The sequence below is a fragment of the Phascolarctos cinereus genome, unplaced genomic scaffold, assembly GCF_003287225.1.
Source record: "Phascolarctos cinereus isolate Bilbo 61053 unplaced genomic scaffold, phaCin_HiC Scaffold_1;HRSCAF=81, whole genome shotgun sequence".
NCBI classification, from domain to species: Eukaryota; Metazoa; Chordata; class Mammalia; order Diprotodontia; family Phascolarctidae; genus Phascolarctos; species Phascolarctos cinereus.
Window position 1 is genome coordinate 160,239,714 of NW_027555514.1, and position 144,179 is coordinate 160,383,892.

At 37.4% G+C, this 144,179-nt stretch overlaps 2 protein-coding genes and 1 pseudogene across 10 annotated transcripts in view; 2 read left to right on the forward strand and 1 right to left on the reverse strand.

The window, feature by feature from the left end:
• FRMD4A (FERM domain containing 4A) overlaps positions 1–15,041 on the forward strand; it is a 767,521-nt gene extending 752,480 nt beyond the window's left edge. For 4 of the 6 annotated variants that reach the window (XM_020999677.2, XM_020999675.2, XM_020999673.2 and 1 more), the window contains 3 exons: positions 2,535–3,397; positions 6,502–6,598; positions 14,307–15,041. In XM_020999677.2, the coding sequence (XP_020855336.1) occupies positions 2,535–3,397; positions 6,502–6,598; positions 14,307–14,409 (1,063 nt within the window). In that variant the 3' untranslated portion in view covers positions 14,410–15,041. The other 2 variants (XM_020999676.2, XM_020999674.2) reach the window with 1 other exon arrangement.
• A 25,166-nt stretch (positions 15,042–40,207) lies between these two features.
• PRPF18 (pre-mRNA processing factor 18) lies at positions 40,208–104,687 on the reverse strand. 4 transcript variants are annotated; one of them, XM_020999707.2, is made up of 12 exons: positions 104,472–104,687; positions 87,704–87,781; positions 87,453–87,479; positions 82,024–82,128; positions 73,967–74,080; positions 71,916–72,062; positions 71,337–71,405; positions 68,607–68,747; positions 68,404–68,475; positions 65,398–65,553; positions 48,368–48,475; positions 40,208–40,760 (listed from the first exon to the last, which is right to left on the reverse strand). In XM_020999707.2, exons 1-12 carry the CDS (start codon positions 104,535–104,537, stop codon positions 40,680–40,682), a joined length of 1,164 nt encoding a protein of 387 aa, XP_020855366.1. In that variant the 5' UTR covers positions 104,538–104,687; the 3' UTR covers positions 40,208–40,679. The 4 variants fall into 4 exon arrangements, with proteins under 4 accessions (XP_020855366.1, XP_078010856.1, XP_078010858.1 ...); XM_078154730.1 differs by lacking the exon at positions 87,453–87,479; XM_078154732.1 differs by lacking the exon at positions 48,368–48,475.
• Positions 97,695–99,507, forward strand: LOC110217335 (GTP-binding protein 10 pseudogene; annotated as a pseudogene).
• Positions 104,688–144,179: the final 39,492 nt, after the last annotated feature.

Below are 144,179 nucleotides of genomic sequence, written 5' to 3' on the forward strand. Positions count from 1 at the left end.
ATATTGTTGTCATTGTATAAATTATTGTCATACTTCTGCTCACATCACTCTGCATTAGTTCATCATCTTCCTATTTTCCCCTGGAACTGTCCATTTTATCATTTCTTCTGATGAAATAATATTCCTATACCATTCACATACCATAATGTGTTTAGCCATTCCCCAGTAGGTGGACTACTCTTCGTTTCCAGGCTGGAGTTACTATGAAAAGAGGTGCTGTAAATATTTTTTGTAATGTACATTTGGCTCCTTTTCCTCTTTCCAGATCTCTCTGGTGTATAGGCCTAATAATGTTATTGCTGGGTAAGGACAATTTAATGACTTTTAGGAGCACTGTTCTAAATTGCTTTCCAGAATTCACAATTCCACTACAGTAGAATTTTCTACTACAACAGAATCCTGTTTTCCCCCAGCTCCTTAGTATTTGTCATTTTCCTCTTTTGCCATCTTTGCCAACGTGATGGATTTGAGGTGGATACTAGGAGCTGCTTTAATCTGAATTTCTATTGTTAGCAACTGGAGCATTTTTACATCTATAGCTTGAATTTCTTCCTTTGAAAACTGATAGTTCATATTCTTTAGCCTTTGTATCTATTAGGAAATATCTCTTCATCTTATACATTTGAATTAGTGCCTTATATATTTTGGATGTGAAACCTTTATCAGAGAAACTCACATCACAGCTTTCTTTGCAAAGCTTGACAAACATTGTAGGGGGTTACTATTCCCAAATTATTCTAGCTAACTGATTAATTAAAGCCTTGATTTCAGTAATCGTCAGGGACTTTTCCTACATCTGCTCCAGAATGCAAATGAGACCACAGATGTAAGCATTTTTCAGCCACAGCTCTCAGATGACACACTGCCAAGTCCTAAGGGGTGTATGAGACTTCCCTGTTCTCTATAGATTGTCAGTCTAGGAAGAGCTTTCTTGGTCAAAATGGAAACATGGGGTGGTACAGGTTAACAGAGGTACTAGTTCTTTAATCAGAATGACTTTTTGCTGATGGGAAAGACTTTAATGGATCTCAGCTGTCAATCTCAGCTCTGTGAGTGCCTGAAATTGTACAGACATGTCTCCCTTTTGTGCTTTGAGATAATCATTCATCAAACCTGAAATGAATACTCAAGAGATTTCTTGGTAAGATGTGAAACATCTGACAAGGTCTGAGAAGTTCTCAGCCCTGTGTGCTGACCTGTTATATATTGCAACTTGTATGCCTCGAAGACAATGTTCCACTCCAAATTGGAGCTAATTTTTATCTAAAAGGTAGGTAGGTATCTTAAGTGATTGGTAGATGAAGCAATCTCTGCATATGTGATCTTTCTTTCCTTCTAAATCTCTTAAAAAAAAAAGATTCCCATTAAGTTAACACACATGTACTATTTTAAAATGGATAGCAATGATACTTATCTACAGCTACTTTGTTCTCCTTAACTGAGTCGATAAGCATTTTCATAGAGAAAGGCAAAGTTAATAACAATAACAACAATAATAGCTAACGTTTATATAGCACTTACTATGTGCCAGGCACTGAGCTAAGCGCTTTACAAGTATTATCACATTTAATCCTTACAACAATCTTGGGAGGTAGGTGCTATTATTATGCCCAATTTACAGATGAGGAAACTGATGCAAACAGAGGTAATGTGACTTGCCCAGGGTCTTTACAGCTAGTAAATGTTTGAGGCCAGATTTTAACTCAGATCTTCCAGGCTTCAGTCCTGGCACTCTATCCACTGTACCATAGGGTAGTTATGTTAAACTTCTTACATAGGAAGGCTGTTGTGGTCCAATAGGCCAAGAAATCAGGGACTCCACTGTTCTGTTTTCAGTTCTCCTACTGGCCCAGTGAGGAGATTCAGGTGGGCCAATCGACCTGTGAAGAATGAGACTGCAGAATATTTGGTTTTCTCTTTCAGAAAACTGGGTAATGATACAGAGCTACCTCTGAGGAAGAACAAGTTACTAGCTAAGCAACTGAAAGCTGAAAACACTAAATATGGCATAATCAGACTCTGACTTAATAATTCTGGGGAAACCATGTCAGAATTGGAAATATTTTTATTATGTTATTATGTAATAACAAATGCAATTATAGTACTTCTAAGAGTAGACATTAGTAGGCTAACAAAACATTGCCTATTTTAAAGAATAGATAAGAATTATTTTAAGTTAGCATAGCAATTGTTTTTTTAAGCAAAAAAAAAGTGCTTCTACAGCATTGGAGAGTACTTTAAAGATATTTCTTATTACTTTAACTATTATGCTCTATATTCCTATATCAGGGAACTGATTCATTCCTTCTAGATCCAAGAGAACATAAGGCTGTTAAACTGCTTTTACAGCTTTGCATTTTGACCTATCTTTCTAGTGTGTGGCCTACAAGCTGAGGCTGTTTTATTCATTTGTGGAATAACTGAGAAGAAATCATAGCTTCATTGGTTCAGTAGTTTCTTCTCCCCTCCCCTGGCTCTGCCATTGGTTTCCCCAAGTAGAAACTAAGACCAGTGTTTCCAATGCTCTTCCGCAGGTCAGTTGACATCAGCCCGACAAGACTGCACAGCTTAGCACTGCACTTTAGGCACCGGAGTTCCAGCTTGGAATCACAGGGCAAGCTCCTGGGGTCAGAGAATGACACTGGTAGCCCTGACTTCTACACCCCAAGGACTCGTAGCAGCAACGGCTCTGATCCCATGGATGACTGTTCCTCTTGTACCAGTCACTCAAGCTCTGAACACTACTATCCAGCTCAGATGAACCCCAACTACTCCACCCTCGCTGAAGACTCCCCTTCAAAGGCGAGGGAGAGGCAGCGGCAACGACATAAATCAGCTGGGAACCTGGTCTCTTCCAACTCGGGGAGCATGCCCAACTTGGCGGCCCGGAATGGCGCAGGCCACCATGGAGTCTACCTCCACAGCCAGAGCCAGCCTTCCTCTCAGTACCGCATCAAGGAGTACCCACTGTACATTGAGGGAAGCTCCACCCCTGTGGTAGTGCGCAGCCTGGAGAATGACCAGGAGGGACACTATAGCGTAAAAGCACAATTTAAAACATCCAACTCCTACACTGCAGGAGGCATGTTCAAAGAAAGCTGGCACGGGGATGAGGGGGACTCAGTCCGGCTAACCCCTTCCCGTTCCCAGATCATACGGACTCCATCCCTCGGCCGGGAGAGCCACCATGAGAAAAGCTCAGGCCGGACGGTCGTGTCGGATGAGCTCCGGCTGTGGTACCAGCGCTCGACTGCCTCCCACAAGGAGCACAGCCGTCTGTCGCACACCAGCTCCACCTCATCAGATAGCGGCTCCCAGTATAGTACATCATCTCAGAGTACCTTTGTGGCTCACAGCAGGGTAACGAGAATGCCTCAGATGTGCAAAGCCACATCAGGTGAGAAAGTAGACTGGGAAGAGAGGGGCTTCTGGTGCATGCTTTCTTGAGCTGGGTCTGGATGTTAAAATCAATTCAATTCTCTAGTAAACACAGTGCTAAAAACAGAAAATAGCTCCGAGATCCCCATTAGGTAAGTGAGGATGGAGTTTTCCATGCCAAACTATTTACAACTCAGGGGTTCTTAAGCTTGTTTTATGTCGTGGTTCGCTATGACAGTCTGGTGAAGCCTAAGAACCACTTTTCAGAAGGAAAAAAAATATTTAATACATGAAGTAAATATTGAATAACACATGATGAAGTGGGTCTTTTGAGAATCAAATCAGACAGTATTTGTAAAGTGCTTAGTACAGTGCCTGGCAAATAGTTGGTGCTTAACAAATTCCTATTCTCTTCCCTACATAGGAAACCAATTATATTGAAATAGTTATCAGATTGTTAAAAAAAAAAATTCTGGATCCAAGGTTAAGGACCCTTACCTAACCTCTCCCCACTTTCTCCTCAATCCAGTTCTTGGCTTTTGGGCCTATTTGGAACACAACTGAAGAACAACACAAAAATGTACCAGCTAATATCGATGCTGGAGGGCAACCAGCCTAAGGTTTTCTACCAGGTTTCTCACTCTATGTGAGCGGGACATGCCTAGAATTAGAGTTTAATCTGTCTTTACATCCCTTTTCTCCTACTCAAGCCACTTAACCTTTCTGGGTCTCAGTTTCCCCAACTGTAAAACAAAAGGGTTGGATTAGTTGACCTCTAAATCCCCTTCCACCACAAAGTCCTCTGATTCTATGACTCCTCTCTGAAAGAAGCATACCACACATACCACTCATAGAACAAAAAGGGTCCTGCATATGCAACTGACAAGAAATCAGATTCTCAAGGAGGGACTGAAGCTGGGTTTTGAAGGATAGAAGGTAGGCATGAAATGAGACAAGAAACTCTGAGTGAAGGAAATGAGCAGGGGAAAGACAATGTGTTTGTCCGGTGGGTGGGGTGTGGGTCCTTGGAGTCAGGAATGAGCAGCTTAGGTTTAATGCGCTGCTAGAAGGGAGCTTAACTTCACTTGAAATTCAAATAGTATATTGAGATAGAGTATTCCATGCCCTCAGAGAGCTATTAAAGTGAGCCCTAAGGAGGAAGCAGCACAGCCAGGAATGATCATCTGAGCTGACTCATGATGAGATGTTCAGTGACTCAGTTAATGAACAGTTAGGACAGGGTTGGGCTCCCCTAGAGAGACAACAGAGAGTAATCCCAAAGGCTTGGCAGACTGAACCACCCAAAAAGGCCATAGTGCTTAAACTGACTCTGGAAATTAATATTTAAAGCCTGTAAGGTACAGCAGGTCATGCCTGTGGAGTGTCCCATTAGTGACCTGGAATAAAGACAGCTCACCATTTGAAAAAGGAGTCAAATTTGGAGTTGGAATGACAGAAAGGATCAGAAGCTCCAAATCAAAGCTAAAAACTGGGAAGGAACATTCTTAGTAACAAAACTAAGGATCTGGATGAACGGGCAATTTTTAAAAATTACTGGCACTGATGATGTGTAAAATCGATGGGAAGAAAGAATACCAATCTACCAACTAGAGTTCTGTTTGTTGGTTCTTAATTTATTTTATGCTAGCCAGTAACAACAGCAATAACTAATGAACGCAGAATTCTAAGGTTTCCAAAACTCTTGCTTCACAACAACCCTGTGAGGAGGGCGGTGTAATTATTATCATCCCCACTTTGCAGATGAAGAAACTGAGGTTCAAAGAATTTAAGTGACTTTCCAAAGGTCAATCATTTAGCAAGAATTCATTTCAAGTATCCCTAGCTATAGGGATTCTATATATAATTTATATAATTTTAATTAATTGCATTATGTGGACTGGGACTATTACCTCCACATTCATTCTCAGAAACAGGCTTGATGATGCTTGCCACTGCTGTCTTAGAGAGACTATAAGAGATAAAGAATGAAAACTTTTCAGTTCCCTTAGATCAACTTAAGAGTATCCTATCATTCAAAAAGTATAATTCTCAAACAATGGCTCCCCCAGCAGAAAGAACTGTTTTAAACATTGCAGATGAATGAATGCGATTGTTTATGTTCTCTTTAAATAGTAAACCTGTCCAGTAGCCTCCCTTGGAAGAGCACCAGCTAAGAGACTGTTTTTTGTGGTTTTTAGATATAAATCAAGAAGCCCTGTCTGAAAGGCCACAGCTTCTTTTTTTAGCCCATCTCACTTTGGGACAGCTGGAGATGTCTTAGAGGAGGCATGGAACATGAGCATAAATTCCATGCAAGTAGCCCCTACACCTCAGGAATGCCCACAAAAAGAGGAGCCCCTTTTAGCTAAAGAGTTGGCTATGTAGGGTCACATTGAACCAATGGTAAGATGAACCATTCTGAAATTTTTACTTGGGGAACCAGGATTTTGATCTGTACTACAAATGTATGGTTTTTACAAGTTGTGCTCACTCATCTAAATGAAACCAAATACAACTTGAAAAACACACACACACCTCTTAACCCCTGCTGCAGCTACAAGGATTTTCTTTGTTCTTTTCAAAGGTCTCCTGTTTCTTCTATGGGATGACAGAGCTATATTTTAGTTTCCATAGAAGTACATCTTACATAACATAGTAAGGTGAAGCCTAGTGGGCTTTTCTAAGCCATGCTCTCCATCTGGTTACTCGGGAAATCTGGGGTTCTTAACTTTTTTAATGCCATGGAACCCATCTCAGAAAAATATTTTAAATATGTAAAACAGAATATGTAAGATTACAAAGAAAACCCATTATACTGAAATAATTATCAAAATATTCATGCCCCTCAGCTGGTCCCAAGGTCTTCCAGAAGCAGGTACTCAAGACTAGATGATGCAAGGTATTAGTAGAAGAGGGAACTCCCCTGTTGCACCCCCAGAGCAATAAGGCTCAAGAAAGGGGAAGAGAAATGTTGCTGGTGTGCTGCATACATAAAGGGGGATGAACTCATGAAAGAACCCCCTGGACGTGGCTAGCAGCATTCCATTGTTCAAATCCTTTAACTGTCCAGTACCTGGCTCTGACTCTCATTTTCTTTCCCATCTTTTCTGGATCCCTGTGTAGCTGCCTTACCTCACAGCCAGAGAAGCTCAACACCTTCCAGTGAAATCGGAGCTACTCCCCCAAGCAGTCCACACCACATCCTAACCTGGCAATCTGGGTGAGTGCCATCTGGGCTCCTTCTCTTCTTTTCAGTGTCTGTCCTATAGAGGGGTAATCAATAAGCCTTATGAGAAGTGGTTAGTAGCAGCCTTCTAAAGCTGGGAGAGAGATAACAAGAGAATGGATAAGACATTGGGGGAGGCAGGGTACTGGGCATAAGGTATTCTTTAGTATTAAAAAAGAGAAGAAAGAGAATTGCTTGTACAGTTACACAGAGCACTTCTTGCTATAAAAGGAAATACTGTCAAGTACTGTTACCTGCCACCACATTGCTACTAGTCACCTGCTTCCCAAGCACCTTCTTGTTGGGTCTAATGAATTCCGCTCAGGTCCAGCTGTCCCAAACATCTAAAGACCTACCCTAACTTGGCTGCCCTGAGCTCCCCCTCTGTCTTTTTGATGCCATTATTGGCAGGTAAGGTGCTTCCCTCTTGCTTGGCCCACCTACTTCACCCACACTTTAGGAAATGGAATTGTTAGGGCCCTTGGAATTGCTGTATACTCTACATTGATGATGGAAGCCCCTTCTAAGTGAGGGTCCAAAATTTTAGCCTCTTGAACAACTTTAAGTTTAAGTATCTGATCTTTATCTGATAGCTGCTCCAAAGGTCTGGACCTGAAATATATTGCAGAGGGACTGCACAGTTCTACCAACACCTGTTGATAACAGGCTTAAAGATCTCTAATATGAACTCTTCTTCTGGTGATGATCTTCAGTTATTCCCTTGTTGAATCAATAGGATACCTATAAATGCTTGTTGATTGACCTATTGGCTTAGAGGGAGAGCACTCAAGTTTGGCAAACATAATTTGGCCCGCAAAGTTACAGTTAAGGCCAGTTATACATAAATTCGGTTATAAGGAAGTTTAGAAGTCTGTAATTGTATGTCTCCATCTCATCTGCACATTTGTTGTTTTAAACCAGATCTGTGATTTCACATGTGCAAGGAACTCCTGGTGAGGAAACTTGCTTTAATAACACAGATCACTTCAATTTGTAGTCTTAGAAAGCTGCACGGGACCCTGAGAAGTTAAGTGAGTTGCCCCGAATCACAAAATCTGCATCTATCAGAGGCATCCTGAAATTGGGTCTCCTTAATTCTGAGTTTGGCTCTTTGTCGACTATTTCATAACTGCTTCTCTAGCACTGAGTAGTACTTAATAAAGTTTTAGTTGAATTGAATTAAGAGAACCAGTGGATCTGACCTACAACATTACCACAGCCATTGTGATTTCTTGGTTTGTCTCTTGGGCAGTAAGTTACTTCTGGGCTTCAGGGAAGGTTCTAACACAGACCATGAAGGCTGGCTCTGTATAGCACATTGACACATTCCACAACTGAGCTAAGCAAGTCCTCCGTACTGGAAGGACTTAGCGTCCACACAGATTAATCAGGAAGTCAGACGATCAATTAGGTATTGGTTCTATTCCATTAAAAAGGGATAACTGAATAAAGTTATCAGAGACATTGATGCAAACAATCTTCATGTCAGCTATCCCTCTAATTTATACAATTATGATGTGAGGATTCATATCCCAAAACATCTCCTGAACTACACAGACTTTTCTGGATGAAATCTAAAGCCAAGGATAGAAAGACATGCATGTACATGTAGAGTGTATTATGTGTATGTAGATTGTGCATACACATATGCATATGTGTATATACATACACACATCTGATTATTCTACAAGAAGTGTTTAAATGACACTTTAGAAACTCTTGGGTATCCCTCCTTATCCTGCCTGGAAAGGTATTTCCATCTACACCTGGTTTTGAAGGGTTCTCTCACTACTTCCAGCCACTGGGAAGTTTAAGTGAACCCAGAAACAAAAGGTGAATACTTTAGTCCTATAAATAACCAATTCTGTTAGTCTGATGCCTTATTTAGGTTGTGATAAATAACAACCAGAAGTTATATGGCATGTTGTGGCAGGTTTAGAAAAAAAGGCAAAAAGTAAGAATGAGAGAACCACAGATAAATAATGTCAGTCTGTCTGCTATACTAAAAAGTTGGTTATTTTAAATTAGGTGGTTTGAAAATTTGTATAAACCATTGGGTTGTATGTCACTAACACTCTGAAATGCAAAGATGATCCACCGATTATTCTTCCTACTGTATTAATAAGCTCTTAACAATGTCTGTGTCACTTCTTTTCTTTAACACTACTTCTTTGCTCTTCCTTCCTTTGCTTTCCTTTGTTCAGAGAAGCAACAGAAAACTCACCCACTATGGATGAGTCTGAGTCGCCAACTCACCAAAGTACTGATGAATAGAGGTATAGTAAGGGAATCTTTTGTTCTTATGATCTTTTTCTCTTTGCAGTTCCCTTTAGTTAATGCTCCCAGATACGATACAGATGTGTTTTTCTTTATCATACCATAATAGCTAGAAGGAAACATTTGAATATGTGGAAGCTATTATGACTGTCTTGTTTCTTGATGCATGTAGGTATAATTATCCTCCCAATTCTACAGTCCTTAGCTATTTTTTTCATAATGTAGGACAAAAGACCTTAAAAAATAGTTTGTGCTATTTAGATATAAGATATAGCTGCCCCCAATTTGACCTAGAAAACAGGTGACTTTTAAAAATTCATCAGAAATCAATTTAATCAACAAATATCTGTTGGATACCTACAATGTATACAGCACTATGCTAGGAGCTAAAACCTATAAATATCTATAATTAATAATTCTTGAGCACTTGGAGTCCAGACTTTAGGAAATCCACTGGGGGAAAGGGAGTAATGGGTAAGGATGGGATAGAGCAGAAAAAGAAATTCCCATATAAAAAGTTGAATAACAATCCAAGAGTCAAACTTATGATAGTAATTCAAGAGCTATCACAAGATACTATTCATTCATAAAAGAAAATCATTTATTTGAAGGCATTTTGTATACAATAATTTGTGCCATATATCAAGATTTTATGACCTTATGCTCCCTCTCCTAAAGATACTATTCATTCATAAAAGAAAATCATTTACTTGAAGGCATTTTGTATCCAATATTTTGTGCCATATACCAAGATTTTATGACCTTATGCTCTCTCTCCTGATGGGGCTTCAAATCTAATAGGAAGCATGGCAGGTACAGAAATAACTGTATAGATTAAATTACTGATAAGACAACAATATATGTTAAGTATCATAAGAAGAATACAAAGTACCAACCAACTTCAGAAGAAAGGAGGATCCTTTCCCACCGGAACATGAGGGAAAATTCCACAAAGGAGCTGGTATTTAAGAGACTGTTTGGATTTCAACAGGCTAAGATTGAAGAGGGCTTTCTAGGCAAAGGGAAGCTGAGGTATCAAAGAGAAATTTAAGAATAGGAGGAGGGACCAAACCTATGATTTCACTGACATAGGAAAATTCCAGGTAAGGAAACTCCCTCTACCAATGCAGCTCAGCACTTTCTCTGCCATTTACAGTCTTATAATGTCTCTTGGAGAACTGAATGGTTAAGTTACTGGGTCGTACAGATGGTATGTGTTAGAGGATGGACGTGAACCTGCATCTTTTTGGTTTCAAAATCAAATCTCCATCCACTACACCACACTGAGTATTTTGTGTGCATGATATATCAAATAGTGCACTCTGGCTGGTGCAGAGAGTATGTCTAAAAGGAAGAGATTAGGCTGGGTAGATAACAGGTCAGGGCCCTACTGTATGGCTTCAAAGACTAGGCTAACAAGTTTGGACTTTATTTTGGAAGCAGTGAGAACCACTGAAGGTTTTTTGAGTAGAAGACTGGAATGATGAATTGTACATTTGGAGAAGTAATCTGGCACTAGTATCTACAACAGAGTGTAAATAGGTGAGATTGTGTCAGAGTGAGGAAAAGAAATACTAGTGACCAGGCTATTAAAAAAAACCCTAGTGCAAGAAAGTAAGGACCTGAACTAAGACGAAGATAGTGAGGAATGGAAAGGATTATATGAGAGAGATTTGGAAGGAGGAATAAACAGGATTTGGCTACTAATTAGGTATGAGGAGGAAAGAACAGGGAAGATTTGAAAGCTTAAGCATGACTAGGTGGTTGGAAATATAGTTAACAGCAAGTTATCTCCCAAATGGAAGTGATCATTGAAGTCATTAGAGAGCAGATGGGAGCAGAGAAGGAAAGAGTAAACACAAAGGAATTGAGCACAAAGTGTACACTTACTAAATGTTTGTTGATTATAGAATTTTGTGAACCTTGAGAAACACTTTAGGGGTTCGGAATAGGAAGAAACCCAACAAAATAGGGTAGTTGTGCACCAAAAAAAAATTATTTGTAGTCACTTGATTCTTTCTTTGTTCATTCTGAGAAATAGTTCTTAGTTGTGATCATAATCTAAATTTTAAATATAAAATAAGCATATTTGCATGCTTTTTAGTGTTTTTTCAAGATAAAGTTCCAACAAAACCTCTTTTTTACTATTTACTGTGAAATGTTGGTACCCATATAAAATAGATTCCCTATGTAATGTTGCCATTTTTTCCAGTACAAATTATCTTCAGCTAACAAGGACTGCCTTGTACTTAAACTGCCTAAAGAGAACTCTGTCTAATCCTTTGTAAGATGAATAATTATCCTAATTTTAATTCATATTATAAGTTCAATCCACTCAAAGCACAATACCTGTGTACATATGTACATATTTGGTATCATGGTACACATATACCGTATTTGTCCAATCAGATTCATGCAGACTATGATTCCAAGGACTCTGTCTTGCCATCAGCACTATGTCTCTATCCTAACAACTTTACCCACTTACAAGAGGCAGACATAGTTGAAGCCACATTCCTTTATAATACATGGCTTTAAATGCCATGTATTATAATAATGGCTGTGGTAATCCTTAGGAAATACTCTTTGTTGACCTACTAGGAGTGGAATGAATGAGATTTTTCTTGTAGCTCCATTTTTTACTATTTTCTCCAAAAATGTAATAAGAAGGAATTGAAAATTAAACTAATCACAGTTGACACTGTCTCTGAGATGCTTCAGGTGATGTGGTAGAGGGCCTTCCATGTCTCAAGGCTATTTCCATCCTTGGGAATTCTTGATTCCCGACCTAGTAAAAAAAGAAGTCATTGCTCATCCACAAGGAGGCAGTGTGATCCACAAAAGGGATTGTATCATGTATAAGAATTGTTGGAATCGAGTTTAAATCCAACACTGTTAAAGCTTAAATGCAATTAAGCTCCTTACTTCAGAGTGTGCTTTGCACTCTAATGAGCCCTTAGTAAGACTGATATTGTCTAGAGTACTTTGAATCTCCTTTGAACCAGGATATATTATAATAAAATTACCATTATTCTATTAAAAAAAATGTGCTGAATGCTCAGTGCAATGACAACTATAAAGATGCATAATATATATTCCCTGCCCTCCAGTAGCTTACAATTTAATAGGGGAAATGAGACAGTAACACAAAATAATCTCACACCAGGCAGGGTGTGATATGTAATAATTACTGCAACACTAACAAAGTTCTAAGGGTATGCAGAGGAGGAACAGATCCACTATAGTTTGCAGGTAGGAATTATGAACAGGCAAGACTTCAAAAAATATGGAATGCTTCATGAATTTGCATGTCATTTATGCCATTTAGCAACATAGAGAATTTATATTAGATGTGAGGTAACAAGACACTGGAAAATATTTCTAAAAGAAAATATTTTTCAAATATTTTAGGCTGTTCCTTAGAGGGTTCTTTTGTACCCTAAAATTTCCCCTACTAAGATTCATCCTGCTCCTATCCCAAAGTGAGATGTCAGAATCAAAACACCCACAATAAATTTAAAGGAATCATAAAAATACTCAGCTTTCTTTTCCTTTAAAAATGTTTCAAACACCCCAGGCCCAGTGAAAATGTCAGCTCAGCTAAGGCAGAGGATGCTGGGTGGGTGTAACAGTGTCAATCTTCATTCCCTAATGATAGCAACATCTGTGGCCAGTCTCATAATGAAACGCCTTTACTGCATCTTGCTTTAGAAGCCACATTTAAGCAGTACTAGCTAAGTCATACATTTCAAGGGAGCCACATGACTCCCATTAGAATCCATGGGTATTCTGGCAGAAGCCTTTGAATTTCTCAACTTGCATGGATTTTTATGTAAAAGCCTAGACAGGAAACATTTACAAACCCAGAGCGCCTTCATTCACCAGCTAGTTACTAGAGAGGACAGCAAATCAAACAGGAAAATATTATTTCTAGTTATTCTTGGCCTTAAATGGATTCATGAAGACTGTTCATTATTAAGATACCCTTTGGTCTCTTTTCCCTTTGAACTTCCTTAACGATGGTGGGGGGTTATAAGCCAAGGGTAGGCAGGGAAACATAATTGACAAGTTTATAGTCCCCATGGTGTTTCTAATAAGTGATACTATCCTTTATCATTAAAAATGTGATCTGCCACAAGGAAATAAAATTTAAGATCCCCACCCCCACTCAGTGAAGACACATAGATATGTAAAAGGAGAGGGAAAGCATTACCCAAACACTAATACAGGAAAAGAATGCTAAGATTAAAAGCCAACATTTCACCCAATCAGAAATCATCACATGCCAAAGCTTAAGGAAAGGGAGCCAACATGACCCATGTAACTCTTTGACCTAGTTCTGTCCTGGAGACTACTCAAGATAGGGAATCAGAAAAGGAAAGGATTAGAGGAGAAGCTATGTGAACTCCAAGGTCCTTCCCAGCTCTAACTCTAATGATCCTTGGACTAAGGTAGAGGAGTTCTAATTACACTGACAGCATGAGTTGCCTCCTCATATTCTGGACTAGTGGAATCCCAGTCCATCATTATACCTAACAAAATGGAGGAAGAAGTGGTTGCTTTATCTTGCCTTGAAAGATCAAGATTAGAAGTCTGAGATACTGCCAGTGGAGACTAGGTTGCCTGGTAATGCACTGGGGAAGCTAAATAGGTACTGGGTCAAGTCATAAAGATGGTTCTCTCACATAGAAGTTGGATCCCTCATCAGTATATAAGAATTATTCTACTGTCTTACTGGGGACCTCTATCTGAAAAGTAAGTGTATAGTTATCTTTTAAAATGCCAACCTCTACACACAACCCAAAATCTATACAAGAATTCTCTTCATGTAACAAAATGTATGCATTTTGAAGGGTTCTGCTTGACCAGAGTAAAGGTCCACTAAGCTGATACTTTTTTAGTGATCCTTTGGAGAAAGTCAATCTTAAGTATTTCTGTAGCTAAACATGTAACCTGTGACTCTTCTGTTTCCCTAAAATTTTATCTTATGCCTTCACATCCTATGACTTTTGGTAGAAAGGTTTTATTTTTAAATTATTCCAATCAACAGTATCAAATATCATCTACATGGACAGTGATGTGTTCACAGCATTGTAGATTTAGAGCCAGAAGTGACATTAGAGGCCATTTTTCAGATAAGAAAACTGAGGCCCAGAAAGTCTGAATGACTTGATGAAGGTCACACAACTCCTAAGTCAGAGAGCTGAGATCTAAACCTGGGTCCTACACTAACTCTCTTGCATATTACTGCTGCAAGGAAAACAAAAGTGTAGTTTGTGAGAAGCAAAAACCAACACATGAAATGATAATGAACAATTACAAGAGAGTGTACAAGTGCTCAGTTGTATCTTCAGACTCAAATGTGTATAGAGATTATAAAGAGATTGCCACTTCTAATAGCTTTTCCTCTGGGGTTTCTTTGCAGGAGTTACAATGATAGCTGTTTCCTGGATTCTCCCCTCTATCCAGAACTAGCTGATGTCCAGTGGTATGGACAGGACAAAGCCAAGCCCGGGACTCTGGTGTGAATGAGCTGGGCCTCAATCTCTCAATGCCATTCTGAGATCACCTCACTGCCTCTCATTTGCCTTACCCAGACACACGGTCACCCTGCACCAGCTTCAGCTCTTAGCACTTTTTTCCTCCCTTCTCCTCATCCCCTCACCCTCAAAACCTGACTGAGGAGACATTTTGGAAGGTTCCGATCCCACTGTGTGTCCTATGGCTCTCTTGTCCACAGAGAGCCAAATGCAAATCCTTAGAAGCATCCCTGGTGGCTGCCTCCAGCCCTCCAGCCACAGAATCCCCCAGGCCAGGGACAATCAAGAGATGGCATCGAGGCCCATGTCACTAAAGGATATGGGGGTAGGGGGGCTGACAGAGGGACAACCCTGGAGACAGAAATAAAGGCAGTGCAACCCTTCTGTGACCCAGAAAGAATGTGTCCATCCTGCCATCTCTAGGCCAACCAAGCACTTCCAGAAGAGGATGTCTGATGTGGGACGTTCACAGTTTACACCTGAAGTATTTTTTTTTAACACAACAGTTTGGGGGGAATTAAAAAGTAAGCCTGTCACTTCAGAGCTACATCAGAGGATCACAATCAGTTCTATGCTGCCAAAGAATAAAATAAAAATAACCAACAAAAAAGAAAGGCCAAGAGATGGAGGGCAGTCTGCTTTTGTAAGCTCCTTTCACATTCTCAATCACTCCTAGAAGTGAGAGTCCCTCCCTGCCTGCCCCCCTTAACCCCTATTCCCCCTTTAGCCTGAAAAACCAAGCTAGTGTAACGGATGGTAAAGACACTATATAGTCTTGGAGAGCATCACTGACCCACAGTCCTAAGTAATCTGGACAGACGGGAAAATGTGGGGAGGGGGTAACAGAGGAGGTTCAAGTACTGTTCATCCTGGCTGAATAAGCAGGGTACAAGACAGGTTAGTTGCTTTCTGGTCATGGTTGTGGTCAAGCAGTCTATCATGAAAACAACTCATAAAATCACATCCTCTTTTATGCATGAGGTGTTTCTTTTTTTGTGGCAAACCAAGGGTTAAAAGCACATTGTGATCCATCCAAGTGGTAAAGCTACATTAGCATTTAATTGTTGTAGGCCTTTCCATGTTTGGTTAGCGCCTGGGTAACAAAGGGCTCAGATCTCAAAGCTCTCAGCACCCAGTTAGTTACTTAATGTGTCACTTATTTAAAGAATACAACTATGCTCTTAAGTTGTAAGATTTTCAGTAGGATGTCTCCTAGCCAGCAGGCATGGCAGAGGTTTTTTTGAAAAAAATCCCCTCCCCAAGGGACAATAACACCAAAAACATTATCAATAACCTTGATGCATAGATTTAGCTGTAGATGCCCAAAATGGATGAAGGGGAAAAAGAAAAAAGAAGGGGATTTAAAGGGGCTGCAAGTTTACACGTATTATGAGCAATGCTTTTTACCTGTCTAGAAAGCCATCAATCTTCAAAGGCCTCAAGTACTTTTATATTACTGAACAAGTGCACCATCTCCACTGGGTGATGTAAGCCGGCACAAACAAGGTTTCCACAGAGGTGCTGGGCTGGGCTTGTTGCCACAAGTGGGGTTGGGAAGGTGAGGGAGCAGGAGACGTTTTTTCCACTTGTTCTGTGCAGATAACGAGTTTCTATTGGAAAGGCATTCAACAGCCAGAGGGGCGAAGGGGGTGGGGGGAGAGGGAAGGGGGGGAATGGGATTGGGAGTATTTTGTGGAAAAGCAAAACTGAAGTTAGCTTTAGAATAAAACTTTTTTAAAAAAAATAAAAATAAAAAAATGGATAATCCTTTGTTTATATGTGTGTGTGATCCAAGAATAACAATAGACTACCAGACCAGGAGGGTAAGAACCAAAACACTAAAACCTAAAAGAAAACAATTTATCATGCAACAATTATCATAGCGCAGGCAGTAAGGTCTAGCGGAGCAGTGGGGAGAAGCCAGAACCCAGGCCTGGGAGGAAAGATGAGAGTCTGGGCAGTTCCTCAAACACTTGTGCTGTGTGTGTCATTTCCTTCTCATCTCAATGATGAGATCAGGAAAATCAGTGGGCAGAAAAGAATTTGTATTTATAGACTGTTTGGAGATATGCAGTTCAGTGTAAATGCTGGTCAGTTTTTATGTTACCAAATATTTTTGTCCACCTGTTAAGTTTAATTATTTTTATGAACATTTTAATTTCCCCCCCAAAAAAAAAAATTCAGGGCTAAAATCAGGCTGAACAAAAATTATATATGGAGCTGGTTGGGAATGAGGCACTAAGGGACAAAAGACTAAAAAGGGGACAAGGAGAATGAGGAGACAACTACATACACTACTTTTATACAACTGTTAGTCTACCAGGGGCGGGGAACCTGCAGCAAGTACAGCCCTCTGACTAATCCAAGCTTCACAAAACAAGTCCCCTCAATAAAAGGGTTTCTTCTGTAAAACTTGGACTCAGTCAAGAGGCCGCACCCAAGGACCTAGAGGGCCACAGCTGGCCTCCAGGCCGCAGGTTCCCCACCCCTGAAAACTGTACACTCTAAAATGGACAGTGTCAAGAATCCAAAGTTAAGAGAGATTTTAGTCTGGTTGTTTTGCTACAAAAGGGATGAGGGGAAAATATATTCCTAAAAAACTATCTGGGATTTTTTTGGAGGAAGGAAGAGAAGAGAGACAAGTAAGGGGATTACCAGGCAAATTTCATGCCAGTCTGGTAGTAGAGACAGGAGATTAAGTAAAACAGGTTTTACTGTTTAGCTGCATTCAATTAATACAAATGTACATAAAACGTTAGTAATTTGAGATTAACATGTTTAAACATCTTATGATGAGAGACATTATAGCTATTGTATACAAGCACTTGCAGACTTCTTATACAACCATATTTGTTTTAAAAAATAAAATGAAATATTAAGCCCCTGGTCTGATCTAAAGCCACTATTGTGTTCTTTGGATACATGTACGAAATTTCCTGTTTAGCCAGAAAACTGGTGTTGACAGAGACACCAGACTATATTGTGAGGCAGGTTGATTTTTTAAAAGTCTATTATATGCAGTTGAGTGTTGAAAATGTTAAAGAAAAAAAATCCAATTTGTTTTCATTCAGTATTAGTTTAGTTCAAAATATAGCAAATTCCATCCAGGTGCTATCAGATGACCAGTTACTGCTTAGTTAACTAGGTGTAAAGTTTTACATATACATTAATGTCAATAGTTTTATTACAAGTTGTGTAAAATCGACTCTAGTTTAAAAAATGGGGGGAAGATTAGGTTGCTCCTGAAACTGACTGTAGAGCATGTAAAATGATTTTACTGGATTCTGTTTGACTGTAATCAATTTTAAAAGATGTATGTTGTAGAAAAAGTTGCAGAATCTAAAAAGAAAAATCTGCTTTTAATTTATTCTTTTTGTATTAAGAATTTGTATAGTACCTTTACATTTTGCAAAGCAGTGTTGTCAACACTTATTAAAGCATTTTCAAAGTGAAATGATCCCTGGTGGCTTTTCAAGGTTTTGCATATTCCTTCCTTAATGCCAGATACTGTGACACTTTTGCATAGTACATTGCAGTCTGGCAACTGGCACTGCTCATCTCTGAGCTTTCCTTAGGCTCATTTTCAACATCACATCTACAGATAAGAAACTCTGGGTTTCTCTTTGAGGAAGACACCTGGGATGTAGATTGAACTTGTAATTTCATCTGTACAGGGAAATCTCAAGTAAGGCTATTCCCCCTATTAATGGACACTGGCACCTTCTGTGCAACATATGGCTTTAGTGGTGCCTATTCAGTTAATAAGCATTTATTCAGCACTTGCTATACAACTCTATTTGCTTTTAAAAAAATAAAATGAAATATTAGTGCCAGGCAGTATGCTAAGCACTTGGGATATAAAGAAAGGCAAAAACATTCCCTGCTCTCAATTTGAGAAGCATACATTCTAATAAGAGAGAAAACACGCAATTAACTATGTATCTATATGATCTATACAATGTAAATGGAAAGTAATGTCATAGGGACAGGACTAGCAGGTAAGGAGGTGGGGGTGAGGAAATGCCTCTTGCAGAAGATGCAATATGAGCTGAGTCTTAAAGGAAGCCAGAGAAGCTGAGAGGTAAAAGGGAGATGGTGGAGCATTCCAGCTATAGAGAAGAGAGCCTCAGTGCCATTGCACAGTCTGGGGAGGGAGTATCACACATAAAGAACAGAAAGAAGGCCGGTATAGCTGGACTATAGACTGCTTAAAGGGGAGAAAAGTCTGCAAAGATTGGAAAGGTATGAAGTTGCCAGATTGTGAATACCTTTAAATGCTAATCAGAATATTTTATATTTGATCCTGTAGGTAGCCACTGGAGAAGTTGGAAGGGTGGTCAGGGGAATGGGGATGTGGCTGGACCTTTGCTGTAGGAGATCATCTGGCAGCTCAGTAGAGGATGGGAAATGGGGAGAGATCTGAGACGACAGAGACCAACCAGCAGGCTACTGCAATAATACAAGGAACAGGGGATGAGCGCCCACACCAGGCTGGTGGCTATGTGGGTGGAGAAAAGAGGACATACGAGAAAAGTGTTATGAAAGCTCGCCTATCAACGCCCAGGGATTCAGGCCAAGTTCCCAAAAAAAGATCAGGACTGGATATGGGGATCCGGGAATCATTCGGCATACGGAAGATAGCTAGTTCTTATGTGACTTGACCAGGATTGCACAGCCAGTATGAGTCAGAGGCCTATAAGAGTCCAGGCCTTGGTGCTGAGGCTAGTGCCCTAACTACTGTTCCATGCTGCCACTCTCTTTATAATGCTAGGGCTCAGTTATCCTTGCCATTCAAGGAAGAAGAGCAAGTCCAATTTCTGGCTGAGGGTTCATTGTATAACTGCTTACTATTCCGTAAAGATCTAGAGATCTGGTGAATGTGCTTTGTTCCCTCCAAGTAATCTCAAACAAAGACAAATCAGAAAGTGGAAATGAGGGCTTTTCCATTGCGTGTAATACAAAATCATTTAGCCTCTGCCACCACCACACCATCCCTAGTCTATTCTAGAAACAAAGTATTTAAAGGGAGAGAAAAAACAACCCTTTGTTTTCACATGTTTAAGCCTCTACCTTCTAAGAGTACAGGAACAGCACAAGGGACCAAACCCTCGCTCACTGTCTAACAGCTCAGAAAGTAAACCTGTACAGAACAGAAAAAGGAACACTAGTCACTACCTCAGAGCCCCAAACCAATGATTTCAACTGACAGAACTATAATTAGCATGAAGCAAACAGGACTGTGTTCTAGAGTGTCAGACTCTGAGGGGGTACATATTTCTTTTCATAGCTGGGTATACAAGGACTGCCACTGCCACCCACACTGTTTGGTTCTCTCTGAGCCAACCCAACCATTGCCATGGTGTGTCTCTCATAAGGCTCTTGCCCATCAAACCTTGTGAGGGGTAGGGACAGACTAGGCACTCCTGCATCCCTGCACTTAAGGTCACACTGTTTCCTGTACGACCAAAATCCACGCCCCACAGCCCTTTTAACTAAATTTACGCTAGTTTAAAAAAAAAACCAATAATTTCTAGTTAAGAACCTGTGCATTGTGAACTGCATCAGCTGCCACTTCCAAGCCTTCTCTGAGTGTTTATCTAGCAAATAACCACAAACTCTCATGAGCCCACAGGCCTCCTATTAGTTTGATAGGGAGATTCCTAGGTAAATATTGTTCCAGGGTTCTTCTATACACACACATACACATATACACTGACACACACATAAGTATACACACATACCCTTCCAATGTGGTTGTTAGGTTTTGGAATCAATTAACAGACTGTAGGCAGTTTGTCCTGCTCCCATTTTCCATAGCTATGAAATGGTAGAAGACAATAGATGTGTTCAATGTGCATGTGATAAAGAAGTTTTGGGATACATGTGAAGTAGGCAAGATGACATCTGTCTTTGGTACTCTTTCTCATTTCCCCTTTTAAAATCTAGCACCATGTGGGAATCCATATAGAAGAATCAATCAGCCCCCTTCAGGAAAATGGAAAAACACATTCAGTTGACTTTCTTAAAGAAGGCTAAAATATACATACATACATACACACACACACACACACACACACACACATACTCAACTGAGTACAGAAATCAAGTTTACTCAGCAGGGAAGTAGGAAGAGAAGGTGATAAGAGAAAAGAGAAGGATGACAAAAAGGAAAGCAGATTAACGGAAGCAGTCTCAGACACAAAACAGACTTTTAAGGAGGGACAGAGTAAAAAAGAAAGAGAGGAAGACAAAGAGAAGAAAATAAGATAGTGGGAAATACACAGTAATCATAACTATGAATGTGAATGGAATAAACTCACCAATAAAATGAAAGCAGATAACAGAATGAATTAGAAATTTTGGATTCAGTATGTTGTTTACAAGAAACACTTAAAACAGAGACACACAGAGAATTAAAATAGGAACTAGAACAGAATCTATTACGTTTCAGCTGAAGTAAAAAAAGGCATGGGTAGCAATCATGATCTCAAACAAAGGAAAAGCAAAATTACACTTAATTAAAAGAGATAAACAGGCAAACAATATCTTGCTAAGAGGCACTATAGACACTGATGCACTGTTGATAAAGTTGTGAACTGATCTAACCATTCTGGAGAGCAAATTGGAACTATGCCTAAAGGGATATAAAACTGTGCATACCCTTTGACTCAGCATATCCCAAAGAGATCAAAGAAAAAGAAAAAAGGAAAAGGACCTATATATCCCGAAATATTTATAGCAATTCTTTTGGTAATGGCAAAGAACTGAAAACTGAGGGAATACCCATCAATTGGGGAATGGTTGAATCAGTTGTAGCATATGATTGTAATGGAATACTATTGTGCTATAAAAAATGAGGAATACGATGGTTTCAGATAAACCTGGAAAGACTTACATAAATTGATGTAAAGTGAAGTGAACAAAACCAGTAGAATATCGTACACAGTTATAACAATATCATACAATGATCAACCGTGAATGATCCAAGCCAATTCCTGAAGGACTTGTGATGAAAAATGCTATCTACCTCCAGAGAAAGAATTGACACAACACAGACTGAAGCACACTTTTTTTAACCTTATCTTTCTTGGGTTTTTTGTCTATGTTTTCTTTTGCAACATGGCTAATATGGAAATATATTTTATATGACTGCACATGTATAATCTATATCAAATTGCCTGTCTTCTCAAAGAGGGAGGAAGAGAAGGTGGGAGTGAGAGAATCTGGAACTTAAAACTTTTTTTAAAATGTAAAAATTTTTTACACATAATCGAAGAAAAAAAGAGGAAAGAAAAAAATTAAGAAATAAAAGATATCATAAACATTGAAGGAGTATCAATACTAAACATATTTCTACAAAATGGCACAGCATCCAGATTCTTAAAGGAAAAGTTAAACAAATTAAAGAGGAAACAGTAAAATCATACTAGTGGGAAACATCAATTTACCCTCCCAGAGTTACTTAAATCTAACGATAAAATAAATAAGAAAGAAGTTAAGGAGAGGAGTAGAATTTTAGAAAAGTTTGATATGATAGCTCTCTGAAGAAAAATGAACAGAAAATAAAAAGCAGTTTTTCTGAACTGTACATGGCACCTTTACAAAAGCTAACCACATTATTAGGGCATTAAAAACTCACAAACAAATGCAAAAATGCAGAAATATTAAATGCACTCTTTTCAGAACACACCACAATAAAAATTACGTTCAATAAAGGGCTATGGAAGCATAGATTAAACATTAATTGGAAACTAAATAATTTAATCCTAAACAATGAGTAGGTCAAAGAACAAATCATAGCAACTATTAATAATTTCATTAAAGAGAATGACATCAATGAGACAATATAGCAAAATTTGTGAGATGCAGACAAAGCAGAACTTAAGAGAAAAATTCTATCTCTAAATGCTTACATCAATAAAATTGAGATAGAGCAGATCGATGAATGAGGCATTCAATTTTTAAAAACTAGAGAAAAAAAAACTGAAAATCCCCAATTAAACACCAAAATGGAAATCCTGAAAATCAAAGGTGAGGTTAATAAAATCAAAAGTAAGAAAACCATTAAATTAATAAATAAAACTATGAGCTGATTTTATGATGTGGGGGGGAGACAATTAAATAAAGCATTGTTTTATTTGAATAAAAAAAAAGAAAGCAGAAAAACAAATTACCAGTATGAACAATAAAAATGGTGAATACACCACCAATAAAGATGAAATTAAAGCAATTATTAGGAGTTATTTTGCCTAATTATATGCCTGTAAAATTGACAATCTGAGGGAAATGGATAAACATTTACAAAAATATAAACTGCCCACATTACAGAAGAGGAAACAGAATACTTAAATAATGGTATCTTAGAAAATGAACTTGAATAAGCCATCAATAAGCCCTTAAGGAAAAATCCCCAGGATCAGTAAATTTACAAGTGAAATCTGCCAAACATTTAAAGAGCAAATAATCTCAATACTCTATAAACTGTTTGATAAAATAGGTAAAGAAGGAGTTCTACACCAAATTCCTTTTATGACACAAACATGGTTTTGATACTTAAATCAGGGACAGCAAAATCAGAGAAAGAAAACCATAGGCAAATTTCTCTAATGAATATCAATGCAAAAATTAGCAATATGTCACAACACTATGACCAGGTGAGGTTTATGCCAGGAATGCAGAGCTTGTTCCATATTAGGAAAACTGTAACTATAATCAACGTATCAATAACAAAAACAACAACAATCATATGATTATCTCAATAGATTCAGAAAAAGTTTATGACATGATACAACACCCATTCCTATTTAAAAATAAAAAACACTAGAAAGCACAAGGATATATGGAGCCTTTTTAAAAAATAAGTACTATCTGAAGTCAAGAGCAAGCATTATCTGTAATGGAGATAAATGAGAAGCCTTCCCAGTAAGATTAGGGGTGAAGCAAGAATGTCCATTACCACCATGATTCAATATTGTTATTAGGAACGCTAGCTTTAGCAGCAAGACAAGAAAAAGAAATCAAAGGAATAAAACGTTGGCAAGGAGGAAACAAAACAATTACTCTTTGCACACAATATGATGGTATATTCAGAGAACTTTAAAGACTCAACTAAAAAACTAATTAAAATAATTAACATCTTTAGCAAAGTTGCAGGATATAAAATAAACCCACATAAGTCATCAACATTCCTATATATTGCCCAAAAAACCCCCAAAAACCCAACAGAAAAAGATAGAAAGAGAAATTAAATTTTAAACAACTGCAGATAATATAATACACTTGGGAGTCTACCTGCCAAGACAAACCCAGGGACTACGTGAACATATTTACAAAACACTTTTCACACAAATAAAATAATATCTAAACAACTGGAGAAATATTAATTACTCACGGTAAGATGAGCCAATGTAATAAAAATGACAATTCTACCTAAATTAATTTATTTATTCTGTACCACCGTACCAATCAAACTAGCAAAGATATATTTTAAAGAGCTGGGAAAAATAATTTAAAATTCATCTAAAAGAACAAAAGGTAAAGAATATCAAGGGAATTAACAAAAAAAATGCGAAGGAAGGCCACCTAGCAGTACTACATTTCAAACTACATTACAAAGCAGGAATCATAAAAAACAATCTGGTATTGGCTAGGAAACAGAGTGGTGGATCAGTGGAATAGATTGGATACATAAAGCACAGTAGTAAATGACCATAATAAACAAGTGTAGGATAAAACCAAAGATTCAAGCTTTTGGGATAAGAACTTACCATTTGGCAAAAACTGCTGGGAAAACTAGAAAGCAGTTTGGCAAAACTCACACCATATACCAAATTAAGGTCAAAATGGGTAAATGATTTATACATAAAGGGTGATATCATAAGTAAATTATGGGATTATGGAAAAATGTACCTATCAGATCTATGGATAAGGGAAGAGTTTATGACCAAATAAAAGATAGGGTCTTGGGAAGAAAAGTGGATAATTTTGATTACATGAAATTATAAAGGTTTTACACAAACAAAACCAACGCAGCCAAAATTACAAGAAAAGCAGGAAACTGGGGAAAATTTTTTACATCAAGTTTCTCTGATAAAGGCCTAATTCCTCAAACATTGAGGGAATTGAGCCAAATTTATTAAAATAAGAGCAATTCCCCAGTGGATAAATGGTCAAAGGATATGAACAGGCAGTTTTCAGGAAGAAATCAAAGTCACATGAGAAAAATGCTCTAAACTATTACTGATCAGACAAATGTAAATTTAAAAAATTCTCATACATATGTATGAGATTAGCTAACAGAAAAGGAAAATGACAAATGCTGGAAAGGGTATGGAAAAAGAGAGATGCTAACGCACTGTTGGTGGAACTGTGCCCAACCATTCTGGAAAACAATTTGGAGCTATACCCAAAGGGCAATCAAACTGTGCATACCCTTTGACCCAGCAATACCACTACCAGGTCTGCATCCCAAAGAGATCAATGAAAAGGGAAAAGGACTTATTTGTAGCATTTCTTTTTGTGGTGGCAAAGAACTGGACATTGAAGGGGTGCCCCAACAATTTGTGGAATAGCTGAACAAGTTGCAGTATAAGACTGTGATGGAATATTATTGTGCTATAAGAAATGACAAGCAAGATGGTTTCAGAAAAACCTAGGAAAACTTATAAGAATCCATGCAAAGAACCAGGAGAACATTGTACATGGTAATAGCAACATTTTAAAGATCAGCTGTGAAAGACTTTGCTACTCTGATCAAGACAGTGATCCAAGACAATTCCAAAGGACCCATAATGAAAAATGCTATGCAGCTCCAGAGAGAGAACTGATGACCACTGAGCTCAGATTGAAGAATACTTTTTTCCTCTTTCTTTATTTTTCTTGCTTATTTTTCTGTTTATTGTTTTTTGTTTTGGCAGCATAGTTAATTCCGGAAATATGTTTTACATGATGTGACACGCAACTGATATCATATTGCTTACCTTCTGAATGGGTAGGGAGAAGGTCTGGAGGGAGGGAGAGAAGTTAGAACTCAGAAAAGAATGTAAAAAATAAAAATATATCAATCAAACAAAACCAAAAACCCACAGCAAAAGAGAAATTCAGATGGGGGGAGATTATAAGAGGAATTAAGGGAGTAAGTTCAGTTTTGAGCATGAGTTTAAACTGTCTATGGGATAACCACTTCAAGATATCTAAAAGGCAAAGACGTAAGCCTAAAGGTCAGGCTTGGATAAGGCAATTTAACAAGCAGCACAGATATTATAATTGAACCTATGGCTAAATAAAATCACCAAATGAAATTGTATAGAGGGAGAAAAGAGGGTCCAGAACAGAGCCTTAAGGAAACCCATGGATAATATCCTAACAGGTATAATCTGGATGAAGATCCAGATCTTGTCTTCCTCTTAAGACTTGCTCCACAGTGTGAGAGTCATCACACTGGCACATCTCTTTTAGTGGTTATAATCCTTTATTGAGTACAGCTTAGAGGAGTAGTATGAGAAGAGCAAAAGCAAAAGCAGACATGGTGAACAAAGGCTTACCTGCACACAGGAGATGAAGGAGAAAGGAGCATCTGTGGAGGACATGGATGGTTTCTCTTGAGAGGATCAGCTGAGCTGGTCTGGATGAAGCACTACAGGTATTCTGGAGAGCCTCTCTTTATACTAAGCATTTGGGTGGGACTCACAGACCTAGATGAGAATAAGAGGGAGCTCTCAGAGAGTGGTCTCAGTGTTTTCAGTGAAATGAGATGAAGTTCTCAGCAGAGTAGGTGGTAGGAAACAAGCCATTTGAGATTTGAAAAGGGATGAAAAGGTTTGGAAAAATAAAAGATGGTGAATGGCATAGTGAGTCAACTAGGGAAGTATAAAAAATATTGTCTTGTTGCAGTGAGGGCCCAACTGAGCATTACATTACACAAATTTGTATTGTTGGTCACCACAGTTGGTTTTGTTTTTTTAATTTTGTCCAACTTAGTTCAAGATTACGTGAAGAGCAGTGAAGGAAGAGAGTAGAAGTAATCCAAGGCTGAGGCTTGATGGAGCAAGGTCAGTGAGAAGTTAAGAGGGCAAGTAATTTGACAGAAGAGGATGGTAGAACTGAACTGGTTCACCAAGGGGATGGGGAAGGAAGAAGAGTTTAGACAGTGTAGGGGTGATGACCTGGGAAAGAACTGAAAGATTCAGGGATTGGAGGTCATGGTGAGAACAAAGAATGGAGTCTGGGATAAAGCAAAGGGAGAGATGGAATGACAACTGACTGTGATCAGATTAAGGGAATTTCAATAGTTCATGTACATGGAAATAGTGCATTTATGAGTAATAACAAGAATAAGGGTATTGAGTTTAGCTGAAGTGGGGTGAAAGAGTAGGTCATGAGAAATGAATCAGTTGAGGAACAGAGAGATTAGGATGTTTGAGGGATGTATGTTGAGTTCCCTAGTATGAAGGTAGGTGTTGGGGAGGAGAAATAGATTGTGAGCCAGGCACTGGACTCATTGAAGAAAGAAGTGATCTACAGGTCAGCAGACAACAGCTACCAGAATTGTGATTGGGGGTGGATATGGATTGAGTGAACTTCAAAGGAGGAGAAGCTACTGAAAGGTGGTGGTAGAAGGATTTCATTACTGGTGAAAGTAATAATGCCAAGTAAGGAGTATCGCAACTACCCCACCTCAGCCAGTGAGTAAGGGGGAAGGTGTGAAAGTACAAGTGCTGGGGGTCAGCTAGGTGGCGCAGTGGATAGAGCACTGGCCCTGGATTCAGGAGGACCTGAGTTCAAATGCAGCCTCAGACACATAACATTTACTAGCTGTGTGACCCTGGGCAAGTCACTTAAATCCATTGCAAAAAAAAAAAAAGAAAAAAAGAAAGTACAAGTGCTGGACAGAAAGCGTGGTCAGGGTGGTTAGTTATCACCAGGAGGGAACCCAGTTTTAGTCCATAAGATGGAAGTAGCAGGAAAGGAAAATATTTTAGACTAAATCAAATTTGTTACCTATGAAGCAGACATTGCTGAGAGCATAGTAGAAGATGTGTATAGCTTTAGAGTGGGACATTGAAGGGAATTAACTAGAGCCAAGTCACTTTACTTCTGAACAGTTTCACCATCTGTAAAATGAAGGGATTGGATTAAATAATCTCTGAAGTCCTTTCTAGCTATGACTCTAATTATTTCTTCCTGTTACCCCAGCTCAAAATTTCATCACCAACTACAACTTGGGGACCAAGTAACACCTTGCTAAAATGATTTGGTATGCTCCTATATGGATGTCAAAGGATGAACTAAAAAAACAGGTTCCTTCTTGCCACAGGATCTCTGGTCTTGAAAGAAAAAATGAATCATCACTTGGAAATTTTAAAAAAAAATTATCCCCTGCATAGTTAACTATGCTTAGATTCAGGTGCATTCTTTTACTTGGCCTAAGTTGTTATGATACTCCACCTTTGGGAAGGAATCCAGAAGCTTTTTCTATAATAAATGTGAAACAGAAGGCAAGTCAGAGCCAGCCTTTATGTAAAGCTAAGTTATTCTCATTAAGCTGCTTCTTTCTGCATATGGAAGGCAATGCCTGCAAGTTAGTTATTTGATCCCCATATTGCATCAGAAGGAATTTCTAAGAGATGGGGCAGTTGAGGGCATATCTTTCTGTTCCTCTCATCTCCTAATGGAACTGCAAGGAGAAGCAAAATAAATCTTTACATACAACTGACTCCACTAATGCAAAATACTTACTTTCTTCAATCCTGATAGCCTTTGTTTCTTAATCAAAAAAAAAAAATTCTGAACTTAGACACCCCCAAAAAAGGACATTTCCATACACACAGCAGCACACTAAAAGATGACACTAGGTGGAAATATGAATCTCTATTTCATACAACTTGCTCTTTTTAAAAGTATATATAAAAAAGTCAATGGCAGCTAGGTGGCACAGTGGGATAGAGTGCCTGTCCTGGAGTCAAGAAGACACATCTACATGAATTCAAATCCAGGCCTAGACACATACTAGCTGTGTGACTTTGGGCAAGTCACTTACTCCCGTTTACCTCAGTTCCTCCTCTGTAAAATGAGCTGGAGAAGGAAATGGCAAATGACTCCAATATCCTTGCCAAGAAAACTCCAAATGGGGTCATGAAGAGTAGGCCACAACTGAACAACAATGATAAATTCCACATATTACTTTCAAAATTGTCCTTCTCTGTGCTTTTTTCTGAATTTCTTTCTGCATAGTGACAATGTCCAAAAACGTATGTTTACCCCTTGTGTCCATCACCTGTCAGCATGTGGGTAACACAATACATCATCATTGGTCCTCTAGAGACATGGCTAGCCATTGTTTTTGATCAGAGTTATTAAGTCTGTCAGGTTCTGTTTTGTTTTGAACAATGTTGCTGTCCTTGTATAAACTGTTCTCTGATGCTGTAAGTTTATACTACCTGGGCATCTCTGAAAACATCTCATAATTTCTTATGGCTCAAAAATATTCCATTTACATTCACAGACCATAATTCATTCAGTCATTCCCAAATTGTCTAAGAGGCAATCTGAAGGAGTGGTGTCAAGCTCAAATAAAGACAAGAGTCACTAAACTGTACATAAGGATTCCTGTGGGCCACATACTGGCTTAGAAAACCACATATTAACAGTAATTGTTTTCTTGTACTTTTCTTTATTTTGTTAAAATATTTCCCAATTACATTTTAATCTGGTTCAGGCTACATGAGTGTTGTGGAACATGTGTCTGACACCTTTGATCTCAGTTATCTAATTAGATTCTAGTTCTTTGCTTTTCTTCTCTCCCCCCCCCCTTTAATGTCCTTTTCACATCTGGAAGTTTGTTTTGTTTGTATTATCTTCTTTCTTAATCCCAAACTGTCCCTAACTGTCCCTATCCTCGTTTTCTTGTTGAATTTGATGTATTTTGATACCAAAATGTCTGTGTTCAACCTTAATTTGTCCATTTCCAATAAGGGTGAGGTTAATTTGATGCCCATCCTCCCTGCTCTTTTCTCCATGTTTGTATTATCTTCTTCACACATTCAATTACAAGAAACAGCAAGCTACACAACTTCTTATTTTTTCTCATACTAGTATATTCCTGTTACGCCCCCTTTTTATTCCCCCTTTAAAATCCTCAGAATAGAAGCAATTCATACTCAAGAACTCTGTTTTTCTTATTATTTTCCCCAAATATTCTTCAAAACCATTAAAGTTGTGAAAAGGCATTTGTTTCTTCTCCTACTAGAATACTAGTACAGGTCTACATCATCACACAGCCCTTTCCAATTGCTCAAATAAATTTACCTCTCTAGATTTCTCACGATTCATTTTTGTATTTCAAAGTTCCTATTTAGTTCTAATCTTTTCATCAGATATTCATAAAAGTCCTCTATTGAATTAAAGGCAAATTTTTTCCTCTGTACGATTATGCTCAGCTTTGCAAGGTAAGTTGGTTTTGGCTGTAAAGCTGTATCTTTTGTATTTTGGAACACTGTATTCTAAGATCATCTCTCATTTGTAATAAAATGCACCGGGTCTTGTGTGATCCTGACTGTAATTACTTGGTAGTTGAAATGATTTTCCCTGGATGCTTGCAGTAATTTTTCTTTGATTTAAGAGCTCTGGATATTGGCTATGACATTCCTAGGACTTTTCCCTTTGTAGTTCCTTTCAGAGGAGATATGGTGGGAATCTTCCTTTATTTTGTCCTCTGGTTATAAGAAAACTAGGCAGTTTTCATTTACATTTTTTTGAAATATAGAAGCCAGGCTTAAAAAAAAAACTCATGGTTTTCAGAGAATCTAATGATTGTTAAAGTAGCTACCTGCTTTCCAAGGCAGTTTTTCATATTAAATATAATTTCCTATTTTTACAATCTTTTGATTTTATTGCAATATTTCTTCAAGTTTCATGGAGTCATTGCTTTCTGTTTCTTTTATTCTAGTTTTCAGGGGGTCCATTTTTAGGGCAAAATTGACCACTTTCCCTTCTAAGTTACTCATTCTCCTTTCAATTCTTTCTTCCAAGGCTTTTATTTCATTTTTTACCTCATGTTTTAACTTATGTACTTATATAGTCCCTTGTGGAATATACATTTTTCCCCCTTGAGTCTCTCCTTACAATTGTTTTAGAGTTAGATTTGCAATAATTTTTGATACTAGTCAGTTTTCTTTGTTTTATTTATCTTTAATTCCTGAATTGAGGCTTTATGCTAGGTCCAGACTCCAGCTCTTACTGTGTTTTTGGGTGTGACAGTCAGATCTGTTTGATGTCATCCTGGGTCCTCTGGGTCCTTGTACTGAGCTATACCTCCTGGGTTCGATATCTCTCTCTGTAGATCTTTAAGTTTCAGGAGGCAGGACTTTCACTATTCTGTCATCTCAGGACACAAAGCTCCTAGTGCTGGGCTGCCCTGTTCTCAAGGTAGTGGCACCCTCCTGGTCACTGGTTTCTGCCTGCTGCTGCTCTCCAGGACTTCTAAGGTGTCCACTCTGGGGCTTTCTCAAGGCAGCCTTCCACTCTTGCTGCTTCCTTACATAGAGTTTTCCTGGCTACACATGCTCCATCTCTGATGTGCTAGGGCTCGCTTTGCTTGAGGGGCGCCCCTTTCCCATTACCTGGGGGCTTCTAGCTAACTCTTTGTGCAGGTCTATAATGGAAGAAATCACTTACAATAGTTTTTCATAGGCTTTTTAAAGTATTATTTGGCACAATTTTGGCATGATGTCCCTTGACAACTGGGGCAGAGGTTATCTTTGCGTATTAAGTAGACATGATCACACAGTAGAAAGAACATACAGTGATTTCACTCCCAATTCTGCTATAAACTAGTTTGGATAAGTCACAACTTTCCTAAGCCTTACTGTTCTCATCTGCAAAAGGGGGAAAGACCCATGCCACTTACATCACAGGGATATCGTGAGGATCAGGAGGGCATGTCAAGGGAGGTAAGAGTCAAAGACCAAAAGCTTTAAAAAAGTAAAGCTACATAATTATTATTATTAGTGAACCCACAACCATCAGCATTTCCATATGTTATCAGCAAAATCATCATGAAAAAATAAAAAAGATATTCAAGTAAATAACTATTGAATATATGTAGGAGTCTAACTGCCAAGACACAGGAAGAAAAGAAACACAACTACAAAATACCCTTTACAGAAGTAAAGACAGAACCAAATGGAGAAATATTACTTGCTCATGGATAAGCTGAGCAAATACAAACAGCAACACTAACTAAATTAATTTATTTATTCAGTGCCATCCAGCAACCAAAACATTATTTTACAGAGCTATAAAAAATTAATGAAACTCATCTGGAAAAACAAAAAGGTCAAGAATCTTAGGATAAATAATAAAAAAAAAAGTGGGAAGTAACTAGGAGTACCAGATATCAAACTATACAAAATGGTAACCATCGAAAAGATTTGGTACACTTAAAAAACATAGGGGTCAATCAGTGGAACATATTAGATAAACAACATAAATAAGCATATAAACACAGTAGTCTAGAATTCAAGAAATTTTTAAAAATACATATACTTGTTTAAGGACTCATTCTATGTCAAAAACTGTTGGGAAAACTGGAAAGTAATCTGGCAGAAACTAGGCATAGACCAACATCTCACACCATATGCTAAGATGAGTTACAAATTGATATAAGACTTACACATAAAAGGTGATATCACAAATTAGAGGAGCAAGGAAATTACCTTTCAGATCTTTGGATAAGGAAAGAGTTCATGTCCAAACACAGGCTAGAAGACACCAGAAGAGGCAGAGTCAAGATGGTGGAGTGATAGAAAGTATTGTGGTGGGCTCCCCTCCATGCACTCTTCTAAACAGATCTAAAAAATACACCAAACAGAATCCTAATGGGGAAAGCCAGAAAAAGTCACAATGAGTCATTAGTCTAGGCCTGCTGGGCATAAGGAGACACAGAGGGAGGTCAACAGACACTGGAATGGGGTCAGGCCAAGAACATGCTCCAGGACAGCACTCCAGCACCCAGGGAGAGGATGTACACTTGGAGAAGGAATAGTCCCAGACCGATACCAGGGCACTGAAATATATAGAGCTATGAAGTAGCAGCTTTGTGGCCCACAACCCATTCATACACACACACACACACATACACACACACACATATGAAACCTAGACAATTAACTTTTGGTCCTGTACAGTTTTCATTTATGATTTCTTGAAATATAGCACTGGAAAACAGGGCTAAAAAAAAAGTCCATTGTGTTTCAAATGGAGCTACTAGACTATGCCTTTAAACTCAAATCCCTCTGGCTTTCACTGAATGGCTAATAATAGCCCCCAAGCAGATGTAGCTCAGTTTAGATTTTGACAGCTCAGAATGAGTGTAAACAGCAAATGTTTTCTTACCTAGCCCTTAATCATTGAATAGGCCTTGCCTTGGACAAACTGAAACCTGGGAAAGACCGTAATTTAGAAGGGCCAAGGCACCCACTGCATCCTCAGCCACCGCCAGTCTTCCTGACTTCTGTCTTGCCAGTGGACTTCAATGACTCTGGAAGAGAAAGTGAGGCTGATGACTATGTAGCTCCACCTCACTTAAATCTAATTCATGTACAAGTCAACACAACACCCTTAGGATGTCTTTGGTCTTCTTTGAGAAGAGTAACAACAAAGGGTTTATAAATGAAGAAAATGATAACCAGAGAGGTTAAGTGATTTGCCCAGGGTCACACAGTATCTGAGGCAGGATCGAAATTCAGGTCTTCCAAATTTAGTCCCCTGCCAGCTAACCTGGACTACTAGCAGCTGTTCCTCTTCCAATCTCTACTTCTCAGATTCCTCATCTTTTTCTTCAAGACCAGGGATCAGCAAACTAAAACCTGGGGCCAAATCAGGCTACTGTGTCTATACAGCCCAGGAGCTAAGAATAGTTTTTATGTTTTTAAATAAATGTAATTTAAATCAAGTTTTTTATTTTAAATTTTATGTTTGATTTTAAAATGTAAAAACCATTCTTAGCCATTCCTCAATTGATAAATGGGATATCAACAGGCATTTTCAGACAAAGTAATCAAAGCTATCCATAATCACATGAAAAAATGCTCTAAATCGCTACTCATTAAAGAAATGAAAATTAAAACAACTCTGAGCTATCACCTTATACCTATCAAAATAGCTTATATGACAGAAAAGGAAAATGACAAATGTTGGAAGGGGATTGTGGGAAAATTGAGACCCTAATGCATTGTTGGTGAAGTTGTATACTGATTCGACCATTCTGTAGAAAAATTTGGAACTACACTCAAAGGGCTATTAAATCATGTATTTAATCAAGCAATACTACTACTAGATCTATATTCCAAAGAGATAAAAAACAAAATGGAAAAGGACTTGCATGTATAAAAATATTTACAATAGCTCCTTAAGTGGTGGCAAAAAATTGGAAATTGAGGAGATGTCTATCATTTGGGGAATTACTAAACAACTTGTTGTCTATGATTGTGATGGAATATTATTGTGCTCTAAGAAATGATGAGCAGGATGCTCTCAGAGAAACCTGGACTTACATAAATTGATGCAAAGTGAAACAAAGCAGAACCATAGTAACAGCAATATTGTAAGATGATCAAATGTGAATGACCTAGCTATTCTCAGCAATACAATGATCCAAGACAATTCCGAAGGACTTAAAATGAAAAATGCTATCCATCTCCAGAGAAAGAACTGATGAAGTCTGAATGCAGATCGTAGCATATTTTTTCTTTATTTTTACTGGAGGTTTTTTTTGTCTGTTTTTTTTTCTCAATATGACTTAACGTGGAAATACACTTTGCATGACTGCACGTATTTTTTAAAAAATCATTTGTAGGGGCAGCTAGGTGGCTCAGTGGATAAAGCACCAGCCCTGGATTCAGGAGGACCTGAGTTCAAATGCGCCTCAGACACATAACACTTACTAGCTGTGTGACCCTGGTCAAGTCACTTAACCCCATTGCCTAACCAAAAGCAAAACAAAACAAAAATCATTTGTAGCCCATGTGCCAGACAAAACCAGTGGCCAGATTTGATCCTAAGGCCATAGTTTGCAAACAACTGTTCAAGCCCCAGACTGAATGCTACTTATGAAGCTTTTTCATCCCTCACCACACTATACCACAACCACCCCCTTCCATCGTTGATAATGCTTTCTCCCTCTTCAAATCACATAGTATCCTGTTATCTGTAAGTATGTTGTTTCCCTCTAGTAGAAAATAAGCTCCTTAAAGACAGGAGTTGGTTTTCCTTTTGCCTTTATGTTATCAGCCCCTAACACACTGCCTAGCACATTGTAGGTACTCAATAAATTTTTTTAACTGAATCAAAGGTTCATGAAGTTCTTTTATTCATAAATACCTTGTAAGGTAGGTAGTGCGCAATATTTTCCCTATTCTTATATGAGAAAATTGAGGGCTACAGAGTTTGCCCAAGGCCACAGAGCTAATAATTGTTGCGGAAAAAGAGCTGTGAACCCAGGTTTTTTGAGTTCAAATCAAGCAGTCTTCAATATACTATACTGTACAACACTGAGATTTGAGTAGGTGAACTCTAAGGTGGCACCCAGCAGTAAAATTCTGATTCTGAAGAACAAATGTTAGTTGCCCCCCTGCCCAGACCCCAATAATATAAAGTGATAAAAAATCTCAACCTCAGGCTATAAAAACAATTCCCTTAGGTACCTACCTGCTCTTGTCCTGCCCAGTACTAGAAGACCTGGCAACCATGTTGGCTAGTGGTTTTTCTGCAGTTGTAAGCACAATGCACTGTTTTTCACAGGAAGGTGGAGAAAAGCTAGATTTACTGCATTTTAAGAAAAACCCATCGGCACACCCAGGACATCACAATACCTTACCAATTCTTCAGTATTTAAATAGATGCATAATATTAGATTGAAGTATTTCCTCCAACAATGCAAATTACAACCTAAAAATGTTTTTTCATCCCTTTACCCTAAATTGAAAGCCCAGAACTCCACTCTCTTTCTGCCACACAGACACAGATTTGAAAGGTATCAAAGATAAGAATTTTATTAAAGCTGAATTTTAATGAAAATTTAAAATACATCTTTTTTTTTGCACTACTTCCTCTCACTCTCAAACTTGGGGTGCTTCAACTACATTATTATCATGATGCTAGTAAAAAAAAAAAAAGAAGATCCCAGGGGAAAATGAATTTTAAAAGTTCTAAACCACTTGATTTTTATTTAACTGAAATCTATTAGAAAAAATAAACAATCACCAATCATTTATTAAATGCTTACTATGTGCCAGTCTGTTAGGTTCTGGAAGGAAGATAACAAAAATACCTTATCTCTAGGAACTTACAATTTATAGGGCAGATACATATCTAAGCAGACACAAAATTTATAATACAAAATAGCCAATAGTAATGGTAGGGGGATCAGGAAAGGCCTCATTTAGAAGGTGGCACTTGGGCTAAGCTTTAAAGGAATACTGCTTTCTAAGAGGCTCAGGTGAAGAAGGGGTGGATTCTAAGCATGGGAACAGTCTGTGCAAAGGGAAGATAGGAGATGGAATCTCATGTAATACATAGAACAAAGTATAAATAGTTAGGTTTGAATGTAGAATCCAGGGTTGTGTAATAAGCCTGGAAAGGTAGACTGCAGCTGGGTTAAAAAGGACAGGAGTGTGTATTACTAAATGCAAGAGGGAGGGCCTTTTTGAAGAGGAGAGTGGCATTTGCTTAAGTTATTTTGGAACAATGTTGAGGACGGAAAGGAGAGAGGGGAGATTTGAGGCAGGAAGTCAAATTATTGCAATAGTCCAGATGAGAGGTTATGAAGGTTTGAACTAGGGTGATGGTCATGGGAGTGAAAAAAGATGTGAAGGTATTGGGTAGGGAGAGGGGAAGGAGGAATAAGAATTGACCAGACTTGGCAAATAACTGGATACAGAGCATGAGAAAGTGTTATGGGTAAATGATCCGACAACTGATCAATAAATAAGCCTTTATGAAGCTAAATTGGCAGCTGATGATATGAGACTGGAGCTCAGGAGAGAGACTGGGGCTGTATATATAAATTTTGGAAATCATCTGTGTGAAGATATTAATTAAACCTATGGGAGCTGATGAGATCACTGGAGAGAAGATGTAAAGAGAGATGAGAGCCCAGGGATGAGCCTTGAGGTACTGGGGACAAAAATGATGAAATCAAAAGAAAATCTGACATGTATATAAATGTGTGTCTACACATGCATAACCTCCCCTCCCCCTACACACACATTCTCTCTCTCTCTCTCTCTCTCTCTCTCTCTCTCTCTCTCTCTCACACACACACACACACACACACACACACACACACACACACACACACACACATTGAAGATCTATCTAGAGGTTATTTAACAGATCAGTTTCTTACTTTACTTGGCTTAGGGCCTACAGTCATTACATTTATCTCAATGTCTATTGGTTCAAATGCAGAGGAAAAGATAATAAATACCACCTACTGCTAGTTTTCCTGAGCTGCAAGTACAGAAACCTACAAAAATAAATAAAAATGGGCATCAAAAAAACACATTCTTGATTCACATCACCCTCTCCTCTGCTTTAAATCTTAAAAAAAAATCTTTGCTGACGCAAGACAATCCTAAACGGACCATAGAACCACGTAATAGAGTTGGAAAGACCTTAGCCTTGTGAGGCCTACTCTTGGCAAGTTAACAGGCTGGGGACCACAAAGAGCAAGAGTCAGGAGACCCAGCCATGTGCAGCTAATTTTAGCTTCTCTGCAGGAAGTACACTGAATGAATTTTAGATTAGCAACTACATTCAAGAAAAGGAAACCTTCTCTGTCGCCACATATGGCTAAGTGTATGTGCTCACTAAAGCATGGATACTTGGAGGAGAGTAAGCTAAGAAAAGGCTGACAGTTGTTGCAAAGCTGGTGCCCAAGGACAGAGAGAAGAGGCTAAACAAAAAGAAAGGGCACAGTTGAATTAAGCAAACGTTAGGAGCAACAAAATGATTAGTTTAAGCACATCCTATAAAGTGTCACAAAGTTTGTGATAAGAAAACAAACCAAAATAAACAGGCAGCCCTTCAACAATCTGATATTTTAGTGAAACTTCAAAAACAAAACAAATAATAAAATGCAGAATGGGCTTGGCTCATCCTCTGGCTGTTGCTGTTACTTAGCCATGTTTGTGTTCACTTTCATCACCCCACACCACCAGAATTTATTTTACTTTCCAGAAAAAGATTTTGAAGCCACTATTAACCATTAAAATGCTAACTTATGGTTGTAATCTAGCAAATCTTGCAACAGAGTCTATGATGAAAAACAGTTGCCATAACAGTATTCCCATAGCGACCCTCAAGGGACTAGTGCTGGCTCTCACACTCTGGACAGCTGGAAATTCTTACAGAAATATGCCGTGAGAAAGTATTTTTCGGTTTCAAGACTCCCAATATGGTGCCATTTCACAAATTTCTATGGGATAAAGTTATTCTGTCATGGGATTCGCTCAACTTGGACAAATATGTTAGGGGGTGGGGCAGACAGTGAGAAGGAAAGGGCTGATCAGTGGAGAGGTGCAGGCCACTATGTATTTACTTAAAGATTACCCAAGAGATCATAGCACCCCCATTAATAGGCTACTTTTACATAAACAGCTTTACTTCCTTTACTATCACCAAAGAGCTTGTGTAGGAGTAAAATTATGGTGATAAGAATTCAAGAACTCAAATCTACTCATGAAAGTCACTGAAGAACTATTCTAATCATTCCCAAGATGTTTACTTTCAGTATAAATTATCACTTTGTTCTACAAGAAATAGCAGTATTCTTTAATCATTTTTTCAGTTCAAAACCAAGGTCAACCTAAAGAGCTAGAGTAGATCAGGAAGCTGCTAGAAAGGAAAGGCTTACAAATAAAAATAAGTTGTGCTGCTATAAATTACATTTCCTCTTCCACCAAATCTTTCTAGGAGTTCACAGTGCACAGCAAATCATCAAGATTTATTATTAATCACAGCTGCCTTCCTCAGTTTGTTTTCTCAAGACTCTCTTCTGCCTTCCTGAAAGATCTGGACTGTCCTTTGTCACCAATATTCAACTTTTTTTTTCCTGGCTTAGACTTGTTTTCTTAATTTTTCCCCAAAGACTGAGATCATTAACATTACTTCTAGACTGCCTCCTGTTTAGTGTTTTCATTTCGGTTCCAATACAGAAGAACCCTGTTCCATCACTGAGCCTGGCAGGGATACTCTTAGGAAGTCCTACAGATTACTTTTAAAACAACAGAACTGTTTTCCTAATTGGAATAAAAAGAGACAACTAGCATATTTCTCTCTAAAAAAGGGGAAAAGTACATGCCTGCCAATTATGTCCAATACTTTTTTCTGTCCCTATGTATTGGCACATCTGAATCCCTATCTAGAATGTTCTCCCTCTTCTCCTTTACCCGCTGAATTCCTATCTATCCTTGAAAGATCAAGTCAAATGACATATTCTTCAAGAAATCTCACTTTATTCCTTCTATAGAAACCAACCTTTTTTGGGCAAACCCACTCATTACTTTGTTTTGCTCTTCGAATGCCCCTATGTCATATTTTGTATCATAGGTCCCCACTAAGAGACTACACACAGGGTAGGGATGTGTCTTTTCTAAACCTATCTTCCCTGGTATGATACATAATTTCTTTACCTGTATAAAGGTACTTAAGCGTTCACTGATTTACATATTACAGTTATTGCCAATTCTCTTCAAGTGTTTAGAACAAAAGTCCTTAACAAGAGTTTAGAATGAGTCCCCTTTTTTAAAATATATTTTTGTAACTCTATTTCAATATAATTGGTTTTCTTTGTAATCTTATTTTATTTCATGCATTTAATAACAATCTTTTGAGAGGGTTTGTGTGTCCTATTCCCTACTCCCCCCACCTCTGCCCCAGATTTCCAAAGGAGTCCATGACACAAAGGAGGTTAAGAACTCTTGGCCAGAGTTAATCCATATAAATGTGTGTGCCTGCATTCAAGCATTTAGGCTTCTCTAATTCCCACTAAAACCTCTTTTCTCCTCTCTTCTAAGTTAAATGAATGTGGAGCCAGTTATGACCAAGTGTCTGTGGCCCTTCATACTACAACCACTAAAGAGCCAGCAGTGGCTTATAAAAATGCCTTGACAATCCTCACCTAGTTAATTAATGACATCCTATTTACATAATCCACTAAAGTAACCAATCTTCTCTTTCTTCTACATTCAGTACAATGACCGGACAGCACTGCAGCTTGGGGAAGTAACCTGCGTGCAGGGAGAAATAAGAGCAAGTACTTATTTATCTGATAATTTAGAACTAAGAAATACTGTCATCAAGTGAGCACTCATGGTAACAAAAGCATCATGTGCTTCACCCTCTGCTACTTGGTAGAACATGGCAGAAAGTCACAAGTATGTGACTAATTCACAGTGTGTGGCAAAATCCTAGACAATCATGCCCCAGGAAAACCAAGAGTTTTTGAACCTCATCACTCTTTTGGCTGTGATAGTCCATTTCCCGTAGGGAACTTTTAATTCATAATCTTATATGTAGAGATTAATAAATTTCTTTAGAAATTTGCATAGTAAAATACACCTTAATTTTTAAAATATCCATTTCCTGATTATTTCAGCTTCTCTATTAGCCCAAGAAAAATCTGAAAAACAAGATCAGAAACCAACGAAAAACACATAAGTCACAAAATTAATAATCAAACCTCTAATGGAAGCCAGAAAAAAAAAAATCAGACACATTACAGAAATTCAAATGTAACCAAGGGATACTGTATTGTTTTGGTAGTTGTTGAAGAAAAGCTTATCTCTATAAAATCAATATAATTATAACAAGAATATTATAATATTTTACAGAAATAATTACAAGTCAACCTCAAATGTTTTCCTCTAATCATTTACCAACAACTTCCACATCTGACAGGAAAATGTCCAATAGGAATCCCTCGAAGATCACTATGTCCATAAAGTATAGGAGATAAGCCTTGGTGCTTGACTCAGACTGTTGAAAATCAAAACATGATTCAACAATCAACAGTCTGCTGTCATATTTGATGCAAGAACCAAAAAGAGTTCTCTAAATAAACAAAGAAATTAATCTGGTAGAAAACGGCTACTCCCAAAACTTGATTCTTTCACTCTCCTTCATTCCTGGTAGCAGCTCCCCAAAATGCCACAGGTCTTAAGTTTCTTATTGTTCGATAGCTCCATAGAGAAGAGTTATCATAGTGCATTGTACTCCACACATTTTGATGGGTCTGTTGAGAAATGCTTCTGACAAATGGTCATTAATCTTTTCAAACCCTAGGAAAATAAAAATAAAATGGTAAAAATAAAAATACTTAAAAAAAATTTACATACACATCATAACAGTGATAATATGCTGTTCTGAAGTAAAACCAATTCCACAGGTTAAGCCCTGTCTTCAAGTTCTATTTAAATGCCTCATGGTGTGATGGTGACTGGCTTCTCAAAGGCTACACTAACAAAGCAAAAACCCTGGGGTCCTACCCAAGCTGGAAAGGCTTCAAACAAGGGCCCAGCAACGGACTGATTTTTGTGTGTTGCTCAAGGACAACAAAGCCTAGTTCCATTTACAGAGACTTTTCATGTAAGGATGAATTTTTCCTGCCAAGGAAATTTTCTGCTAAGGTGTATACAGCAGGTTTGTAATCTGCACTGATGGTACTCATACAGATCCATGAAGTGCTAAGGAATAAATAAATTTCATATACTTCAAGTATTCCTGATTTCATGTTATTGAAACTTAAATGGGCTTCATGGCTACGACTGTAAACAAAACAGAGCATCTGCTGGTTGACATCTGAGAACTCCATGGACAGTACAGAGCGAGTAGCTGTTGGTCAGTAGCTTTTCAGCTGTGTCCAACTCTGCATGGCCCCATTTGGGGTTTTCTTGGCAAAGATATTGGAGTGATTTGCCTACTCTAGCTCACTTTACAGGTGAGGAAACTGAGGCAAACAATTAAGTGACTTGCCCAGAGTCACATAACTAGTAAGTGTCTGAGGCCAGATCTGAACTCATGAAGACCAATTTTTCTAACTTCAGACACAGCATTCTATCCACTGCACCATCTAGCTGCCGTGCAGAGTAAGTACTTATTGAATACAAATTAACTGAATCACAGGTGGGAAAATAAAAATTCTCTAAAAATGTATGAATTCATCATCCACAGTCCATTGACTTAAAAGGTACCAAAAACATCATCACTAAGGATCAAGCATTTTGTTCTTATCATTAAAATCAGCTAATTACTGAAACTCTTAAGCTTATTGAAAAACACAGGCACCCAAGGGAACTTACATTTTTTTCCCTACACAAATAAACAGTTAAAAGTATAAGGCTTCTATTACTGCTACATTCATCATTAAACTCCAGCCTAGGATCTAGCAGGTTCAGAAAATCTGATGAACAATTTTTTTTTTGGTGGTTTTTTTTTTTTTGGTGTGAACAAAATTTTCTAATTGTTACCCTGTGATTTCTAAGCCAATTTTGAAACATCACATTTAGAGGTTTTGTTTAATTATCTTAATTAATTAATTGATCTTTAAAGATAGATTTTTCCCAAAGAAATCACTGAAAAGAAAGGTTATTTAGACATGAAACAATATGCTTTACCCCTATTTTCTCTTCTCCCTTTTGCTGCTCAGGTATTTGCTTTAAAATAAATAGCATTCCCTTCTCATAGCCCAGCTTGTCCTGAAGTGAAACTCTAATCCCATGTTTGCAAAATTGTGATCTGTAGCCATGGAAATGAATGTGATATCATTAATTTGGCATCTTAAATCCCCTGAAGGAATAGGTAAGAAGAGAGAAATGGGGCTAAGAAAGAGAACACTCCTGATGAAAAATAAATAGCTTCAGTCAGCAGCAAAACATGACAAGAATTATTATGAGTAAATGAAAAGTAAATTGATGTAATTCTGCTGAATGTAATTTTCATTCCATTTTAACAGTGGATTTCTTAGAGCTTATTCCATGTGGTGAGAAGGATTTAAGCTAACTAAATGGGCAATGATTTAAAAATATATACTTACATTTAACCTGAAATTATCCTAATTCCCCAGAAATTGTAAAACTTTTGACAGTTTATGGCATAAATAGCTACAACAAAATATTGCTATACCATTTTCAATATGGTTATACAGTACACAGTATAGTTTTTCAAAGGCTCATAATTAAAGCACACAACAGACTTGTTAACCAACGCAGGCTAATGTCTTAAATTGGACCAATCTACTCAGGTTTTGATTGCCACATGATTTGAGAGCATTTCTTACTCAGCAAAAACAATGAGGCATGAGTTTACTAGCAGACAGTTTCTTACATGTTTTTCACAAGAAGCTAAGTAATTAGGGCTTATAATAAATACAAAGCAGCAAAAACTGGTGCCATCATTCTAAGATGTTAAAAGTATTAAAATTCTAAATCACCATCTTTCTCAAACAATTTTTTGCTTGTTAGAAGCATTACCAAAAGAAAAGTACCACTTTGTTAACTATAATAACCTTAAAATCTACAAACACACCAAATAAGATTTCACTCATTTCCATGAATGGTAGTAAGTAAAACAGGTTAAATATTATACTGGTTAATGGAAAGTTAGGGTTCATCTTTCACCAAACTATATATGCCCTGAAAAAGAACCCTAAATATGTTCTGAAAACTACCTCTATTAATTCAACTCCAACTTTCTTTTGGAATTGTAAAAGAACAAGCTTTTACTGAAACCAGGTTACAACCATTAGATTAGTCTGCCTTACCTTTCTTTTATCAAACTAACACTAGAGAGTACAGCTTAAGGGAAATATATTTTCCTGGAATCTAGGAATTGGAAGAATTTTCAGAACACAGTCCAAACCATATCAAATCCCCTGACACATTGCTTATAAGTGCTCATTCACCCTATGTGCCTAAAGTACTCCAGGGGATTCACCACATCCTAATACAGGCCTTTCCATTTTGAGTTAGCTCTTTTATTTAGCAAATGTATCCTCACATTAATCTAAAATCTGTCTCCTTGCAATTTCCACCTACTACTCCTATTTCTACCCTCTGGGATCAACTCAAATTAACCTAATCACCCTCTTCCACAGGCCCCACACAGTGAGATTTAAAGAGCAGTATTTCTAGAGAAGTCCTAATTCATGTATGTCTTCATGTATGCAAGTCTTCTAACTTCTAATTCCTTCATATGGCCTATCATGTGGGGCCTAGCCCTTTCACCATACTGATCACTATTCTCTTGACACATTTCAATTTAGCAATAATCTTCCCAAAGTATATGCTCTCATAAATGAACAAAATACTCCAAATATGATTTGACCATGGCAAAGTACCTCAGGGCTATTACCTCCCTAGTTCTGAAACCTATCTTCAATTAAGGCCTAAGATTACACCGACCTTTGGGGTGGGACCCCGCCGTGTTAAGTTACTGACTCATACTAAGCTTGCAATCCACTAATACCCATATGTATGTTTCATACAAATTATCATCTAGCCATAGTGCCCCATCTTGTATATGGACAACTTATTTCTTAAAAAAACAAAAGTGTGTCTTTACATTTATCTTTATTCAAGTCAAAATTTCTAGCCTGTTGACATTTTTAAATACTTGCTGTCTTTCAACATTTTGGCTTAGAGACTTCCGCTTCCGGGAGCCAAGATGGCGGAGCGAAAAGGTAGTAGCTCTCACTCTCCCCTATCGACCTCTGAAAACCCAGAAAATATCACCCCAGAAAAAAAAACCCTGGAACACCTGAACTAGAAGAAAGACAGGAGCAGCAGTGCAGCAGCCCAGCAAACGGGTCTCCCAGTGCCTCAGCAAAAACAAGGGGCCCAGGGGATAAGTACCCTGCAGCATTCATCTGAAAGGAGGTGAAGAAAACAACCTAAAGGCTTCCTAAAGCCCCGCCTTGCTGATTCCAACCCAACACCAGGTGAGCTGTAGGAGCCCTGAAGCCTCCAATTGTGAAGAAATCCTGAAGCCCAGGTGGTAGAGCAGGCAAACACCAACACCTGGACCTCCGAGTGCCTCAGTGAGGGCGGGGAACCGGTGGAAACCAGCTCAGAAAACCACCAGGAGCCTCGGCACTCCACCAAAAGGAATCTCCCGGCATTAGCAGAAAAGGGAGACAACACTGCAGGGGCCCCAGGCAGATAAACACCTGCAGCACCATCTAAAAGGAGCTGAAGAAAGCTAAAGGAAAGGAAAAGCAGGCAACCTAGAATTGCCTGAAAGTTCCAGCCTTGCTGATTCCAGCCCAACACAAGGTAAGCTGCCAGAAACCTACAGCCTCCAATTCCAGCATAAGAGGCCCCAGCACAAAGCCAGTGACCAAGACCTAGGCTCCCAACACAAGAAGCTTGGGTCAGTACCCTCTGTTCCCCAGCAGGAGAGCTCAATCTCTTTAAAGGCCAGGGAATAAAGAAACACCATGAGTAAAAAGAAACATACCATAGATTCATATTATGAGAAGAGTGAAGATCAAGACAGAAATTCTGAAGAGGACAACATTGTCAACAAACCCACATCTGCAACAACAACAGGGAATATGAACTGGTCTGAAGCCCAAAAAGCCTTCTTAGAAGAGCTCAAGAAGGATTTTAATAGTCAAATGAGAGAGGTAAAGAGTCCTTCAAAAATACAATTGGCCAATTGGAAAAAAAATACACTGAAGAAAACAAGTCCCTAAAAAACACAATTGGCCAATTGAAGAAGGAAGGACAAAAACTAACAGAAGAGTACTGAAGAAAAAGTCCCTAAAAAACACAATTGGCCAGTTGAAGAAGGAAGTACAAAAACTAACAGAAGAAAACAATCTGTTAAAAACTAGAATTGGACAAATGGAAACTAATGTCTCTATGAGAGAGCAAGAATCAGTCAAACAGAAACAAAAAAATGAAAAAAATGATGAAAATGTAAAATACCTCATCAGTAAAACAACCGACCTGGAAAATCGACTCAGGAGAGACAATTTAAAAATTATTGGACTACCTGAAAATCATGATGAAAAAAAGAGCCTGGACAGTATCTTTCAGGAAATCATAAAGGAAAACTGCCCAGAAGTCCTAGAACCAGAAGGGAAAATAACCATAGAAAGAATCCACCGATCACCACCTGAAAGAGATCCCAAATTGACAACGCCAAGAATATAATAGCAAAATTCCAAAATTACCAGATGAAAGAGAAGGTGCTGCAAGCAGCCAGAAAGAAAGAATTTAAATATCATGGAACCACAGTCAGGATTACACAGGACCTTGCAGCTTCTACATTAAAAGACCGCAGGGCATGGAACATGATATTCCATAAGGCAAAGGAGCTTGGAATGCAGCCAAGGATCAATTACCCAGCAAAAATGAGCATCATTTTTCAAGGGAGGAGGTGGATATTCAACGAAATAGGAGACTTCCAAACTTTCCTGATAAAAAGACCAGAGCTCAACAAAAAATTTGATCTTCAAGTACAGGACTCAAGAAGGACTTAAAAAGGTAAATGGGACAGAAGGATACAATATGTTGTTAATAAGGGGGGGGCTGTTTAAACCCCTACAAGGGAATATGAGACTTGCAACCCTTGAGAACTGTATTGTTATTACACCTTGTTAAAGGAGTATACATAAAGAGGGTGGATATTAGTTGACTTTGATGTAATGATAAAAAAAATCTAATCAAGTGGGTTAAATGGATCCAAATAAGTGCATCAATCTGATCTTAGAAAAGTACTGAGAAAGGAGGAAGCAAACAAGGGTAAATTACATTACAGGAAAAGACACAAAATCCTATTACAGCAGAGGGAAAGAAGGGGGGAGCATTGTTTGAACCTTACTCTCATCAGATTTGGCTCAAGAAGGGCATAATATAATCAGTTAGGTATAGAAATCTAACTTGCCCTATAGGCAGTAGGAGGGAAAAGGGGAAAGAAAAGGGAGGGGAAAGAAGGGAGGGAAGAAGCAGTAAGACTAAAGGGGAAGAAAAGGGAAAGGGATAATAAAAGGGGGAAGGGACTGAAGGAGGCGGTGGTCAAAAGCAAAACACTAGTGAAGGGGAGAAAGGAAAAAGGAGAAAGAAAAGCATAAATAGGGGGAAAAGGATGGAGAAAAAGACACAGATAGTAATCATAACTGTGAATGTGAATGGGATGAACTCTCCCATAAAACGGAAATGGATTGCAGAATGGATTAAAAACCATAATCCTACAATATGTTGTTTACAGGAAACACATTTGAAAAAGAGTGACACATACAGGGTAAAGGTAAAAGGCTGGAGCAGAATATATTATGCATCAGCTGAAGTAAAAAAGCAGGGGTAGCAATCCTGATCTCAGACAAAGCAAAAGCAAAAATAGATCTAATCAAAAGAGATAAGGAAGGAAACTACATCCTGCTAAAAGGCACCATAGACAATGAAGTAATATCATTACTAAATATATATGCACCAAATGGTATAGCATCCAAATTCTTACAGGAGAAGTTCAGGGAGTTACAGGAAGAAATAGACAGCAAAACTATACTAGTGGGGGACCTGAACCTCCCCTCTTGGCACTAGATAAGTCTAACCACAAAATAAACAAGAAAGAAGTTAAGGAGGTGAATAGAACATTAGAAAAGTTAGGTATGATAGACCTCTGGAGAAAACTGAATGGGGATAGAAAGGAATATACTTTTTTCTCGCAGTACATGGCACATACACAAAAATTGACCATGTACTAGGGCATAAAAACCTCACAATCCAATGCAGAAAGGCAGAAATATTAAATGCATCCTTTTCAGATCATGATGCAATAAAAATTATATGTAATAAAGGGCCATGGAAAGATAGACTAAAAAATAATTGGAAACTAAATAATCTAATCCTAAAAAATGATTGGGTCAAACAACAAATCATAGAAACAATCAATAATTTCATTCAAGAGAATGACAATAATGAGACAACATACCAAAACCTATGGGATGCAGCGAAAGCAGTTCTTAGGGGAAGTTGTATATCTCTAAATGCTTACATAAACAAAATAGAAAGAGAGGAGATTAATGAATTGGGCATACAACTAAAAAAACTAGAAAAAGAACAAATTAAAAATCCTCAACACCAAATTAGAAATATTGAAAACCAAAGGAAAAATTAATAAAATTGAAATTAAGAAAACTATTGAACTAATAAATAAAACTAAGAGCTGGTTTTATGAAAAAACCAATAAAATAGATAGGGCTTTGGTCAATTTAATTAAAAAAAAGAAAGAAGAAAACCAAATTACTAGTATCAAGAATGAAAAGGGCAAAGCTACCACCAAGGAAGAGGAAATTAAAACAATAATTAGGAATTATTTTGTCCAACTATATGCCAACAAATTTGACAATCTTAGTGAAATGGATACATATTTACAAAAATATAAATTGCCCAGATCAACATTTTAGCTTATCCCTCCCTCTAAGCTTCATGTCACCTGCCAGTTTAACTAACATACCGTTAATGCTTTTGTCCAAATCATTGATTAAAAAAAAAGTGAAAAGAACAGGGTGAAGGACAGAGTCCTGGGGCCCTCCACCAGAAATATCCTTCTGCATGTAAAGTTCTTAATCTTTTTTTATGTCATTGCCCCTTCAGCAGTCTGGTGAAGCTCAAGGACCCCTTCTCAGCATAATGTGTTTAAGTACATAAAATATATGAAATTACAAAGGAAACTTGTGGTTAATGAAAATAAAGAAGTGATTTTTTTTCCTATCCAAATTCAAAGACCTACTGAAATCTATCCACAGACTTTCAAGTGGCACATAGACTCCAGGTTAAATAACCCCTGTTCTAGGTTGGTACTAATCTTTTCATCACTACTCTTTGTCTAGCCATTCACCCACGAAAACACAGACCTAACCATACTATCATCTAGTCCATACCTTTAATAGAATCCACAAGGATATTATAAAAGGCTCCATCAAACACCTTGCTGAATTCCAGGTATACTTATGGCTATAGAATTCCTGCAAGCTACCAGTATAGTTAGCCTGCAAGAAGGAAAGAATAGGTGTAACTTTTTCTTGTTGAAACCACTGTGGCTTTTAGTGATCATCTGCTTCCTTTTCAAAATGCTCACAAACTATTCCAGGAATCAGTCAGACTCACAGGACTGAAGTTTCAAGAATCTCTCTTCTTCCCTTTTATGAAAACAGGAGCCATGTTGGCCTCTCTCTGATTCTACAACACCTCTCTTCTTCTTTTTTTTTTTTAAATTTATTTATTTTGATTTATCAACGATCACTTCCATATGCTTTTGAGCTGAAAATTTTTCTCCCCCTTCCTCCCCCCCCACCCTCCCCAAGACAGCACCCAATCTGATATAGGCTTTACATTTATATTCCCATTAAACATATTTTCACATTAGTGAAGTTGTAAGTAAAAATTAAAACCAACAGGAGGAACCATCAGAAAGATGAAACAAAACTCAACAGAAGGTAAAAATAAGTGATAGCGATTCAACTTCCATAGTTCTTTCTTTGGATGTGGACAGCATTTTCCATCCTGAGGCCTCTGGAGATGTCTTAGATCCTCATAATGCTGAGAAGGGTTCAGTTTAACAATATTAGTCATCGCATAACGTGGCTGTTATTGTGTACAAAGTCCTCTTGGTTCTGCTCACTTCACTCAGCATCAGACCATATAAGTCTTCCCAGGTTTTTCTGAAGTCAGCCTGTTCATCATTTCTTATAGCACAATAGTATTCCATTACATTCATATACCACAACTTGCTTGCTTAGCCATTGCCCAATTGACGGGCATCCTCTCAATTTCCAATTCTTTGCCACCACAAAAAGAGCTGCTATGAATATTTTTGTACATGTGGGTCCTTTTCCCATTTGTTTGATCTCTTTGGGAATATATATATATATGTTCTATAGCCCTAGAAGTGCTATTGCTGGGTCAAAGGGTATGCACATTTTTGTAGCCCTTTGGGCATAGTTCCAAATTGTTCTCCAAAATGGTTGGATCATTTCACAACTCCACCAACAATGGATTAGTGTTCCAATTTTCCCACAACTTCTCCAACATTTATCATTTTCCTGTTCTGTCACGTTGGCCAATCTGATAGGCAACACCTCTCTTCTACAAGATTTTTCAAGATTTTCTAAGACAACTGCTTATCAATCACACTGCCAGCTTTTTCAATTAATAATAAATTATTTCTTATTACTATGCATCCCAAAATAAATTCAGCACTTCACAATAATATATTACTGAAGGTAAAAAACCAGAACCACTTAGCAGTATATCCTAATAATATGAAGTCTTTAGCTGAATCACATACATCACAAGATTCTAGTGAGCATTCAAAGCAATCTCAATAATAATAATAGCAACATAGTCACAATACAGTTTACAACACCTTGCAACAACACTGTGAGGTATTATTATTTTATAGATTGAAAAACTGTCAAATGACTTGCCCATGATGACATAGCTAATGTTGATACTAGGCTCAAACCCAGGTTTGCTGATTCCAAATTCAGTGGTTTTTCTACTTACTTGGCTGTGATGTCTCTTAAGAACTAGACTGAAAGAATGAGATGTAACTACTGATTCTCCCTCCATATTTCTACTTTAAGGAAATTAATCTACAATGTGATATTCACATATAAGTAATTCAGCACAACAATTCAGGGTACTTCTCTGAGATACAAAAATGGTTCAGCTCACACCATACTGGCTGAACATTTAAAAGAATTTTCTGACACTAAGGCTCAAACATTCATTCTTAACCTCAACATTAATTAGCCTAACATCATCTGCACAATCAATCAATCAACCAACATTTATTAAGCAAATATTATGTGCCAGGCACTGTGGTAGGTATTATGGAAGAGCTATGGATGCTCTAAGCATTAGCTTCAGGAAGTCTTTCAGCAGAGTATATCACTAAAATCAAACTCTTCTGAATAAAAGCCATACTAGCATTTAATTGACAAAATAACCATTTATGTAACTGCTATGAATATAAAAATCTCCTGGGGAGTCTGCAGATGCAGGTATTTCCACACAGCTGCAAGTGAAAAGGTCCCACTACAAAAATTAAATGCTTAAAAAACACTCTGCACGTGTGGAAAGCATACTGGAAAATTTTATTCCCTAAGATGAAAACTGATAGTTTGGGACAGACTAAAACTGTTCCCACAGTTTCTAGAATGAAACAAGATGATGTGTTAAGTTTTTTTTTTTGCTTTTGTTACTGTTTTTTACAGGTGAATATACTTTCATTTCCAAAATTAATCATGCAGGATGGCAGAACAGGAGTAGGAAGTCACCCGAATTCCCCCAAATTTCCCTCCAAATAACTTTATAATAATGCATCAAATTGAATTCTGGAGCAGCAGAATCAACAAAAGGTCAGGTGGAATGGGTCAGCAAGAAAGGTCTGTCTTGTCAGATAGTGGTTGGTCTGGAGTGCAGCCAGCAACAGTTTCACAAACTCTCAGCCCACAGATGGCAAGGCAATTGGACCAGCTGTCCAAAAGTGATAACCGGGGGACCTTTGCTGATGCTGAGTTCAGGCCCCTGTTGCATTACCCATACACAGTTCCAAATGGCAGTCCCAGGATAAATAGGAATACTAGCACTTGTGGCCACAGGGGAACAGAGGCCTTGATTACATTTTGAGGGCAGATAAGAATGCTTGTGGTTGCTTACAAAGGAGCAGTTCTGGGGAAGAAAAGAGTGCCGGCACTTGTGGCTATAGGGGAGCAAGGTCACTTCCTGGGTAAAGACCAGAGCACAAACCAAGAAAGCAGTGACCACACCTCTTCTTAGATCATACCACCTTGAAAGCAATGAAAATCTGTGGACTTCCAGAAAACAGCAACACAAAAAACCTGAAGCTTCGGACAATGCCCCTTTCACCCTGAGAGCAGAGTACAACTTTAAAATGAAGTTAAAAATCAAGAAAGAGGTTGGAAAAATAAGCAAACAACAATAACAACAACAACAAAAAATAATCTGACCATAAAGAATTACTATGATGACAGGGAAAATCAAGACAAAAACTCAGAAAACAATGATCTCAAATAAAACAAGATGTTCAAAAAACACAAGAAAATTCTCAAAGAAAAATGCGAACAGGATACGAGCCCAACAAGAACTCCTGAAAGAGTTCAAAAGGGATTTCAAAACTCAAATAAGAGAGACAGAGGAAGAACTGGAAAAAAGAAATGAGAGTGAAGCAAGAAAATTATGAAAAGAGAGTCAACAACTTAGTATAAAAGGAACAAAAAAAAATACTGAAGAAAATAGCACCTTAAAACAAAATTGGCCAAATGGAAAAGAGGCACAAAAATCTACTAAAGAGAAGAACTGCTTAAAAAGCAGAAATGGCCAAATGGAAAAAGGATACAAAAGATGACTGAAGAAAAAAAAATTCCTTAAAAATTAGAATTGAGTAAGTGGAAGCTAATGACTCCATGAGGCATCAAGAAACAAAATCAAAAGAAGGAAAAAATAGAAGAAAATGTAAAATATCTCATTGGAAAAACAAGTGACCTAGAAAATAAATCCAAGAGAGATCATTTAAGAATTATTGGACTATCTGAGAGACATGAGTAAAAAAAAAAAAACCAACACCTTAGACATCATATTTCAAGATGTTATCAAGGAAAACTGTTCTGATATTCTAGAACCAGAGGCTAAAATAGAAATTGAAAGAATCCACTGATAACCTCCTGAAAGAGATTCCAAAATAAAAATTCCAAGGAATATTATAGGCAAATTCTAGAAACCCCAGATCAAGAAGAAAAATTGCAAGCAGACAGAAAGAAACAATTCAAATATTATGGAGCCACATTCAGGATCAAACAAAATTTAGTAGCTTCCACACTAACGAAGCAGAAGACTTGGAATATGATATTCCAGAAGGCAAAAAAGTTAGGATTACAACCAAGAATACTATACTCAGCAAAACTGAAATCCTTCAGGGGAAAAAAACTGATATTTAATGAAATAGAGTACTTTCAAGTATTCCTTATTAAAAAAAAATCTAGAAGTGAACAGAAAAATCTGACACTCAAATACAAGACTCAAGAGAAGGATAAAAAGGTAAACATGAATGAGAAATCATGAGGGATTCAATAAGTTTCAGTGGTTTATATCCCTATTATGGGAAGACGATGATTGTAATTCCTAAGAACTTCACCATTATTAGCACAGTAAGAAAGAAGATACACAGACAGAGGGCACAGGTATGAGCTGATTATGATGGGATGATTCCCAAAAAATAAAATTAAAGGATAAGACAGAGAGATGCATTGGGAGAAGAGGGAAAGGAGAGGAAGAATGAGGAAAATTATCTCACATAGAAGGGATGCAAAAGGAAGAGCTTTTACAGTGGAGGGCAAGATAGGGGGTTGGGGGGTAGCAGACAATGCTTGTACCTTACTCTCTTTGGAATGGACTCAAAGTGAGAATACTTATACACAGCCATTGGGTATAGAAATCTATATTACCCTACTGGGAAGTAGGATAGGAAGGGAATAACAGAAAGGGCAGGGTTGGTAGAAAGGAGGGTGGATTGAGAGAGAGTGGTCAGAAGCAAAAAAGAGTCTTGAGGTGGACAAGGAGAGAGGGAGAAGGACAAACAGAAAAAAAATAGCATGGAGGATAATACACAGTAATCATAACAATGAATGTGAATGGGATGAACTCCCCATAAAAGAGAAGCAGATAGCAGAATGGATTAAAAACCAGAATCCAACAATATATTGTTTATAAGCACAACACTTGAAACAGAGAGACAAACAGAGTAAAAATAAGGGGCTAGAGCAGAATCTATTATGCTTCAGCTGAGGTTAAAAAAAAAAGGTGAGATAGCAGTCAGGATCTCAGACAATGCAAAAGCAAAAACAGACTGAATTAAAAGAGATAAGCAAGTAAGCCAAAAGGTACTATAGACAACGAAGTAATATCAATACTAAACATATATGCACTAACTGGCATAGCATCCACATTCTTAAAGGAAAAGATAAATGAGTTACAGGAGGAAACAGACAATAGAACTATTCTAGTAGGGGGGCCTCAACTTTCCCCTCTCAGAACAATAAAATAAAAAACAAGCTAAGGAGGTAAGCAAAATTTTAGAAAAGTTAGATATAACAGACCTCTGGAGAAAACTGAATGGGAATTGAAAGGATTATATCTTTTTTCTCAATTGTACATGGTCTTTTCACAAAAACTGACAATGTACTGGGGCATAAAAACCTCACAACCAAACGCAGAAAAGCAGAAATATTAAATGCACCCTTTTCAGAACATAATAAAATAAAAATTACATTCAATAAAGGGTTGTGGAAACAGATTAAAATTAACTGGAAGCTAAATAATCTAATTCTAAAGAATGAGTGGATCAAAGAACAAATCATAGAAACAAGCAATAATTTCATTAAAGACAATGACAACAATGAGACAAGGTTCCAAAAATTGTGGGATGAAGCCAAAGCAGAAAAACCAGAAAAAAGAATAAATTAAAAATCCCCAATTAAACAGCAAAATGGAAATCCTGAAAGAAAAAAAGGAAAAGTTAGTAAAATTGAAAGTTTAAAAGAAAAAAAATTGAATCAATAAATAAAACTAGGAGCTGGTTTTATGCAAAAACCAATAAAATAGATAATCCATTGGTTAATCTGACTAAAGAAAAAAAAAAAGAAAGAAAACCAAATTACCACTATCAAAAACAAAAGGTGTGAATTCACCACCAATGAAAGGAAACAAGCAATCATTAGGAGTTATTTTGCCCAATCACATGCCAGTAAATCAGATAATCTAAGTAAAATGGACAAATATTTACAAAAATATAAATTACCCACATTAACTGAAAAAAGGAATCAAATACTTAAATAACTCTACCATAGAAAAAGAAATTAAATAAGCTATCAATGAGCTCCCTAAGGAAAAAATCCCCAGAATGAGCTAAATTTACAAGTGAATTCTACCAAACATTTCAGGAACAATCAATCCCAATACTATATAAACTATTTGGGAAAATAGGCAAAGAAGGTATTCTACCAATTTCTTCTTATGACACAAATATGGAACTGATACCTAAACCAGGAAGGGCAAAAACAGAGATAGTATCAGATAATTTCCTTAATATTTACGCAAAAATTTTAAATAAAATACTAGCAAGGATATTACAACAATAAATCACAAAGACCATACACTATGACCAATGAGAATTTATACCAGGAATGCAGGGATATCAATAACAAAAACAACAAAAATCATATGACTATATCAAGAGATGCAGAAAAAGTTTCTGACAAAATATAACATTCATACCAATTAAAAACACTAGAAGGTAAAGGAATAAATGGAGCCGTTGTGGTAAGTAGCATCTATCTAAAACCAAAAGCAAATATTATCTGTAATTGAGATAAACAAGAAGCCTTCTCAATAAGATGAAGTGTGAAGCAGGGATATCCATTATCACCACTATCATTTAATATTGTACTAGAAATGCTAGCTACAGCAATAGAGAAGAAAAAGAAATTGAAGGAATTAGAAGAGGCCACGAGGAAACAAAACTATCACTCTTTGCAGACATATGATAGTATACTTAGAGAATCAACTAAAAAAACTAGCTGAAATAATTAACCATTTCAGCAAAGTTTCAGGACATAAAATGAACCCACATGTATCATCAGCATTTCTACACACTGTAGACAAAACCCAGAAGGAAGAGATAGGAAAATTCCATTTAAAATAACTGAAGACAACATAAAATAATTGGGAGTCTACCTGCCAAGACAAATGCAGGAAGTATATGAACACAATTACAGAACAGTTTTCATGCAATTTTTCACACAGATCTAAGCCACTGGAGAAATATTAATTGCTCATGGGTAGGCCTAGCCAATAAAATAAAAATAACAATTCTACCTAAATTTACTTATTGCCATACCAATCAAATAATAACAAAATTCATCTGGAAGAACAAAAAGTCAAGAATATCAAGGGAATCACTGATAAAGAAACGTTAAGGACAATGACCTAGTAGTACCAGATGAACAGTATTACAAAGAAGTAATCATTTAAAAAAAATCTGGTACTGGCTAAGAAATAAAGGGGTGGATGAGTAGAAAAGATTAGGTACACAATATTGGGAACAAAAACTCAGCCCTTGACAAAAATTGCTGGGAAAAATGTAAAGCAGTTTGGCAGAAACTCGATAAAGACCAGGATCTCACAATATATACAACATTCACCAAGATAAGGTCAAAATAGTTGCATGATTTAGACATAAAGGGCGATATTGTAAGCATATTAGGGGACTATGGAATATTTTACCTGTCAGGTCTATGGATAAGACTTTCTGACCAAACAACAGAGAGAAGAACATTATGGGATGTACAATGGATAATTTTGATTACATGAAAATGAAAAAGGTTTTGCACAAACAAAACCAATGCAGCCACAATTAGAGGGAAAGCAGGTGACTGGGGAACACAATTTTATATCAAGTTTCTCTGATAAAGGCCTCATTTCTCAAACATATAGACACTGAGTCAAATTTATAAAAATATGAGTCATTTCCCAATTGATAAATAGTCAAAGCATATCGACAGGCAGTTTTCGGAAGAAGAAATCAAAGCTACCTATCATCATAAGAAAAAATGCTCTAAATTACTATTGAGTGGAGAAATGTAAATTAAAACAACTCTTGGGTACCATCTTTTACCTAGGAGACTAGCTAATATAACAGAAAAGGAAAATGGCAAATGTTGGAATGGATGTGGAAAAATAGGGACACTAATGCACTGTTGGTAGAATTGTGAACTGATTTCATCATTCTGGAGAGCAATTTGGAACTATGCCCAAGTGCTATAAAATTGTACACACCTTTTGGCCCAACAATACCATTACTAGGTCTATATTCCAAAGACATAAAAGGAAAAGAATCTATCTGTAGAAAAACTATTTATAGCGGCTCTTTTGGTGGTGGCAAAGAATTAGAAATTGAAGAGAGACCCATCAATTGGGGAATGGCTGAACAAGTTACAGTATCTGATTGTGATGGAATTTGTGCTATAAGAAATGATGAGCAGGATGTTTTCTGGAAAACCTGGAAAGACTTACATGAACTAATGCAAAATGAAGTGAGGAGATCAGGACACTGTACACAGTAACAGCTGTGACTGACTTAGCTATTCTCAGAAATACAAGAAACAAAGACAATTCCAAAGGACTTATGATGAAAAAAACCTTCTCCAGAGAAAAAACTTGAGTCTCAATGCAGATTGAAACATAATTTTTAAAAAACTTTATTATTCTTGGGTTTCTTGGGTCTGCATTTTCTTTTTGCAACAAAGCTAATATAGAAATATTTTGCATGACTACACATGTATAACCTATATCAAATTGCTTGTCTTCTTGAGGAAGAGGAGGGGAGTGCAGGAAGGGGAAAATTTGGAATTCAACAGTAAAAAAAAAAATGTTAAAAAAATTTTTTTACATGTAATTGAGAAAAAAAAAATAAGTTAATCACTTCCCTGAATGAAGCAGCATAAGAACATTCAATCTGAGCAAAAGAATTCACCTATTAAGGTGAGGATATATTTTGGCCCAAATGACCACAGATTTGATTCACTAAGGTTTTCCAACGGATACAGAGTGGTCTGATTCCTCTCCCCTGCCACCACTTTTGTGGTTTAGAAACAGTTTTGTGCTTAGTGACAAGACTATAATTACTCATATAGTACTCCAAAGAGAACTGGCAACTCACCTTTTCTCTAAGTGTGACTAACAGAGATACTGGCATAATCCAAAGAGAATACACCAAAACCTGAACTATGGACAGGAAACACCTGTCACAAAATGCTGGAATGACTTCTTTATTTTGGAATGCAAAGACTTAAGGTCATAGAAATCTTAACTTGCTAAAAGAAAACTGGTTGACTTTTTTGTCTTTTGCTAAAGAATATTAAAGAATTATACTGAATATTTTCTATATGATTTGTTGTTATTCTGGTATAGTGCAAAAAATGAATTTGTAGACTAGTACAGTCTGATGCTGAGTGAAGTGAGCAGAACCAAGAGAACATTGTACACAATAACAGTCATGTTCTGTGATGACTAATATAAACTTAACCCTTCTCAGCATTACAAGGATCTAACACATCTCCAGAGGCCTCGTGATGGAAAAAGCTATACAGTCTGATGCTGAGTGAAGTGAGCAGAACCAAGAGAACATTGTACACAATAACAGTCATGTTCTGTGATGACTAATATAAACTTAACCCTTCTCAGCATTACAAGGATCTAACACATCTCCAGAGGCCTCGTGATGGAAAAAGCTATCCACATCCAAAGAAAGAACTATGGAAGTTGAATTGCTATCATTTCTTTTTCTCTTCTGTTGAGTTTTGTTTCCTCTTTCCAATGGTTCCTCCTATTGTTTTAATATATACTTACAACTGAGCCAAGATGGCGGAGTGAAAGCAGTGACTTGCTTGAGCTCTCCTGCAAACCCCTCCAAATATTCATAAAAAATGGCTCTAAACAAATTCTGAAGCAGCAGAACCCACAAAAAGACAGAGTAAAACAAATTTCCAGCCCAAGACAACCTGAAAGATTGATCAGGAAAGGTGTATCACGCTGGACTGGGAGCACAGCACAGTGCAGCGTGGGCGCGCAGGCTGCAACAAACCTGGAGCAGGCCTCAGAGGACTGAACTGCAGGCAGCTGTGGCGGTTTTCAGACTCCTCAATCCACGAATGCCAAACACAACTTAGAAGGTCAGTAGGAAAAGTCTGTTTCTGTGGTGCTCAGAGAGGAAGGTGGGATTTCAGCTCCATTCCCCAAGAGCGTGGCCCTGGGGGGGACAGCTGCTTCCAGAGCTTCTGGCCCACAGACTGAGGGGGAAGCCAGTGGCTGATCAGAGAGGGACTGCGGGGATCTCTTTGCCAGTGCTGAGGCAGGAATCTCTTGCTTTGCCCGTGTGTGGATCTGGGTCACAGTTCTGGGTGGCAGTGCTGGGGTGAGGAGGAGCGCTGGTATGGTGGAGCTTGTAGTGGCTGTGGAGAGTCACTACAGTTACAGGACAGAAAGGAATACTTGTGGTCACAGGCCAGGAAAGGAGTAAACACCTCGCCCCTTATCATACCACCTTGCAAGAAATGAAAATTTACAGGTCCCTATACAAGTATCTCTGAAAACAGCTACACAAACCCCTGAAGCTTGGGACAGGACACTCTCCACATTGGAAGCAGACTCTTACCTTAACAAAGAGTTTAAAACTCAAGTAATTGGCTGGGATCATGAGCAAGCAGCGCAAAAGAAGTCAGACTATATTATCTTACTTTGGTGAAAAAGAAGATCAAAATATACAACCAGAAGAAGACAACAAAGTCAAAGCTCCTACATCCAAAGCCTCCAAGAAAAATATGAATCAGTCCCAGGCCTTGGAAGAGCTCAAAAGGGATTTTGAGAAGCAAGTAAGGGAAGTAGAGGAAAAACTGGGAAGAGAAATGAGAGTGATGCAAGAAAATCATGAAAAACAAGTCAACAGCTTGCTAAAGGAGACCCAAAAAAATACTGAAGAAAATAACACCTTAAAAAATAGCCTAACCCAAATGGCAAAAGAGGTCCAAAAAGCCAATGAGGAGAAAAATGCCCTAAAAAGAAAAATTGGCCAAATGGAAAAGGAAGTCCAAAAGACTACTGAAGAAAATACTTCCTTAAAAATTAGAATAGAGCAATTGGAAGACAGTGACTTTATGAGAAATCAAGACACTGTAAAACAAATCCAAAAGAATGAAAAATTAGAAAACAATGTGAAATATCTCATTGGAAAAACAACTGACCTGGAAAATAGATCCAGGAGAGAGAATTTAAAAATTATTGGACTATCTGAAAGCCATGATCAAAAAAAGAGCCTAGACATCATCTTTCAAGAAATTATCAAGGAAAACTGCCCTGATATATTAGAACCAGAGGGCAAAATAGAAATTGAAAGAATCCACAGATCTCCTCCTGAAAGAGATCCCCAAAGGAAAACTCCTAGGAATATTGTAGCCAAATTCCAGAGTTCCCAGGTCAAGGAGAAAATATTACAAGCTGCCAGAAGGAAACAATTCAAGTACTGTGGAAACACAATCAGGATAACACAAGATTTAGCAGCTTCTACATTAAAGGACCGCAGGGCATGGAATATAATATTCCGGAGGGCAAAGGAGATAGGATTACAACCAAGAATCACCTACCCAGCAAAACTGAGTATAATCCTTCAGGGGAAAAAATGGTCATTCAGTGAAATAGAGGATTTTCAAGCATTCTTGATGAAAAGACCAGAGCTGAATAGAAAATTTGACTTTCAAATACAGGACTCAAGTGGAACATGAAGAGGTAAACAGGAAAGAGAAATCATAAGAGACTTATTAAGATTGAACTGTTTACATTCCTGCATGGAAAGATGATATTTATAACTCATGAGACCTTTGTCAGTATTAGGGTAGTTGGAGGAAAAAAATTATATGTATGGATAGATAGATAGATAGATAGATAGATAGATAGATAGATAGATAGATAGACAGACAGATAGATAGATAGAAGGCACAGGGTGAGTTGAAGATTAAGGGGTTGTATCTAGAGAATAAAATTAAGAGATGAGAGAGGATGATACTTGGAGAAGAAAGAGAGAATGGGGTAAATTATCTCACAAAAAAAACAGGAAAAGTCTCTTACAGGGGAAGCAGGAGAAGGTGAGAGGAATGAGTGAATCTTATTCTCATAGGATTTGGCTTAAGGAGGGAATAACGTACACATTCAATTGGGTATGGAAATCTGTCTTATCCTACAGGAAAATAGGGGGAGAAGGGGACAAGAGAGTAGGGGGATGATAGAGAGGAGGGCAGATTGGGAAAGGGGGTAATCAGAAGGAAATACTCCTGAGGAGGGACAGGGTCAAGAGAAAGAATAGAATAAATGGGAGGGCAGGATAGGGTTAAGGGAAATAGAGTTAGTTTTTCACATGTCTACTATGGAAGTGTTTTGCATAACTGCACATGTATAACCTATATTGAGTTGTTTGCCTTTTCAATAAGGTGGATGGGGAGGGAGGAAGAAAGAAAATTTGAAACCTAAAGGTTTAAAAACGTATGTTTAAAAAAAATGTTTTCACATACTACTGGGAAATACAAAATACAGGAGATGGGGTATAGAAGTCTATCCTGCCCTACAGGAAAATAGAAGGGGAAGAGGATAAGAGAAGTGGGGAGAGACAGAAGATAGGACAGACTAGGGGAAGGGATATTCAGAATGCATGCCATCTTGGGGTGGGGAGAGGGGTGAGATGGGATGAAAATTTGGAACTCAAAAATTTGTGGAAGTGAATGTTGAAAACTAAAAATAAATAAATTTATATAAAAAATACATATATACTTACAACTTCACTAATGTGAAAATATGTTTAATAGGAATGTAAATGTATAGCCTATATCAGATTGTGCGCTGTCTTGGGGAGGGTGGTGGGGAGGAAGGAGGAGAAAAATTTTAAACTTAAAAGCATATGGAAGTGATTGTTGATAAATCAAAATAAATTAATAAAATTTTTTTAAAAATGAATTTGTAGTGAACTTCCAATTATCTATTCTAATGTGAAATTATCAATAAATTCTTAATCTAAAATATTTATTTTAGCTATCAATTTTGGGGGCTTTTTAATATAAGTTTTTATCAGAGTTGCTAAGAAATACACTTACTTAATTGTCAGGATCACAGGATCAAACACTTAAGGCTACAAAAAATATTAGAGATCATCTAGCCCAATATCCTCATCTTACAGATGATAAAATGACTTGCCCAATGTCACACAAATATGTGGCAGAGCCCAGGATTTGAACTCAGTTCCTCTCCCTACAGTTTCAGTGTTCTTTCTACTATCCCAGAATGCCTCCCAGTACTCCAAGAGCTAAGTAGGAAAAAAAGATTGTTGTTGAAATTGACTTCACAATATTTTAACTATTCACATATTCACAGGATTTAAAGTCAATTTCAACATCTCTCCTTTTTCCTTCTTACCTATGAGAGTCTAATGCAAAGGTAACACTCAAATGCGGGTCAATGGCAAAGAGAAAATAAAAGGAAAAGCCTGAATGACTGAAAAACATTAACCTAATTTATAGTCAGTCTCTGAAACACAAAAGTTGATTGTAATGTGTGTAAAGTATTTTTTAATAGAATTCTGAAAAATAAAGGAAACTTTTGTTTGGCAAAATGAACAAAGTCCCTGGAACTACCATTGCAAAATTTTAGCTGAAGCTACAAAATTCTAACTGGAATCATTATAAAGCTAGTTCTGGGCTTATGAATAATTAATAGATATCTATATCTTATTTATTTGCTCTAAATAGTGGTAAAATAAATCCTTATAGTGAATTTAAATTTTTGAGAAAGGGAAGAGTTTTGCAGTATTTAATATATAGGCTTTCTTGAAATGGCTTTATATTCTAAATCCTCTCCTATGTTCTGCTGTGCATACGACATGTTTTTTTTCTTATTTTATATTTAAGTTTATGATATGTTTCTTTTTCTTTTCTTATTATGTAAGTTTTAGTATTTGTCTAAAATTTTAAAAAGATAAAAATAAGGAAAAAAGAACAAAAACACAATATATATATATATATATATATATATATATATATATATATATAAAATAAAAAAGACTAAAATAAAGAAGAAAAAAAAAAGAAGAGTTAAAACATCTTTTGCAGTTAAATTCAATAGAGGCCTGAATATGACCAAGAGCTGAAAGGTTTTCATTCTCATTTTTTAAGCAAATGCTAATCCTTCAAATATATGGTATTCATGGTTATTTTCTAATGTACAGCAGGACTAGTATATTAATTCTGTCTTAAGTATTAAGTATTTAAATTGGTCCTTAAGATATTATAACTAGTAAGCTGTGGGCCCTTTTTATGTGGAAATTAATTTATTTCAATATAAATAACTTTCAAGTGTATATATAACATGTTCTATAGATGTTTGAAGTATGTAATAAGTCATTTAAATGAACAGCTTGATAAAATTAATCAACTATTATTAGAGTACAGGTTTATGAGTAAACAAAACATTATATAAACACTAAAGTGATGCTTGAAAAGATTAGAAAAATCACAGTATCCTAAAGTTAGAAAGGCGCTCAGAGGTCATCTAACTTCAACTCATATTTAAGCAAGAATCTCATCTAAAATAAAGCCAACATGTAGTCCTCTCTTCTTTACTTAAAGACTACCAGTGAGGCAGGAATCCTTTCCAGCAAAGTGAAGGGTGGTCCATTTCACGTTTGGACAGCTCTAATTGTCAGAAAGGTTTCTTAAACATCAAACCAAAAATTACATCTGCAACTTCTACCCACTACTCCTAGTTTGACCCTCTGTGTCCCAGTTAAAAGCACAATATACAACAAGAAGCTTTAGCATTTAAATTACATTAAACTTAATGAGACATTTTACAAAATTCTATCTGAAATCATCAATTTATCTTGCCCTGAGTAGCACTAAGGCATTAGCAACATCCCTGGGAAGCCACACGGAAGGAAGAGATTGGAAAACGGGGGGAAAAGTTACATGAAATAAGAGATTTTTCAAAAACAGAAGGGAAGGACGGTTTTTCATACCACACAGCTTCTCGAAGACACTGGCAATCTTCCAAACAAGAAAACATCTCATTATTTATACTTTTTAAAGAATCATGAAAAAAGAATCACACAGCTTGAAAAACTATGACAGAGATGGGCTCAATACTAATGGAGCCTTAGAAACAGCTAAACTAAACAATGTATAAATATATGGTATATTGAAATATTTAATAATATTTAAATATCTAGTATTATAATACCAATATAACATGTTATTAAATGTAATAAATCATCAAATATTTAATATACATTTAAATGTGAAAGTTATTCTATTTACATTTCTATTATCAAAGTTGAGCAATTATACCTTTAAGTAAAATTTTTTGTGGTCACCAAAGTTACTACTCTTCTGCTCTAAATATAAGCCCTTATTTCCACAGGTATATTCAAATTTCTTAAGTCCTATGATTCACGCCCACAGAGTTAAGATATATTAATACTTTGAAATACAGAGGTGATCAAGGCATAAAATATGGCAAGCAAAGGAATATTCAGCATTTAAATTGAATTCTGAACAGAAGAATAGTTCATAAAGTCAATATCCCATTTTAGGCATCACCTAACCTACATTAGTCATAAGCAATAATGTACAGTAAAGCATCATTAATTCAAACCTAATTCAGAATTTGAAAAGCTATAATTTACTTTTTCACTGAGAAAGTTTTGTCGAGCAAGTTAAAAGCATAAATAATTTCATGTAGAAATATGCTTACGTTTAAGGGAACATATACATTTCAAACACCTGTGTAATCATGACAATAACTCTGGATTTGAAGTCAGAGAAGCTGAACTCAACTGGGTTCCATTACTGTATGACCCCAGGCAAGTTTCAGTTCATTGTTCTGGACCTCAGTTTCTCCATCTGTGAAGACTAACTGGTCTCTAAACATATTTTCTAAATCCTATATTGTAAAATAAACTTTATAGCTCTCCTGTTGCAATTAAGCAGATATAGTGTGGACATGCTTATCAATCTCCCAAGAATTCATGGACACTGACTGATTATAGAATGAGACAGGTCTTATTTGGATGTGGAGAATGTTGGAATTTGTTTTGCTTAACTACACATTTTTGTTAAAGGGGGCTGGTTTTTTTTCCAATGAAGGGAGTAGTACAAAAGAAACTAGATTTTTGCCTATGTTCTGCAGCTAAGAGTAGATACAGAGTGCTGGACCAGGAGTCAGGAAAACCTGAATTTCAATCTGGCTTCAGACACTTATTAGTTGTGTGACCCTGAGGCAAGTAACTAAATTTCTGAATGCCTGTGTTTCCTCATCCATAAAATGGGGATAATAATAGCAGCACCTACCTCCCAAGATTGTCGTGAGGAAAAAAAAATCATATTTATAAAGTGCTTTTGCAAACCTTAAAGTGCTATATAAACATATTATTAATTGATTATATTGAAAAAATTGAATTAAAAATAAGGATTATATAACTATATATTGCTTACTAATAATTCTTCTATTTAGATCTCTATTATGCACTATTTTACGCCTATTTTAAATTATAATAATTTTAAAATACAACATTTCTTTCAATTTTTAATTTAGATTCTTCAGTAATTCAGTCTGGTCTTCTCCCTATTTAGTTTGAATTAATGAAGTTTTACTCATTAACACGTATACATATGTGTACACGTATGTGTATGTGTGTATATGTGTGTGTGTGTGTGTACACATATATATATATATATACACATATATAGATGAATGAATAAATAAAAAAGAATTTACTAAGGGATTATTATTTGCAAAGTACTATGCCAAGCACTAAGGATACAAACAGAAAAGGCACAAAGTCCTTGCTTTCGAGGAGCTCACTTTTTTTTTTTTGGTGAGGCATTTGGGGTTAAGTGACCTGCCCAGAGTCACATAGCTAGTAAATGTCAAGTGTCTGAGGTAGGATTTGAACGCAGGTCCTCTTGACTCCAAGACCCGGAGCTCTATGCACTGTACCACCTAGCTGTCCCAAGCTCACATTCTAAACAAGGAGACAACACAATATATATTTCAGTACTCAATAACTGAAATAACTTCAGTGTTAATGTAACTAAAATATAGCATGTGAAATTCTAAACAGTTGAAGGAAAATGAGTTAGTAATTCCTGTTTACCATTAATTCAACTGCAATATATCAAGTACAACCATCACAATTTGCCACTTGCTATCTAAATATTTTCCTTATAAAATTTGATTTTTTAGAATATCTCAGTATTAAAACAAAGCTTTTGCAACTTCTTCCTCACAAATTGCTTACCTGAATATATTTTCTTTGTGTCTCATCATTTAGAACATGTGCAACATGCTTGGAAAAAATCTTTTCTCGACCAGTTCTGGCATGGATACCAACCATAGTGACTCCAATAGGCCATGGAGCATTTCCGATGGCCATCTGAAGATAAGCATCATTGGCCTATAAAGAATTGAGTTGTTAGTGAGAAAAAAAGGCAAAATATTTTGTGTAGTTATTGATTTTTCGATGATTTAATAACACTTTAGATACAATTATTTAAATGTTTTATGCCATTCTCTGTATATGTGTATAAATACATAAAATACTGTTATCACATATGCTTTAGTTTTGGTTTAGAATGATTACAGAACTTGCTCAAGGCCACAATCAATAGCAAAAATGGAAATTGGACAAGTGTTTATGTATACAAGATGAATACTTCTTTGCATTGTTTTTTGCTATGGAGTTTAATGTCCTTTTCATATCTGGAATGAAAGAGGCAATTTAATGCACTGCTAGATATTCTAATTTAAGTCTCTTCAAAAACTATTTCCTCTACAGGTGTTTATACAGGGATATAGCATCTAATTAGTTTTTCCTAATCCAACTTGAAGATGTAGCTGTTCCCTGAAATGGAATTCTCAACAAAACCTGTGGGTGTTCTATGCATAGGATGAAGTTCCTAACAAGTAGGTAAAGATAGAGGCCCACAAATAAAATTCCTAAATACTGAATTAGCTTCATTTTGGTCTCAAAAGCCCTATACTCCCCAAACCCTAAAACCAAATCTATCCCATCTAAATTGAAGAAAATGATTAATTACTATAATGTAGAATTTCCCCCCCTTTTTGGGGGTGGGGGTGGGGGTGGGAGGGTGCTTGGAGGTAAAACAGTTCTAGCCGTCTGTGGAGGAAAAAACACAAACCAGAAAGCAGAGAAGCAAATCTTAAATATCTGACCTTGCCAGTTTTCGAAAAGCTTATCTAACTAAACCTCAAAAGAGTCTTAATAATTACATGTGAGAGGCAGTGTAGCATGAAAGACAGAGAGCCAAGTTTAAGTCAAGAAGACCTGGGTCAAAATGACCTTAGGAAAGTCACTTGGCCACTCAGGTGCAAAGCAACTGCCAATTCATGTTGCCAGAGGGAGGTTCTTCATGGGCAATTCCCATATCGACAAAGTCATAGTTCCAATTCAAAATTTTTAAAGGCTCAAAATCTGCTAGATTTAAAATGCAGAGGAAAAAAACAAAAAAGTACAGAAGATTGGCAAATACAGCAATTACTACACTGCTAAATTTAATGTGGGTGCTACATATACACACTCACACTATGTGTCCATGTTAAATACATAAATTAAATATGCATATTGTATTTATAAACTATACATAACAAAAGTTGTTTTTATACAAGTTTGTTTCTTGCATTTGTTTCTTAGTGATTAAGTTCACAACAAAGTTTGTTTTTTTTTAATATGCCAAATGTATACAAACCAATTGCTACAAATAGGGTAAAACTCAGAGCTCATTTTATAGAAAATGATTTTGTCAGAATGAAAATAGTTAAACTTGCTCTAGGTAAACAGGTTTTATGAGGCTTAAAAAAGGACATGGATGTTTTCTTAAATAACTCAGCACTTTATCACAGGTACTCACATGTATAATTTCAACAATGGAGGTCAACTGATGGAAATTTCAGTACTTACATTTCAGCACACTACAAAACAAACTAGTTTAAATGTTCAAATTAGGTTCTCTTTGTTTTTATGAAGTAAATACAAAGTTAACCAAATAATCAGATACCAAATTCTCGGTATTTAATACTGGGAAAAGTCTGCAAGATGATAAGCCACACATTTTCCATTAGGTAATTAAAAATAATATGCCTTAGAAAAGGCATGCATCATTTAAGTTATTCAGTAATTTATCACAGGTCTTCATATACGTTCATGTGAAGTAACAGATCCATACTCCCTATCCCAGGGACCCTAGAATATCAAAGTCCTCTCACAAACTCCAAATCTGCTGGATTCTTGGAATAAGGCAGATCAGTGGGTAGAGGGAAGAAGATGGTCCCACACACAGTGTTTAATAAATGCTTACTGAATTGAGAAAAAGAAGTGCTCTGGTCTATGGAACTATAGTGTGGGAGATTGTGGTCCTGGAATCCTCAGATGGAATTTGAAAATTATTTCACATAGAAGCATGCAATAAATAACGATTAGGTATTGTAGTACAATTATACCAGTAATTCAACATTAGGTAGGCATTTGTGTACTGGCCTGGAAATAACTAACATTCGTAGCATTGTTGCTATGTAAAAAATGTTTCCAATTTCAAATTATTGACTTAAGAACAAACTTTCAAAATGTAACCTGTTTGTTTACATATGTTTGTATACTGTTCACAGACTCAAAAATCCTCAGAAACGCTGCCTGATTTTTTTCAAAGAATGAACACCACAGCTAAGATTTTGGTCTTAATTCATATCAAGCTTTATCAATCAATTTCTCCCCATCTTTATATCAAATATCCATTCAATTCAACAAATACTTATTAAACACCTACTACATGAAAGGCACTACACAAACAAAACAGCCCCGGCCCTCAAAAATCTTCCCTTTTTATGACAGTGAAGGTGTGGGTCATGCACACAAAAAAAAGAATACAAGGAACAATTTAAGAAGAAAAAAATCATCAACAGTTGAGATGTGCCTCTGGCATCCGGGCCAAGTCCTGAAGGAGTGTGGCATTCTTTGCACACAAGATGACTTGTGCAAGTGCACATAAATGGGAGGTAATGTCTCAAATCTGGGCAATAGCCAGCAGGGACAGCTAGGCCAAAATATCATTGTGAGCAGCAAAGTTGAAGAGCTGACTTTTAAGTGTGACCAGCCGATTTTCATATCTATGCCAATTATCTCATAAAGATCCCCCTAATCCTAAGCAAAATGAATGCTGTGAAGTACCTAATCCAGACATGCTGCTAATCACAACTTCAATCCCCAGCATGAGGTATCTACCTTTCATACCTTCACATATTCTCTCTGCAACATGAATTTAATAATGTCTGTTATTGATTCTTTAATGTCGGCAGGAAGAGTCTGAAAAGAAAAAATGAGGTGATCAATTTGGGAATCCATTCAGTGTCCTAAGAAAGAACATTTATTCCGAAAAGAGAAAATTTGAGTTCTACCAAACATCAGCAGAAGTACTGTCAATAGATGTCTCTTACCCTTTTTCGCAGTTTTCTGAAAAGGGGTCTCAAATATGATTCCGTCTGCTTTTGAGTGGCACTGTTCAGTTTGCCCTGTACACTGCGTTTTACATAGTCTTCTCTGGCATTGAGTTCTTTAGCCCAAACTCCAAGGAGAAACTGTAAAGAGAATGGGTAGATTTATACCACATTGCCACCTACTGGTCAAAGACATGAAACACACACAAGACACAAGAAATTAAGAGCACTAATTTTTATTAACTATATTTTATTAATATTTTAGTACCTACTCAACTATTTACAACGCCACCATGATGAAGCATGCTTCGATGACCTGTGTTGTCCTCAGTGTGGGTATTCTCTCCACTGATGAAGATTGCAACTCTCCTATGCCTTCAGAGAAGCAATCCGGGAGAGCCAACAACATGCTACAAGGCTGGGCTCATGTCTCTGACACTAGCAATGTGATCAGGGGCAAAGACACAACATCAGAGTTCAGTCAACCAACAAGCACTAATTAAGTGTTTACTATGTACCAAGCACTGTGCTAAGTGCCAGGGACACAAAGAAAAGCAAATAGTGCTCCTGCCCTCAAGGAGCTCACAATCTAATGGAGAAAACAACATGCAAATGGCTATGCACAAGCAAGCTGTATGTAGGATAAACTAGAGGTAATCTTGGAGGGAATCTATTAGCTCTGAAGGGGAACAAGAGAGGCTTCTTGCAGATGGTGAGATTTTAGCTAAGACCTGAAGGAAGCCAGGGAAAGTGAGGAAGGAGGTGGTAATGAGGAGGGAGAGAATTCCAGGCACGGGGGCAGCCAGTAAAAACGTGCTGAGAGATGGAGTATCTCATTCCAGAAAGACCAAGGAGAGCCAGTGTCACTGGATCATAGAGTAAGTGGAAGGGAGTAACTTAATAAGAAGACTGGAATGGTAAGAAGGGACTAGGTTATATAAAGAGCTTTAAAAGTCAAACAGGATGGGGAGTGAAGAAAGTGAAGACTGACGTGACCATACCTACACTTCCTAAGTTCACTTTGAAAGCTGAGTGGACAATGGAGTCCAGTAGGGAGAGACAGGACACAGAGAGATCAACCAGACGACTGCTGTCTAGGTATGAGGTGATGGGGCTAACAATAAAAATAATCCTTTGAGTTTTGTATTACAAATGAGGCTCAAATGAGGTGGTATAGGTAGTGGACTAAATAATTGTTAGCTAGGAGAAGATGGTCTTCAAGGGGTATGATGGCCAAAAATATCAGCCTGGTGGTTAGCCTCTAAAACTTAACCAAATTAGTTCACAAACAATTAACCTCCAATTCTTTCTTAGATCAATACTCAAAGCATGTAGTAGGGCCTCGTAGAACTTGCCAGAGTTGAAGCTCCTCTAAAATAGCCTTTAAGAGCCCACTGCCACTTCCATGCCATAAAATAGCAAAGAATTTTACTGGTGGATCATCAAATACTCTTCTTTTTTTCACCTTATATATTTTATACTACTCAGCAAGCCCTGAAGATTTACTGATAATGTGGGCATGTGTTTCTGCACATACATACACATGCATAAACACACATGTGTATGTAATGTATATCCCTTTACTAACTTATCTTCCTACCTCCTCCTACCTTAGCATTTTCTCCATACAATCACCTTTCTTGTTTTGTTTTCTTTTTGTTGTTGTTAGGCAATTGGGGTTAAGTGACTTTTCCAAGGTCACACAGCTAGTAAGTGTCAAGTGTTTGGTCTGAGGCCAGTTTTGAACTGACTTCAAGGCCGGTGCTCTATCCACTGCACCACCTAGCTGCCCAATCACCTTTCTTCCACATGATTCCAAGCCTAGCACAAAGTAGGTGCTTAATCTATTTTTAAGGGGCAGCTAGGTGGCGCAATGGCTGGAGTGCTAAGCCTGGAGTCAGGAATACCTGAGTTCAAATACGACCTCAGATATTTCCTAGCTGTGTGACCCTGGGCAAGTCATGTAGCCCTGTTTGCTTCAGTTCCTCATCTGTAAAATGGGGACACACTGGAGAAGGAAATGGCAAACCACTCCATTATCTTTGCCAAGAAAACCACATAGACTTTGTCCATGGGGTCACATGACTTCGTGTGTCAGTAGACAACTGAATGGCTGAACAAAAAGAAAATAAATGTTTACTGAATTGAATTCTCAGTCAAAATTTCTTCTCCTACATTCTTTCCAATTTAAATAGAAAAAGAGAATCCCTCTACAATAAGAAAATATTTTTAAAAACTTATGGGAAAAAAGCTATGTATACTGTTGGATAAAAATAGCATTCTACATCCTTGTTTTCTTGCTCATACTGTTGCTATTTTATTTTGTATGTATCTATATTAATGCACCCATCTTTGAATAAAATTTCATGAAAGCAAACAGTAGGTGTTTTCTTTGACTATCAAGCTTTCTATCCAAGTACCTCCTTGCATCACACATATAGTTAACATTCAACAGCTATATGTCTTGGTAACAACTCACTTAACCTCTCTCAACATCAGTTTCCTCATCTGTAAAAGGGAAATAATAATAGTATTTACCTAACAAGGTTGATTTGAAAATAAAGTGAGATAATTAATCATTTTGTAAACCTGAAAACACTACATAAAAGTCAGCTATTATTTTTATAGATGACTACTTTCCTCCCAAGTCTTAAAAACCCAATGATCTGAAAACACAGAGTTCTCAGCCCACCAAAGTGTCATCAATCTGTAAGCACAAAAGGATATTACCTTAAGAAATTTTGTTATGATGTCCATGTCTTTATGATCATCCCCCTTTCCTAAGGACTCTCCCAATGCCTAAGGGAAGAAAATAAAAAGTGCTCCTAACTTTTAGTAGAGAGCAAAAGGCAAAGTGCAGAGCTTATCTATATATATAGTCTAAAATATGAGAAGAACATGAAGTTAGCTTTACATTAATAAATCTGTTCAATATTGCTTGTTTTCAAATCTGACAGAATTTCAAAATAAGCATAAAAGACTTTCCTACTAAAAATTTTAAAAACAAAATATGTTTAAAATACACACATACATACAAAGCTGGTTTTTAAACACACACCATTTCAAATTTTGATGTTATATATAGCTCCATAAGAAAAACGCTTACTGAAAATTCATTTCAACACTGACACATCTCCTAGACCTACACGGTACTACAGTAGTTATTAAAGGAATAAAAAGAAATTTACACTTTAAAATTTACACTTCTGGTACATCAAAATCACTGAGTTTTAAAAGGAGACACATATGTCTTGTAAATAAATAATTGCTACAGAACAATTCAATTTCATTAATTTTTACAGAGATTACCTCTAATTCTTCAATAGTGGTGTTTTCTTCATGGACTTTCAGATCATTCTGGGTGTCCTCTTCTCCTGGTTCTTGACCACCAACAATTTCATTAAGGTATTGTTGATCAATCTTATCCAAAGCTGCCTTCAAGTCATTCCTCAAACCCTAGGAACAGTGAAAAGGAAAATGTCATTAACACTAAATTTCACTAAGGAAGTTTCACCTTTAGTTTTTATTAGTTATATCAGGTTAGTAAGTGATTTTAATTAGATTAATTAAACCACACTAGCAAGTACAAATTCTGTGTGTATTTTTTTAAAACAAATTTAAGAGAAAGGATTCAAAAGTCTGAATAAACTAAACTGAAGAAAGTGATTCAAATAAGAATCAAACTTGTTGTAACAGTTATCATTATTGGCCTCAGAGTTAACTTTTTTAAGCATATATGGACTTGAAGGAATAGCTGGTCAATACGGATGCATACTTTTTGGTAGGAGAGGTTTATGCTAATGTCAACGTGATGGCTGGACAAAAGAAAAGTATCATGAGAGCTAAAATCTAAGCAATCATCTTCATGATCGAATTTATAGAAATCTCCCAAGGAATAGAGACCCAAAGTCTCTACTGGTTGGGCCTTCTCACACATTTTCTACTTTAAATTTGATATACCTTGCGTTTTTTTATACCAGTCATTTTTCAGGCCCCTACCTCAACCGGATAGAGCACCTTCTCTCAACCCACGGACTACATCTGAGATGATGGGCAACATTACACATTGGCTGTCCTCTCCTCATTTTCCTAAGTCCCTTTTCTCCTTTCAAAACAAATTCCTTGCCCGTCCATCATAAAGCACGCAGAACCATCTCTTGGATGTCACAGGGCTCTACTCTTGAGTACCCAACTATGAAAGATTGATAGATTTTTAGCATATGGTTGAGGAGAAAATATGGAGAAATGTTGAACTAGATGACAGAACTGTAGATGCACTTGCATCTGGTTGAAAAATCTTAGGGAACTTAGGAAAGTTCACTATTTTTAGTGAACTGCTATTAGCCGGGAAAGAAGACATCCATAATAAGATAAATAGTTTCATGGTATTCTACACTAGTCAGTCTACCACTGTGTTTCATTCTAGAACATTTTAAAAGGTACACTGGCAAACTAGAAGAGAATAACCAGAACAATGATAAGTCTGTAAAGTATGTCATAGAAGAAATGGTTAAAAGGGCTGGGGGTATTTAGCCTGGAAAAAAAATAAGTATGTTGCAAGGTGGGGAGGGCTTACAAGAAATAAGAGTCATCTTCAAACACTTGGAAAGGTTGGTATTTGGAATAAAGATTAAATTTATTCTATATAACTAAGAAAGAACTAGGACAAATGACTAAGAGGAAAGGAAACTTTAGCTCAATTTAAGGAAGAATTTTTCTAATAATCAAAACAGTCAAAAAATAAAAACAAGGAACTCATCTAGCTTTAATGAGTTTCCTGTCATTAAAAGTATCCAAGCAAAAGCTGGGTATTAGGAAGCTGTATAGGGGAGCTAAGAAGTTGGGCAAAATATTTAAGATCCCTTTTAATTCTACTTGGTAAACAATATACATTACCCTACCCATGCACTAAACTTATCCCCTAAAATTAGAGAGTTATAGAGAAGAATATGTGAAGGCATCCACTTCCACTGTACCGTCCTTTTACAAAAGTGGAATAGTGAGAAGTAAATAGCAGGCATCCTGTTTGGCTGTCAAAGGATCAGATCCACCAGAGAACATGACAGAGACAAAAAAGAAAACTTCACTGTGATGCTCTAGAGCTGTCTATGGAGCACAGCTAGGGCCAGGGAAATATTCTGATGACGTTCTAAGAGCCACTGCCATGATCAAAATTGAATTTGCCACCAATGACAGGGTGATCAGTACATCAACACACACACACACACACACACACACACACACACACACACATGAAAATGAAGTTTTATACATTCTACACATTGCTTTACTCTGTTCACATAACCTATTATTTATATATGGAACACTAGCATTTATTTGGTTCTCATCTATCAACTTACCTTGTTAACCTCTGGTGTGAGAATCTCGATCTTTCTTAAACGTTGAAATGCATCATAATCCGTTTCTCCAAACAATCTAACTGGTTCTCCCCTTTCTCTCAATCGCCTAATGACCTAAAAAAAAGGGCAAAGAAGAAAAAAAACCCTAAAGTTTAATAAATTATTCAAGTTTTTAAGATAAGAGTATAAATACTTAAGCCAAACTTGTATGAACCGCATTTTTCCTATTTTAAATAAAAAACGTTTAAAAATGTTAGGCTCTCATGTGGTGAACAGAGCATTGGCCTTGGAGTCAGGAAAATCTGGGTTCATGTCCTGTCTCTAACATATACTAGCTGTGCAACCTGGAACAAGTTGCTTCAGTTCTCACTGGCCCAGGCAGCTCTTTCAAGGTTCTAAGTGAAGGAACAGTTGGCAATCTGCCTTGGTGGAAGGATTTGCTCACCAAAAACTTCTTATATGGATGAAATAATAGATTCAGTCCAAAAAAATAACAGTAACAAATAATAATGTTACAAAAAAGCAATGGAGTGCAACACATTTTTTGCAGATTGTAAAAACGTAGCACCTACCAAATAGCTAGGAACAGATGACCGAATGGCCAAAATTACTCACCTCATAATTTTGATGGGCTGGCAAATCTTTCCACACTACAAATGCAGACATTATATTCTGCGGATTCTATCGATAAATTGTCCTGAACTAGACCACTGTTTAGTCATTTCAGTTGTGTCTGACTCTCAATGATCCCATTTGGGGTTTTCTTGGCAAAAATACTGGAGTGGTTTGCCATTTCCTTCTCCAATTCATTTTACTGATGAGGAACTGAGGCAAACAGGGGTAAGTGATTTGCTCAGGGTCACAAGCTAATAATTGTCTAATGCCAGACTTGAATTTGGGTCTCCCTCACTCCAGATCTGGTGCTTTATCCATTGTACCACCTAGGCACCTTAGATACAGACCAAAATATTCCAATTACCCTGACATAACACTGGTTCATAAAAATTTATAAACAATATTTTTAACAGATGTCACCACCCTCAATATTCATGATCTCCAAGCTATGTGAAACAAAAAGTTTTCCAGGTAGAGACTTTTCTAAGGAGAAAAAAGTCATGTGGACCAGAACAAGAAGCCTAATTCCTGCTGTCCTGTCTGCTGGTCCTATGTGATTCTGATGGTCATTCCTTGGTCTAGAGCTGCTTCTTTTGAATTAATACATAGTAACTAAATAGTGTCAGTAATCTTGCACCTTGACCTGTGGTTATATCCCTTGGACCTCTGGCCACTGACCCTTCCCTGGGCTGGCTCAGTCCAGCCTTTTTCCCCTGGCTTTTAATCTCCCAGATTATGACCGTGGGGAATTTGGCAAGATGCTTTCAGTGAGCCTATAGAGAATGAATCATATCCTAATACTTTTATTCAAAACAAAAACCAGTTCTTTTACACACTTGTGCAATGGTCCATACAAGTTTGAATATAAAGGAGTAAGAGCAGGGATAGTGACCTGTCATAGGACTTTCTGTCTGAACCCCATGAAAAAAGTAAAAATGAGATGATAACAATAATAAATTAAGCACAATTCTTTTCATTTTAAAATAAAATCTAAAATGAATAAGGCTAATTTAAATACTCAAAACTAAATATTAAGTAATCAAGTATTTTTTCAACTCCCCTTTGCACCTGCTGCTTTGCTACGTTTCAACTCCATGGAACGAGACGCCCCCCCGAGAATAAGCTCCTCACTTCTAGACACACCATCACGCTGCTTGTCAAGCTTTGACAGACACCACCTACTTCTGCCTCCTCTCCCCTCAGACTGGAGGCCTGGAGGGCAGAGTACCAAACTCCTCCTTCAAAGAGAGCCAAAATTGGCCTCTCAACTCATTCCACTTTGCATCTGCTTTCCTGCCTGGTTTTAACTCCACTGAACAAGATAAGAAGTTCTCTTGGCATTCTCTCCTTCACCTCCCAGCTTTCCTGTCTCCTTTGGTGTGTAGTCTCCAAAGATTGTAAGCTTCTTGAGGGCAGGCACTGTCTTTCTTTTTATTAATTATATCCTTACAGTGTAGCATTGCCTGAAAATAGTAGGTATTTAATAAATGTTCACTGGATTTTTTTTATTACGTCATTCTGGCTCAAAAACTTATGAAATCTTTTCTTACGTAGATCCTATAGAATGAAAAAGGAAGCTAAAATGATTCAAATTTAATTTTGACAAATCCTTAAATATAAATCATAATTTTCAAGACAACCAAAGAGGTATGAAATGCATTGAGAATGAAAAAAGGGTCATTTTAGAATAATTACTATCAACCTTATTACAGAGCTAAGTATTCTTTTTAAATACAATTCCTGAACAAACTCTAGTCTTTTACATTAGTAAATTCTACAAGGTGAAAGAATATGACTGTCCCATTGTTACTAAAATTATATTGCCATATATTTTTTAATTAAACATGCTGCAGAAGTACAAAAGAAGTAAATTTTATTATGTCTATAAAGAAAGAAATCCATTTATTCTATGTCTTCAAAAACCATATCTTGGTAGAAAAAAAATCATAGCTTTTTAAAAAAATATGAAAAGGCAAAGGCTCTGTGACTATGCAAAAGATTCTCAGCCCCAGCCTCCACCAACAGATCCTGACCCCTTCCTCACTGAGTTGCTGAGGTACTTGCCACAGATCACACAGCTGCTGGAATATAAGACTACCTGACTTACAAGCCAAATGCTCTGTGCACTACAACGACCTCCTTTACGACGTCTTTTTAAATCTAAATTATTTTCCATTTTAATGCTACATTAATACTAATATGAGAAGTAGCATAGCATAATAAAGTACTAGCCTTGGAGAGAGTAAGACCTAGGTCCAAATCTGGCCACTGACACATCGTAGCAATATAACCTACTCATACTTGATGGGCCTCAAGTAGTCCTCTGCTACAATCTGACTCAGTGGAGTGAGTTCTCACGTTGAAAAAATAAGGAACCTTTGATAAACTGTCAAAAAAAAAACCTAAAAATCATATTAACCACTATAAGGAATAATCATCAAACCAATACCACTTTTTTAAAAACCAAACTCATTTTTTAAAAATTGATCAGGGTATATGATGACTACAGAAAAGCTTGGAAAAAGTTACATAAACCAACAGAAAATGAAATAAGCAGAACCAGGAAATAAATAAACAATAACAATGTAAATAGGAAAAAACACAAGGCACTTGAAATGGAATACTGTGAAATTATAATGACCAAGCTTGGCCTCAAAGAGGAGAAATGAGAAAGCACCTTTTCCCTTACCTCCCACTCCAAGCTTCTTTGTGGAGAGGGGGCGCTATGAGTGTAGAACACTCCCCATGTCAGACTTCTTTGACAGTTTGTTTAGTTTTGTTGAACTGATTTTTTTCTTTCTTTATTCTTTGTCATAAGGGAGTGAAGGAGAAAAATATTTGTAAATGTGTGATGTAAAAGAAAAGATATCAATAAAAATTTATTTTAAGAAAACATTGGGATGCAGAAGTGATATGGTATGGTGGAAAGAGAACTGGATTTGCAGTCATAGGACTTTATTACCTGAACAGCCTTGGGAAGTCATTATCTCCCTGGGCTTTAAGTTCCTTTATAAAAAGGAGGATTGCACTAAATAATGTTAAACATCCTTTTTAGCTGGCAAATACTATAACTCTATATAACATCATCTGAGTAGCATCCACTAAATCAAAGAATCTTAAAGAGAAACAATCTCATTGGTCATATCCCTGACTTATGACCCAGTCTCTGCTTAAATATTTTTATTCTGTTTTTAAAGTTAGTCTACTTAACTATTCAGAAACTAAATGTTAGAAAGCTCACTCTTTATACTGAGCTAGAATGAGAAACAGAGACAACCCAAGGGCAAGTGGTAGAAAAGTAAAATGGGAAGAAGCCTGGGACCAAATTCCCCACAGTCATAATCTGGGAGATTAAAAGCCAGGGAAAAGTTGGACTGAGCCAACCCAGGGAAGGGTCAGTGGCCAGAGGCCCAAGGGATATAACCACAGGTCAAGGTACAAGATTACTGACACTATCTAGTTATTATGTATTAATTCAAAAGAAGCAGCTCTAGTTCAAGGAATGACCATCAGAATCACATAAGACCAGCAGTTTCCAATATAAATTAAGAGATCCTACAAAATAATATTCTAAAAAGCAAAAGAGACAGGTTTACACCCCTAAATAACCCACCCTGAAAGCTGAGTATAATCCTACATGGGGGTGGGGATAGGGAAATGAAACTTTAATGGAATAAAACTTTCAAGAATTTCTGATGAAAAGAACTATGAAATACAAACACAAGAGCCCAAAGAAATCTATAAAGGTAAATTTATGTGAACAACTAGAAGTGGCTGTATGGTGATCTAGATTAATGGGCAGAAAATAACAAGCGTCTCTTCAGAACCTTAGTGTCTTCAAAAGACAGTGAGGGAGTTAATAAAGACTTCAAAGGTCCTGAGGATTGATTGATTTTGTTCTGAGGGTTTTAAAAGGGTAAACAGAATATATTCGGGTAGAAAGGAAGGGGGCAGAACTTGTTTCTCATAACAGGAGTGTCTGAGAAGAGCATACAAATATGTAAGTGTTGGCAGGGGGGAAAAGCTATCAGACCAACCTCACTCCTATATGGAATAAAGAAAAGACAGCTGAACCCCCACCCCCCACACACACACACACATTCTGAATAAAAAGATGTCAAACTCAACAAATAGACAGGGAGGAATGGGGGAGGGGGATACAAGATGCAGGATAATATCAAAGAGGAAATGGCCACAAGTTACACAAACTCTCAGATGCTGACAGGGAAACTAAAAGGGAAAAGGAAATGAAAAAGAGGAAGTTACAAAGAAGCCTGGGTAGAATGAACTGATGTGGAGTGAAGTGAGCAGGAGAACAACTAACAAAGGACAACACTATTATATAGAAAAACAACTTTGAAAGACTTGAGAATTCTGATTAATGCAATGACCAACCATTTCTCAAGAGGACCTATAATAAAGCATCATGCAACCCATCTTCTTGGAAGAAAGTGATGAACCCAAGAAGACAAGACATATATTTTGGACCTGGCCACTATCAGGATTCATTTTGCTTGAGTATGCTTGTTTGTAAGAAGATTTTTTGTTTTTTCCTTTCTCTAGGCTTTTACTTAAGTGGGAGAGGGGAAGAGTCTGGGGTGGAGTGGGACAGATCTAGCAACAGTAATAGCCAAAAAAAGAGGGCCATTGTAACACTTTTTTAAATGCACTGAACAAAAGGAATTTTAGAAGAAAGCACAGACAAGGAGCAGCTTTGGACGTGAGATATGGAATTTATTATATATTTTTAAAGAAAAAAACTAGCATGGAATGGAGATTCACAGTTTTATATAGGATCCTCTTTTTTCTGTTATACTGTGTGTATAGGAATGATCTTTTGGTTGGTGTTTAAAATTCAGGATAAAATATTTTCCAAAAAAAACTGTAATGTATTAATTCAACTCAAAAACAAACACTGAGAAACATACTAGACTGGGTCAAATATAAAGAGTACAATTAAACCATCTGTTCTTCACCTTCAAAGTGAAGAACAAATAAAATCTGAGTATGTGGGAAATGGCCATTCATCATTAATAATTTCCTAAAAAAGAACTTGTTAAATTAAACACATAACACCAAGGGAAATTATATAATCTTTTTTTTTTATCTAGACATCATTTTTAAATGATAGGTTCACATCTTTGTGGATGGTTCTGCCTTAAAGGCATGATAAAGAACTACCCCCAATCAAGCAGATCTCAAGGGAAGAAATCCAAGCCATCCACAGGTATAGCTATATTCTAAACTATGAATAATTAGAAATGCAAATTCAAGCAACTCTGTGATTCTACCCCACAGGTCTAAGATTGGAAAAGTTGACAAAAAAGGAAAATGACAAATGTGAAAAGGGGCTGATGGAAAACATGACATTGATGTACTGTTCGTGGAGGTGTGAAGTGGTCTAGTCCTTCTGAAAAGCAATTTGGAAATATGCCCAAAACATAATTAAACTGTGCATATATTTTGACCTACTGATACCACTACAGTGGATACTAACAAATAGAGGACTATGCCCCAGAAAGACACAATAGAAAAGGTTCTATTTATATAAAAATATTTATAACCATTTTTTTTGTAGTGGCAATAAACTGGAAACTAAAGAGCTACCTATCAATTGGGCAATGGCTGAGCAAATTATGATATATAAATATAATAAAAATTTTGCTATAAGAAATGATGAAAGATGTTTTCAGAAAAACTTCAGAAGATCTGTATGAACTGAGGCAAAGCAAAGTTACAAGAACCAGGAGAATAATTTACACACACAAAAAAAAGACAAACAGCTCTGAAAGGCACAGAAACTCTGATCAACACAATGATCAGCCACAATTCCTAAGGACTCATAATGAAACAAGCTATCAACCCCTGGATAAGAGAAGCGATGGTCTAAATATATAAAATATTTTTTGACATGGCCAACATAAGAATGTTTTCCTTGACTGTGCATATTTGTTACAAAGATTTTCTTTTTCTCTCATTTGAGGGAAGAAAGACAAAGGCTTGATAACTGAAAAAATAAAGTTTAATTTAAAAATAAATAAAAATATCCACCCACAATCCTCCAGATTCCTTTCAGCCCTAGTATGTTGCAATTATTCTAATTTCATGCAGACAGAAATTTCAATACTAAATAGCAAACTTAGCCAAGGACGCACAGGATATTAGTTATAGTACATGAGACCCTAGCTACTTATTCAGTGCTCCTTTCACTAATTAGAACATAAACATTATGTAACGTAACACACCACACCAAAACTCCAAACTCTGGGTTCCTAGCCCCATACCAAATCCTTGAGTTACATTCTGTAAGGTTAGGTACTATAGTTTCCTCTACATTCTATCAAATATCCAGTACAGCCTGATTTTTGGATTTCCAAATGATAACTATAATGATGATTAAATCTTAATGATAACTATATGGGGAGAGAAATTCCAAGCAATTGATTTTTATGCCAAAATGATATTTCAATTTTCTAAAAAATATATGGAAACAAAACAACTAAATTCCTACAAATATGATGGTTCATCAATCAAAAAATCAAACTAAAACTGTCAATAAAAGACTGTCATTGATTTAACAAGATAAGAGTACTGGGGTCAGAGTATAGGGGATAAGGCTATAAAGGAGGCAGGTAGAACTTGGTTGTTTCAAGTCTGAGAAAAAAAGAGCAATACAGATACATACATGCACATGCATGTATATAGGGTGACAAATACAAAAGTACACAAAACAAGCATTCATAAAAGAATATCAGAAGAGTAGATAGGTAAAGGCATAGGAGTTAAAGAAGCAGCTGAGTAGATAGGAAAGTAAATACAAAATATTTAGTATAACAGAAAGAACATTGTATTGCCCTCAGAAACAAAAGTCTTAAATTTAAGTTCTGATCCCAATCCTTAATAGCTCTCTGATTCTGAGATGTCATTTAACCTTCTTCTGAACTTCAGTTTCTTCAGTTGTTAAATGAGACTAATACTTAGACTAACTATTCCCACAGGGTTATTGTAAGAAAAGTGCTTTATAAATCAAAAGCTATTTCACAAACGTGAATTATTATCATTTGAATATAATTTTGTAAATGTTTGGACTCAAGCAACTTACACACAAATCAGAAAGTTGTACTCAATTTTCAGAATGAGACTAAAACTGTAACTATTCATTTTTCATATGAAAGAGTTCAGACAATGGTATCAAGAAGGAAAACCAATTAATTAATCTTGAAAACTTAAGGACCTGTAATTTTGATGATCATTCCTCCCCTCCCCTTTACCAACCCAGACTGCAACCCTATGGCTTAGTGGGTCTTCAGTAGTTGTTGCAGCTTAAAAATTCACCATTCTTGAAAGCCAAACTGGTGATTTAAGCTTAAGATAAATACAAGCACAGAAAAGAAACATTAAAACATATGTATATTTTACTACCAATTAACACCCAATCTTACCTCTTGCCTTGAAAGAGTCATGGGCAATTTTTCCTCTGCCAGTTCTAGTTCTAATACTGGATTGGATGAAGTTAATGGTTTCTGATCTTCTTCTTTTGGCTGTACCTAAGCAAAAGAAATTCAGCTTACATAGTATTCTATAGTTAATACTTATTCTTTTATCAGTTTAATTGCTCATGAAATTGAAATCTCAATAAAAATACCAAGTTTTTTTTTTCTTTCCAAATGCTCTTCTGAGTCAGAAAATGCACATGCTTCTAAGTGCTTCATGGTAAAAATATTATCAAATTTATCAACCTAGGTGAAATTACAAAGACTACACACGCATAGAAGGCATTCATGATACAGAAGAGTACACATAACAGCCGCCCAAACAAAAAAAATGAAAAAAGCTATAAAATTTGGACTTTATGCATAAGCTATTTTTTCCAAAATACAATTTTAGAAAGATCTGTTCCAGTCAAATACTCTAAAGAACAAATTAATTGGGGACAGGGAGGTGGTGCAGTGGATAGGGCACCAGCCTTGGAGTTGGAAAGACCTGAGTTCAAATCTGGCCTCAGACCATTGACACTTACTAGTGACCCTGGGCAAGTCACTTAACACCAATTGTGGAAATAGGGAGGGAGGAAGGGAGGGAGGGAAGGAAGGAAGGAAGGAAGGAAGGAAGGAAGGAGGAAGGAAGGAAGGAAGGAAGGAAGGAAGGAAGGAAGGAAGGAAGGAAGAAAGGAAGTGCTCTTGTAAGGTGATCAACTGTCCTATTTCTGTTGTTACATATATACAATCCAACAAACAGAGAAAGGACTCACCGTCATCCCTAATATATTTTTACCTTATTCCGGCCTCATGCTAAAGAATAAAGAAAGACAAAAGCTCTATAGCAGTCAGCGGCTGGTGAAGCCACTAAATCCAACATTTTTTACTTTTTAACAAAATTATGTCCAACTGTACCAAATACATAGAGACCATAGAGGACACATCTGGAGAAAGGTCCATGAGTTTGTAGATCTGTTTCACATAAACATTCAACTATTCTAGAGAATATTAACAGAATGGTTATTAAAAATGCTAATTTATTCATGTCACATAAGTAGATAATCTTCCTCTAAATTTTTAAGGAAAATCCTTTCCCAGATTAGAGTTCCTTTTCCAAAGTACAGTTTTGGAAAACTGAGCTTAAAAATATGGATGGAGTCTACACCTTTTTCACAAAGGAGGAAAGTTTAGGTGGAGCCAAATTGTGAAGGTCTTTAAATGCCAAGATGGAGTTAATATCTTATCTTAGCGGAAATAGGGAGCCAATAAAGATTTTTGAGCAGGGCCAGTGATATAATTAGACCTGTGAAAAGAAGAATATTATTTTAGCAGTTGTATGGAAAATGGATTAGAGATAGAAAGACTGGAGGTAGGGACACAAACTAGGATACAAACTATTGCAATATCCATGTAAAAGGCAACGAACTACTTAACTAAGATAGTGGCTGTTTAAGTGGAGAAAAGGGGACGAGTGGTTACAAGAGATATTGTCAAGATAGAATCAACAAGATATGGCAGCCAATTATGTATGGGAGGTGAAGGAGAGAGGAAACTCAAGGACATCTCAAAGTGTAAACCCCAACTATTGGAAGAATGAGTTTAAGTGAAGTTTGGAGGAGGTACAAACTTAAGGCATGTGAATACAGTTATCTCTTCCACATCACCGGGGTTAGGGATACAGTGTCTGGGCTCTCTGGAAAATCTGCATAAAATTTTTTGGCCCTCCCTTTGTACCAGAAAAGAAGTCTCAATTTTTTCTTTTTCTTTTATGGGATGTTTACAGTACCTTACTGTAATTTAGATTAAGTATCTGGTTAGAGGCTCCATGTAGTCTGTTAGCCTTTGTGTGTTATCTGTGGCTTCTACAAAACTCCAAAAAATTCCCATTTAATTTCTTACGCTGACCCTTGATATACTGAAACCACAATGGAGAAAGTTGCAACATGGAAGGGATAACTGTACATCCATTTTAGACAGAATTAGGTCTAAGACACCAACAAGATACCTGGGTAGAAGTTTCTACTAGGAAGTTGTTAATGTGAAACTAGTGCTCAGAGGAGAGTCTGAAGCTGTATATATAAATTTGGGACATTAAATGCATAGGAATAATGACTTCCTACAGAAGAAAGGTAACGGGATCACGAAACGAAAAGAAAAAGAAAGAGGAAGGAACAGGACAAAGCCTTCGAGATGGCACATTTACAAGAAAGAAGATCTATTATGCTCCAGCAAAGGAGACAGAAAATGAACAGTCAGACTAGTAATCAAGCAGTAAAGCCAGAAAAACATGGAAAATAGGGAGGACAGACTATCTAGAAGAAGTGGCTGATAGTGTGAAAAGCTGGAGAAAGTTCAAAAAGAATGAGGAATGAGAAAAGGCTAGAGAATCTCAGCACAGAGGTAGTAGACTATAGCTCTGGGGAAAAGTATATATTCTAAAACATGGCCAATGTGTTGATTTGTTTTACCTGACTACAATTATTTGTTACACACAAATGTTGTACGTGGCAGAAAGACAGAGAATGAGGGAACAGTGTCAGTAGGAATTGACAATGACATTTTAACAAGAAAGGAATATTAACAAAACTTTTTTTAAGAAAGAAAAGGCCATAAGATTTAGAAATTAAAACATTATTGGTAATTTTGGGAAAAGTAATTTCAATTGAGTGGTAAATGGCAGGTGAGGAAATGAAGACAGTAAGTCCAGACGGCTTTCTAGGAGTCTGACTGTGAAAGGTAAAAGAGGTAAAATGACGACTTTAGTGGATAATAACACAGTGATTTTTTTTAAAGGATAGAGGGGATCCAGGCAGATCTATAGACAAAAGAATAGAGGCCAGTATATAAGGAGAAAGTAAAATGAGAAAAGATATAATCCCTGTGACCAACTCCTGGAGAGAGAAGAATAAATAGGATCAACAGTATAAGCTGAAAAGCTTAACTTGGAAAAAAAAAAAAGGTGGTATCTGTCCGGCAAAAAAAAGGTGGTGTCTGTCAGAGACTAGCACAAAAGACGCAGGAATGGGATGCAATGTGGAAGGATTTGGAGGTATGGAATAGGAAGAAAAGAGGGAGCTCATAGTAACAGACAGCTTCAATTTTCTCCATAAAGTAGGAAGTAAGGTTCTTTGCACAAAGTGACCACAAAGGCTTAAGAAAGTTTGGAAAAGGCACGGTGGGGAAATGCAATGGAGACACTGGAGATTTCCATTTAGCAATGAAGGCTCGGTTGAGACAACAAATCAGTAGTGGACCCTCAGGGCATGGTTGTATGACTTCTTCAAATGGCATTTAATAGTACATAATAAGAGAAGAGAAAGTGAAAGCTAGGAATAACCAAAATTGGGGTTTGGGATGGTCTAAATAGGACAAAGGACAAGAGATTCAAAGAGAGAAAACAGTGTCTAGTTAAATAGTTTCAATGACAAGGTCAAAACTAGGAAAGGAGTAAAGAAAGGTGAGGATGGAGATGATGGCCTGGGAAAGCAGGGGTACAGTAACAGGTCAGAGAGAGAATGAAAAATAAGTTTAGGAGGAATAAGGTAGAGAGTGGAGAGGGAATGAGAAGAGGCTACGATCAGAGGGAGGAATCTGAGAGTTCTGGATCATGGAATTAGAAAGTTACAAATGATAAGATCAAGGGCTTGACTATCCCTGGTTGTGAATGAGGTAGAGTAAAGGTATAGATCAGAGTGTGCTAGTTAATAAAGTGGGATGCCATGAATCTAACAGTGCTGTGTAGCAAGCCTGGATTTGAAACCAGAGAATTTGGGTTCAAATCCTGTTACTTACTACCTATTAGACCTTAGACAAGTTACTACACCTCTCCGGGCCTCAGTCTCCTCATGTGTAAAATAAGGGGTTGGCCTTGAAGACATCCAAGATGGAAGACATCCTTCCAGTTCTAAATTTATGAGTCTATTTATAAGAAAGAAATAATATTTATAAGAACAGAAGTAACAACTCCACAAGGAACAGGAAAAAATAAATTAATTACTTAATTAATAAAAAGCTCTTTAGAAAGCCAGGCCTGTGCTTCCTAGTTAGGAATAGAGATAGATATTCCCCAGGTCCAAAAAGGTATTCACAAATTGCAAAGAAAAATCTTACTTTTTATTATAAAATGACAGTTAATAGCTCTGGGGAAAAGATCTGAGACATTCTGTCAAGTGAGCTCAAAGTTACAAGCAATATCCTTCCAGTAATTATCTTGCTTCAGTGCTCTCTCTTCACAAGCAAATAAAATACACATCACTAAGATTATCTAAGCAAAAGAATCCATTATTTTAAAAATATTATTCCCTACCTCATTAAGCTAAAAAGGAACAGAGGGATCTGGAAGGGCATGGGAAAATGGACTAAATATATAGTTAATGCTTCCTTGGATCAAGTCTAAATCAGAGAAATTGGAAGTAGTAAAAAAGTAATTCAATACTTGCTACTTAATTTCCCACACTAAGAACAAAGGAAATCAACACATGTTAAAAAAAATCAGAATTCAAATAGTGTTTTCTATTTGATGCTATTAGGAACATAACTACTTTCTCTTTAAATATCAACCTTCTCACCAAACCTACAAAAAAAAAACCTGAATGCACATACAAGCTGTGTGAGTTCCAAATGCTGCCTTCAAAACATTGGTATAAAAACTTGCTTTTCATAAGTTTTTCTCCCTAAACTACATGCACAATAGTAACTACATTTTAATAACTAAAATTGAAACCTTACAGAAGATTAAGTGAAATTCTCCCAAAAGATCCTTTAACTTTTAGTAGAAAAACTGACAAGGCTACAGGAAGTCTTACAGGACAATTTTATCATAACTCCTCCCAACTCCATAAAAGCTAACCCTGTCAACAAGATAAAGTTAAAGATAATTTCTTTCATGCTACTAAGAGATATAATAAACAAAGCCTTCCCAAAGCCTCATTTGTTTCAAAAGTGCAGAAAGTTTAAGATTAGTGCTTGAAATGTGTTGTCTTATTAAAAACAAAGGCACATAAATGCTAGGTGGCACCATTTTTCATGCAGTGGATCTTCAGGGCCAAATAGAGTTATTAATACTATAAAATATCTGTTTAAAAGCAGAACAAATATGTCTATCCATTTTTAAACTTTTTTTAAAGTACATTATTTTTACTTTTGGTTAATTTGGAGACAGTGGTGATGGTTGTGGCAGAGGAGATTAACATGGCCCCGTGTCAGATCCAGTACTTACGTCCACAGAAAGAAAGGCAAAATTTTAAAAAGAAAATTCAAGCTTTGATTTCAAGCCACTTCATGCTATTCACAAAAAGCCAAACCATAACACAAATTCCAAAGCCAAATATCATGCACGTTCTTCCTGCATTTAAAAATGCTTTAAAAAAAAAACATACACCAAAAACTCATACCTCTCCAGTTGGCTTCTCATTTATAGGCTAATGTATAATAATGACAAATTGAACAGAGAACAACAATTTATTGTCATTTTTTAAAAATCCAAACACATTTTGAAACTCATAAATATACAATTTAACATAACTCTTTAAGGTTATATAAGTTGCATAATAGTTGCTGTGCACTGCTAGAGGGAGATTCTTCAATGGGAGGTCCCTTCATGATGAAACTAGAGGTCTGTGGAAAAAAAAATAACAATTCATACCTTGTAGCCACATCTTTCAAAGTAAGCCTCCTCTTCCTTTTTGGCAAGTTCACTACGCTTGAAATATCTCTTACTTTCCTATTAGAAAGAAGTAAATAGGTTAATATAACTCTTAGACAACATTTCCTGTCCCCATGACAATAAGTATTAATCCCACAGGTTTAAAAACTGTCCCTACTGCTTCAATTACATCAATTCCAAGCAAGTTAAGTACATTTTACCAATTTTCAAAGTACTGATGTGTGAAAATGCAATAGCGTGTTAGCATGTGTTCTTCAGGAAACAAAGGAAGCCAACAGAATGAAACTCACAGATTTCATCTTCTTTGATTTAATTTTATATTGTTTTATTTGAAAGATAACCTTTGCAAAAATGACTCATGATTGATCAAACATAATGGTATACTTAAATTACTATTCCCTACTAACTCACATAGCCATAGATAACATATGGTACGTGTGTTGTACATGTTAAAATCCTATTACAATGAGCTCCAAGGGATTATCCAAATTCTTTTTTGCCATTTGGAATACCTTTGATTTCTTAAAGTAGGCAGGGAATACAGACTATGTCTAGGGAATATTTTTTTGTTACAGATTTCTAGAATGGTACTGTAATAGAATTTGATGTTATGAAATACTCTTCAAATCTGATGGTGCTGAAAAGAGAGATGGACAACAAGCAATTCTTTTTATACTACCCACAAACTTACCTTTAATTTTTTTTCTACAGAAACTACATGTGAGGCCTGTTTCTAGCTGTAGCTCTTTCTATTAGACATCTGTTCACAGTATCTTAGATTCATAGCTAAAAAGGACTGTTTGGGATCATTTAGTCCAAATCTTCTAATTTTAAAGATAAGGAAAATGAGACCCAGAGATGCTGAATGAGGAAGTGGCAGAGCCAAAGACGAAAACTATGAAGGTCTTCTAGCTCCAAATCTAACCACGCATTCAAATGACCACCTCCCTATGCCTTAAGATTTTTATATAGCAGTTGAGCTGGCAAAGACAAAATGAGCAGGAACTCTAGGTGATGCCTATTTATGAGGCATTTTTAAAGGGAATCTATTCAATTTTCTTACACAGATTTTAGGCTATCCATTAGCAATAATCATCTAGCAAGAACTGAAATCCACCATCCACCTATTAATATCTACTTAACTGACAGCCACCTTGACATTGGATGATCTCCCTAAGCAGATATCACTAATAATGATTTCCTTTGGAATCCTATTTATTTTATGCATTTAAAAACTATATTCTGAGAGGGGATCCATAAGGTTCACAAAACTACTAAAGGGGTCTGAGATAAAAAAAAAAGGGGGGGTGGGGGTTAAGACCCTTCACTTTAACCTTACTATACTTGTTTCCTTATCTATAAAATGGGGGTGGTTGCTGTAAGAATCAAATGAGATGCTTGAAAAGTGTTTTACAAATATTAAATTCTGGTTATATTATCATCACTTATAGGTACTATTAAAACACAATTACAGAATCTCTGAGCAGGAACAGATAATTTATTCTAATCCCTTAATTTTACAGATAAGGAATCTAAGGCTCAGAAAGATTAAAGATATGCAATTAAAATTAGCAGGAAATGCAGAAATAGACCCTAGTTCTACAGAATCCCAAAGCCATTTTGTACTATGCTACCTAATATTTATAAGGAATTTTATATTTTTTAAAAGCACTTCATATTTCATTTGACATTAACAAAGAAAAACCTGTGAAGTAGATGTAGCTAGTATCATTTCTCCCATTTTACAACAAAGTGATTGAGATTCACAGAGATTAAGAGACTTGTCCATAGTCACATAGCAAGTTAAGGAGCAACACCAAGAACAACCAGGTCTTGGTTCCTAGTCTAGTGTTCTTTTCACTACAATCCAATAGCCTGTGAAATTATACTTCAAAATGCTTTTTATTATTTGTTTTAATCATCTGCTTATAATTATTCTATTAAATAAAAAGGGCTGTGACACTAACTAATCAACATATTTCTTGACACTCATACTATCATTCATCTTGTGCTCCAGGGTAATTTAATTCTTGTGGACTGGCTGTGTTTTAGTGAAAATTATTCCATCTTATCAACCAGTTTGTGTATGGCCTTTAGGTACACTAATGAAATTATTCAAAAAGCCCTACTTAAAATCTGTGCCAACCTTAAGTCCTGCACTATATTGAAATTTGAAGATAAATTGTCTTAGAAAACTCCAATATGATTAAGAGTACCATGCCACATTGGCAGAACACATTATAGGACCATCTTTGAGAGACATGCTAGCCAAGATTCTTTTTTTCTGCTTTAAATTTGTCAACCAATAATTTGACAGCACACTACCTAATATGCAAAAACTAAAGAGTTTTCAAATCTAATGCCAATGAAAATCTGTGGTTCCATATGTGGTTCCCCTTGTGAGATGGTCTAGTATACAAGTTCAACCTCGCTCAGAATTATTACTAATATACAGTTCAAAATCTATTGCATGTCTGACAATCAAAAACACATAGCAGATCTTGACAGATTATCTCAATATCTTTTGATAACATTCCTAATCTATTCAAGTTAAAGGATTTGTTCATGGGGCAGTTAGGTGGTGCAATGGATGGAGCACAGGCCCTAGAGTCAGGAGGACTTAAGTTCAAATCCAGCCTCAGACACATGACATTTCCTAGCTGTGTGACTCTGGGCAAGTCACTTAACCCCGACTGCCTCACCAAAAAGAAAAAAAAAAGGATTTGCTCAAAGAACAAGAAATACAGCACCAGCTTCTCAGAAGATGGTAGCTTCTCTGAAAATTTGACACATTGCAAAACACCTGACTCATATTGTAGGAAAATGGAACAAAACCCAAACCTGAAAATTCAAAAGAGGAAGTTTAGAAAACAGGATTAAAAATCTAAGTATGAAGGCAATGACTTAAGTTACTAATGAGCCATAATATCTAAGTTGACAAGTTCCAGTCTTATGTAAAGCTTAAGCAAATTTTAGCAAGCAGCAATTGAAAAAATTTACAGATTGCCTCCAGAAAACTCAAAGCTGTAAAACTCTAAGACATATAGTTGTTAAATATAATAATTCAATTGAGAAATAAGTTCTATAAGCAATAAGAAGAAAGAGCTTCAAATACAAAGGAAAGGACATTCAAATAACACAAGACTATTATGCACCCACTAGAAAACATAGGAGGGAATGGAATAATGTGTTCTGAAGAGCAATTGAGTTCAGAATTAATCCAGGGGGGCCAACCCTATAAATCTGAATTTAACCAATACATGAGCAAAGATGGCCATTCAATAACAAAGAGAAATTTCAAATATTTTGGAAAGAAAAACTAGAAATGAAGAGATTGTTTGCTTCTTGAACATCCAAACAAAAGAAATGCAGGAATGAATAAACACAGCAGCCAAGGATAGCAAAAGCAACAATGACAGCAAAGAGACTTCTTTCTAAATGTACTTAAGGACACAAGGTAAAGGCAGAAATCTGGGAGACAGCCGTGAAAAGAGACAGACAGGGTGCATGCACTATGGACAGAACCTGGAGACCCCTTGCCTATAGGTAAATCAGTGGAACTCTATTATAACATGAGAGGGTACATGTAAGTAGAAGAGGAGAACAGGGGAACAAAGAGGAGTATGTGATGTGCCAGGGTCAAATTAAGGGCTAGCAATGAGAGAAAGATGGCCTCTGTGGTCTCAGAAAGAGAAAAGGGAATGAGAGAGTAAAGAATGAACTCAGGGCAGGGATGGAGGTGGGGAGGGGGAAGGAAGGAGGCCTTACTTGGGTGGTGAGATTCCAATGATGAACATTCCCATGAGTAAAGAGAGATGGTTTTTGAAGGGAGACAGGGACCTTATACTAGGTATGGCCTGGGGGGATCTGCTGCTTGAAAAGCCTATTTGTCCTACAAGGTGGGGGTAGGAAGAAGTAGGGAGGAAGTTAGAACTCCTGGGTGCAACTGACATCTGGAGGAGTGAAGATTATAAGACCAAGAGTTAAAGCAGGAAAGAACCATAGAGAAAGTCTGGTCTAAACCCCTCATTTTAAAGATGAGGAAATTAAGACCCACAGAGTTTAAGTGACTTGCCTAAGGTAACACAGGTACTATAAGCAGTAGTACCAAAATTTGAAACTTGGTCTTTGACTCCAAAACCATTGTTCTTTTCCACTGTACTATGCTATTACGTTAGAAACAAAAATCTAATTTAAATTGCTAATCCAAAAACTACTAAAATAGTTAGAAGTTTTCTCCAGGATAACTGGATAAAAGGCACAATATAAACTTAATATGATTATGATCATATGGAGTATATAGAACTGTATCTTATACCTATGACACTTAGAATCTTCCTCAAACAGTCCATTCTGATCCTTGAAATGGTTATATCACTGAACCATAAAGCTATGTTACATCAGACCTCATCAACAAGGAGGTCATAAAATTCAGCAAATCTACCAGCAAAGAAATACTTGCTTCAACACAGTATGTGCAAAAAAATGACAGCAGGATATCTAAGCAGATGATTTAAGGTATACTGAAGTGGACCAATCAAAAACCTAGCAGGAAGAAATTACAGTCATACATAGGACTATTCCAGGCAGTACTTCTTAGTAACAAATACTGGGTAGCAGAAAACAAATTTGATACGAAATGGGCTAATGCCTCTCTTGAAACAAGGGTATCATGTGAAAAAGCAAAAAAAAAAAAAAAGCTGCAGATAGCAACCAATCCTAAGTGACTGTAACATAAAATGATTATAACTTCAAAGCAAAAGCCAGTCTTCACCTAACTTTAACGTTTTGAAAAGGTCTCAATGATCTTCTCAATAGCATTAAATATATGTTAAATAACTGCCCAGAGACATCTTCTAACATGAAAAAATATTCATTTCAACAATATCGGGCAAATCTTTACTTAAAGTAACACTAACCATATCTTCTCCTAATGAAAAGCTACTAAGTATGGCATGGGAGGACAGAAATTTCAGTATACTGCTTCCCATCTTTACACCTACCTACTTTGGTCTGCTCATCTGTCCTTTTAAAATAGGGGGCATCAATATTAACTTTATTTACAGAGAAGTGATGTAGATCAAGTATTTCTCTGATACTAGATTTCACGGGTGTAATGAAAAGAGTGCTGAGCTGAAAACACAAGTTTTAAAGTCCAGTCCCAGCCCTGCTATGGGGATATTTATATTGCCTACATGTATGAAAAAGCACCAAGAAACATAATTTCACGGCACACGACTTGAATCCTTTTTTTTTGCAGTGTTCATAATGATCACAAGAAAAATAAATTATGAAAACAACTGCACCAACATCTCTTGCAAAAGGTAAAGAGGTACAGAAATCCTGCCAAGAACTCAGAAAAGACACTCTCCAATTAAATCACCATCACAAAGTTGCATTGCATAATGATAAACAGCTTGCCTTCGAGCCAGAAAGACAGGCATTCAAAGTCCAATTTCCGACACTTTTCTTGCGGTTACTCTGAGAAAGCCATTTGGCCTCTCAGGGCTCTAGGCAACTCTCTAAAACTAGAAATTGCAGAGCAGGTGGTAATAAACTTCACTGTTACAGGGAGTTGATTCATTGGGAGTTCCTTATACCAATGAAGTCACAGGTCTGGTTTTCAAGTAATAAATAAATGCACACATACATACATACATATGTATTTAATACACAGCAACTTCAATACAAAGGTGGACAGAAATAAGGTTAGTGAAAAATAAACTGGAAAACATAGATCAGAATCAAAAAACAGGCAAGAGCAAAAGCTTATAGACTATACAGAAATCTTATTCCTACATGCTATGAACACTTTCAAGAAGAGAGGTGAAAGGTGCTGTACAAAGCATAAAATAATATCACAAAAAAGAAATGGAGTATATCTTAATAGGAAATATAGTTACTGGTGAGACAATCATTTCTTCATTAGATGTCCATGTAAAGTCAGAACATAAACTTATTACATAAAGGTCAAAAATCAATCCCAAATTAAGACAAATGAAGATGAGAAGATATAGCATTCAATTAACAGAGACCTAACTTGACATGCAAATAAATACTTAAATCGATACCAAAATATAGAAAACATATAAAGCAACATACATAGGCATGAAAAACCTCCGTTCCCCATAAAAGTTTAACCAAAGTGAAACAACTGCCACAAGATTAAAAAAAAAGCCTAGAAACTCAACCAGCAAACACCTGGTGACAACTAACAGCAACAGTTTAGAGTATAAATTTGTTCTCAAAACCTTATGAAGAAGTGTGGAGAAGACATGAAGCAATATTACTTCATGAGCTGCCAACTGATGGACCTGGAGCAGAAAGCTGACCATTCTTATAAAATCTGTACCACCCTGGCTTCCCAAGTTCTTCCCCTCAGTTTACATTTCCAGGTTTACTGGAACTTGATCTCTTAGCTCCTTGCAGTATTTTTCCTTTAACCTGAAAAACACTGGATTTTGGCTATGAAATTTCTGGATGTTGTCCAATTTGGGGTTTCTTTCAGGATATATCCGAAAGAATCTTTCTATTTTCACTTTGCCTTCTAACAGTTCTAGGCAGTTTTCTTTTATGATTTTTTTAAAAAATCTGAGTGCAGGTTTTTGGTTTGGTCATGCTTTTCAAGGACTCCAATGATTCTTAAATTCTTTCTCCAAGGCAGTTCTTTTAATTTTCTGTCTTTTGACTTTTCTCTAATTACTTGTTTTCTGGAGTCACTGAGTTCTTTGCACCTTTCTCTATTTTTCAAGGTCTCAACTAATCGGAAAAAGTCATCCATTTTTACTCTGAACAGCTTATTCTCTTTCCACGTATTTTAATCGCATTTTTTCATTCTCGTGTTAATTCTTCATTCCCGTGTCAATTCTTCATTCCTTCCACCCACTCTAGAAGACTTTATGGCCAAACCATTCTTTTTCTGAGGTTCTAGTTGTGATTATTTCAAAGTTATTTATTTACTCTGGGATTTTATATTGGAATTCTTTTAATCTATATTATTTCTTCATTGTAGTAGAAATTTTCTTCTGTTTGCCCATAATTACAGCTTCAAGTCTTAGATAAGGACTTTCAGATAAGGCTAGTAATTGCCCCACTTCGCAATGTTAGACGACGTGGCTAGGCCCAAGTATCGTCTCTTGCTGCAGATCCAGAATGAGACAAAGTTGTACTATTCTACCCCTATCATCCCATAACTCCCCCATTGAGGTGTCTGATGGCATGGAGGGAAGGGAGAAGGAAAGGAGATCATCTCATTTTTCACAGACCTGGACTAGGAAAACTTGGGGCACTGGGATCAAGTCATATTTGCTCCAGTAGCCAATAGTGGCAAAGTTCCCTGACATTGGCCCCCTTGGTCCAATTCCTTGTGCAGTCACTACCAGAGGTTCACTGCTTTAGGTTTTAGCAGGAGGAGGCCCAACCAGAGATTACACTGGTTTTAAGTTGGTGTCCTAGACAGTCCTCAGATCCCTGGTCTTTCTCACCATCTTATAACCAGAAGTTAGTCCGTTTTCTGGGAGGCCTAAATAGAAATAACCCAGGACCCTGAAGCCAAGAATTTTGGGAACAGCAGTATCCTCTAGACCAGAGGTGTCAAGCTCACTTTATTTTTCTTGCCTTTTTTTTTTTGCAACATGGATAATAGGGAAATACGTTTTGTATGACTTCACATGTATGAATGATATATAGAAGATTGCTTGCCTTCTCAATGGTTGGGGGAGGGGTGAAGGGAGAGAGATGATTTGGAACCCAAAATTTTAAAAAATTAATGCTAAAAAAAATAACTTTTTTTGCAAAAATAAAAAACAAAACAAAACAAAAAAACCAAATGCCACCAAATGACAGGCAAGCCTAAGAGCCCTGGGCAGCACCCTCAGACCATCAGTCTTGCTTCCAGCCCAGCTCTAAATGCCATTATCCTGAGAAGAAAATTCCTTAGAGATGTAGCCTGGAAATTACTTTTATGTGTACTGCACCAAAAGTTACTGAAGACCCAGAAAAGAAAGCAAATGCCCTCTACATCCTTGGCACTGCCAAAGTGATCAGCATCTTAAATTGATGATTTTATGAACAGGAAAGACAGCAAAGGTACCATCTGTGCTTTGCCACATGGCTTACTACTGTGCTGTAAAGACCATGGATCTTTCCATCTGACTTGTAGCTGAAATTTTCCCTGTATTTTCTCTCCCATTAAAATGTGAGCTCCCTGAGGACACGCTGTCTTATTTTTCCATACGAATCCTCAGTACTTAACACAGTACTTTACATATAGTATGCACTTAAATGCTTTTTCATTTCTTCATTCACTTGCTCACTCCCACACTAGACATTCTAGGCAAACTAGCTGCTCCCTCTACGAAATTCCACCTCCTATTTCCATGTCTTTGTATAAGCTGACCCATCCTGGACTGTACTTCCCTCCTCACCTCTACCTTCAGAATCCCTCACTTCTTTCAAGCCTCAGTTCAAGTACCACTTCCTCCCTCCAAACCATCTCAATTCCCCCAACTACAAACACCCTTCCCAGAAATCTTTTTGTGTTATTTTTAAATTTAACTTTGTAAGCATATGTTATTTCCCCCAGAAGCCTAGAAGAACCTTAAAGGCAGGCACCATTTAATTTTTATCTGTCTATGACCAGCACCCAGCACAGTGGCAGGTACATAATAGGTGCTTAATAAATGCTTGAAGAATGAACAAACGATTAAGACATCATGAATTGAACGTACAGAAAAATGAGTTTGTAGAAGGGATGGCACGTAACACAATTTTACTATAACATTCAAAAAGTATTAAAAGATAAAATTAGGACAATTAACTGATAAAAAGAATTTTAACTTCTGTCAAGATTTCTACGACACACTATTTTCCCCATTAATAACACCACATTTACACTCTAACATCCCAGTCTCCAATGTGTTGCACAAGGAAGTAAAAATGGCATTAAACAAAAAAGAAAAGTTAGGCCAGAACAAATATACAAGAACATAATACACAATTCTGAGGATTTTACTACGGAGTCTGAATATATCTAATACAAAATACCAAATAACTGGAAAAATCACAGTTGGTATTACTACTAGAAAAAGGCAAGTAAAGGAACAGAAATAACTAGCAACCTACTTCTCCATATCCAAATATCTTTCTGAGACTGAACAACAAACGTACGGAGGAGAAAGAAACGGAATAAACATCCATACAGTACATACTATATGCCAAATATTGTGCTAAGTGCTTTGGAAATATCTCATTTGATGCTCACAACAAACCTACAAGGTAGGTGTAGTTATTATCCCCATTTTACAGTTGAAGAAACTGAGGCAAAGAAAGATTAAATGACTTGCCCAGGGTCACACAGCTATTAAGCTTCTGAGGCCATATCTGAACTCAGGTTTTCCCAACTCCGTGCCCAGTGCTCTATCCTGTGGCCACCCAGCTTCCTCAATGGAAGGTAACTTTGATAATATGCAGGGTATCCCTGATAAAAAATGAGAAAGGAATAAGTACATTTTAACAAACGATACATCTTTATTCACAAAACTGACTGAAAGGTACAGATAATGCAACTATGTCTTTGCTTGTGCACTATTAAAAACAAGGATTCAATTTGGTAGGGCAAAATGTCACCTTAAAAGCTCTCCTGCAATGCTTTGTCCATGCACATAAGAAGACCACACACGATTTCTTGGTAGATAAACAACAAAGACAACTCTATTTGCCAATCTACTAACTGATATCAATGGACAGCTGTCATGGTAATAGAAGATGTCCAGTGAAGGGCTCAAAGTGAAGAGGCCTAGGAGTGATTAGCTCCTCCAGATGCTACAGGTGACCTTGTGTTGATTGCATCAGGTCATACTGCAGATCTCTTCAACGAGATTTACAGCCACCCATAGAAGCCTAACAATCCATTCAGGAAAAACCAAGTAAGTGAAAAATTCTTATTGTCCAAAGTATCATATACAGTTAGATGGCCTATCAGTCCATTAGTAAAAACATCTTGGTAGACACTCTAGACAGACGACAAACTATATTCCAAAGAAAGGATGAAGACAGTGTGCACTGTGTTGCTTTTATGAAACTGCACGTGGTTGTCCACAACCCTAAGTGTCTCGTTGAAACCAGACCCCACCTTTTTAACACCAACATTTCTTCTAGTAATGAATGTCAAGTGGTTGCAACGCCTGGAATACCACTAGCTTTTTAAGAATCACAACTGAGAAACCAAAAGAGCGAGAGCGACATAGATGATAGTCATCAATAAGCTGCAGCACATTACTGACAATAACCAGCAAACAAGAAATGACATAAAAGGCAGAGTAAGTGATGTTTGACCTGAAAAGGAGACAGAGCAGCTGAAGAGCCAGAGTGAAGCATAACTAATGAAGGCTGTACGTGGCACTGATATATAGGTAAGGCTAAATGCCTTAGAGCAGGAGTGCTTAACCTGTGACCTAAGAATCTGTGGACTTTTTTTGTATGTTGATAACTATTTTAATAGAATTTATTTCCTTTGTAATCCTATGTATCTTACTTTATGCACTTAAAAATATTCTGGGCTGGGCAGTCCCGGGGCCAGGAAAGGGCCTGTCAGCTTGACCCGCCTCCTAACCAGGCTCAGCCACGCCTCCCAGCTCAGGAGGCTCCAAATCTCTGGATCTCCACCTCCATGATGGTGCACTGCTCCTGAGGAAGTATGGAAACTTCATGGACAATCTAAGACTCTTTGCAAGAGGAGGAGCTGGTGGAATTGGTCACCTTCGATTAGGTAGAGAAGGAGGCAAAGGTGGTGATGTCTGGGTTGTCCCCAAGAAAAGAATGAGCTGAAAAAAAATTAAGGATAAATATCCCCAGAAACGTTTTGGGGCAGGAGAAGGAGCAAACCGTTGAATCAGTGCATTAAAGGGAGAGAAAGGCCTGGATGATGAAATAGCTGTGCCTGTGGGCATTACAGTAACTGGTAAGAGAGTCCAAATTATAGAAGAACTCAATAAAGAGGATGATAGAATTTTGATAGCAAAAGGAGGATTGGGGGTGATCTGCTTTCAAATTTCCTGCTATCCAAGGGCCAAAAAAGAATAACTCATCTTATCTAAAGCTTATAGCTGACATAGGCCTTATAGGATTTCCAAATGCTGGAAAAATCCTCTTTACTAAGTAAAGTTTCCCATGCAAAACCCAAGATTGCAGATTATGCATTTACAACATTAAAACTTCATTTGGGAAAGATTACATATAAAGATTTCAAACAGGTATCTGTAGCTGATGTTCCAGGTTTAATAGAAAGAGAACATATGAACAAAGGAATGGGACATAAATTCTTCAAGCATATAGAACAAACCAAACAGCTTCTTTCTGTTGTTGATGTCTCTGGGTTTCAGCTTTCTTCAAAAACTAAATTCAGATTTGCCTTTAAAACTGTAATATTGCTTACAAAGGAGCTGGAGCTATACAAAGAAGACCTTATGATGAAACCTTCACTACTTGCAGTTAATAAAATGAATTTACTGGATGCTAAAGATAAATTCAGTGAACTTGTGAACCAACTACATAATCCTAAAGATTTTTCACATCTCTTTAAAAAAGATGAAATTCCAGGGAAAACTATGGGGTTCCAACATATCATCTCAATATCTGCACAGACAGGAGAAGGAACCAAAGAATTAAAGAACTGTCTAAGACTATCCACAGATGAACAATCCAATCAGGAAAATGAAAAGTTCTCTAAAAAACAGTTGCTAAATTTACAGAATTCAAAATTATCACATGTTGATCCCTTATAGAAATATGCTAGAATGGAAATAACTGAATGTCATTAAAATGTTATTCATGCTATTAATTAAATTAGATGACCTCAAAGATTCCTTCCTGCTCAATATGTGATCCTATGATATTGACTGTTTTTACGGATGTACCTGAAATTCTTTTGTTCTTTTCACATGTCACCTTTAAGAACCTTGCTTTTTACAGGTAGGTGGAGAAAAGTCAGCAGTTTGGAGTGACAAAAAATAAATTAAGCATTTTCTTCCTAAGGTATTCAAGAAATGAGATATGTAATGAAATACAAATCAGTCAGAAAATGTTAAAGTGCCTGTTACATGCCACTGTTATACACTACCAATGCCTTTTCAGACTGTAAAAACATATTTAGAATATTTTTAATAAAGAGTGTTCTTAGTGTTTTTTTCTTTAAATATATTATTCTGAAAAGTGGTCTACAGGCTTCAGACTGTCAAAGGGGTCCATGGCACACAAAGGGGGGGGAATAAAAGGGAATGATTTAGCTCTGCCAACGAGTATATAAATTCTTTGAGTTTCCACAAATCTAACTTCAGCCTCAAAACCTAATGTAAGGGTAGGCACATAGCAGGTGCTCAATATATACTTGCTGACTAATCAATGTAAGAGGAGACAAAGCAAAGAAGATAAGGGTAAAATGTAGCAGCTGAGTGTAAGCTATTCTAATAAAGTAATCCTGAGGAATCAAGTAATCCCAATTCTCCATTTGAACCTTTAAAGGTCAAGACTCCAAGTTGGAGAAAAAAATGCTATACTGTCAAAGAATCACAGAACCTTGAAATTAGACTCTGTTGTCCCCCCTGAGGTGACTGTATGTATCTTTTCTACAAGAGATCATCCAGCTTTCACTTGAAACTGTCCTAAGACCATTCTGCTAAGGCAGTTAGCTCCCTGTGCTTAATGTTTTCCCTTCCCCTGTATACTTGCTGAATATCTACTCACCTTTGAAAACCCACCTGAAATGCCCCCATAGGACGCCTCCCCTCATATCTGTCACCTTCCACTACCGGCCCTATCATAACAGTCTTGCCCCTTGGACCTCAAGTAGCACTTTATTTTGCAATTCTCAAATATACTTATCATATTATATTTTATATTACAGTTACCTATATCTATGTCTTATCCTGAAATTCAACTTAGTTCCATGAGGGCAAGAAAGGCTAAATAAATTATTTAGACTTTGTATCTCTCCTAGCACAGTACTCAGCACATAGGAGGTACTTGGTAATTAGTGCTCAATGCTACTCTCTCCTAAATGTGCATAGGCCTCTGTAAAACAACAGAATATTCAATTAAAGGCTCACAAACAGTAAGAAAAGACAGACTACTTGGTACACATTTATAGACAATACCTGAGAATCCAAATTCTCCACATTTTTATTTGTAGAAGTGGAGGATAAGGGAAAGACATTAACTTAAAACTTTAATTTCAATATTCTCCATCTTATCAGTATTTTCCAATTTTCCATATGTGGAGTGCATTTTTATTTATTGATTTGTAATTTCTAAAAATTTGTACTTAGAAACTGATTTATTAGGGTCAGGCCATTTTTCTAATTTTTGTAAACTAAAATCATTATGAAATGTAAAACTATCCTTCAAAATGCTGACAATCCCAGTGAAATGGGAATCTATAAACTTTAGAGACATAATTCTCTTTAAATTACTTGTAAAAATATCAAATAACAATTAAAAAGTCTTCCCTGATTACTTTATGCAATGTGATCTTGTATTCTATCCAAAAGATATATCAAGATTACTCTTTCTATTCTTCTCTGCTGTCTAAAGTATTCTTAGCCTTTCCAGAAGGGATGAGCACACAAACTTTTCTTTTATATCAGGAGAAACCAACATAAAAGATCCTTTTTCAACAACAAGCATTTATCAAGTGCCTAGTATTCGTAAAGCACTATATGAGGAAGTGGTAATAAAAGGCAAAAAGAAAAACAGTCCCTGTACTCAAGGTGCTTATATTTATTGTACTGGGGGTATACAACATATACGTGGATGGATAATTACAAGACAATCTGAAGAGGAAGAGAACATTAACAACTAGGGGGAAAGGGCTTCAAGTAGGAAGTGGTGCTGATGGGGTGCTTGGGTGCTTGTACTCAGACCCCACTTCCAAGATCATATTTCTCCCTAGCCTCAGAAACACTATCCCTGACAGTTTCCCTCCAGCCCAAGGACTCTGTTTCTGGCAATCATTCATGAGCAGGCCCAGTGAGGCAAACTATCTCTCCCTGTCACAAGAAGCTGACCTCTGTAGAATTTCCCTTGTATGAACATGACTATCTTGTACCAACAGAACTATCAAGTACTGATGCCCACAGTTACATATACAATCCAGAGGTCAAGCTATAGACGTCAACTCCTAAAACTATCTTGTTACAGACATGACAGACCAAAAATATACCCTTTAGGAACCCTCTCTTCCCCCTCCCTCTCCATGGTTTCCTGTAGTGAATGATGTAGTTGTAAGTTATCACCTAATTAGCATACCTGGCACATAATCCACCACTTTTCATATATAAGCTTTAGCATCATTCCTGTTAGGTTGCAAGTTCCTTAAGAAGCTCTGCCCACCATGGCAGGTTCCTTGAGAATCCTTGCCTGCTGTATAGCATAACAATAAAACTTTGCCACCTTGACTTAAAGAATGCTTGAGTCTGTGAATTCATTCCAGACTACCCTGTCCTGTACTCCAGTCCTTGAGGGGTCTCTACCTCTCTACAGCAACAGTGCCTGAGTGAAATCTTGAAGGTTACTAAGGATTCTAAAAGATTTAGATTCACTAAACGATAGTGCAATCCAGGGATACAAGACAAACCATGGTAAAGGAAAAGAGGCAAAAGATGAAAGGTTATGTTTAGTGAAATGTAAGTAATTGAGTTTGGCTAAAAGTTGGAAAATGCTCTCCAAGATCAAAAGCTGCAGAGAATGTTTCTGCATTATAACCAAATGAAATCACAGATTTAGTCTTTATCTCTACAGAGACAGTTTCAGTCCTTACAGAAGGAAGTATATGAAACAAGTCTAGAGCCAAATATAAAGGGCTCCAATTGATAAAGTGGTTTGCATTTTATTCAAGTTATAAATAGAGAATCACTCAAACTTTTGAGAGTGACATGGTCAAATCTTGGTTTTAAAAAGATTACTTTGGCAACTGTGTGGAAGATGGATTGGAGAGAGGACCAATAAGGATGTTATTACAATAGTCCAGGTGAAAGGTGATAAAGGTCTGAACTAGAAAGGTGCTCACATGAGTAAAGAGAAGTAGGAGATAGTTGTGAAAGCAGTTGTGGAGGTGGATGACATCATTTGGGAACTGATGGGTTTATGTGTTGGGAGTGATCAGATCAATAAAAAAAAGTATAAAGAGAGAGAAGAGGGATCAGGCAGACAGACTGGGGGTGATCTGAATGGAAACATGAAAGGGCTAGGGAGGTGAGATAATACAGAAAGAAAGGAGGGTCAACAGTGTCTAAAGCAGCAGGTTGTTCCAGACAGATAATAGATCAAAGATCAATGGCTGGAAGGACCATCTAGCCCAATTCCCTCATTTTAAAGATGAAAACCTGAAGCCCAGAAGGTTGTGACTTGCTGCGACTCACAAGATTTTTACGGAGAATCATGCTCTTTTCATTGCATTAAGGATGAAGGCTGAGAAAAAGCCAGCAGATTTAACAATTAAGAGGTCCTTGGTACACTCCGAGAAAGTTTAAGTTGAATGGAGTCAGATTTCATTGGACTGAGAATTGAGTGGGAGGTGAAAAAATGAAAGAGACAAATACAGGTACTTTTTTTTTCTTTCTTTCAGTTTGGGAAAGAAGTTGGAACCCTGGGCTACATACGTTAATCAGAAGATGATTTCTCTCAACCCCACCTAAGAGTATACACAATCAGCACTCAGTTCCCAAAAGCATTATAAACACAAAGCATACTTATTGGGCTGGGAGTTGACAGACCCAGCTCTGGTCTTGGCACTAACCAGTTGGGGCAAGTAATAAGTATTTTTATAGCACTTTGAAGTTTGGAAAGCACTTTTCGGATGTTATCTCCTTTGATCTTCAGAACTCTGTGAAGCAGATAATAGCCCTTCGAAGATGGCTCTCCTATCTGTAAAAGGTAGTTGAATCCTTCAACTCCAAAACCACACATACGTTTTAGGGTCTTTACTTTGTATTTTAATTCTGCTCTAATAAGACAACAGGTGCTCACGAAGCATCCAAGTACACCTGTGACCCAAAACTGCAAGGAGAAGAGGGAGTGGATGGTAGCGGCGAGAAAACGCCACCTAATTTTTAAATTCTATTACGTTACAAATATTTACAGATTACTTCCTCCTCGTGAGAGTAGTTACTTGCAACAATGTAAAACAGCTATGTAAAACAAGTAATAGTGACCTCCTCTGAAAGTACATACAACTTTTCACATCTGTAACACCCAACCACTCTATTCTTCAAAAAATTAACAGAAAACTCTTTCCTCTCCCTCCCACTCTGTACCCCATTAAAAAAGAAAAAACTCTTTGTATTAATATTTGTAAAGTCAAATGCTGCTTTCCAACTTGAGTCTGTCACGTCTCTGTAATGGACTAGCATGTTTCAAATCAAAGACAGGTAGGTGACCCAACAAATGGAGCGCAGGCCTTGGAGTCCAGAAGCCCCCAAAACGCTATGTGAATGTTATTTATAATAATAATTATGACTGTTATTTTGAGCCTCAGTTTCCTCACTGGTAAAATGAGGTTGGACCTGGCCTCTAAGGCACCTTCCAGCTCGAAAGCTTTGCTCCTGTGAGGGATGTGGGTGATCCTAGGATTCCTGCGCTCACTTCCCACGCAAGCCGTTCAGGGGAAGAGCCAGGGGAGGAAGGAGGTCGCCGGGGCTCTTCCCCGGCCACCCTGCTCCCCCATTCCCCCCTCACAAGCCCGAACGCGTCTCACCCCCAGCAGCTTCTTGTCCTCCAACAGCTGCCGCTTCCGAGAGATCTCCGATTTGAGGATATCCATCTCCCAGCCGCAGGCTCGGCTCGGCCGCACCAGGATGGGGGGGGGGTCTCCGTCCCGAGAGCCTCAGCTACCCCGCTGAAGGACCTCCAAGCGCCCAATTCAACGATGAGCTAAGAAACACTGTCAACAACCGCCACTTCCGGCGGAAGCTGACGGGCACGACTTGGGGAAGGGAGTGGCTAGAGCGAAGAAGGCACTAAGGACGTGGAGAGATGGCGTGGCCTCCGCGTGCAGCTCCTCCTGGTGGCGCCAAGAGGCATCACACAGAGCTCTTTAAATTGATCACACGTGAATAGGCCAAAAGCATAGATCTCTCTAGAGCTGCAAGGTGCCTCGGAGCCCATCTAATCCAACCTCCTCTCTTTTTACAGAGGGGAAAACTGAGGCCTAAAGAGGTTAAGTGACTAGCCCAAAGTCACACTAGGGTGTACTGTGTGCTAGCAAACATTTAGCTGGTTCTCCAGGAAAACAAAATGCATGAAAGTCACACTTTTAAGCTTACTCTTCATTATAAACATTTCCTCCATCACTTTCCTAAGTCTAGACCAATAACAAAACAAGAAATCAAGTTCTGCTGTGCAGTGTTTGCTGATTTCCTCTGAGGTGCAAATAGACTTACATAATCTTAAAGAGTTGCCTGAGAATGCAAAGTCTTTATGTGATCTGCCCAGCTAGAAATATGGCTTGGGACAAGATTCTTCTGACTTCAGAACCAACCTTGCCAAACTAATCTTTTTTTTAAAGGATAAATTATTTTTACTTGGCTTGTCTTATTCAGAATAAAACTTCCTTGGTATGCACTCTAGATTCTGTTATATAACATCACATATCATATACTGCAAAACAGTGGTGTCAAATGCAGGACTGGAGCGCCACCTGAACCAGATTAAAATGTAATCAGGAAATATTTAACAAAAATAAATTAAAATGCCCTAAAACACAGATAATGGTAATATGTGGTTTTCTAAATCAAAAAGTGGCCTGCAAGAATCCTTATGTCCAGTTTAGTGGCCCACATTTCTATTTGAGTTTGATATCACTGCTATGAAGAATATTGAGAGCAGGGATTGTTTCATCTTTTGTCTTTGTATCTCTAGCATCTAGCACAGTGCCTGATATATAGTGGGTACTTAAAAGATGCTTGTTGATTGACTGACTAACACATATTCTATAATATTTGTATATATTGTACAATAATATTATTCCAAGTCCAACCTTGGACCTACAAAATTGACTAATATGACAGAAAAGGAAAATGACAAATGCTGGAGGGGAGGGATGTGGAAAAATAGATAGACTAATGCATTGTTGGTGGAGCTGTGAATTGGTCCAACTCATTCTGGAGGAAAATTTGGAACTATATTGAAAGGGCTATAAAACTGTGCATTACCCTTTGACCCAGCAATATTACTACTAGTTCTGTGTTCCAAAAATATCAAAGAAAAAGGAAAAAGAACTGTATGTACAAAAATATTTATAGCAGTTCTTTTTATGGTAGCAAAGAATTGGGAGTTGAGAGGATGTCCATCAACTGGGGAACAGCTGAACATGTGGTATATCATTTTGATGTAATACTATTGTGCTATAAGAAATTAGGAGAATGATAGTTTCAGAAAACCTGGGAAGACTTATATGAACTTATGCAAAGTGAAGTGAGCAAAACCAGAACATTATACACAGTGACAGCAACATTGTAACAATGATTAGCCATGAAAGACTTAGCTACTCTAATCAACACAACAATCCAAGACAATTCCAAAGGACTCATGACGAAAAATGCTATCCATTTTCAGAGTGAGAAGTGATGAACTCTGAGTGCAGATTGAAGCATACTTTTTCACCTACGTTATTTTCCTTGCTTTTGTTTTAACATAGCTAATATGGAAACATGTTTTGCATCAAAAAAATAATATTTTACTCCAGAATCTCTCCTCCAAGCCCCCTGAAGGCACTACTTTGGTGTTGTCATCTATTTTACCAAAATGAGTTATTCTCCTGCAAATAAGAAAAAGATATATAACACTTCTAGCTCAGGATGAGTACAGAACAGGAAGGAAATAATGGATGTTCTAATTACTAATTTGTTATGGCTTTGTCATTTCAGGAACTAAAATTAGCCTCTGTCCTTCCAAACTAACATCATTCAATACTGATATATTTGCATTTTTTCACAAATTACTGCAGATATATATTTTGACCATGTAAAATAAAAAGTCTCTTGTGTTATTCAATCATCATTTGTACTTGATACTGAAGATCTCCCTTTGTATGTGAAGACAGAAGAGCCAAAGTGATTTCATAGAACTAAATTACTTTTATAGGTTTAAGCCAAATGAGTTGGTTAACAGTAGTCTTATTTTCTCTACTACCTGTCTGAAAGGGAAGAAAAGTATTCCTAATGTAAAAACACTTTAATTTGTATTTGAGCTTATTAGCAGAATACAGATCAACTATTCTAGTGTAGAATCAAATAGAATGGTAAGATAGTCAAGTAAATCAGGTCAAGTAAGCTAAAACAAAATCACAGAACCTCAGAATTCAAAAAGACCTCAAAGACTTCAACTTCAACCTATGGTTGAAGAAGAATCCTCTTTAAAAACTGTTTTTAAAAATTGTTCTCTAGTCTTTGACCTAAAGACCTCTAATAAGCGGGAGGTTATTATCTCTTTTCTGGTGTTGGACAATTTGAATTGTTAGAAAGTTGGTTGGTTTTGTTTGTTTTTTTTAATTTCGTAGCAATCTCTCTTGGCTCACTCCTTACCTAGGCACTTGAGTTCCCAAGCCAGATCCCACTGAGTGTTCAAATACAGTTTCAGACCAGACACCTAACATTTACTAGCTGTGTGACCTGGGCAGGTCACTTAACCCCAATTGCCTCGCCAAAAGAAAAAAAAAAGACTCAGCTCAAATTTTACCTTCTACAGGAGGCCTTTCCTATTCCCACTTGTTCTCATACTACACTTCATTTACACTGTATGCAGCACATATGTAAAGAGTTATTTGTATGTTTTTTCCCTATTAAAATGTAAGCTCCTTGAGGACAGGGGCCATTGGGGGGGGGACTTCTTTTGTATCTCCAACACTTAGGACAGCGCCTGGAACATAGCAAATACTTTAAAAATGCTTGTTGACTGTCAGCAGGTGTTTCTTCTGTCATTGGCCACTACTATTCCAGAGGTCATTGCTTCTGATTCCAGTTGTCATTGGGACCTCAATAGCTCTGATTGATCTCCCAAACTCACATGGTTGCCTAATCACTCTTTTCTCAGAATACTCATTAATTTAAGATCAATACACACAGAAGAAACAGAGGTACTATGTGCTTGTGAACACATCAAAAAAGGTGGGAAATAGGGCAGCTGCCTTTCCTTCGCTTGGAAGCTCAAAGTAGTTCTTGCCTTAATCTGCATAAGAAGAAATTAATTTATATTTGAGCTTATTGGCAGAATAGAAATCCTCTCTTTCATGTGTGAATTCAAGGTTAGTTATCACCATCTAGTCATTGGTTCTTCCATCTCCACAGCCAATTAGGAGAGTCTTGATCATCACACATTATCAATCTTTTGGTCATACAGGATTGCAAAGTTCCATTTGTTGGATTAGAACCAGGCAGGGAATAGATGGACATCCTCCAGATAACCTATCAAGAAGCATGCTCATTTAGTCAGTCCTTCCCCATCGTTTAGTTATTTTTTTCAGTTGTGTCCAACTCTTTGTGACTTCTTTTGGAGTTTTCTTGACAGAGATACTAAAGTGGTTTGCCATTGCCTTCTCCAACTCATTTTACAGATGAGGAAACTGAGGCAAACAGGATTAAGGGGCTTGCCCAGGGTTACACAGATAGTAAGTGTCTGAGGCTGAATTTGAACTCAGGTCTTCCTGACTCCAGGCCTAGAGCTATGTCCACTGAGCCACTTAGTTGCCCAGTCCTTCCCTATTCTTCCATTGCAATTATATTGAACTGAAATCTGTCTCTTTACAACTTCCAGCAATAGAGAACAAATATAACCCCTCTTTCACATGACAGTCCTTTACACACTTGAAGACAGCTGCGATGTTCCCTCCTAAGTCTTCTCTTCTGGCTAAACAAATTCGATTCCTTCAAATGGTTCTCCTATGGAAAAAAAAATGAACCTCATATGGCACAATCTCATGGGTTTAGAGAGGGAAGGAACCTGAGAGATTGCAGCTAACCTTCTCATTTTATAAATAAGTAAATTGAGGCTCAGAAGGGTTCCAGCTAGCAAGTGTCTGAGACCAGATTCAACCTCATGTCTTCCTCACTCCAAGATCTCCACTTTATCCACAAAACCACACTGGCCTCAGATGCTTGGGCGGTGAATTTGTTTTGCTTGACTACGGCGTATTTTTTATAAAATTTTTCTTTTTCAATAGAGAGAGGAGTGAGAAGAAAAAAAGAGATTTGTGGTCAATCAAAAAAGTAAATTTAATTCAAAAACACAATCTTGGGTGGTTTCAATAAGTTTTAAAAGTCAGATGAAATAACATTTTTCACTTCCTATATTGTCCTCTTAATACACACCAGGTCCTTCTCAGAGGCAGCACTCGTGCCCCTTAACATTCCTGAGTGTGGTCCAAACCAGAGTAAAATGTAGGTCCCATCTGATTTTAATGGGCTGATGCAGTCACAAAAAAAAAGAAATATATAAACATGTATGGTTTTCTAAGTCAATATACAGCCCACAAGGATCCTTATGTACAGTTTAGTGACCTGAATTTCTATTAGATTTTGATACTACTAGTGTAACAGAAACAGTCCTAGACTGAGAGGTAGGACATAGGTTCTAGAACTGCTTCCCTGTTAACTAGCTGGGTGACCTTGGTGAAACCACTTAACCTCTCTGGGATTTATTTTCCTTGCCTGTTTGATCCTCTCTACCTCCAAAATTCTAAGTTAGAATATTGCCCTATGGCCAGTAAGGGCATTTTTTCTACAATTTCCTTAGATCACAGTAAGATCAAACCTATGGGGGGGGGGAGTAGGAAAGATTTGCAAATAAAGTAACTGATATAGGCACATTAGAACACCTCTTCACTCCAAAACAATTTTACCAACTCCTTTGTTTAGATTTACCTGATCAGCTCATGTTTCAAGCTCCTTAAAAGAAAAGACATGGTTTTTTTTCTTTCTTTTTTTTAATTTGTAACTCAGCCCGTTAACACAGTATCTGGCATATAATACAATATATAATATAAATATTATATTTATGTATATATGTGTATATATATACATATATATGTACATACGTATATATATGTATATATGTGTATATATATATACATATATATGTACATACATATATATATACACACACACATATATATATAATAAGCTTTGTGGCAAGACTTCCTCTGCACGTTCTCTTTCCCAACAGTATCTTCCCTATATTGTGGCATCTAGAACTGAACACAATATGCCAGATGAAATCTGATGAAGACAAAGTAAAGCAAGACAATTACCTCCTTATTCCTGGAAATTGTGTCTTTAAAAAAAATGCAGCCCAAGATCACATTTGCTTCTTCTTTTTTTTTTAATTATTAAAGACTACAATTTTATTGGAGGTTTGGCCTTTTAAAAAAATAATATTTTATTTTTCCCCAGTTACATGTAAAGATAATTTTTAACATTCTTTTTTTTTTCTGGAGGCAATCAAGGTTAAGTGATTTGCCCAGAGTCACACAGCTAGTAAGTATCTGAGGCTGGATTTGAACTCAGGTCCTCCTGACTCCAGGGCTCATGCTCTATCCACCATCATGCCACCTAGTTGCCAACTTAATATTCACTTTTTTTTTAATTTCAAGTTCCAAATTTTATCTCTCCCTCCCTCACCTCTCTTCTCCCTGAAACTGTAAGCAATTTGTTATAGGTTATACATGTTCAATCATGCAAAACATATTATATTAGTCATGTTGGATCACATTTGCTTTTTTGGCTGCTCTCTTACATCACTGAGTCCTCTTTGGCTTACAATTCACTAAAAAGCCTCAGATCTTTTTTTTTTTAAGATGCTATCTAACCATGCCTCCTCCATCTTGTACTTGTATAATCAATCTTTTGAACTCAAGGATAGGACTTTACATTTGTTGCTTTTAAATTTCATATTAGATTGACTAAACCCAGTGTTCTAGCCTGTAAAAAAATCTTTTTGAATCCTGACTCTGTCATTCTACATATTAAATATCTCTCCCAGATTCATGTCATTTGTAAATTAGATAAACATGACATCTATGTCTTAATCCAAGTCATTGATTAAAAAAAAAGTTAAAACAAAGGACCAAGTACAAAAGTCTGGGCCACTCCATTAGCAACTTCCTCCCAAGCTGACAAGAACCCAGTAATGATTTCTCTTAACTTTACATTAATTTATAATAATAACTGAGGTTTTGTATTCCTGAAACTATTCTTACAGCCATAATACATTTTTATATTCATCTCTTACCTGTCTTTGCTTCCATACCCTATACATATCTTTTAAAAAGTTAAGTAGGTTAGTGAAATTCTTGTACATCTACATTGATTCCTTCAGACAATTTTCGTTTTTCCTTCTCATTGGAATTGTTTCCCTGTGTCCTCAGAATTTTATTCTGGGATGGCTTCTCCTATAGAATTTTGGTTCATGGGATCCCACCTATTCTTCGTCTGAACCTATTGAAATCTGCTGTCCCTAAATCAGAGATCTGTGATGTGATGTGACGTGATGCTGCACATCAGACTCCCACTAGCTTTCCTGTTTTCTATCACAAACTCTATGAGGGAGTGGTCACTTACCACCAAGGTTCTCATCATTTCCAAACCAGAAACAAATCCTGCCATTTTACCAAGAATCAGATTCACAATAGAAAATTTCCTTATTGGTTCCTCCACTTTTTGAAAGATGAAATACCATTAAAGTTAGTCAAGAAGTTATTAGCTACAGAGCCCCTCTTCCAATGTCTGGATAATTGAAGAGGCCCTATGACTACTACTACTATCATGTCTTTTTGCTAATCTTGTGATCTATTTCCTGATATTTATTTATGTTTATGTCATATCTCCTTAACATATTTTAATTTTTTTAGGGGCAGGAAATGTTTTGTAGCTTCTGGCCCTTCTCTCACATCCGTACCCCACTGAAGGCTCTCCTAGGTTTGAAGGATACTTGTGTGTGTATGAGTGTATCCACACAAGATCATATTGCACCAGCCCCAACTAATGTTGGGTACAACTAGAGGATAATCATTCTTCATTTTTGAAGAGGATCAATGACATCAGGAGGGTGATGTCTTGACTTGCGTATGAATTGTATTTAAGTGAGGCAGTGTTGTGCAAAGTCATCAGCCTCATTCTCTCTTCCAGAGTCATCAAAGTCCAATGGCAAGCAAAAGTCAAGACAACTGGTGATGGCCTGAGATGCAGTGGATGACCTTGGTTTCCTCGATGTCTAACTAAGCTGTAAGTACTCCACAGAACCTACTTCAGTAGCCTTCATGGCTGCTGGAATAAATTGTTCTCATCTGCCCATTCTGCTGGGGGAAATCTTCATACACTTAGGGTAGATATCTCCCTAACTAACCAATGGATTTGAGGCCTGTCAGTTACACTTAACCTGGTTTAGCCCACCTGCTGAGGCAGTTTTACTGAGCTGAGGCCACTGAACATGCTACAACTTTTTGGAGCCATCGGTGAAAGGCTTTACTTTAAAGCAAAAGACAAATAATTGATAATTTAGCAAGATATACCAATAAAGGTAAGGTTCCCATACCCCTGAAGTGCACTGTCCCACATATCACCACTGGGGACTCTATAAGCCATAGGATACAGTGGTGGGTCACACATGTAGGGGACACATTGCTAGGGCACACACATATATCCAGGGTGATTCACACCTTAGATGCATCAGCGTCACTGGCATCCTCTATGCATGTACCTGCCCATCTGCTTTCTCTTCTGATCTGGGCTTTGCTGCAGTCCCATTATTTATGCCGTGCTAATTATCTCTGGGCACTTTCACCGAGAACCTTTCTGTTGCACCTTGGCTGTTGAGGTTACTGCCTTTTGCTCTCTGCTGCCCTCTTCTGGCCTTTGGCTACTATGAAGCTTCTTTCCCCACAATAACATGGGTCTTCAACTTTCTCATCTTCATAGCTTCAAGGAGTCATCTTGAGGTCTTATGGGATGTAATATCCAAGCAGCTAGCTGAAGAAAACTTTATCATCACCACATCTCTCTTTTGAACTGACTTAAATGGTTTCAGTCTGTCTCTATCAGAATTACAGTGAGAAGTATTCAATATTCAAATCTGATCTTCTCAGTTTGGCTATTCTAATAATTGCAGGCACAGCTCATCTTGCGTGAGTCTTGCCTGTTTCCTCCCATTTATTTGTCATAGGATGTCCAGGCAATAAGCTATGAACTTCCCTCCCTTTCTACTGACACCAGGAGGACACCAGTGGAATGCTTGGGGTACCCATCTATTATCCCTCAATCTGGTTGCAGGACCAACCTACCTTCTTTATTGCTTATATAGTTCTGTGATGATATTCTTAATTCTAGTTCTTCTTCCAAGTGTCATATTCTATTATTAAAATATATAATATTAATATAAAAATATATAATATAATATATGTGCTGTATATATTATATACATATTATAACATTAGATGTGCACTTAGCACAGTGTCTGGCATATTGGTTATTCAGTCATTCAGTTGTGTCTGACTCTTCATGACCCTATGAACCATGCTGTTCATGGGGTTTTCTTAGCAAAGATACTGGAGTGTTTGCCATTTCATTCTCCAGTGGATTGAGGCAAACAGAGGTTACCTGACTTACTCAGAGTCACACAGCTAGTCAGTGTCTGAGGCTGGATTTGAACTCAGGTCTTCCTGACTCCAGGCCCAACACTCCATCCACTGAGGCATCTAGCTGCCTCTTGTCTAATACATATTAGGTGCTTAATAAATGTTGATTGTGTGATAGGATAGGATATTCCCAAGGTAGTTGGTGGTACCATGTATATAGGATTCCTGGAATCAGAAGACCTGAATTGAAATTTGGCCTTAGATATTTACTAGCTGTGTGACCCTAAACAAGTCATTTAACCTCTTTTTGCCTCATTTTCCACAACTGTAAAACAGGGATAAAAATAGCATCTCCCTCCCAGGGTTGTTATGAGATTCAAATGAGATATTTTTAAAGATCTTAGTATAGTACTTAGCACTCAGTTGGCAGTACATAAATGCTTATCTTCATTATATTATATGATTAGACATTATGTAACACTATATTTCATTACATTTATCATAAGCTCCAGCTTGCTAATATCCTCTATGTCACTTACCATTGCCCTCTTTGTGACTGTTAAAAAGTGAAAACTGTTTTGACCAGTATGGTTCTAGCCCCCAGGTTCCAAGTATACCAAGACTAGTAAGCCCAGAGCCTAGACATTAACCCTGTTTAGCCTTTGGTTGGAGTAGCACATTTAGGGTTAATTTCCCTACTTCCCTGCCTCTGATTTCTCACTCCTTATTAGGTAATTTAAAAAATGCTCTCATTTTACTTGTTCTATAGACAACAAGTTGATCTCCTATTGGCATCATACTGCCTCCTATATAAGTTTGAGCCCTGAGGGGCACTGGGCTAGCCTCCTCTATGTGCTGCCCATTGTGGGCATGGAGGTTACACACTAATACTAACCTTAAAAGTAGCTATTCTCTTCCCTTCATCAGTAGCAATAAACTTTGTTAAAAGCTATCTCTGTGTGATCTGTGTCTTGTCATCTGAACTTCCCTAAACTACCATTTTTAATTCCTCATTGCTTGTAGTGTCCTATGAATCTAAACCATACAGCAACACTGGTTAATATTAATATTAAAAAGATGAGCCTTTGTTTCTGGGGAAATTTAGGGGTCATTAAAGAGGCTTTGCAATTTTCTAAAGGCACTTCATCTCATTCATCTTCTCTTGCTTAATTCTAGGGCCAATTCATTTGCACCTTCTGTCATGTGTATGTATGTAAATATATATACATACATTTACACACATATGAACATGTATATATGTATGTGGACAAGTCCTATAGATTATATATTTAACTTCATATCATAATTTGGGCAATAAATGCTTTTCATCCACTTGGCTTTTCCTATGCATATGGTTAGACTAAATTCTTTTGAGTGGTTTTAGATTTCTTCCAATAAGTTCTACAATGTTGCAGGACTTAATGCAACCAGCACCATGTCAGCTCTAAATAGTAATATCTGGAAGACCTCACTGCCCATGTAAAATCTCTCTTCAACTTGGATTCTGTGCTAAATCTCTTCCATTATAAATGGTAAACAAACATCTTTGTCTAACATCAAACAGTCACTTAATTAACTAAATAGCCAGGTAGCATAGTGGATAGAGTGCCAGGTCTGAAGTCAGAAAGACTTCTTCCTGTTCAAATCTGTTCAAATCTGGCCTCAAACGCCTACTAACTGTGTGACCCTGGGCAAGTCACTTAACCCTGTTTACCTCAGTTCATCATCTATAAAATGAGCTGGAGAAGGAAATTGCAAACTACTCTAGTATCTTTGCCAGGAAAATCCTAAATGTGGTCACAGAGAGTAAGAAATGACTGAAGTGACTGAATTACAACAACGCCACCTAGACAGACAGATAGATAGACAGACATACAGACAGACAGACAGACAGACAGACAGACAGACAGATAGATAGATAGATAGATAGATAGATAGATAGATAAAATCATAAGAAATGAAATTGATTATATTTTAACATATCAGAAACAACTCATTACTGATGTGGGAGTCATTCTAGTGTTAGTTGTTAAGAGCACAGATCAAAATTAATACAAAGGGTGGGGTAGCTAGGTGGCACAGTGGATAGAGCACTGGCCCTGGAGTCAGGAGGACTTGAGTTCAAATTCTGACCTCAGACACATAATACTTACTAACTGTGTGAACTGGGGCAAGTCACTTAACCCCTACTGCCTAGCAAAAGAACAACAACAAGATTAATACAAAGTTAGAAGAATAAAAAGGAGAAAAGAGATAAGGCAAGCAATTGAAATAACTAAATCATAACCTAGTCAAACTATTTATGGACAATAAAATGGATAATGGATGGAAGAAAGGCCATAGAAACAGACAATAATAATTTCAGATAGTTGTTAACTGATGTAAATAATTTGTTATAACAGGGAGGCCAAAAGAAGTTGAAAACACTTTAGTTAGCACATGATTAACAAACTGCTGAGCAAATCAATCAATCAATCAAGTATTTATTAACCTCCTGCCTTGTGTTAGGTACTGTGTTAAATGAAGAGAGACAGCAGCCAAAGTCAACACCAGTTTAGAATATAAACTTTTTTTTAATATAAATTTATTTATTTTTAGTTTTCAATATTCACTTCCACAAGTTTTTGAGTTCCAAATTTCTCACCCCTCACCCCTCCCCTCACCCCAAGATGGCATGCATTCTGAATACCCCTTCCCCTGGTCTGCCTTCTCTTCTATCTCTCCCCCCTCCCTTCTCTTATTCCCTTCCCCTTCTATTTTCCTGTAGAGCAGGATAGACTTCTGTACCCCATTTCCTGTATTTCTTATTTCCAGTTGCATGTGAAAACATTTTTTTAAAACATGTGTTTTTAAAACTTTGAGCTCCAAATTTTCTCCCTTCCTCCCTCCCCACCCACCCTCATTGAAAAGGCAAGCAACTCAATATAGGTTGTACATGTACAGTTATGCAAAACACTTCCTTAGTAGACATGTTGTGAAAAACTAACTCTATTTCCCTTAATCCTATCCTGCCCTCCCATTTATTCTATTCTTTCTTTTGACCCTGTCCCTCCTCAGAAGTGTTTGCTTCTGATTACCCTCTTTCCCAATCTGCCCTCCTCTCTATCACCCCCCTGCTCTCTTGTCCCCTTCTTCCCCTATTTTCCTGTAGGGTAAGACAGATTTCCATACCCAATTGAATGTGTATGTTATAGAATATAAACTTTTAAAAAAAATCTCATGGAAAAGAATAATAGAAGATTATGAATATTATCACCTCATAAAAAAGTGGAAAGAAAAAAAGAAAAAGTGGAAAGTAGAGGAAGATAAGATTAATTTAAATAATATTTGATGAGAAACAACAAACTAAGTTATTATAAGAGCCTTCAATGATAAAAATGAAAGGACAACAAAAGAAAAATGAAAACAATCCACAAAAGGTGTTTATAAGAAAATTATTTGGTCCCTAGCTTCACAATCGCAGATTTACTTATAGTGGAGATAAAATTTCTCTAAACAAAATAGAGATGGGAAAAGTAGTTGTATTAGACAAAAAAAAGAGATCCATGCTAGAGGCAACACAATTGTGAAAGCGTCATATGATCCATTCATAAGGTATATCAGAAGGAAGTGAAGATACTAAACATGTAGGAAAGAAATCTTAGACCTTCCTAATACTGAGAAAGGTAATTGACATCAGCAACTAACAACCCACATGCTCCAATTCCCCACATTAAAAAAAATTATTAGACTCTCTTCACACTGGCCTCTTTGCTGTACCTCAAACAAGACACTCATCTCCTAATTCTGGGCCTTTTCACTGGCTTGCTGGCCATGCCTGGAATGTTCGCCCTCCTCATTTCTGCCTCCCGACTTTGCTAGCTTTTTTCAAGTTCCAGCTAAAATTTCATCTTCTACATCCCAGTCCCCCTTAATTTTAATCCCTCTCTCTGTTGTTTATTTCCAAATAATTCCGTATGTAACTTGCTTGATTGCACAGAGTTCTTTGTATGATATCTCCCTCATTAGACTGTGAGTTTCTTAAGAGCAGGGACTGTATTTTTGGCTTTCTTTGTAACCCCAAAACTTATCATAGTGCTTGGCATGTCATAAGTGCTTAATCAATGTTTCTAAATTGAATGACTGACTGAAGGATATTAGTAGGGAGCAAGAAGATTTTCACAACTGATATTCCACAGTGAGATCATATCTTTACTGTCATATAACTTACTGAAAGGTGCACAAAATACAAAATCCCACTGTGCTTGCTTATTTATTATAAAAAGCATCCAATCTGGTAGAATTTCAGGGCTCTCTTCCAACAAAGTGTCTCCCATCCATATATCAAAATCATTCAACATTCCTAGAAAAATAAGATAACCTTGACACTCTGATGATAAATGAGGAGAGAAATTTGTCAGAAACTTTTTTTTAAATTTCCTATCATATACCTAACCCAACCCTAGGCCTACCCAACCCATTTCCCTAAATTAGGAGGGGGAACCTGTGGCCTTGAGGCCCTCTAGGTCCTTGGGTTTGGACTTTTGACTGAGTCAAAGTTTTACTGAGCAAATCATTTTATTAAGGGGATTTATTCTGTTAAGTTTGGATTCACTCAAAGGGCCATACTTGTGGACCTAGAGGGCCAGATGTGACCTCGAGGCCACAGGTTCCCCACCCCTGCCCTAAACCCTAACCCTGATTTATCCCTTCTCCAACTTATTCTCCACATCTCTGCAATGAGTCTTAGATGGACACTACTGCAGGACAACAACCTGGGACCAGAATTGAAAAGACAGAAACAAGCTTGATTGGATTTGGGAAATTAAGTATTTCTTTTCAAGATCCCCCAACTATCTCCCTGAAACAAAGTTTCATCTTTTTAAACATCCCTATTCTTCCAAAGATACTACAAGGCTCTGGGTCATGGGATATAACAGTAACAAAAAGATGAAAGTCACAGATCATTCAAGGGCAATTCAAAGACACATAGTGAACATGAGTAATAAAAAAATCTGTATTTATATTGATATAGATAATTTTTAGAAGAGAATAGTGATTTCACCAGTGTGGTGAATTGCTTTCCATCAATATAGGTAGGCAATTCTATAACTTCCAGTTTTTGAGATGTACCTGAAGACACAGAGAAGTAATTGCCTTATTCACAATCACAGAGCAACATGACGGAGCAAGACTTCAGGTCTGATTCTACGCTAGCCCTCTATGCCATCCTTCAGCATATTGTCAGCCAAGTATTTTGCAGCAGAAGGGTATCAACGATATTAACAGTGAATGCATTCCTAGGAGGAATATGCCTTAGGAGCCAGTATAGTGCAGCAGAATATTCACAGTGTCTAGAAGCAGAGGTCTAAATTTCATCTCTGATACTACCTGGTGACCCTGGACAAGTCACTACCAAGTTAACTACCATGGGTGCTGTGGACCAAGATTTTAGTAGAACTGGGATGTCTTTAGTTAAGCCTCACACTAGCTATCGTGAGACAAGTTTTTGTGGAGCAGACCTGGGGCAGTTAGAATTAACTTTGCGCTCCCCTTCCCCCCTGCAGTGGACTGACCCAACTGTGGGTCCTCTGGAAAGGAGTATATAAAGTCAGCTTTCAAAATGGTGGAGAGCTCCTGATGACCTAGGGATCTGCTTTGTGCCAGCTACTTTTATCTCTTTAAGAGTGGATTTTATCTGCTTATTGACTGACTGATTGACTGACTGATTTTACCTTTCTGTGGACTGATTTTACCACCTTGTGGATTGCTTTTATCTGTAGGTTACTGAATATGTTTTTATTAAAAGTACTACTCATTTAAGGGGCAGCTAGGTGGTACAGTGGATAGATCACTGGCCCTGGATTCAGGAGGACCTGAGTTCAAATCCGGCATCAGACACATAACACTTACTAGCTGTATGTCCCTGGGCAAGTCACTTAACCCCATTGCCTAGCCAAAAAAAAAAAAAAGTACTACTCATTTGAATCCATAGACTCTGAATTATCCATTGCACCAGATATGGAACTGCCACCAGCACATTGGGCATTAGTTTCCTCATCTATAACATGAGAAGCTTGTACCTGATAGCCTCTGATGTCCTTCTACGTTCTAGATCAGTGATCTTCACACACCACTATTATTGGATAACTCAACTACTTTAATTTTTCCATCGGTCTCCCTTGCCCATTCAATAAAATATAATGGATATAAATGGATCTTGGCATTCAAGACACTCCACAGTCTTTCAACCTCTTTGTCTAGCCTGGCCTCATACTGCTTCCCATTCATATCTTCTTTATTCTAACCATACTAGACTACTCTGCATTCACTGATTCCATCTTGCCCTCTATTATCTCTTTGTCTTTGTTCACTTTGTCTTCTGTGCCTGTGTAAGTAAGGTGAATTTTAGTGTGTGTAAAGTGAATTTTTTGTTACTCTTTTTTAGAGTTTTCTTCCCAGGATCCATAGCCATAACAATCTCTACTTCCCAGGTATTAGATATGAGTTCTCGTGATCATGGTTCAAAACAGTTTCTACCACACTTGCGTAGTGGATATAGGGGTGAAGTAATGTAAAATTGTGAGGTTATTGCTAGCAATATGCCTTCTTTGTTGCCCTATAAAGCAAGTGGGCACTGGTCAGGGTGAATGTGCAGGCTAAGTGCTATGCCATGCCTTGATCAGCCCTTGATCAGGAGGGAGAATCTGTGTGTTTGCCTCAACTGGCCCCCATTGAGGCTTGAGGGGATTTAGGGGAGAGCATAAGTTGTGCTGGTCTCAACCAACTCCATCGAGATGAAGGGTAGTTGCGCCCCCTTCACACCGGCCCCTGCGAGAAGAGCTGTTAGGGAATGCTGTAGGAGTTGGTGCTCCCATTATCAGCAAACTCCTTTTGAGAAGATTAGACTAGAATAAAGTAAGCTTATTGAACCCCTTATTATGACTCCGTTCCTGTCTTCCTGTCTGACCAGATCAAAAGCGAACCTGCGAGTGAGAGGTGCTAGAAACCCTCCTGTGTCTCCTTCCTAAGAAATGGTATTGTCAGCGTGTTTACTTGTTCAACAGCCTGGAATAGATGTCCTTACTCCAACATTTTCATCTGTTTATGTACTCTTCTTTCTTCATGGCCCAAAATAGATTCTATCTTCTCCAAATATCCCCTTTACTCCTCCCCCTCCCCATAAAGCACCCCCATGCTAGGAAAAAAAATCCTTACCCCAAATTTCTCCTAGCACTTTGCCCAGACTTCTCTTTTGCACTTAGGTTGCTGCTGTTTAGTCACTCAGGCATGTCCAACTCTTCATGACCCCATGGACCATAGCATGCTGGACCCTTCCAACCTGAGGGGCTCACATTTTGATATCATATCTTTTAGCTTTTTAACACTGTCCATGGGGTGTCCTTGGCAAAGATAATGGAGTAGTTTCCCATCTCCTCCAGGGGATCATCTTTTCTTAGAACTCTCCACCATGACCTGTCCATCTTGGGTAACCCTGCACAGCACAGCTTATTGTTTCATTGAACTATACAAGTCACTCCATGACAAGGCAGTGATCCAAGAGGGGATAAACAAGCAGAAGACTTGCCCAGGGTCATGAATCTATTAAGAGTCAGAGGCAGGATTTAAATTCAGGTCTTTCTGACTTCGAATCTAGCATTCCATCCTACTCTACCCCATATAGCTGCCTCAGATTATTGTACTAAGATTACTCTACCCTGAATCATTTGTAATTATCTGTGTCCTTGTCTTTTCCCAAGGGAGGATTAAGCCTAAAGAAACCTCTCAAAATTAACCTGGGACCTTCAGATTTCAGGCATTTCTAACAGGAGAGTCACAAGAATTAATTTATAATATAGCTAGGGCTGTTTTTGATAATCTTTAGGTTTTTAAGGTTTTAAATAGTTTAGTTTTAAGTGCCTTTGAAATGTTCTTTCAAGGAATGTTTAATTTTGCCTTACTGTTATAGTACAGTACACAAATGATAATTTCTTAGTCCTAACATTCCTCAGAGAAGAGATTGGAGGAGTTGACACAGCAAACTTGAGGACTGACGAGGATACAGTAGCAGTGGAAGTACAGAGAGTCTATTAGAGCAGCTGTGTGGTCTGATAGAGAGGATCAGGCTGACTCAGAGAAGCTGTTAAGAGGATCCGAGTAAGCAGATTAGTAGCATACCATAACACATGCAAGCTACTTTAAAATTTCCAAGTCATTGCTTCTGATCCATATGTAAACATGTACATCAAAATCACACACCAAATTACTGGCCCTAAGTTGAGAGAAGAAATACTAAGTGAGAGAATATATCCTGAAGATGCAGAAGGAGGGTGATTGTTTTTGAAGGATAGGAGAATGAAATGATGGAGAGTTCTGAAATAGAGCAGCATAGCTTACTAATGTTCTGGTGTCAAAGGAGAAGGCATTCAGTTGGAAAATACACTTTTCAAACATCAGGCATCTGCTTCATCCTTTTATGCAAATATAATGAAACATCTTTACAAAATTGTCTTAGCCATATCTATTTTTAAAAAATTATACATGACATGTTCTCAAATAATTGAAGTGAAAAGGAGATGAAGAAGATAAAAAGAGTAATACAATAAAATATAAGTCACTATAATTTGTAAAATTCAACAAGCAGCTATTTAGTATCTACTATGTGCTTAGCACCAATACTAGATATCCTGCTTGTCATTTCTTATAGCACAATAATATTCCATTGTAACCACATACCACATCTTATCTAGCCATTCTCCAATTGATGGACATCCCTTTGATTTGCAATTCTTAGCCACCACCAAAAGAGATGCTATAAATAAAATAAAAACTTCTTAATGCACCTATAATCTAGTCAAGGAAATAAGGCACAGACACCAAAATAATTAGAAAATAAATAGAAGGCAGCCTATAATCAAGTGTTAGATTGTATAAATTATAAGATATGCCTAAATACTCAGGGCTTCTTTGCTATACCCAAATTGTGACAAATCAATAAACTTTTTAAAATTTGGTTTTCATTCTGTTCCATATTCACCACTATCCATTTCTATATCTTTTTTTTTTAATCAAACTTGCTTTCAACAGTCAGATATGGGCAGTGATCTCAGTCTTATGTTCATATTATTCAACCAATCAGTTAAGTACCCACTAAGTACCAGATATTGTGCTAGGTGGTGGGGACACAAAGACAGAAGTGAAACAGTCCCTGCTGCCAAGAAGTCTGCAAACTAGCCCAGGAAACAACATGTACACATGCAAAATAGAGAAAGTGTGTTTGGGACAGAAAGTGCTAGCAACTCAAGGGTATCAGGAAAATTTCAGGTTGAAGACATCTGAACTCAGCCTTAAAAGAAATGAGGGATTCTAAGAGGTGGAAGTGAGAAAGGAGTCCATTTCAGGAATAGGGAATAGTGAAAACAAGATTACAGAAACAGAGGACTATGTATGAGGAAAGCCAGTTTGAGGTGACCAATGTGCCAATACAGTGGGAAAGAATCTTGACTGTAGAGCTAGGCAAGAGACCCAGTGCTGCATCTGTTACCTAGGGGGTACAGTGGGTAGGGTGCTAGAATAGGAATCAGGAAGATCTGAGTTCAAACCCAACCTCAGACTAGCTATGTGTTTCTGAGCAAATCACTTAACTTCTATCTGCCTCAATTTCCCCATGTGTAAAATGGGAATAATAATAATACCTTATCTCCCAGGGTTGTTATGAAGATAAAATAAGACATTTGTAAAGTGCTTTGTGAACCTTAAAGTGCTATATAAATGCTAGCTATTATTATTCCCTGTGTGATCATAGGAAAAAATTTTAAATCTCTCTGGCCTCAATTTCCCCATCTATAAAATGAGGTAAGATGACCCTTGAATTTCCTTCTAGCATTAACTTACAGAAACTAAAGAAAAGAATATGGCAACTAATAACTACTTATAGTTTCCACTGACCTACAAACGTTTAATGAGTAGAAATGGGATATTTTAAAATCATGGCAATAGTAAGTCATAGCTTCTATAGAAAAATTAAAAGCTTTTAATTTCAGGTGGGCACATGCTTTTAAGTACATCCCCGAAAAATGTAATAGGTGCTTAATAAATGCTTGTTGGCTTTCTATTAGCATTTTCTAACATATTTTCCAACTAATTTTAACATTTAAAACTTCTAATCGATATAACAGGTTATAGGGGAGTCCAGCTCTCTTACATGTACTCCAGTAAAAATCTAAAAGGGCACCATATTGAAGTTTGATCAAGAAATCTACAGAGAAACTCCTTCATCAAGCCCAGTATTTCACACACAAAAAGAAAGCCAGAAGCCTGCAGGTGATAAGAGAGGGATCCCACCAGAGAAACAATCAGAAGCTCAGGCAAACAGGCTGACTGTTTCTTCTGACTAGGGACACCCATATGCCATTGTGACAGGAGATATTTCAGAGGTGCCTTCCAGCACTCTAAGCACAGATACATCAGAGGAGATGGAAACCAGCAATAGGAGTCCAAGAAAACAGGATTAAGAACAAACAGTCTAACTACTCTTTCCAAGAGCTCGGGGGGGAACAAAGTCCCAAACCTAGAGATATGAGTAAACAGAGGAAAACATAATTTAAACATAATAAAGAAATTCCATGGATCAAAGGAAGAGATTAACTCCATAACAAGCCCAAGAAAATGTTCAAGGGGAAAAAGGCCACAAGGATTCCAAAAGTGGCTGGGAGAAATGAACAAGAAATAAGAAATGAAATTACATATGAAATAAGAACTCTGGAGAAAAGAATGAAAGGAGAATAAATAGTTTAGACTAAAGGTAAAATCTTTACCCCAGTAGCAAGCTCCCTGAAAATTAGAATGGAACAAAAAGAACTCTATGACTCCAAGAAACAACAAGAAATATTAGAGCAAATCAAAATATTGGAAAATAGGAAAAAAATCTAATAAATCTATGGGAAAAAAATAATAACAGACCTGAAAGTAGTTTGAAGAGAGGTAGTTTAAACTCCCTGAAAAACACCTGGATACTATATTTTAGGAAATCATAAAAGAAATCTTCCTGGATCTCTAAGAACCAGAGGATTTCAAAATAAAAATACAAAAGAAAATGGCCAATCACTTCCTGAAAGAAATTCTATAAACAAATGAAGATTCCTGAAGAAACTGAAAAATGCCCAGGAATATAATAGCTTCCAGAGCTGTTACATTAAGGGCTTCTAGGACAAAAGAAGAAGAAATGGAAAAAAAAACTTCAGCAACCCCAAAATAAGGAGTTCAGGTACCAAAGAACCTGAATCAAGTTCACACAAACTATTCTAAAACTACTTAAAGGAGAGAAAAATCTTTTAATATAACATTTCAAAAGGTAAAAGATGAAGGCCTGACATTTTTTAAAAGACAAAAGATAAAAACTAAGAATAACTTACCTAGAAAGAATTAATATGCCTTCACTCTTTCCTTCCTTCCACAAACACAAACAGGGGGGAAATGAACCTTTAATAGAATACAAGACATTCAAACAATCTTAGTGGAAAAAAACAAAACTGAGCAAAAAATTTTGTTGTAAATGGAAATAATTATGTCTGTGTATATTTATCATGTCTGTAGTATAAAAAAGCCTTTTAAAATAGTTAAAATTAAACCAGCTATATGATCCAACATATATGTTTGGCAACATTATATTTGGCAGCAAGTAGCACTAAGAGACAACAGATTTTTAAAATACAGGAAGTAAACCTAAATTCAAGCTAGCAGAATTTACTATGATGAGTGTTCATTTTCAACCCCATTCCAAATTAGTTGTCAGTCCTTGGCAATTTTATTTTCACATCTTCTTTGATTTGTAATATTAAGAACTATACCTTGAACAGTACCTGGCACAAAATAGGTACTTAATAAATATTTGTTAAAGGACATATACAAACATTAATTTAACTATCAGTTCTCTTAATGTGTAATCTTTTGTTCAACAATCAATGACTTTGACGTGTTATTGGAGAAACAATGAAAGAGACAGAGAAACAGGAGGAGAACTAAGACAGTGGAGTATTCCTAAGACCAAAGGAGGAAAAAGTATTCAGTGGGTAAGGACTGGATTGGAGCTGGGCAGGGAGGGTGGGGTAATACCAGTTTCACAAATGGCATTAAGACTAAGGATGATGAGGAGTGAAAAGCGTCCGTGATTAGTAAGTACCTCTCCTTATAATGCTTTTGTGATTTGAAAGGGAATCTATTCATGACTTTTAATATCAGAAATCTAAATAAGGGTTAATAAAGGTAGACACCCAGCAGGTTACTCTGAGACGTGAATTTAGTTTCCCAGTCTGTTGTCCTTTTCCCTTTGACACCTTAATTTATTGCCATAGGCTTTTTTTTTCTGCTCCTAGTCTCCCTTAGCTATCAATCTTGAAGCACATACAAGCTCTGCCCTCTGCCTTGCATGCCTGCTCATCAAAGGCTGACCACTGAACTGCTTCCATGTCCAATGGATGCAAACAGCAAGGCATAATGGTCAAAAGGGCCTCTGCATTGCATTTTGCTCTTTGGGGCTTACAGATAAGCATGTAGGCATAAACACAGAGTAAAATACTCTAGGGCTACCTAAGGGGTGATCTAATTGTGCATGCATTTCTGTTTTAAAGGGTCTCAACTGAAGTTTTGTGAACAGTACAAATTGTAAAAGGCAGAGCTGCAGAGGCAGCCATAGAATTCCTTGACACAGCCACTGAGAAGGTCTCTGTTAACTTCTGTGTAGCTCTGTTTGGTAGATGACACTGTTCTTGATCAGTAGGAAAAAGTCAACCCTATGCCACCTGGAATTTTGTGGCTAAGCACAGTCAAGTACTGTTAGGTGAAGCATTGGTAGTCAGGACTGCCCATCTACATTCTTTGTAATGTACCAGCACAGACAGAAAAGTCAATAACTGTTTGATATTCCAGAAAGCATCCTCACACTGGTGAGTCTAATTCTACAGATTGCCTTTTTGTGGTAAGCAGGAAAGTGACTCAAGAATGGTTGCTAAATTGCTATGACCTTTTGTGGAATGAAAATATTGTAGCAGTTGAACATTTTCAATAAGACTTGAGGTTTTTGCCTTGTTTTTGGAACAGGAATTTCATGGATTTCACATACCTTGTCTTAGTGGGAGGTGACCAGTAGTCAATGATACAGTAGTGTTAGCTCACACTGAAAACTGATTTAACATTTCTCCTTTTTGAGTTTATATAGACAGAGGGTTTGAATGTGAGTTGATTATATTAGAATGATCTCTAAAAAAATAAAGGGGTGATAAAGTGGGATGCACTGGGAGAAGGGAGGAAGAGAGAGGTAGAATGGGGAAAAATTCATAAAAGAGGCACATGAAGAACTTTTAAAGTGGAGGGGAAAATTGGGGGTGGGAGTGGGCAATACTTGAACCTCAATCTCATCGGAATTGGTTCAGAGGGAAGAATATATATATATATATATGTACACACACACACATACACATGTATGTATGTGTATATATATGTAGGTGTGTGTGTATATATACACCCTCAATTGTATATAGAAATGTAACTTACCCAATAGGGAAATAGGAGAGAAAGGGGATAAGAGAAAGGAGTGGGGATGATAAAAAGGAAGGCAGATTAAGGGAGGCAGTAGTTAGAAGCAAAATAGACTTTTTAGGAGGGACAGGATAAAAAGATAGAAGAACAGACAGAAGAAAATGTGATAGAAGGAAATACATTGTTAGTAATCATAACTGTGATGTGAATAGGATGAGCTCATCCACAAAACAGAAAAAGCAGAATGAATTAGAAGCCAGAATCCAACAATATGCTGTTTAAAAGAGACACACTTGAAACAGAAAGACACATGCAGAGTTAAAATAAAGGGCTAGAGCGGAATCTAATATGCTTCAGCTGAACTAAAAAAACAACAACAAAAATGCAGGCATGGCAATTATGATCTCAGACAAAGCAAAAGCAAAAATAGATGTAATTAAAAGGGATAATCAAGGAAACTACATTTTGCTAAAAAAAAAAAAGGTACCATAGACAATGAAGTAATGTCAAAAATTTTCAGAGCAAGTTTCTCTGATAAAGGCCTTGTCTCTCAAATATATACTGAGCACAGAAATGAGTCAAATTTATAAAAATAAGATCCATTCTCCAATAGATAAATGGTCAAAGGATATAAAAAGGCAATTTTCAGAAGAAGAAATCCAAACTATCTATAGTAATATGAAAAAATGCTCTAAATCCCTATTGATTGTGGAAAGGCAAATTACAACAACTCGGCTACCATGTCACACCTATCAGAAATGACAAATGCTGGAGAGGATGAGGGAAAAATAGATACACTAGTGAATTGCTGGTGGAATAGTGAACTGGTCCAGCCATTCTGGAGAACAGTTTGGAACTAGGCCCAAAGAGTTATAAAACTGTGCATATTGGCGCAGCTAGGTGGCGCAGTGGATAGAGCACCAGCCCTAAAGTCAGGAGGACCTGAGTTCAAATACGGTCTCAGACCAAACACTTGACATTTACTAGCTGTGTGACCCTAGGCAAGTCCCTTAACCCCAAATGCCTAAAAAACAAACAAACAAACAAACAAACAAAAAACCTGTGCATACCCTTTGACCCAGTAATGCCACTACTAGGTCTGTAGCCCAAAGTGATCAGAGAAAAAGGAAAAGAACCTATATGTACAAAAACATTTATAGCAATTCTCTTGTGGTGGCAAAGAATTAGAAATCAAGGGTATGCTCACCAATTTGAGAAGAGTGAACAAGTTGTGGCATAGATTGTTACAAAGTACTATCACACTGTGGGAGATGATGAGGGAGATGGTTTCAGAAAAAAACATGGCAATACCTATATGAACTGATGCAAAGTGAAATAAGAATTGGGAGATCATTGTGCATAGTAATGGTGATCAACTGTGAAAGACTTGGCTACTCTGATCAATACAACGATTCAGAGCAGCTAAGTAATTCAGTGTGGATAGAGTGCCTGCTCTTGAGTCAGGAAGACCTGAGTTCAAATGTGACCTCAGATACTTACAGTCATGTGACCCTAGGAAAGTTACTTAACCTGTTCACCCCAGTTTCCTCATCTCTAAAACAAGCAGGATAAGGAAATGGCAAATTACTCCAATATCTTTGCCAAGAAAACTCCAAATGGGGTCATAAAGAGTTGGACATGACTAAAACTAAACAACAATATGAGAAAAAAAAAATTCCATCCACCTCCAGAGAGAGAAGTGATAAACTCCAAGTGCAAATTGAAGTTTAATTATTTTACTTTCTGTATTTTTCTTGCTTCTTTTGAAATATGGCTAATATGTAAAACTTTTACATGATTTCACAGATGTAATTGATATTATATTGCTTTCTTTCTCAGTGGGTTGTAGAGGGGTAGGAGGTAGGGAGAGAATTTGGAACTCAAAATTTGAAAAGAAAACATACTAATAAATAATAAATTTTTTAAAAAAATTTTCCCTTTTTTCCTTTTACTTCTTTCTTCCTTTTTTTTTAAAATAAAACTGAAGTTCAGTTAGGACTTCCTAAAGTCTTCCTGAGAGTTCATCATTTATTGATTCCATGCTAAGAATGACATTTAAATATTAGGCTACGTCTTTCCAGGACTAATAAGCAGCATTTTCCTGAAGCAATGGAAAATTCCTAGGTAACAGAAAATTAAAACTAACGAAACTTAATTAAGAAAGCTCCTTGATGAGCGATGATTGTTTTACCAAAACCTTGTGCCATTGCACATAGTTGGAGCTTAATAAATGCTTGATGAATGAGTTATCTACAGTAGCATCACCTGGTGATCTGTTGTTGATTTATTTTGTGTTTTACAAATACCTCCATCCCTTCCCACCACTAGGAGCTTATTGATTGGTACAATTATGGGTGCTTTTTTGTGCCTTCCCCCACATCTGGTATTGAGGGGCTCTTGGTATGGTATATCTGGGAATCTTCCAAAACATAAGCTGAAATCTCATAGAACACGGTATCATGGGACCAGCACCAGACAATGTGGCCAGACCTACTGCTTATACAGTCTGACTTTGAGGGAAAGAGTACATTTATCCAGTGAAGAAGGTAGTTTATCATGGGATCTGGTAAAATTGTTCTACCAAATTATTCGGGCTAGGTGAGAATCAGCTAATGTTTCAATATGCCCTTGCAATCTTATTTGTAATTACAGTAATCACATTGATTTCAGGTGAGCTCTTCCACTTCCCTAGGTGCCAGTTGCCCCTGGGAGTTCTAACTCCCTTCCTTCCCCCTGGTAGAACAAGTAGACTTTTTAATCAATCAGTCAATCAATCAATCAATGAAATTTACAAAATGCCTACTATGTACCAAGTACTTTGCTAAGAGCCAGAGATACAAAAAGAATGGCAAGAATGCTTTCAAAGGGAGACAACATGCAAATCAATACATACAAGGCAAGCTATATACAGGATAAATAAGAAATAATTAACAGAAGGAAGATACTGAAATTAAGAGGGGGTGGGGAAGGCTTCTTGTAGAAGGTGCAATTTTAGTTGGGACTTAAGGGAAGCCAGGTAGATCATTAGTTAGGCTGGTGGATGGAGGAGGACAAGCATTCCAGGCACAGGGCCAGCCAGAGAGAATTCCTGGAGCTGAGAGATGGAGTGTCTTATTTGTAGAACAGCCACGAGGCCAGTGTGACTGAATGGAAGAGTATGTTCCAGGGAGTAAGATGTAAGAAGACTAGAAAGGTAGCAGAGGCTAGGTTATAAAAGGCTTTGAATGCCAAAGAGAGGATTTTGTATTTGCTCCTGGAGGCAACAGAAAGCCACTGGAGTTTACTGAGTAAAAGGGTTGCATGGTTGGGCCTGTGTTTTAGGAAAATCACTTCGGAGGTTGAATGGAGGATGGATTGGTATGGGGAGAGACCTGAGGCAGACAGACCCATCAATTGGCTATTGCAATAATCCAGACACGAGATGACCTGCACTACAGTGGTGGCAGTGTCAGGGAAGAAAAGGGGGGGGGGTATATTTGAGAGATACTGCAAAGGTGAAATCAACAGGCCTTGGCAACAGCTTGGATATGGAGTGGTGAGAGATAGTGAGGAGTCCAGGATGAATTTATTACTTCACAGAAATCCTCTAAACAATCTCCCCTATAAATGTTTCAAGAGGACAGATGATGAAGAACTTTACATGCCAGTGAGAGGAGTTTCTATTAGATACTAGAAAAGCCACCAGAGTTTACTAAATGCTTACATGAGAACAAGGGCCCTTTTCCTTTCACTGTAAATCAGATGTTGGCTGGGAGAGAAGGCTGGGGGTGAGGGAGGAAACAGAAGTCAAAGAGAATCTCCGAGATTAAATCAAATCTATGAAGAGCTTTGATTCTGGGCCACAGCTTTTATAAGCATATGGTTTGCTTGTGGTCCAAAGTTGAATTCATATTTAATAGCCTAAGTGTCATACTTGGAATTTTCTACTGTTATCATTGTCGAGGTTTAACAAGATCCTTCCCCTTGTCATCGGAAAAATATGTATTACTGTTATGGTATGAGAAATGATGAGGGGGGATGGTTTCAGAAAAACCTAGGAAGACTTATATGAACTGCTACAAATGCAGTGAGCAGAACCAGGGGAACATTGTACACAGTAACAACAACATTTGTATAATGATCAACTGTGAATGACTTAGCTGTTCTCAGCAATATAATGATCCTAGACAATTCCAAAGGACCCATGATAAAAAATTCGATCCACCTCTAGAAAGAGAACTGATGAACTCTAAGTGCAGATTGAAGTATACTTTTTTCACTTTCTTTACATTTCTTGCTTTTTATTTTTTTTGTAACATGACTAATATGGAAATATGTTTTGCATGACTTCACACATCTAATTGATATATTGCTTGCCTTCTCAATAAGTGAGAGAGGGGTAGGAGAGAGAGGGAGAATTTGGAACTCAAGATTTTTTTAAATGAATGATGAAAATCAATTAATTAGGAAAACATGTACTGTTGAAAATCAGTCAAACAACAACAACAACAACAACAAAACAGGAAAGAATAAGCAGGCTTTTAATATAATAATATTTTATTACTACAAAAATTACTCTGGGCTAAATCCAGGTTAATTGTTGTAGTATGGAAATTACAGAAGGCAAAAAAAAAGTCACGAAGCCTCAGAACAAGCATACATAACAATTAAACACTAAATGAATGGTACAGACAATAAGTACTAGAGGAGTTCATTGTGAGCTGTTTTTGGCTAGGAAAGACTTCATTGTGTAGATATACTTTTAGTGACTTATCTACATGACCTCTGAAGCTCCTTCACATCCTCAACTTCTGTGATTCTGAACATGTTTTTATCGTATCCCTCCTCTTCCCAAAGTTACTTCTTCATGACTGTTTCCTGGGCAACACCGAGCACAGTGCCTTCCACAGAGTAGATGCTTAATAAAGGTTTGTTGAATTGAATGGCCACATTCATAAAGATAAACTAGCTCAACTGTGGCCAGTAAGGAAGAGCTGCAGGCAAGAGCCCTGGTCTTCCTTTCTCCCATCTGAGAGTGATTTAAAACAGGGAGAACTAGAACTTCTGGGCTAGTAGGAAACTTAGGTTGGCCCATTATGCTGGTGGAACAGTGGAAATCAATATTTTGTGGCAGAGCAGCAAGACTTTAGGAGTCTGGTGTTCATGAGTAAACATGTGTTTTCTTTGATGTGCATGTCTCTGGATGCAGCATAATGGGTGGTCCTCTGGTCTCAGGCCAGTCCTCTGTTCTTTTAGGTTCTGTGAGGGCATGAAATGAAACACTTGTAGGTCACTCAGCAGTCAGCAAAAAGAGATTTACTGAATCATAGCCTAGAAAGGATATTCAACAAGGACACTGCAGCATTTAGCTTGTATTGACACAGTACCACTAGCCTCCACGTGGCAAAAGGGCTAGTGGGCACAGTATGACATTGTGGCTGATGGGGTCTTGAAATATGTGTTGGGTTTTTTGTTTGTTTGTTTTTAATTAGGCAATTGGGATTAAGTGACTTGCCCAGGGTCACACAGCTAGTAAATGTCAAGTGTTTAGTCTGAGGCTGGATTTGAACTCAGGTCCTCCTGACTTCAGGGCCAGTGCTCTATCCATTGCACCACCTAGCTGTGGGGTCTTGAAATATACACAAAGTCTGAAAGGACCCAAACTCCACATACGTGTGCCTTTTAGGTAACCTTAAGTTACCAGCAGGCCACATCAATATTGCCAGAGGCCATCAGGAATCTCCTTCTACAGAGATGCTGTTTGAGCCTTAGCCGTGTGCACCAGTCAAGGCTTGGGAAAACTTCCTTGCCTTCAGGGAAAGAACTAGCCTAACGATAGACAAAAGGTCTTGTGAGCTAGGCAATGCTTTGAACTTCCTGAGGTCTTAAGTACAGAAAACAATGGAGTGTTTTGGTGATGTCCTTAACAATAACTTCTGGTCCCTTTCCTATTTGCTCAGTAGTGCCCATTTCAGAAACTGCATACCTGCTTGACATGGTGTTGGTTTCCCCAGTCACAGAATCACAGAATCTCAGAGTTGGCCTCATTCTCCACCTCATCATACCCATAGACTTATACTGAATGGTGAGGCATTGTTTGGGGAAACAACCATAGCGATGACAAACTTTGCTATGAGGATTGCAGTTCAGAAAAGAATCTCTGATCCAAGCTTATACTCACAGTTTTTTATATAACCTGAAGAAGTTGGTTCTACTTGTCTCTCAGCCTGTGACTGTAACTTGGTACAGTTCTAAGAGACAGTAACTATCTTTCAATAGCGTTAAGTGTGCTCTAAGACAGCCTCATGTTTTATCAATTGGATGAGGCACTGTTGCTATACATTGAAGGAGAATTGGAAGGAGCTTCACTCGATTGGGGGGTATACGTGATGAAGGAGGGAAGCCTTTTGTGGATGGACTACCATCACATTAAACCCAATTTACAAACTATATTGGGATATCTTCATAGGATATTTGGTACTTTGATTTCTATACTAGATACAAGAAAGGCAAAGAGCTAACCTGTGGATACATTGATGAGATGCACTATTAGAGATTTATTTAGGGCTGAGAGGACCATAGGATCATAGATTTAAAGCAATAAGGGAGCTCAGAGGTCATCTATTCTACCCCCTTCATTTTACATAGAATGCTGCCCACATAGGATGTGTATTATCTACATGGGATATCTAACTCACAGGGAGGGATTTTTAGACAACTTTGGAATCTTGCCCACTCTTTTCTAAGAGAGATTGTGAATAATGAATAATAAAGAGAAGGAAAGTAGAAGGGACTATGAAGTTGGGCATTTAGTCCTCTGTTCTCTGAGACTGGGGTACTGGACTAGAATTATATCTCACTGCTCCCCTAAATATTGCTGAGCTAGGGGTAAAACAGTTTCAACGCAAACAAACAAACAAAACCCACCACCACTTTTCTACTACTATCCCTCAAGGGAGAACAGGGGAGAGAATAGTCTTTCACTTATACTCACCAGTTTGACTCTTTTCCCCAAATGCCAGTTATACAAGATCAACACAAACAGGGAACAGCAAGAAAACCCACTTATCATAGCAAACAGAAATCAAAGAAGTTATATAAATCAGATAGCCCAGAAAATACACAGAGGGAATGAGTTCTTCCACTGGGAGCTAGACATCTCAGCTCAAACTAAGTGAGAGGCCCTGATCTTACTCAAGGGGAAATTCCCTGAAGTCTCAAAGGCCACAAGCCGGAAATCAGTGTCATGTTGGGGAGCTGGCTTACCCTATACATCTGCGACTTTCAAATCCTCTCAATCTCTCTGTGTCTGCTATGCATGTCTTTATCTGTGTATGTATGTTTGTGTGTGTCTTTGTCTCTCTCTACGTGTCTGAAGTCAGTCCCCAAGAGAGCCTGGAACCACATGTGTCTCTCTCAAAGAAGGAAGAAATGATAAAAATATCTCTTCACCAAAAGCTCTAGCACCAATTCTGCCTTTCATACAGGTATATTGTATTGCATCAGGACTTCCTCCACCAATTATGAAAACCTCATCCAAAATGCGCCAGGCATGACTAGGAACCCACGTTACATTCAGACAAGGAAACTGGGGCTCAGAAAGTTAAGTTACTTGGCCAAGGTCACATAGGTAGTAAAGATAAGATGCAGGATTCTCCCAACTCCATATCCAATTTTCCACTGTATCAGGATGCCCCCAAGTAAACAGTGCTAGTGAAGATTTTTTTAAAAGGGCCAAGATGAAGGGGAAAAGAAAGGAATAAACATTTATTCCTTTCCAGGCACTGTGCTAAATACTTTACAAATAATATTTCATTTGATTCTCACAACTCTTCAAGGTAGGTGCTATTATTATTCCCATTTTACAGTTGAGGAAACTGAGCCAGACAGAGCTTAAGTGACTTCCCCGAAGGCACACAGCTAGTAAGTATCTGAGGTGATATTTAAACTAAGGTCTTCCTGACTCTAGGCCTAGCACTTTATCCACTGTGCCACCAATGAAGAGGTCTAAATGAAGAGGTCCAGGACCATTTGACAGGCTATCCCTCTCTGATGGACGTACTCATATACTAAATGACTTCCAGGTACAAAGGAAGAATCAGTTTATGTTTTGGGTGTGGCTCAGAAACAGGAAGACTTAACTTTGTGGGTTCAAATCTAGCCTCGGACACTTATCAGCTGTGTGACTCTGGGCAAGTCATTTAACATTGTTTGCCTCAGTTCCTCATCTATAAAATGAGTCAGAAAAGGAAATGGCAAACCACTCCACTATCTTTGCCAAGAAAACCCCAAATGGGGTCATGAAGAGTTAGACAGGACTGAAATGACCTCAATGCAAATTAATTTATCATATCCTTCCTAAATTGAAGTAGCTAAGAACTGATTTTGATAAAGGATTTGAAATAGAAATCTAGAGCCATAGGTACTAATGAGAAATAGCGGGTCTGCATAGGAGACCTCGGCTCTCCATGGAATGAAATCCATTTAACATGACCTCTCTCTCCTCTCTCTTCTGGTATGCCAAGTCTGATACTTCCTTGGTGGCCAAGTTCACCATCCATTATCTTGACAAAGTTTTCTCTTGCTAACTCCAGTCCAATGATTTTTCTTTTTCTTTTTTTTCTAACCCAGAAATGAAAAGGTGAATAATGGCAATATGCAAAAGCATTAGACCTTGGCATTTGCTCCTAATTTTATAACAAAAAACACAATTTATAAAAAATGAGACTGGTAACTAAGATTTTTTTACCCCCATCTGTTCACGAGCCTACCTGATAGAAGAATGGCCATATGAGGGGGGAAATGACTATGTTCATAAAAAAGTGGTTAAGTCATGGAGCTTTATTCTTATTCATGTTAATGGGTCTCTTACTTATTACAGTTCCCTTTTTTGTTTTCTCTTTAAGGTTAAAATCTCTTATTTATAAGCTAAGTATGATTTCCTCTTTAACTTTGCACCCTGAAATTGTCAAAAATGTCATTTACTATAATCAAATTATTGCTTGGTTGTTTTCAGTCATGTCTGACTCTTCATGACCCTATTTTGGGGCTCTCTTGGCAAAGATACTAAAGTGGTTTGCCATTTCATTCTCTGGCTCATTTTTTATAGATAAGGAACTGAGGCACACAGGGTTAAGTGACTTGTCCAGGATCACCCAGCTAATAAGTTTCTGAGGCCAGATCTGAACTCATAAAGATGAGTCTTCCAGATTGCAAGCCCAGTGCTGGCTCCCTCCTCTGCCCCACCTAACTGTCCCATAACTAAATTATTGTTTACTATAACTAACTTAAAAATGGAGGTGACTTTGAGCTCTAGAAAAGCAGTAAATTCTGGGCAACAAGCTCTACATTTATATAAAGATACAGAAATTCTTTTCAGATTCTTTCTGTCAGAATATTATGCCTATATATGGGAGAAGCATAGAGATGTGTGTGTATGTATGTATGTATGCATGTATGTATGTATGTATGTATGTATGGTATATCTATAAAATAATGAGGCCAATTAAAAAGCAAACAAACGCATAAATTGTAAGGGAATTTGAATATCCAAATATGCAGTGTACTTCAAATAAGCCATCTTGGAAAATGAAACTTTTTTTTTCCAAATGATGCTACTATTATTATGTTATTAGAACATTATTAAATTACATCATTAAAATATTTTTGAAACTCTTCTTTTGTAACTAACTTGACAGGCAATTTATGAGCCCAACAAGAAACTGATCTCATTACTTTAGAGGTACATTTTGTTTCACTCTTAAATTGTACTACCAGCTTGATCATACAACTTACTCAATATACTTAGTTCTGAATGACTTTTGACACATATAGGTATACATATGTGTATATATGCATATATATGTACATACAGAGACTTACAGACACATACATATATACCCATGTATGTATAGATATGTATATATACATATGTATGAACAGAAAATTTTTAATACCAAATGTAATGTCATTTGCCACTCTCAATGATCCCAGTAATGTCAGGATTTCAGTAATGTCTATTCCTACTTTTAAGATATGTATTCTCAATTACATAGAGCTGAACCATACCTTAAGTCCCCCCCATGCTGAGATATCGCCTCTCTTCTCCTGAAAGCATAAGATGCTTTTTCCATGGATCTTCAGGTTGGGAAATCCATTGTGCTCTGCACTCATGGGACAGCCCCCAGGGTGTCAAGTTTGCTACCCTGTTATCTCATCAAAGACCCTTTATTTCTCAACTCATGACTTTGATTTATTTAAGGACTAGAATATATACACACACATATGTACATAAATATGTGTATGTACACATACATGGTAATATATTCAGAGGATAAAAATTTGCCAGTGTTGAGATTATTCATAGGAATGTGACGTAGGTTCTGAAAGTAATTCTGAAAGTACCAAAACCAATTTTCCACAATGGTAGTAGTGTTATTAAAGTCGGTATGTAGTTACCTGAGTACAAGGAAGCCCTCCATGGTGGAGATTAGCAGCAGGTGGAGGAAAGAACAGTGGATTTAGAGGACCTGGGACTGAGTGCTAGTTCTGTCTACCTATGTGACTTCTAGAGAATCTTCTAGCTCTAAAGCTACAATCCTAAAGTTGCCAAGACTAATGTAACTTTATAATTACACTTAATACATTATCATCAAATCCTGCTGTAAAATTGCAAAAACATCATAACCTTTTCCAACCAATGGTTACTTTAGAGCAGTGGTGTGAAACTCAAATAGAAATGGGTCCCTGTACCATATGTTGACTTACAAATCCACAAATTAACATTATCTGTGTTTTATTTATTATTTTTTATTATTATATGTTATTATTTTTATTTAATTTACTTTGTTAAACATTTCCCAATTGCATTTTAATCCAGTTGGCAGCATTTTGGAGTTTTGCAGATAGAGGTCCCCATCTTGAGTTTAGACTGGATATCACAGTCTCCTATGGGTACCCCTGTTCTCTAGCTACCTCCAGAACTGGAATATTAGGTTAGGCCTTTACATTGGCCTGTAGTATACATACAGTAGGATTTTTATATACAGCCTATAGCCTGTAAGCCTCACTCTTGAGTTTGTGGATAGCTGTCTAAATCCACAGACTTGCTAGTCTACAATTCTACCTCAACACTCCCTCATCGGGACCCAGGACTAATCAGGAGCTGTTGATTGTACATATCCTTTAGCAAGGGAAGGAGTCTGAACACAAATAGCCCAAAAGAAGGAGTTACAGTACAATTCCATCTCCATAATGCTCAATGGGACATTCCCTTGTTGTACTTCATTTTACCTGACATTTTTTGAGACTAATTAATGATATGAAGCAGGTTATATTTGTACTTCAAAGGGAACAATGCTTATTTGTATTTTTAAATTCTATTTTCTAAAAAATATGTTTCATTACCTTTGTCTATAGAACTTTCCCCCACCCCCTCATCCTCTATACCAAGATAAAAGGAATTAACGGTTGTGGAAAACACTATGATAAGAATACTACATAAGATATGTAAAAAGGTATCTCATCTTCTTCCTTTCTTCCCCTCCATGAAGGTTTTCCTGATGCCCATTGTTGATGCATTCTTCCTTCACCTTGCCTCTACACACACACACACACACACACACACGCACACACATACACATATGTACACACACACACACACACACACACACACACACACACACACACACAATTTCATCTCTTGCTTGTCTTCTCAATTGGCTTCTTCTTCCCTATGAGGGAAGGAGAGATATATTCCATTCTATCAGCTCCCTCTACTGGCCCACTCACCTGGGCTACCTAACTTCCTGAGAAGACTCCGCCCTGAAGCCAAATCTCTTGGGATGTTGAGTTACCTGAACTCATTGCTCAATGACCAACAAATATCAGTCTGGTTATATTCTCTTCGTCTCAGTGATTCTGAACCTCTACTGTCATCATTCAAACTCTATTCTCTGCACTGCCCCCACTATCTGACTCCTTATTCCCATTCTCCTGGCCCCTTGCCCAAATGCCCCACTCTAAAGCTACCCACCTCTTCCATTGTGTTCTCTAGAATGACTGTTCCACAGGTAACAAATGTGCTTTCATCTTAAATATTTTCTTTTCCCTTCTTCTACCTTCTGGCTTTGAGACCTGGCCACCTCCTGATGACACAGCTTCTGAGACCTCCCTTTCTAGCACTAACAGCACTTTCACTCATTCCCTCCTCCTCCCACCCCATCCCCCTCCATGCACTCACTCACTCACTCACTCACTGGTCAAAGTGGGAGAGTTGGAATACTGCTTGTCTCCCATTGACACTTTTAGGCTGTCCTTCTGCCATCACCAAGAATGCAACCTTTCACCATTAGAGGATCGCTCAATTCCTATCTACCAGAATTCTGGCAGCTGTTGCCTATTGACCAGCAAAGCACTCCCCTTAATGAGTTCAATACCTGGCTCACAGTCTTTCTCCCCTGCCCAATTCCTACCCTTACGACTTCAACATACATAATGATACCCCCTCAAACTGTAATCTCCCAATTTCTCAATTTATTCAATTTTATTCATTAGGAGGATCTACTTCTCCACCCCACCTCAGCTACACACAGATTTAGTTGGCAAGATGTGAGAATTTTGATACATTTTTTGTTATACATCAGTTCTTTGCCAGCATATACACCTGTGCCCAATAGCTCAAAAAAAAAGTGCCCTAGGCATAATTACTGACCATGTAGATCTTACAATGCTTGGATGTTCATGGCAGGAAGGGAGTCTCAAGGGTGCATAAGAAGAGACTATTAATAGTTCAGAGGAGAGGGAGATTAACTTCATCTGAGAGCAACACTGAATAAAGAATCAATCTCAAAGCCAGAAAGTCCTGAGTTTAAGTCCCACCCCTGAAATATACAGAATGCATGATCCTGGGCAAATCACTTAACTCTGCTGTACTCTAGGCAATTTCTAAGACCATAAATTGGAGAGAAGATTCTGATCTGCATTTGTAAAAAGACCTTCCTCAGCTGAGAGTTGCCTATACCAAAGAAATCACAGGCCTAATCCCTACTTCTGTATATCTATAGAGAGATATAAATAGTAACTATTTATTAACTCAGTTGCCTAGATGAATTCCTATGTATGTATATATAGCATGTGCATACTATATGTATATACATGTATATGTATTTATATATTTACATATAAGTATATATAGTATTAATACTTCAAAAAGTCTGATTCCATTAATGTGGGTACTCTTTTCCCTAAAAGATTGCAACCACTTAATAGACAACTTCATGAATTGCTGTGGCTGAAATCATCACCTGGTGACCAGCTTTCTGGTGATAAGCTTCTCTGAACTTTGTTCTTTGAATTTCAGACAGGTTTTTTCTACTATTTCCCGGTACTTCCCAACTTGAAACATCTGTCATTTGTGTTCCACTGGCATAACCCTTGAGAACTCTGGGCAACTTATGAACCATGATAATGAATCAGTAGAATTTTAGTGGAAGATACTATACATAAAACAATAGTTATACAAATCCTGAAAGAAGTTGATAGATGATAAATAATTTTCTTTCTCACTTCTATATCTTCTTATCTACCAGCACCTTCCTTACCACTTACAAATATACTCAGGTCTTTTCTAACCACAACGATAACAAAAACCCTTCACTGTACCTTGCCATTTTGTTAAACTACCATCTTATATCTCTTCTCTTTCATTGCCAAAGTTCTACAAAGAATTGTCTATACTTGATGCCTCCATTTTCTCGATACTCACTCACCTCTTAACCTAATGAAATTTGACTTTCAGCCATAGCACTCTTCAGAAGCTTCTCTCAAAGGTCATCAAAGATCTCTTTAATGCTAAAGGACTCACTTGCAGATTTCATATTGCAAATGACCTTCCCCTTTTCCTAGCTATTTCTTGCTTAGGGACTATGCCTTTTCTAGGATCTCCTCCCACCTGTCCAATTACTTCTCAGTCTCTTTTGTGATGTTATTATCCATAGCCTTTGCTCAAGCATGGGTGTTCCTCAAAGGTCATTCTTGAACCTTCAACTTCTTTACCTCTAGCAATTGTATAGTGCTTGCTACACTTTGCTCTCTTTGGCTGTCTGAGCTGTTAGTCACCCTCACTTCCAACATTTTTATGCATTACTCCTCCCCTTGCTATAACTTTGTGTTCATTCACTCCCTTAACTCCTTCCCTCTCTAGGTGTGGCTTTCCAACTAACCAACCCAGGGAAGATGGCAAATTCTTGCCTCCAGCCTCCAGATACAGCCTCTATCACTGTTTATTAACTCAGTTGCCTAGAAGAATTAAAGTATAAGCACTTTCTCTGCCCTGGGAAGTAATAAAATGAGGAATTCTATTCTATAGCTCTGAGTCCTCAAAAAGAGATTGGGTACAGGCAAAATACAGAAGTTTTAAATCTCCTGCTGTCCTGAATAATCTCTCTAATTGCCTCTTCTCTACCGCCTCTTCTCTACCGCATTACCAAATACTGTATTTCACCACATAATCGTCACAGATTTATGCCAAATTCTTTGCAAAAAAGGTGAGGTGCAACCATTATGTGAAGTTTTGGTTTTTTGAAAATTTGTGTCAGCATTACCTAAAAATAATTTATTACTAAATTGTCTTTGGTGCAAGAGTAGGATGTCAAAATTGAGAAGATGCAAGTCTTACCATATCACTTGATTTACTCACGGCAGCTTCACCTGCCCAGCTACTCCCTTTGCACTTGGGGCTCTTCACTGGGTTGAGTGACAATACCAGTAGCATCACAGTGCTCTAAACAAACCATGCAAGTTGGGAATACAACTGGAGGAGAAAGCTGGAGAAAGGGGTCAGGCTCAAAAGCTGACCTTTCATTTCAAGAAAGCAAAGGAAAAATGAAAGGAGGCAGAAATGAAAATTACCTGCCTCCCTCCACCGACCAAAGGAAATTTTTAGCAGTGAAAGATCCACCCTGCCATATCTTATGCAGAATTTGTCCACACAACTATGTCCAAAAATATATGTTTCATTCTTCATTTTTTAAAGTTCATTAGCTCTCTGGCAGGAAGTGGGTAGTGTTCTTCATCTTTGCTTCTCTGGAATTATGACTTATCATTGCAATGATCAAAGCTCTAAAATCTTTCAAAGTTTTTTTTTAATAGAATGTTGTATAAATTGTTCTAGTTATGCTCACTTCACTTTGCATCAGTTCATAGAGGTCTTCCCACTTTCTTCTGACACTCTCTACTTCATCATTTTTTATAGTGCAATAAAATTCTTTTGTATTTATATAAGAAAATACATTTGGTTGCTCCTCAATAAGTGGGCATCCCCTTTATTTTCTAGGGTTTTTATACTATTGAAAGACATGATATAAATATTTTTGTATACATCAGATCTTTTTCATCTTTCATTGGTCTTAGGATATATGTCCAGGAATGGAATCACTGGGTCAAAGGGTATGCAGTTTAGTGACTTGTTAGGTATAATTCCGAGCTTTCCAGAATGGCAGGGTGGTGAACCAGCCAAAGCCACAGGTTCCCCAGCCCTGGCCTAGACCAAATCACCAACACTGGATAGTCACCACGATCTTCCTGGTCACTCAGGTTCATGTTGTAGCTGTTGTTTGTTCTACATTTTCAAAGAGGACCAATGGCATTACAAGGTAATGTATTGAATCCTCAGTTATTTTAAACTATTCCCTCTTCTTTACTCCCATAGCTGCCAAGTTCACCCAGTTCTACAACCACAATATCAGCATCTGTCCTATTTGCCCCTATATAAGCCAGAAATGTCTTTAGTATATACAAAGTTCCACTTTACTGTCCAGCTATGGACTATATATATCAGAGGTTATAAGACCAAGAATGCTCTAACATTGGGCCATGAGCCCCCACACGTATGCTTCCATTATCAATCTGTTAGTAGATCATTTAATTTTTTTAGGAAAGGCATTTACTCAAATGGCATAGCAAGGTCAGTAGCTACAAAGCATTTCCCTCAAAACTAGGAGGGAGGGTACTTTCTTACCAACACACATATAATCTGTGATGAGGGGAAAGAGTGGGTACAAACTTAGGGTAAAATGGTAGTGAATGTAAGGAACACGCATGGCCAAGGCAATTCACAATTCCAGAATACAGGGCCTCTGTGTTTTTTCATTCTCCATTGGGGTCCTCTTGAAATTCACTGAGGGGCATGATTCAATGATGGATGGGTCACTCTATTGATCATCTGGGATGGTTCTGTGCAGGGCACAGCTTCTCTGATGGATAGGAGACTCAGCTGGCTTGGTCCTTACAAGGCACAGCATCAGAACTCAACGTGCAAATCCTCTGACAGGCTGGGTCACACAGCCACTGGGCTTTTTTCAGGGCACAATGCTTATCCTGGATGGATCAATCTTGGGCTTATTCTTCAATGGACAACTGCAATCTTTCACCACCTTTAGCTGCTGGTTCAGTTTGATAGTAAGCACTGTGTTCTCTTTTAGCTGCAATGTTACAGTACTCTTTTCAGCAGGAGTGCCACTGTCTCCTTTTAACCAGAGAAATGGCCTTCAACCTAGAATTGGCAGAAGCCTCTCCCCTTTGACTCTCTAAGAGTCAAGGCTTTGAGGTTTGCCACTTCCAGTTACTAATAGGTTGGGGAGATCTAGCCTCTCCTATTTGACAATCCTTCCTACTTCAGAGATGGTTCTCTCAGTCAGAAGATTCTTCCTTGGCTTATTCAGCCAGTTATCATTCCAAGGCTCCTATTAGGATCTTAAGTAGATGAGTAACTAGGAACAAAGATAAGAATACAATCTGCGTCCTACAGGCAAGTTCAGTAGCTTTGCTGGTCCCTTTTTATAGAAGTGAGCTATTTATTTAAGCCTTAGACCCTTTCTAAGGTGTGGAGTGTTTATTTTTATGCCCACAGGCTTTTCCTTTCACTATTCAAATTTTATGCCCTTTCCTTTTTGGCAACCTTTCACCCTTGCTGAAATCTTACCAGGGCACACTATTACACTAGTTATGTCCATTTTCCTGCCAAAATCATAGGCTTGATGCAAATACTCCAAAGCTACTTTCTGAAAGTTTGCCTGTAATCTGAAACCATCTCTTAAGTCTCCCACGTTTCTGACTGAAATATCTTATTCTTATATATTTCCCACGGCTTGCTTACAATGGCAGGGCAGCTAGGTGGAGTGCAATGGATGGAGTGCAGAGGCTGGAGTCAGGAGGCCTCATCTTCCCGAGTTCAAATCTGGCCTCAGACATTTACTAGCTGTGTGATCCTGGGTAAGTCACTTAACCCTGTTTGCCTCATTTCTCATCTATAAAATGAGCTGGAGAGGAAATGGCAAACCATTTCAC

What these genes read in the sequence shown, in the direction of transcription:
- PRPF18 (XM_020999707.2), bottom strand. Translation starts at nt 104,537, where the DNA reads ATGGATATCCTCAAATCGGAGATCTCTCGGAAGCGGCAGCTGTTGGAG. An exon ending in CCACTATTGAAGAATTAGAG is followed by an intron (nt 71,406 to 71,915) that starts GTAATCTCTGTA and finishes TTCTTCCCTTAG; the next exon opens with GCATTGGGAGAGTCCTTAGG. An exon ending in CACAAAGAAAATATATTCAG is followed by an intron (nt 48,476 to 65,397) that starts GTAAGCAATTTG and finishes TCCTTCTTGCAG; the next exon opens with GCTAACTATACTGGTAGCTT.